The sequence below is a fragment of the Ruditapes philippinarum genome, unplaced genomic scaffold (assembly GCF_026571515.1).
Source record: "Ruditapes philippinarum isolate M1 unplaced genomic scaffold, ASM2657151v2 ctg789_1_1_1_1, whole genome shotgun sequence".
Taxonomy (NCBI): domain Eukaryota; kingdom Metazoa; phylum Mollusca; class Bivalvia; order Venerida; family Veneridae; genus Ruditapes; species Ruditapes philippinarum.
In genome coordinates, this window is record NW_026859418.1 from 75418 (window position 1) to 219596 (window position 144179).

The 144179-nt window shown below is 33.8% G+C and overlaps 7 protein-coding genes across 10 annotated transcripts in view; 2 read left to right on the plus strand and 5 right to left on the minus strand.

Annotated features, from left to right (window-relative positions):
• Positions 1-444: 444 nt before the first annotated feature.
• LOC132756429 (U3 small nucleolar ribonucleoprotein protein MPP10-like) lies at positions 445-24579 on the minus strand. The gene is made up of 11 exons (XM_060747501.1): positions 24428-24579; positions 18292-19222; positions 15166-15323; positions 14407-14551; positions 13072-13213; positions 12207-12274; positions 8143-8280; positions 5661-5771; positions 4387-4494; positions 1822-2055; positions 445-648 (listed from the first exon to the last, which is right to left on the minus strand). The coding sequence occupies exons 1-11, from the start codon at positions 24508-24510 to the stop codon at positions 496-498; spliced, it is 2271 nt and encodes a 756-aa protein (XP_060603484.1). The 5' UTR covers positions 24511-24579; the 3' UTR covers positions 445-495.
• On the plus strand, positions 24578-52642 carry LOC132756427 (nucleolar protein 6-like). Its single transcript, XM_060747499.1, has 23 exons — positions 24578-24731; positions 26702-27040; positions 27734-27850; positions 28754-28936; positions 29316-29484; positions 30758-30904; positions 32186-32340; positions 32702-32822; positions 33351-33514; positions 33868-33983; positions 34230-34407; positions 35266-35388; positions 36854-37005; positions 42379-42607; positions 43450-43567; positions 44226-44380; positions 44920-45083; positions 46034-46186; positions 47566-47663; positions 47996-48207; positions 48831-49013; positions 50951-51052; positions 52399-52642. The coding sequence occupies exons 1-23, from the start codon at positions 24699-24701 to the stop codon at positions 52561-52563; spliced, it is 3576 nt and encodes a 1191-aa protein (XP_060603482.1). The 5' UTR covers positions 24578-24698; the 3' UTR covers positions 52564-52642.
• Positions 52643-57230: 4588 nt separating this feature from the next.
• On the minus strand, positions 57231-77789 carry LOC132756428 (elongation factor 2-like). The gene is made up of 15 exons (XM_060747500.1): positions 77632-77789; positions 76463-76677; positions 75423-75613; positions 74879-75087; positions 74415-74660; positions 74013-74132; positions 69410-69548; positions 68614-68809; positions 67986-68124; positions 67741-67860; positions 65476-65727; positions 62718-62927; positions 62155-62337; positions 59024-59153; positions 57231-57655 (listed from the first exon to the last, which is right to left on the minus strand). Exons 1-15 carry the CDS (start codon positions 77632-77634, stop codon positions 57459-57461), a joined length of 2550 nt encoding a protein of 849 aa, XP_060603483.1. The 5' UTR covers positions 77635-77789; the 3' UTR covers positions 57231-57458.
• A 4012-nt stretch (positions 77790-81801) lies between these two features.
• Positions 81802-94505, minus strand: LOC132756430 (uncharacterized). 3 transcript variants are annotated; one of them, XR_009629326.1, is made up of 6 exons: positions 94374-94505; positions 90209-90413; positions 89739-89854; positions 86848-86929; positions 82808-86488; positions 81802-82226 (listed from the first exon to the last, which is right to left on the minus strand). XR_009629326.1 is itself a non-coding variant. In XM_060747502.1 (5 exons), exons 2-5 carry the CDS (start codon positions 90384-90386, stop codon positions 84909-84911), a joined length of 1956 nt encoding a protein of 651 aa, XP_060603485.1. In that variant the 5' UTR covers positions 90387-90413; positions 94374-94505; the 3' UTR covers positions 81802-84908. The 3 variants fall into 3 exon arrangements, 2 of the variants coding, with proteins under 2 accessions (XP_060603485.1, XP_060603486.1); XM_060747502.1 differs by having other exon boundaries at positions 81802-86488; XM_060747503.1 differs by having other exon boundaries at positions 81802-86488; positions 90209-90394; positions 94374-94457.
• Positions 94506-100311: 5806 nt separating this feature from the next.
• Positions 100312-117834, minus strand: LOC132756431 (uncharacterized). 2 transcript variants are annotated; one of them, XR_009629327.1, is made up of 9 exons: positions 117489-117834; positions 111677-111849; positions 110795-110910; positions 109421-109502; positions 108081-108939; positions 106899-107176; positions 106302-106405; positions 102280-103071; positions 100312-102243 (listed from the first exon to the last, which is right to left on the minus strand). XR_009629327.1 is itself a non-coding variant. In XM_060747504.1 (8 exons), the coding sequence occupies exons 2-8, from the start codon at positions 111834-111836 to the stop codon at positions 102556-102558; spliced, it is 2115 nt and encodes a 704-aa protein (XP_060603487.1). In that variant the 5' UTR covers positions 111837-111849; positions 117489-117834; the 3' UTR covers positions 100312-102555. The 2 variants fall into 2 exon arrangements, 1 of the variants encoding a protein (XP_060603487.1); XM_060747504.1 differs by having other exon boundaries at positions 100312-103071.
• A 5568-nt stretch (positions 117835-123402) lies between these two features.
• Positions 123403-130224, plus strand: LOC132756433 (uncharacterized). Its single transcript, XM_060747505.1, has 5 exons — positions 123403-124046; positions 124995-125237; positions 125988-126196; positions 126927-127086; positions 127578-130224. Exons 2-4 carry the CDS (start codon positions 125012-125014, stop codon positions 127065-127067), a joined length of 576 nt encoding a protein of 191 aa, XP_060603488.1. The 5' UTR covers positions 123403-124046; positions 124995-125011; the 3' UTR covers positions 127068-127086; positions 127578-130224.
• Positions 130225-136333: 6109 nt separating this feature from the next.
• Positions 136334-144179, minus strand: part of LOC132756434 (uncharacterized) — a 10508-nt gene continuing 2662 nt past the window's right edge. The window contains exons 2-3 of the mRNA XM_060747506.1: positions 138798-139173; positions 136334-137541 (exon numbers count right to left, since the gene is read on the minus strand). Of these exons, the coding sequence (XP_060603489.1) occupies positions 136442-137541; positions 138798-139173 (1476 nt within the window). The 3' untranslated portion in view covers positions 136334-136441. The remainder of the gene's footprint in view (positions 137542-138797; positions 139174-144179) is intronic.

Genomic DNA, 144179 nt, shown 5'->3' on the forward strand with positions numbered 1-144179 from the left:
TTCTTGAGAAATTGACCTATGGAGAGAATAGGGGCATAACTTTGCAAAAATGAATTGTAGCATTATCTGCCCTTCTGAAATGCTGTCATGTTTTGATAGTGAACATGCATATCAAGTTACTTAAAAAATGAACCACAACAAAAGGTTAACCAGTGCATAAAATCTAAGTTGAAAAAGGGGCATTACTTTGCAAAAAGTAATTTTTTTATATTATCTGCCATTTTAAAATGATATCCTTTCATGACAATAAATTGAGGTGAAAGCTTTTAAAGTTTCTGCGGAAATTGACCTAAACACAAAGGTTAACCAATGCAGACACTGACATCGATGCCTAACAGAATGTTTTCACCAACATCCTGAAATGATTTATTTTAATCATACTTATTTCTATCTTATGTTAACTGTCCGACAGAACCGCCATGTGCATAACAAATTACAACTGTGTTACTACAGTAACCTTTATTCTTTTATCGTCTTAACAACAATATCAAAAAATCAAAGTTTTAGTTTCTTTCCACCCTGTGTAGATTCTTTCTGATTCTTTGGTTGATCTTTTCGTTTCCGGCTAATATTCGAAGTAACCTCCTCTTGAAGTTGAGTGAAAAAAGCCTTTGACGATGTCAAACCAGTGCGTTCTTTTTTGTCACCCTGCAAAAAACAAACCATTTATGTTTGAGAACAAATTAGAATGGTATATGGGAAATGATATCCTTTCATGACAATAAACATATATACAACACTAAGGTCAAGAATTTGGAATTCAAACAAGATGGCCCTGTGGACCATGATTTGTCACCTGAGAAACAATGCATCAATGCCATTGCTAATATTATCATAAGGCAAGGTTGACATACTTTTACTTTAGCTCTGTCAGCCATCTTGTCCATGACTATCTATTTTTATAACCGATGTTGAGGTTTTAGGGGAAAAGATATAAATTACATTGATTTCTATTTTTAAGTTCTGGTGGTTACTGTGTTCTGCTTGCCATAATAATTATAATTGAGGATTATTTTGTTAAAACAACAACAAATGATCATTCATATAAAGTTATAGCAAACGTTGCTCAGTAATCCAGGTAACGATTTCCTTTAAAGTTTTTACGGCTAAAACTAAACAACCCTATACAAGAACTACAAAGAGAGTATACGAGAACTACAAAGAGAGTATACAAGAACTACAAAGAGAGTATTCAAGTACAACCAGGAGAGTATGCTGGCATTCATCACTTTTTATGTTAAAATTCAAATTTATATTCATGTCAATTTGTTAATCAAAATATTCAAAAACCAGACCAGGCCGGAGGTTAAAGCTCAAGCTCAGATGTCTATGTTTATACATTCATGCCAAGTTCAATATAATCTAAGAATTGACATTCTATCAAGAGATAATTTCTTTTTTAAGTTTTTTTCTCTTGAACTAAGGAACCCCTAATTCTATTGTAAAGAAATGAATCTTTTGTTTAATTACTGTTTTATGGCTACTAAACCTATCTTATTGCTCAGATCTGCTGATGGACAGAAGGAAGGCAGGAAGGAAGATGAATGTTATTTTAATTCTAATTTTCATTGATAGGGGATAGTCAGGGTATAATAAAATGTATTAATAAACAACAGCAATGAGTACTGGTAGGTTCCTAGACAACAATACAGACCATTCCAATAATTACATAATTACATGAATCTTTCACTGAAATTAAATGAATCAATCAACTCAACAATATGGGATATCCCCTCAATGATAAAATGTAATAATGGGGGACTGAAAATATCAAAAGGTTTCACAAATAAGTAAGGCCAGTTTTACTATAAGTATATGTACCTTTATCATAGTGATTCCATGTGCATCAGAACGGCTTTCCTTCTCTAATTTTTGCAATGCCTTTTCCTTACTATACTTGTTACCAAGACCTGGGTTTAATTGTTCTACCAGTTTCTCTCGTCTTTCCTTCTCTTTCTTCCTTGTTCTCTGTTTCTTTTTCTTTATCTTTCTATCCCGTAATCTGTCAGATGCTGTTTTCTCTGTCGAGCCTTTAACTTCTTGTCTTTCCTTGTCCTGTAAGCAAAAGAACAAAACAAGTTATCAGTTGAAAAACAAGCTTTATTTTTCTTAGTGCTCGGAAGTTAGGCAAGAGCTACCCATGCACAAACTGTTTGACCTTTCTTAGTACATGTACTTAATCTACCAGTCCAACAAACATTTTCTCAGTACTTGATAGTAAAACAAGAGCTATCAAGTCGTGAAACCTGTGTGGCTATTCTTAGTGCCTAAAGTAAAAACAAGGAATTTAACAGTGTTGGAGCACTCCATATAATAATATATGCTTGCAGAAATCATGATCACAAAGTAGAACAAGATTGCATTTCTGAAAAATGCTATGCCACCACATTAATACAACACTAAATAGTAATGTAGGAACAGAATTGTTTTGTTTCTATACAATTGAAGATTGCCATAATGCATAGATCCCTGACCTTTCTAATTCTTATTATCAGATTAGTGGTTAAATCTATTGTTATTCAAATAAAAGATCAGAGCAGAAATCTATCAATGCAGTTGAGTCTAGTAAATTTGGTGGTGAAGGTCATATTTCACATGGCCATAATTCCATTACTGTACATCAAAGGACAACACAGTAAGACACTTTGCTAAAATCTAGGCCAGCTGATATCAAAGTTCACTTTACATCTTAATCTGAACACATGGTTCAAATTTTATAGCTGCACATCTAAGGACAAGAAAGTAGGTCACACCATCAAAATCTAGGTCACCTGATATCAAAGTTCAATTTTACAAATAAAACTGTGCACATGGTCCAAAATTCATGGCTTACATCAAAGGACAAGAATGTAGGTCACTGTCCCCTTGGGCAAGGCAAAATTTTGACCCAAGTGTTTAATTCAAACAACTTTGATACAGGTCCACCAAACAACAGTTCTTGTCAAATTATCTAAGCTGTAGCTTTCTCCAATTCAGAAAACATTTGTTTTAGTTTCTGTTTTTACTATGTGTACATAATGAAAATCAATGCCCCTGGTCAGGGCCAATTTTGACACCCGGGGCAAAATTTGAACATCTTTGGTAGAGGACCTATGGATGATATTATAAAGCAAACATCAAACCTCTAAGCCTTGTTCCTTCAGACAAGAAGATTTTTTAATTTTTACTATATGTACATTGTGAAAATCAATGACCCCGGCCAGGGGCCAATTTTGACACCAGGGCTATAATTTTAACAATCTTGGTAGAGGTTCACTACACAAAGTCTCATGCCAAATATCTAACCTCTAGCCTTTGTCAATTCAGAGAAGCTTTTTTAAGTTTTTACTATATACATATAAGGAAAACTATCGCCTCTGGGGCAGGGCAATTATAACACTAGGAGCTTAGTTTAAACAACTTTGGTTGAAGACTCATAGATGATATTATATACAAAATATCAAAGATTTAAGCCTTGTACCTTAAGACAAGAAGATTTTTAACTTTTTACTATTTGTACATAGTGACTGAAATCAATGACCCCAGGGCAGGGTCAATTTTGATCCCAGGGCTATAATTTGAACAATCTTGCTAGAGGTTCACTACACAAAGTATCATGCCAAATATCTAACCTCTAGCCTTTGTCAAGTTTTTACTATATACATATAAGGAAAACTATCGCCTCTGGGGCAGGGCAATTATAACACTAGGGGCATAATTTAAACAACTTTGGTTGAAGACTCATAGATGATATCATATACAAAATATCAAAGATTTAAGCCTTGTACCTTAAAATAAGAAGATTTTTAACTTTTTACTATGTGTACATAGTGACTGAAAATCAATGACCCCAGGGCAGGGCCAATTTTGACCCCAGGGCTATAATTTATTTGAACAATCTTGCTAGAGGTTCACTACACAATGTTTCATGCAAAATATCTAACGTCTGGCCTTTGTCAATTTAGAAAAGATGTTGTTTTTTTCTCAAGTTTTTACTAAATACATAGAAGGAAAACCTATGACCAAGGGGCTAATTTTGACACTAGAGCAAAATTTGAACAACTTTGGTAGAGTACCTATATACCAAATACCAGAGCTCTAAGCCTTGTACCTTCAGCAAGAAGGTATTTCAAGTTTTTACTATATGTACATATAGTGAAAATCAATGACCCCCAGGGCGGGGTCAATTTTGACCCCAGGGCTATAATTTGAACAATCTTGGTAGAGGCCGACCCATTTCAACCCCTTAAACTTAAGATGATAGGCTTGTCCAAAATCCTATATGGGGCTGCCTATTGCTAGTTTATAAAGGGACATTCAGTACTGAAATACAGAATTTTTAGTCTGAAACTAGTCTGATATTTTTTGTCTGATTTTATAAAAACAAATGACAATAATGCAACAAACCTTGATTTCTTCTGGTGCCAGTAATTGGCCATCACTGATAGAGACAGGGGCCACCTCTTCCATTGTAATTGATGGCTGATTACTGATGATAGTTACCTCAGCTGTAGCCTGTAATATCATACAATAAATTCAAACAAGATGATGGTAATACATCCTACTCTAGTGAATCAGTTATTCATGTATATATGTATATGCGACCAGTGTAGATTTAGATCAGCCTGAACATCGTGCAGTTTGACCAGGAATTCCACTGTTTACTTTTATATCCAACAAAGAATTTGATTGAAAAGTGAACAGTGGTGATCCAGACTGCACGGATGTGTACGCTGATCTGTACTGGCACTGGTTGCATACACTTTAAAGCACTATCTATGGGGTAACAGGTTATAAGAAGTCAAATAAGGGCACCATGATAGCTCGGCATTGCTTATCAGAATAATTTTTTCAGATTTGCTCACAAAATCTTGCTGATGGTGTATAAGCCAAAGATATTTCTATTTTAGGCTTAATAATAATCATTCATATGTACACTTTTAATGGAAGACCATCTAAGAATGCTTCAACAGTTGGTTCTTTAAAAGATGTTAAAATATATTTGCTTTTTTTAACTACAGAGGCCTTGCTGTCTGAAGTTATTTTCCCTGCAAATTTTGATTGATTAGGATCTAAGACTACAGACTATATTTTATGATAATACATTACAGGTTTTTAACAAGGTTATTTTTGATTGTATTTTTCTAGATTTTAGCTCTCACACTAAAAGCTGACCATGAAACCATTTTTCTTGTGGGCTTAGAAGTACATCATCCTTTGCTAAGGCATAATTTGTCACCAAAATGCTTTTTGATAAATCACCTAGGCCCAGTTATAGAAAAAGCATTTAATTTTCCCTTTGCTATCTCAGATTATTTTATTTGTTTATTAAGAGTCATGCAGCTCTAACCCTTTTACGGTAGAATAATGTAAATTCAAGTGCTAATTCAAATTTTAGAATTTCTGTAAATCTGGCACCTGAATAATTTTGTATAATTATCTGTTTTTTTTTGTGCATTCTGCTTGAAGTTTGAAAATGGTGAAATAAAAGAAATACAAATATAGAAAACAAATCTATTTGGCAACAAAATTTAATTATTTCAATAAATTACAAGTATAATATAATGTTTTAGTAGAATTTGCCTTTTTTCGTGAAACTGGCAGTCTATACTGCAGTTGTCTTTATGTGACCATGACAGTGAAAGGTGTATAATAAATAACTATATTTCGTAATAACAAACCTGTTTTGGTGTATAGTGGAAGTTAGATAGAGCATCAAGTTTTAGAAATAGAGATTGCATCATTTTCTTGATTTCATCATGATCAGGATCTGTCTTCTCTACTTCTTCTGTCTGTAAATATAAAATAACACCTAATTTTCATCCATGATGCATATAATTGTCTCATTGGCCTCCCGTGCATCAAAATTGTATCATCACAAAATAAACTTGCATACATATTAAGTATCATTCAGTGAATTACTGATTCAAAATTTATAAGTCCCGTCTGACATACCTCAATCTAATAACCAGTTTTTTTCCTTTTTAAGCCTGGTCAGTTATTTCACACATCAATCAGACAGTAAAAAAAGTACAACAAATAGAGAAAATTGTCACAGCTAATTTTAATATCAATTTACCTGATAAAATGTTACTGCAAGTTTATGGAGCAAAGAAAAAAAAATGAATATCAATTATTGTTTTAAGACTACATGTAGTACTTAATAAAATTTTTACCTGCATAGACACTACAAAACTTTTCTCCCTAAAGATTTATGAACAATTCTAATTATATAGGACTATAGGAAGGGTTTCTGCAATATCAGAATTTTAAAAATATAGGAAATTATAAAACGCATGTAGGAATTGGTTGAAGCCTTCTCTAGGCAATATACCCAGGACTTTTCTCCTTCATTGCATCAAAGTAACAAAAGTTCTTTAACTCAAACAAGAAGGCCATGATGGCCCTAAATCGCTCACCTGTATATAGGCCCGAAGGCCAAGGCCAATTTAAAACCAGAAGCTTTTATTTGAACATACTTGGTAGACACACATTAGAAGATGTTTACGCCCTAGCTCTTTGGGATTTTTATAAGATTTTTTAAGTTTTTACTATATACATATAGGGAGAAAAAAAATGACCCCCCTCAAAGGGGCCAATTTTGACCCCAGGGCTTTTATCTGAACAAACTTGGTAGACACCCATTAGAAGATGTTTCATGATAAATACCTAAGCTCTAGCTCTTTGGGTTTTTTATATGAGATTTATTAAGTTTTTACTATATACATATAGGGAAAAAGAATCACCCCCCCCTCGCACGGGGCCAATTTTGACCCCAGGGCTTTTATTTGAACAAACTTGGTAGACACCCATTAGAAGATGTTTCATGATAAATATCTAAGCTCTAGCTCTTTGGGGTTTTTATAAGAAGATTTTTTAAGTTTTTACTATATACATATAGGGAAAAACAATGACCTCCGCCCCTTGGGGGCCAATTTTGACCCCAGGGCTTTTATTTGAACAAACTTGGTAGACACTCACTAGAAGATATTTCATGCTTAGTATCTAAACTCTAGCTCTTTTGGGTTTTTTTTATAAGAAGATTTTTCAAGTTTTTAATAGGGCTTTTATTTGAACAAACTTGGTAGACACCCACCAGAAGATGTTTCATGCTTAATATCTAAGCTCTAGCTATTTTGTTTTTTTTTAAAGAGGATTTTTTAAGTTTTTACCATAAACAAATAAGGAAAATCATTGAGCCCCTGGGGCGGGCCAATTTTTACCCCAGGTCTCTTATTTGAACAAACTTGGTAGACACCCACTAGAGGATGTTTCATGCTTAATATCTAAGCTCTAGCTATTTGGGTTTATTAAAAGAAGATATTTTAAGTTTTTACTATATACATGTACAAATAAGGAAAATCAATGACCCCCCTAGGGCGGGGCCAATTTTGACCCCATAGTTTTTATTTGAACACACTTGGTAGACACTCACTAGAAAATGTTTCATGCTTAATATCTAACCTCTAGCTCTTTGGGTTTTTTTCAAAGGAGATTTTTTAAGATTTTACTATAAAACATATAAGGAAAATCAATGACCCCAGGGGCAGCCGGACAGACACCGGGTGAAAGCGATCACAAAAAGGTGAACCAAATATATCAACCTAACAGGTCAACCAAGGCTAATGGTCCCAAATCTGGGACATGAAAATAGCTCTGCCTTTGTCTAGAAAAGTGAAGCTAAAAGTGAATGAAACGATACTGTAGAAAATTACAATCAAATCTCTAAAATTCTACTGTTTTTTAGTTAGGTACTTATATGATACATGGCTTTTAAGACTTTAATATAACCTGTCACCTCTTTTTAAGACAAAAAAGCCAAAAATGATCAATATTTCTCAGAAGTTGGGAATTTTTCTTTTACTGGGAAAAAGTAGCTATTTGGATTAGGAAAAGAGCCTTTTATTTGCGCTCGATGATATGAAAAGAGGCCATTTTGGATTGGGACAAGAGCCCCCTTTTTGCCCTTGGTGACAGGAAAAGAGATTATTTTGGATTGGGAAAAAGGCCTCTTATTTCCCTTGGTGTTAGGAAAAGACTTTTTTTTGGATTGGGTACTCTTATTTTCCATTGATGATAGGAAGAGAGGCTATTTGGATTGGGAAAAGAGCCTCTTATTTGCTCTTGGTGATACGGAGAAACTGCCTTGTCTGACTAAATTACCTTCTGTTGTTTCAAATATTCTTGCTCATAAATCTCGTTAAGACTCAGTTTACTTTTCTCTTGATCAAGTGTTATACGTTTCTTGTATTCAAAAGGGTTGTCTTTCGGCTTGACTTTTCGTTCTACGTCATCCCATGCCTGAAGAGAAAATATGATGTATATTTTGTACACGAAAAATAAAGAAAAAATTATATACCAAAAAAAAATGATACCATATGAACATAATAGAAAATTTTTTTATTCAACAAGTTCTCCTTAAAATATTTCAAAATCAATAAGTGTTAAGATATTTACTCCAATAATCATTGATTAATATACAAAACAGGCATTTAAAGCTACACATGTACAAATATGCATCACTGAAAAATACTTGAAAAAAGGTGGTAATGAGTATCCGTAAATTGGGAAAATTTTAAACTTTTCATAAAAAAATTGTTCAGGTAATGTGGGAACATTATTTATAATTTTATTCAAAAGTGTGCCAGAGTGAATTTTATTTTTCTTCTTCACAAATGAATATAACCTTTGTTACTTATTACTTGGCCAATTCTTGGTCAATCCTCTGGTGTTTTTATTGAAACGTTTCATTAACAACATGCTTTGCTTGTTACACTTTTCTAAAAGAATACGTCAATTATAGTTAGTCACATGAACAACGGGTTCTCATTTCCACAGTTTTTTGATAAATATTACAAACATGGCAATCCTGTCCGGAAAAAATAACTCAAAACAAATATTAAAAGCACCTTCTTCTCTCTTTTAAAAATGTGTTTTTATTCATTATGCTTTTTTACCACATTGAATTCCCTTCAAATATATTGTATGCTGCTTTTTGATTTTTTCGAAATTACAGATGTTAAGCTTTGAGTTTTAAGGTAGATCCCTCAATGTGCATTACCTCCACATTGAAGAGTACATGTATTTTAATAGGCTAGAATAAAATCAATTGCTGGGCAACGTAAGGCTAAAAGTTCAAATCCAATTGGCTGCCTATTTTTTTCTTTGAACATTATTGATGTATCTCTCTCATAACCTATTTAGTAAGGAAAAATTGTTTCATGTTAATAATATTCTTTGTTTAGGTGTCTAATGATTAAAAATTTAATAAGAAATATTATACCTGATATATTCAAGATCTAATAAAATCAAAACTAGAACTATCACTAAATGTGATTAATACCCCCACAAGACTGCTTCGGAAATGAGGATGTTACTAGTAACAGAATACCTTGTAAAAGAATTGAAAAATAGAGTTATGGTTGTGGGCAATTAAAGATAGTTGTGGTTCTTGTATGTTGCATTTCCTTTCAATGTGGTTGGCCATTGATGAAGTTTAATTGAATTACTCTGTAATAAGTCCAGAAAGACAAAGAAAAGGAACAAAGGGCAATAACTCTATAAATACTGAAGATATAGTTATAGTTCTTGTGCACTGCACTTCCTCTTATTGTGCTTGACCATTGAATGAAGTTGATTTGAATTCCAACCAGTACGTTTTAAGTGATGCTCCGGACAAGGAAAAGTATCAAAGGGCAGTAACTCTGTATTTTGTCAAAATGGAGTTATGGCTCTTGTGCACTGCACTTCCTTTTAATGTCCTTGACAACTGTATGAAGTTGTATTGAATTCCAAACAGTAGTTTTCAAGTTATGCCCCGGACAAGGAAAAGTAACAAAGGGCAATAACTCTGTAATTAGTCAAGATGGAGTTATGGTTCTTGTGCACTGCACTTCCTCTCAATGTGCTTGACCATTGTATGAAGTTATATTGAATTCCAACCATTAGTCTTCAAGTTATGCTCCAGACAAAAGAAAGCAATGGAATAGTAACAAAGGGCAATAACTCTGTAATTAGTCAAGATGGAGTTATGGTTCTTGTGCACTGCACTTCCCCTTATTGTGCTTGACCATTGTATGAAGTTGTTTTGAATTCCAACCAGTAGTTTTCAAGTCATGCTCTGGACAAGGAAAAGTAACAAAGGGCAGTAACTCTGTAATAAGTCAAGATGGAGTTATGGTTCTTGTGCACTGCACTTCCTCTCAATGTGCTTGACCATTGTATGAAGTTATAATGAATTCCAACAATTAGTCTTCAAGTTATGGTCCGGACAAAAGAAAGCAATGGAATAGTAACAAAGGGCAATAACTCTGTAATTAGTTAAGATGGAGTTATGGTTCTTGTGCACTGCACTTCCCCTTATTGTGCTTGACCATTGTATGAAGTTGTTTTGAATTCCAACCAGTAGTTTTCAAGTCATGCTCTGGACAAGGAAAAGTAACAAAGGGCAGTAACTCTGTAATAAGTCAAGATGGAGTTATGGTTCTTGTGCACTGCACTTCCTCTCAATGTGCTTGACCATTGTATGAAGTTATAATGAATTCCAACAATTAGTCTTCAAGTTATGGTCCGGACAAAAGAAAGCAATGGAAAAGTAACAAAGGGCAATAACTCTGTAATTACTTTAGATAGAGTTATGGTTCTTGTGCACTGCACTTCCCCTTATTGTGTTTGACAATTGTATGAAGTTGTTTTGAATTCCAACCAGTTGTTTTCAAGTTATGCCCCGGACAAGGAAAAGTAACAAAGGGCAATAACTCTGTAATTAGTCAAGATAGAGTTATGGTTCTTGTGCACTGCACTTCTTCTCAATGTGCTTGACCATTGTATGTAGTTATATTGAATTCCAACTATTAGTCTTCAAGTTATGGTCCGGACAAAAAAAAGCAATAGAAAAGCAACAAAGGGCAATAACTCTGTAATTACTTTAGATAGAGTTATGGTTCTTGTGCACTGCACTTCCCCTTATTGTGTTTGACAATTGTATGAAGTTGTTTTGAATTCCAACCCGTAGTTTTTAAGTTATGCCCCGGACAAGGAAAAGTAACAAAGGGCAATAACTCTGTAATTAGTCAAGATGGAGTTATGGTTCTTGTGCACTGTACTTCCTCTCAATGTGCTTGACCATTGTATGTAGTTATATTGAATTCCAACCATTAGTCATCAAGTTATGCTCCGGACAAGGAAAATGCAACGGACGTCTGGACCGACCGACCACCGGGTGACTCCTATATATCCCCCCCAAACTTGGTTTTTGGGGGTATAACTACAAAGTGATTTGCTTTATATACATGAAGATCAGTCAATATATTTCATAGAAAATTTGGATATTGAAATTAGTTTAACTATTTTTTAGATTTAAGTGGGACATTATGACAGACAAGAGTGCTCAGTTATCATGTGTCGTCTGATAATAGCTAATTAAGCCGTTGTACTGTGAGGTAATTGACCAATTTGTTTCCTATTAGTATATGTCACAGTTACTTTGTAGCATATTGCAGCTAATGTGTAGCAGGAGACACATTTTATCATGGGCAATAACTCGTCCAAAAATCATTCAACTGCAAATCATGTTAAATATGCCCAAGAACTTGAGGTATCAATCAATCCTGTAGTTTCACTCAAATTGCATTACTAGTATAAGAGAGGAAGTCTGGACAAAACTTTAACAAATAAAAATAATGAAAGGGTCATAACTCTGACAAAAATCGTTGAATTAGAAAATGCAAAAGATATGCACACCTAGACTTGGTGCTTATTATTCCTGTAAAGTTTCGAAAAAATTGCAGAAGTAGTTGTTGAGGAGTAGCCAAACAGCAGGGGAATCTGTGGCCAAGTGGTTAACGTCGTTGACTAAAAACCACTTGCCCCTTACAATTGTGGGTTTGATTCCAGACAGAGACGTTGGATTCTTTCATGTGAGGAAGCTATTCAGCTAGCTTACAGAACATCAATAGTTCCTCCTAGGTGCCAATCCATGCCTGAAATAATACACAGAGGAGCACCTGAGGTCTTCCTCCACCAGTAAAGCAGGAAAATCATCACATGACCTAAACTGTGTTGGTGCGACATAACTCCCCCCACAAAACTTTACCCTCATTGTTTAGTAGTTTGGTTTCATTAAAAGATTCCAGAGTATGTCTATAAGCTTATAGCTTCCTACGCAATCAAACTTAAATAAATTCTGTAATAACTAAACTAAATTCCCACAGAAATAAAATTCCAACCTTATCCTTTATCCTTTGTCTTATCAAATCTTCCAGGGTCTTAGTTGTCTCCTCTGTAATTTCTGGGGCTAAAAATTTCAAATTTGACAAAATATTAGTGACTTCATACATCATTTTTATCACATTTCCATGTACTTTTGCGACTCCGTAAATACGGTATTGCACAGCCATGCATATATTTTGATGTGACGTCACTTGCATTACACAAACATAGTGTAAGGATGCACTAAATGTTAGTGTTACACTATAAGCAAGTCAATAAATTTAGAAAGTTAAATTTCTGTAAGTTCATTTCTGACTCAATTGTACTTGTTGAATAAATTTAATAATTTGCGAGCCATATGCTCACATATAAATATAATTTTATTCAACTTGTTCAATAAATTCAGTATTCATACTCATTCAATATTCTCTATTTATTGCTTGCTGATATTCAGATTTTCATTGATTTCTCAACACTTCAGAAGCACATCTCTATTTTCAGCTTGTTTTGACTCAAGGATGGTCCACATGTATACTTTAGTAATGATTTTTCTGTTAAAATGTAATAAATTAATAACAAGACTTTTCTTTCTTTTTTATTTTTAAGTGTTGCATCTTAACTTTAAAGTATGCATGGTCATCAAAGTTAAAGTCAATAATTTAGAACAATAACATGTAGGTCAATCTGCCATGCTTATAGGTGGTGTTACATATGTAAATTAGCATGTGTTCTGAAAACCACAATATCATCAACGATGGAGTTACAGTGCGAACTTATACAAGTTTTATATACATTTAAGGTGCAGTAACTGATGACTTATTATAAAAGATATCTTGATACAGTACAGATATGTTGTTAATTATAACAATCAATAAATCTTACGAAGTCTTGTGGTGTGTTCAAATTGTAAATTTTCTTGTAGTAGACTGTTCTCTGGTCGTTTACCAGCAGAGATTTCACCAGCTAGTTGCCATGGTTTCTGGGACAACATATCATCTTCAATGGCAGAAATCTTCTTTTTCAACTGTTCATCAAAATATAAAGATTATGTTTTTATTTATGTATTATAAATTGATATTTGAATTAAACACAATGCTTATGGATACATGTAAATCAAATGTCAACTGCCAACATTAGACCATTCAATATTGTCTGTAGTATATTTGATTTGTTAGTTTAAACAATATTTTTATTAATAATCCATACATTTACATAATAAAGTGCATAAAATAAAATTTACAGATTGAGAAGGAAGCTTGTAAATATTTTTTGAAAACTCTCTCCGTAAATTTGATTTGTTATATTATGTCTTAGATTCTACCACTTAGCATTTATTTGTTTCACAACTCTACGGAACTAAATCTGTACCATTACCAATATAATAATGAAATTGAATGAAAGTTTAAAAAAAATTCAAACTCAAGAACCTGATAAAAAAAACAACAGTTCTAGCTACATTGATATCTACAAAACCATTAAAGTATATACATCCATACCAAGAATATCCTGTCTTAACTTTTCAGCATTTTAGTATTCAGTATTTTAGTATTCAGTATTTCAGTATTCAGTATTTTAGTATTCAGCATAAAAATACTTTTCAACCTGATAATGAAAACGTGAGTTCCATAGTAACAAGAGCCATGTTACACATGGTTAATCCCCTTGCTGGGGAAAGAGTTCAACTGAAGGCTGTACTTTGGTACATTTTACTTGGTCATTCTTACATGAAAAACCTGATAATGAAATTATTACAAATATATACAAAACGTGACTTCCATAGTAACAATAGCAATCCTACACATAGGAAAGTTTACCAGAAGGTTGTACTTGGTACATTTTAAATGGTGAGAGGAAATCCTTAAAAAGCCCTATAGTTATGGTAACGCTAAGTAAAGTTTTCAAGAAAGTCTGCAAAGAATATTGCAATAAAGAGAAAGTCAGCATAACTATCTAGTATGTACAGGTGATTTATCTATTTTGTTTTATTTATGTCAATGTATTAAGTCTGAAAAAAAAATCACTCAAGAAAATTTTGAGTTATGATCAGTGTTTTTTTTCTATGTAAATCTGATAAAGGGGGGGGGGGCATTTCTAATATCCCCTTAACATTTGGATAAATTAAAACTTTATTTTCAAAGAATGACTAGTAATATTGGAATAATATTGGAATTCCATTACAATGAAATATTTTCTGAAAAAGTAAACAAGCGAACTCACCCTTTCTTGTCTTATTTCATAGGATGATTTTTCTTCCTTTTTACCACCTAAAATGTCAGCCACATCTTCGCCCTCACTGTCAGAATCAGCAAACAGGTCCTGGCCACGCCTATCCTTAGCTTCCTCAGCCTCTTCATCCCCTGACCTACATCAGAACAACCAAAACAATCATATATTAACATAGGATATATGAAACCATAATGATTTTTCATAAACATTGATATAATGCCTCATTTAATTGTAACCAGAGCTATGCCAAGTGAATAGAGGTTACTGAAACCCCCTGTGCAAACCTTGCTATTAAGGGACAGTCACATGGTAAGGCTCTCTAAATGGTACTGAAAGTTGGACAGCTTGGTGTCATAACAATACCATCTATTAACCTGGCAGTGTAGATATAAGATAGAAACTTGACTTGTTCTCTATCCCACTCCATCCCTGACATAATTGGGGGGGGTTTCAGTTACAGTTTCATTTACAAAATTATCAGACCCTTCATAATTTAAGAAATAAGCACTACAATTGAATGAAGGACACCTCCCCAGGGATGACCTTGACCTATTTGCCCTTACATGGGTTTAGTGGGTAGAGTTTATCAAGGTGCATGTACCTGTGAACTTTTTATGCTCTAGTGGAAGGGTCAAAGTTAAAATTTTGTGACAGACAACGAAGGACAGGCAGACAAAGGATAGAAACACAAAAGACAATATTCCATCCAAAGGCATAAAAAGTTTTGTTCTCGTGATCCATTACAAGTACCTGTCTTCTTCGTTTTCTTCATTTTCATCAAAATCCTCATCATCATCATCTTCCCATTCTTCCTCATCAATTTCCTGCTTAGGGACATCTTTTTCTCTATCAACTGGACCTTCTACTTCACCTTCTGGAGGATCAAAGAAATCTTCATAGTGGGCCTCCTACAAAATAAAAGTTACATGTATGTACAATATACAATGTAATATCAAACTTTCAAAGGTTTAGAACATTAACAAGAACTCCGCGAGTCAGATGTGTCGCCTTGTGAACATTCAACAATATAGTTTAGGAGAAATGGCCAGGACAAAAATGAAATAAGAAAACTAACAAAGGGCAATAGCTCAAAAAATAATAAGTGCAGAGCAGCAGTTTCTATGCACTGCACTTCTTATCAATAAGATCTATCATTCTATGAAGTTTCAAGTCCATATCTTTTATAATTTATGAGAAATGGCCTGGACAAAAGTAAAATATGAAAATATATAAAGGGTAATAACTCAAAAATAAGAAATGCAGAGTACCGGTTCTTGTACACTGCACTTTTTCTTAATGAGATCTATCATCCTATGAAGTTTCATGTCTATAGCTTTCATACTTGAGGAGAAATGACCTGGACAAAAATAAAGTAAGAAAATTAACAAAGGGCAATAACTCAAAAAATAAGAAATGCAGAGTACCGGTTCTTGTGCACTGCACTTCTTCTTAATGAGATCTATCATCCTATGAAGTTTCAAGTCCATAGCTTTTATACTTTTCGAGAAATGGCCTGGACAAAAATAAAGTATGAAAATTAACAAAGGGCAATAACTCAAAAAATAAGAAATGCAGAGTACCTGTTCTTATGCACTGCACTTCTTCTTAATGAGATCTATCATCCTATGAAGTTTTAAGTACATAGCTGTTATACATTAGGAGAAATGGCCCAGACAAAAATTAACAAAGGGAAATAACTCAAAAATCAGGAAGTGCAGAGTACCGATTCTTGTGCACTGCACTTCTTTTTAATGAGATCTTAGTATCATCGTATGAAGTTTCAAGTCCATAGCTGTTATACATTAGGAGAAATGGCCCGGACAAAATTAAAGTATGAAAATTTACAAAGGGCAATAACTCAAAAATTAAGAAGTGCAGAGTACCGGTCCTTGTGCACTGCACTTCCTGTTATTGAAAGAAGCATGCATACCAAGTTTGAAGTCAATCTGACTTAAAGTGACTGAGTTATGCTCTGGACAAGCTTTAGGGGACGCCGACAACGACGCCGACACCGCCGACAAAAGTAATCCCTATATGTCGCCTTTACAAGGCAACACAAAAACTACTGTCAAATTTTAGAACAATCAAATTGAAATGAATTTTTTTTGTTTGTTTTGCTGTCAATTAACATTGACTAATATTCATATCAAATCACCCATTTATTGTTTGTTTCTTTTGTTACGTGTAAATATAAATAAAGTCAGACTTTGTTGTTTTGTAAGAACTTTAGCATTTTGCAACTTTAATGTCAACAGACGAAGACCTTGGAAAACTATAATGATCTATAAACATTCTTAACCCATTACTTCATATACACGCCTTTTAACGCCTTTTTCCCCCCCCCCCCCCTTTTTGTTGTCTCAAATGATGAAAAAATGCCTTATTTAGGCCCCAAACACTTGTTTTTGTTTGAGAAATGTTGTTAAAAAAAGTGACCTCTTTTTCGGCGCGGCCCCCCAACCAAAAGATACATCAGGGGGTTGCCAGAAGGGGGATGTACCCCCTTCTGTTTGGGGGGTTTGAAGGGGGGCGGAGTCCCCCTCATCGCCAAGAAAATTTTGGACTTGTGACAGGCTGTAAATGACCCCAGATTGATCATAAGGTAACGTGTAACCAACGCTGAAAAGCATTTGACTCTATCTCAATCCATTGAGAAGTTGCAGCACTTTGAAATCAATTTTGATGGAAAAAATCAACGCAAAATAGTGATTTTTGGCAATTTTGAGATGTCCCCTCGTTGCCATTGTAACAGAAAATTTAAGCCTGAGCATGTTGTTGCAAGGGCAATGGTCCAGTCAACATTTGTGCCAAGTTTGATTAGTGTTGAAGCAGTTTTTATAGTATTATAGCAATTTGAACTTGTAACAGGAGACTTTTCAATGAAAACTGCCATTTTTCACAAAATGCTCATGAAGTAATGGGTTAAACAAATTCAACACTATGAAGGTCACATTTAAAAGATTTTAAGTTATGTGCTCATTGTCATCGTTAAAAGCACCATAAAAATTCAATACACATAAAATGTTTTCATGACTAATTCTATTACTGATACCTCTTGCTTAAAGATGAATGTCAAAATGAAGTTTATGATCAGGTATTATAAAAATTCTGACAATCAAAAGTTTTGTACTTGCTTTAGTAGTGGGGATGATAGTCACAAACAAGTATACAAAGTTTCAAAACAATACCTCAAAGGGTATAAGAAATTGAAAGGGTGGTACAAAAAACAACCAAAATTCTAGGTAAAAAAAGGGGAATAATTTTGTAAAAATCCATGACAGAGTTATGTACTCTGGAAGTGGAAATGAAGTCATTAACAAGTATACAAAGTGTCAAAGCAATATCTCAAAGGCTACAAATGTATATGAAATAAATGGGGTGGGACGAAAAATTTAACCAAAATTTTAAATAAAACGGGCATTATTTGGTCAAAATCCATGATAGAATTATGTCCTTCTGCCTGAAAGTGATGATAATGGTAATAAATAAGTACATGTAAGCAATACCTCAAAGGGAATAGAAAATAGTGGGACGGTACAAAAAACTTAACTAAAATTCTAAGAAAAAAAGGGGCATAATTTTTAATGTTGTCAAAATCCATTATAAAGTTATGTCTTCATGCTTGGGTGTGGGGATGATGGTCACTTTCAAGACTTAGTATACAAAGTTTCAAAGCAATACCTCAATGGGTATTTAGGTATAGAAAATAAGAAAGGTACCTGGTACAAAAAAAAACTTAATAGTGGGACTAAACCACCTGTATAGGTAAAGGACAAAAAATAGTATGTGTAATTTCAACGTGAAAGTGGTTTAACTTGAAACCAAAATATATCTGAGACAACATAATTATTAATTCTTATTTCTGGAAACACTTACCTCCTCTGCAGAATCAATATCACCAAACATATCGATGTTGTCCTCTTCGTTATCTTCCTCATCACTGTCATCATCATCATCATCTTCAACTTTATCATGTTTTGTCTTTTTAAGTCTTCTTTCTTCACGTTTGTCTTCCTGATCCAAAAAAGTCTCAAGTTCAGCTAATTTGAAAAAAGCATCATCAACAATGCTGCCTCTCTTTGAAAACTTCTTACCTCCTTTTTTGTTTATTTCTTTTTTGTTTGTGACCTCATTTTCTTTTTGATCTTTGAAAGTCACAGATTTTTTTGTCTTGTTTTTAGGTTTTACATTTCTATCCTCATTATGGTCATCTTCAGAGTCATTTTTAAATAACTCATCATCAAGGTCACCCTTCTGTCCTAATGGACCAAAGTCAAAGTTCAAATCCTCATCAGAATCACCTGTGAAGTCAAAAAACTTATCATCTTCATCAATTCTATTCAGTTTATTTTCTATTTCTGCTATTTCTTTGTCATCATCATCCTCATCAATATCATCACTATTGTTTCCTAAATCATCAACAAAATCATCAACCTCACCATCTGTAGCCTTTAACTCTTTGATATCTTTTTTCTTCTTTGATATTTTCTCCTTTGTTTTGCTTTTTAACACATCACTAGTCACTACTTTCTTGATTTGCTTTGACTTAGAAAGTACTTCTGAACTTTTATCTTTGAAAGAACACTGATTTTTGCTTGACAAAATTTTTGCAGCCCCACTTAATAAATTGGAAACACATGCTTCATTTTCCAGCTCCAACTGCTGCCATATCTGTTCATCATCAAAGTCTGATACAATTAACTCTTGTAATGTGCTAGATGAAGAATTATCCTGTATGACTGTCTTAGATATGTCATATAAATTCTTCAAGGGATCAGTGTATTTGGAGCTGAAAGACTTCCCTGCACTGAAATAGTAATTTACATGTATAGTTTTATGGAATTGATAACAAAAGAATATATTTTGTTAAATTTAAATTTCATTTTTCATTAAATCAAACTTTAAAATCCAAACAGTGTTTTGGTATCTTTTACTATCTTTTGAAAAGCGATGTATCAATAATTTGAAAATAAAGATGAAGGTGTGCCTGGTCACAACTCTTCCCTGAAAAACATTTGCGGAAAAATTCTTTATCTGCTCAGCTGATATCTTTTATGTGCACTCTTATTTATACTCATCATTTAAAGATTTTTGTAATTTAGCAAGAAACATGATTTAAATAAGGAAACTTGAACTGGAACATTTTTTTTTAATTTAAGTAATAAACAGGGTTCCCACTCTTAGATATTTTGAAAATTTAAGGACTTTTCCAGGACTTATCAAGGACCTTTTTTGATTTTTTAAGGACTTTTTAGAAGATTAAATTTCAAGCTATTTGAGGTATATGAAACTGCCTGCAGGTTATTTGACATTCACAATTTCTCAACTTTCATGTTTAACCCTTTCCCCCATGAGCATATTGTGAAAAATGGCCTTTTTCACTGAAAAGCCTCCTCTTACAAGTTCAAACTGCTATGAAACTATGAAAAATGCTTCAATACTAATCAAACTTGGCACAAATGTTGACTGGACCATTGCCTTTGTAACGACATGCTCAGTCTTAAATTTCCTTTTACCATGGCAACGAGGGGACATCTCAAAATTGCCAAAAATCACATTTTTGCCTCGATTTTTTCCATCAAAATTTACTTCAAAGTGCTGCAACTTCTCAAGGGATTGAGATAGAGTCAAAGGCTTTTCAGCGTTGGTTACACGTTACCTTATGGTCAACCTGGGGTCATTTTAAGCCTCTCACAAGTCCAAAATTTTCTTGGCGATGAGGGGGACTCCGCCCCCCTTCAAACCCCCCAAACAGAAGGGGGCACATCCCCCTTCTGGCAACCCCCTGATGTATTATTTGGATGGGGGACGGCGCCGAAAAAATGGTCACTTTTTTTAACAACATTTCTCAAACGAAAAACAGTGTTTTGGGTCTAAATAGGACATTTTTTCACTGTTTGAGGCCTCAAAAAGGGGGGGGGGGCAAAAAAGCCGTCGAAACACGCTTATATAAGGGAAAAGGTTAAATGTTGTATTCTGCTTAAGCCAGTGCTACGGGAGGGGGGGGGTCAAAAATGTATATTTGGGTATGTTTGGTTACATCTAAGTGAAATTGTATATTGTATTCCTGATTAAAACAACACTTTTATAAGTACAACACATTTATTGTTTTATTTTTAGTATATTTTGGCTATTATATATTTAGGTATTTCGTGCTACCCGTGTGGCCAATTGGCTGTGCTCTACCTTTACAATAGTTCATGTATGTAATCAGGGCTTCTACTAAGTTCCAAAATTTGGAAGTCAGACACTGCAAAATCTCTGATATTGGAAGTCACATTATATAGGTAAAGAAGGAAAAGTAGAAGTCACAAACCAAAATCAGGGAGTAAATGACTCCCAAACTTCCATTAATGGAAGCCCTGTATGTAATACTATTATTAATTTTATATTGATATACCTTTGGCTTTTAGCATGGTTGTGAGCAATTAGGATAACAAAAATGCCCAAGGAAACAACCATACCTGTGAGCTTTCATCTTTTTCATGTGCTTTGAGCACAGGCCAATCAAGCAAACTTGAGGTCGATTTGTGACTGTCTTATAAGATTTTCCAAACAAAACCGCCATAGTAACCAGAAAATAAATGTTAAATCTCATAAATGTCGAACTTGGCCTCTTAAAACACTTGTAAATCGAAAAATCATCAACATTCAAGATGCGGAAATCAATATACTGTGCTAAGACCGCCATTTTGATTGTTTGATTTACCCCCCCCCCTTTTCCAGACTAATTCCCGTACCTTCCCGGACTTTTTTCTGTATCAACACTAATTTCCGGACTTTTTAAGGCCGGGAGCTAGTGTTTTCAAATTCACGGACATTTCCCGTTTTCCCGGACAGCGTGGGAACCCTGAATAAAACTTAAAATAATTTTCAGATTTCTCAAAATTGATTTGATTTTTATTTTCTTTGTGACTTTACAAAATTTTAAGAAGGATCCTGTTTATACGGGGAAGTCAAAGGCTGGTACCGCGAAGCGGGCCCGGGCTTTGGCTTACCTGGCTTTAGACTACATGTGTATATTTAAAACAAAATCAAATAAAAAACCATTAAAAAATATATAGAATTCTATACAGTGAACCAGAGCTCCAGATAATTCTTTTGGCAAAGGGGTTTTTACCCCTCAAAATCTAGAGTGAGGGGTAAAATGCAAATCCTGAAAAACTTAAGGGGTAAAATCTGTCAAAAAGCATTTTGCATTTTTTATAAACAAATTAAAATATTGTTTTTGTTTCTTTGTTAGTTTACTTTTTTAAAAACTTTTACAAATAAAAATACTGATTCAATGTGAAACAATACAAAACATGCTCTATAAAGTCAGACTTCCAGAGTATATTGGAACACACAGCAAAATTTTCAGGGCTTCTTCCATTTTCAAAATTTGGAAGTCGGACTTCAAAATCTCTGATATTGGAAGTCACATTATATAGGTAAGGAAGGAAAAGTATTAGATTATGGAAGTCACAAGCCAAAATGAAAGAGAAAATGATTTCCAAACTTCCACTAGTGGAAGCCCTGAAATTATTTTATATTCTTGGAGTCAATATTTTTCTTTCTTTATTTCTGTTGGAATGTACATGTACATGTACCTTATCATGTACTCCAGTTTGAACAATTATAGTTGAAATTAGAATTAAAGAAAAATAAACAAGATTTTTTTTATCTTTCCTTAAAAAAAAAAGTATTGGTCTGAGAGAAAATTGTCCGTAACTGTTGACTGGGTACGAAAATATTAAATAGAAAACTGCAGGTGAAAAACATGTTATTTTGATTTTGTTTCAACAACAAAAGTGATATATTTTTGTTTATATTGAGGCATAAGTATGTCAATAGATGCCTAAACAAACTTAATACTATGTTAATTCCTACGATGATTATCTGGCACAAATTTTATCAATAATTTCACAGGTAGATCTATGGGAGTAATACCTCCCTTCTGTTCTCTTCCTGCTACTTTTGTTTTTTACATGCTGACAACAGAATTTTTAGTTTTCAATGCAATAAAATGGAAATATATTGTATTTTTATGCTCAAAACATCCTCTTTCTAAATATCAAATGTTTACACTTCTATTCTTTCGCGCTTAAATTTTGACATACAAGCATAATTTCATTTTGTTGTGCGTAACTTTGACGCACAAATTTTGAAAGTGATACTCATTTTAGATTAATTATGTGTATTTCACGCTGATATGCACGCTATCTTGAGCTCTGTATTCCTATCAATGAAATTTTCAAGGTTAGTTCTAGTGGGGCCCCACCATTTTCTATGTTACTTAATGATAATAGGAGGGGTATTTCAATTGGTAGCAAGACACTTCACCCCCCAGACACTTCACCCCTCAAATTTTGAAGACACTTCACCCCTTAAGACACTTCACCCCCCAAAATCAGTAAGACACTTCACCCCTCATCCAATTTTTTTCTATAAAGTATATAAAACAAATTAGTCAACAACAAAATGCTGATATATGTTTATATTGGTTGTTTATTCAACAGTCATCTCATAACTGATTAGATAATTGAATTAAAATGGTATAATTGTATGAAAATTAAATTTATTTATAATATTGAATAAATAAATAGATAAATAAATAAATTAATAAAATGAATATAAATGAATCGGTTGCTTTATAAAATATAGTAAACATAAATTATTTGTCATCATTATCAGACACAATTATCCTGTATTTAATTCAAAAATAATTCATAATAGCATTTATTAAACAAATAAATAGCACCAGTTATGTAAATTAAGCACAAGGTTAAAGCAGAATTCGTCACCAAATGAACGTAACTTAATTATTATATGGTATTTAGGATCAAACTGAAAACAAACTTAAGTACCAAAACTTCAAGAATTAAATCAACTCAAAATTAAATACTAGACATTGATTTATACTTAAAATTACTTGAAAGTCTTTGTATGAGTTTGTATTGTTATTACTATTTTGTATAGGAAACTTCCAACAAAGGTTCACACACTTCACTAGAAAGATTATTCAATTAGTTATATCACTTTTACTTTAATTGAAAATAGTATAAAATATATAAAAATTTAAAAAAAAATTACATTATACTATTAACTTTGTAATATGAGCCTTTTTTGTATGGCAAAAACAACTATATCTATTGTCTTTTATCAGTTACATGATAAAATAATAATAAAATATGTTAAAACAATAAACATACTCAATCACTATTGAATGTTTTTAACATTTACTACATGAATAATTGTTAAACATAAAATAAAAAAATGAGGGGTGAAGTGTCTCAATCAAATTTCTTAAAATGAGGGGTGAACTGTCTGAGGGGTGAAGTGTCTGCAAAAAAAGGCCTAGGGTGAAGTGTCTGGGGGGTGAAGTGTCTGTAAACCTTTCAATAACGAACAATCGTAACTTTCTGGATTAATAATAATCCTCAAGTATTCAGAGTGAAAACGGAAGCGGTGCATGAAATATCGAATGACACCTATAAAATGGAAAAATCATGGAGATTAATTAGAATATTATCTGTGAAAAAATGAACCATTTTTTTAACCGACTTCCCCGTTCATAGGATCTGCCTAATTTCATATTAAATTGTGTAATTTGTAATGTATATGTATGCATGCAATGAATTAAATATTATTTAAACTAATGCAAATTTTCTTTCCCAAACTGGGAAAATTACAAATGTAGTCTATCCCCTAAAATGACCAGGAAAGGGCAAATATGTATCCACAGATGTAGGTAACATCTGTTATCTATGTCTCTGATGTATCATTGTATGTGATACATAAAAATATTATTTTTGGAAGTTTCACTATTATGTTTACTCTGGTAAATAATTATTATATACAAATTGTTCATTTTGCCCACTACAGTAGCCAAGTCCGGATCATTATTCATTTTAAGTCATATTAAGAACATCGCGAAAACAGAAGGCAAATGAATATAAATGAAGAAACTTTTGCATGAAAGATAAATAAATCATATAAAGTGCAAAGTGAATAAATATTGTTCGAATCAAACCTTATAAAATTTTCTAAATTATCCGTTAAACTAATAACTTTGGATGAATTAGCTTGGAATTTCTTTCGGATGGGCGCTGCCATTTTGTTGACTGGTGTAAATCTTTTAATCAGAAAGTACAGAATTCACTCGTATTACCTGAGAACCGATCTAAAGCACTAGACTGGCACTCGTATTCAAATGCACAAAGTACGTTTTTGTAAAGAAATTGTGATTTTTTTCAGTAGCAGATAAACACGTGGATTCTGTTTACAAACTGACAAATGCCAACATGAAAAGAAAGCTGTCAGACACTCATGACAAGGTATATTAGTATTATTATATTTTGTACATTTCCAGGTTTATGCAGCTACTTGAAATATCTATCAATGTCATCTTCCATGTTAACAACAATCAGATAATCACATTTTCATATTTGATCCCTTTCAAATGTGCTGTTTTTGGCTATGTACAATGTATGATACTGTATAAGAGTCTAATATCTTGGATTAGACAAAGTCTGAACCAAGAGTATAAATATATATACATATATTCGGGTCTAAACAAAGATATAGCCTGTTGGACATTGAGTGTGGCTCATCAAGGGGCAGGACATGAAGTGGTTGCACTCTCGGTCAAGCGTGTGAAACAGTTGCAAATTTGACTAAATGGCTACCAAGTCAAGTATATTTAACACTCCCAACCGATTTACAAACTGATACAGGTGACCATCGTTATATAATAAACTGCGCCCTGGCCACAATTTGTTGGGCTGTAAACTACGGTTACTCATAATATTTCAATTCAAACAAGACATACATGCCATAACTTTTGGGCTAATTTCTGGGACACTTTTCATTTTAAGGTGGTCTGTTTGTTTTTTGTAATTCACGTAGTGGCATACAACCATTATTACCCGTTTTTACAACTTGCAAATTTAATGGCAACATAAACAAGACAAAGTGTCAATAATTATTGACAGTTTTTCAATCATTGTTTAAAATATTAAGGCTTTGTAAATTCAATCAGTCACTGGATAGAATAAAGATATGTTAAGTAAGGACAATTAGCCATATATCTGAAACATTCGCTGAATCATGCAGATTTCATCACGTCATATTTAGTTTTAATTTTCAGTGTTTGAGTTCTAATAATTGCCTGCAGGCATATTAAAGTTATACTGGCCAGTTGTTAATTACAGTTTATGACACCTTCGCTGAGGAAGCTACAAGGGGTTAACATTTAATCTTTTAATTTATCAAAATTATTGCTGATAATTTGTTAGTTGGAAGGGGCACATAGGTTTACCAATCAAATGATTTAGTGTCACTAATCTATTTACTGTATATTGCTATGCTGTATGGGGATAATCGTTCGTTATTAGCATTCCTGAATAGTTAATAATAACTCGACAATACAATATAAGATTATATAAAAATGTAAAATTTCTGGCTGCAAAGTAGATTATTTTAGATTGTGATTTTTACGGGGACATAAATCATCTCCGGGATAGACACCTTATTTCCGGGACATTCCCGGACGTCCGTGATATTATGGCATGTATGAAACAAGAAGAATAATAATCTCTAAGAACTACTTTTATCATGTAACCACTTGTCATGTAAGTTTATAAATGATAGTCAAAATCTGTTACATTTATAAATTTTGTTTAGTGTGAAAATTGTAGTACCGTACATTTAGAGATTAGAGAGTATTTAGTGAATAAATGCCCTTTTCAATTTAAAGAAAAATAATCTTAGAAAACATTTAAAGAAAATTAGAAATCTGTTACTGGTATTGTTTCAAAATTAAAATCGGGAAAATATCTTTCATGTGGTGACTAAGCACATTGACTAGGTTAAAACAACATTGGCTGATGTGAGATAAAAGCAGATAATACTGTTTAGTGTTATATTCCTAGCTCTGAATACTGCCAACCTCGTTTGTTAGTGTTATAGGGGTACCTGAGGTCTTCCTCCACCACTAAAGCTGGAAAGTTGCCATATCACCTTAACTTAATACTATTTTGTTAATACATCTGAGTAATAAAAACAAAATGATGGCATCAAATTCAAAATGGACTGTCTCAAAAAAAATTAATAACAGCCCTACAAGTTAACTCTATCCTAAGTCATTCCAGCATTAAATCAACTCAAGACAGTTGTACTTTGAGTCAGCCTTTACTCAGACCCTCAAAATAGGATAATACTTTTAAAGGAAATGAATGGTAATATAATTGTTTGGTATACATATTTAATTCATTTGATCTAATATTTAGTTATATTATGATATAAGGTTTCAGATGAAGAAAATGATAGCAGTGTTGAATTGGAGGAAGCTGATGATGTTACTGATGATGGTTCTGGTTCTAGTGTGGGTGAATCAATAAATGAAGAAGATAATGATGACCTTGGTGATGATAAGGAGAGCATCAATGATGTACAGTCATTAGTTCAATCTTGTCCAAAATCAAAGAAAACCAGTTCAAGAAATGAGTCTTTAGAAATGGGGGAACCAGCCAGTAAAGCTGCAAAATTGTCGAAAAAAGATCTGTATAAGCCGCCCACTAACGAGGAGCTCAATCAGTTAAAGGAAACAGAAAATCTGTTTCATTCATCTTTGTTCAGACTACAGGTAATATATTGATAAAAATCATAAAAAATTTCTGCAAAAAAACCCCAACTTAAATGTCAATGTCAGTCAAGGTTATGCGTGTAAGAGCAATGTTTGTGTCTGGCATATGACAAATAATGCCGTGATCAGTTCTAATTTGTTGGACATGTTTTCCTTGTTATTGCTTATTTGAGACATCTTTATTATGAAATACTCTTAGTAATATGACATATAGATTGTATTAAAGATATAGTAATAACATTTTATTTATTAGTGCTTAATTTTCTACATTTCTTAAAAGACCACCACTGGAGACAATAGAATAGCCATTTATGTACATGTTTGTTGCAGCATCAATCTGTCCTTCTGTTTGTCAATCTTAAACTTTAATCCAGGCTATTTCTTAGCAACCACTGATTTAGATTTATGTAAACATGATAAGAAGCTTCAATGCCAATAGGAACTTTGCATAGAAGCAGCATGTTCTGGTTCAGTGGTTTTTCACAAAGAAATGCCCCTTGAATGCATTGTCAGTTGTCATTTTTGTCTGCAGTATTTCTTAACAATCACTGTCTGGAATTCATGGAAACTTGATAGGAAACTGATAGGAAATTTCACTACATGTTACTTTGCCGAATGGTCTCTAACTTGTACAGGGTAAAAACTTTATAAATGGTCCTCATATTTCTACTTAATATATATTTGTACAAACAGATTACAGAACTGTTAACAGAAGTGACATTGAAAGCAAAACGGAGGAAAGAGATTGACAACACAATATCTATATTGAAAAAAACTATCACTGGATTTAAGGAAGGTGAAAAACACGATGTAAGTGCAAAGGACATATATATACTTTGACCTAATTACAACAAACTAATTATCAAGATGTAGTTTTACCTGTTGGGATTGTATTGATTTCTTTCTTGAGAATACCAAAAATAACCATTGTAATAAAACATAAGGATTGTTGCAAATTTGCTGTATTGGGATTGTGAATTTTCACGTTCATTGTATACGGGACCAAAAAGATTCATTTAATTATTAGTTTCAGCCAATTCAAAATTGTATCAAAGGTAATTTAAATACATGACTGTCCAGGATTTTGGAATGATATACCGGTACATTGAAAATGTGACAGTAGGAAATTGAATTCAGATTCACAGTTAATAGACGTAATTAAGGTCTCAATTCAGTTAGTTATCAACTTTTTAATTCTCTGGAACTTAACAGCCTGAAAATGGTTATTTCAATAAGCTGTTTGATAGTGTACATGCATGTATAATTTTAATAAATATTTATAAAAGTAGAGCTTTCCTTTTGCATAACACTTTAAATTATAAATCATACACCTTTTCTGAGAATTTTTTAAGATATTGCTTGAAACTTGGAATTCTTAATTATTATCATTGCCCTTACCTTCAGGCAAGACAGTATAATTCTTCATGAATTTTGACAAAAGTATGCCACTTTTGTATGTTTTTCTATAAAATAGACATCTTAAGTTTGTTATAGATGTCTTAAGTTATCATTAGGGACCACAATGGAAATAAGAGATCAACCTTTTTTGTGTTATCCCTGGTGTTGGTGTGCATGGTTTTTGTGCTCATGTTTGTGTTATGTTAGGTCTCACTCAGTGTGTTATATTACCATGTATGTACATTAAACCAAAATAAATCTTATATTTTGATTTAACCAACATGATTTCTAATACTTTTTGATCATGCCTTACAGCTACAAGATATTTCATGGTTGAAAGACTCCGGTATATCTGTCCCATATGAAATGAAAGTATCGCAGACCAAGGGCAGTTTTCAGTTTATTCCACCGGTCAATGTTAGGATAACTGGAAGTTTTCTCTCCGAGACTTGTATAAAACCTGATATCGTTGTTGACCTAGCAGTTGTTATGCCAAAGGTATGATTGTGAAAATTTGATTGAAGAATATTTGCGAAGCTTAGGACCTTTTCGATTTTCACTGTTTGTTTTTACACCATGTTGAAAAAATGGCATGTAGTGGGTATTTCCTTTTTCATATGAACTTTTAAAAGATGAAGAAATTTTACTTTCAAATAGTTTCATAGTGCCATACTTCATATAACTCTTCCTGTATGTTATAAAGGATCTTACTTATAAAAATTTTGATTATCAGGTTATTATTTAGATTTTCCATTATTCAATATCTTTTTCTTTATTGAGTTAATTTTTGTCACTTTGTGTAATAAATTTCTCTTTACCATTTAATTTTCACACAAGATTGTAATTTTATACTTACAAACTCATAAACTTTTTTCAGGCCTGCTTTGAGTCAAAAGATTTCATGAATCAACGCTACTTTAGAAAGCGAGCTCTTTATCTTAGTAAAATAGCATTGGAACTAACTAAATGCTCATTTGTTGACGAGATGAAATTTACATATCTCCATGGCAACCATTTGAAGCCAGTATTGATTATTGCAGTTAAAGGTAATTATATGTATATTTGTATGTAATATATATAGTTATAAAATATTGTTATAGTTGGATATTTTGTTTTTGACATTTTAAATTGTTATTGATTGAATCTTGTAAGATGACATGTATAGTTATGAAATATAGCAATGCTTATGATAAATACTTTATCTAACAATTGAACATGAAGTAAAACGATGTCATAATATCAACATAATTATGAGCTGCGTCACGACAAAACCAACATAACGGGTTTGCGACCAGCATGGATCCAGACCAGCCTGCCCATCTGCGCAGTCTGATCAGGATCCATGCTGTTCGCTTACAAACTCTATAACAAGTAGAGAAACTGATAGCGAACAGCATGGATCCTGATAAGACTGTGCGGATGCGCAGGCTGATCTGGATCCATGCTGGTCGCAAACCCATTATGTTGGTTTTGTCATGACGCGGCTCAATTATGTACATAGATGGTAAAACTTTAATCTGTTGTACATTGTAATAAAATGAATGCCATTGTGAAACAAACAATGTCTTTAGTACATGGTACATCTTTAGCTGGATTTTTTTCTGTGACAATTTTTGCAGGTGGCATAAGTCTAGGGGAAAAAACATGTACATACTGGAACAGTGTTCGGCAACAATATTTCAATTTCTGTCTGCCCAGAATATGAGTATAAGGATTAAATACATTTTTAAGACGCTCATAAAACAAGAGTGGCTTTGTGATGAAGGTTGCTTTTGTGTCACAGGACTAAGGGTTTAATCCTTCCTGTAAAATTAAGATTTCATATTCTTTCAAAACATAAAGTATGTACATGTACTCAATTTTTTTAAAACTTAAATATGTGAAAAAAACACCTCATAAGTTAATAAAACAGTGTTTTAAAGTGTATATTATGCATAATTCTCATGTCTTCCTGGGTGAAATAAATTCCCCATGAATACCTGGTGTGTTATGTAAAATTCCAAATTTTGAATGAAAGCGCGATGCATTTTTCAGGCACCATTCCCAAAGCAGGGGAAAACATTCAGTTTGTAGTGAAAATTTTACCTAGTTTAAGTGTATTTACCTAAACTTGAATGTGAAACAAATAATTCAAACTTATATTTATTACTTTCAAGTCCTCTTCCAGACTGTACTATGGTCCTATAAGAATTAATGGTTGTGATCCAATCAGTGAATGAACCCAACACGATCCTTCTGCTGAGGGGCAGTCACCACTCCTCTTGCAATTTTCCTAAAATATATGATCTGATTTATAGAAATTTTATACTATTTCTACAGTTGAAGGACAAAGAAGCATTAAAATGCATGTTCATGCAGTTCCAGAATCAGGCACATTTAAGTTAAACAGATTTCATGTAGAGAAAAACAATGTGCGCTCACACTGGTTCCATGGAATGAAGGATACAGACAACCAGACAGAGACAGGTAAACAACCTTTTTTCTGACAATTTGGGTTTTTGTGTCACCTTGAAAAAGGCAACATATAGGGGTTACCTTTGTTGGCGGGCGTCAGCAGCGTTGTCGGCGTCCCCTAAAGCTTGTCTGGAGCATAACTCAGTCACTATAAGTCGGATTGACACCAAACTTTGTGTGCATGCTTCTTTTAATGCAGTGCACAAAAAACGGTACTCTGTACTTCTTAGTTTTTGAGTAATGGCTCTTTGTTAATTTTCATAAATTTTTTGTCCGGGCCATTTCTCTAAAAAAAGCTATAGACTTGAAACTTCATAGGATGATAGATTTCATTAAGAAGAAGTGCAGTGCACAAAAGCTTGTACTCTGTACTTCTTATTTTTTAGTAATTGCCCTTGTTTTTTAGCTCAACTATACGGTTCTTCTCATCTGCCCTCTCGGATCTGAACATCTGAGGTCTTCTTCAACCAATAAAGCTTCAAGGTTGAAAGTTATCATATTACCTTTACATTGTTGGTGTGACTTTAATTAAACCCAACCAAACAAACAAACAAGTGTGTTCTGCTTTCTCTTTTCAAGATATTATAGTGTTATTCATAATATGTTGTAAACATGATAATATTTTATATTCTGTATTATCATACCTCAATATATCCTTTAATGTAAAACCTATTTTGTGCTCTGATTCGAATATTGCCCTCCTAGGATATATTCCCCGGGGCATATCTCTTATATCACCTTTGGGCGCATAACTCTTGCAACTCCATATTCAGCAAATTCTTAAGTTACACTAGACTTTGTTACAATATGCTTTTGGTAGTAAGGGAGATAACTGCATACCTCCGTATTTAATATTGTACTACATGTAGTTAATTCCCTTCAACTTATTTTTATATTTTTAGTCAATATTAAGCGTTTGTTGATCGTGATTGTAGCAAAAGACAATTTGCCACCATATTGTTTAAAGGATGATGTGTATTCTATTTTTCCTTGACTGCATACTTTATAAATATTTTAGTTGTAAGTCTTTCGGTATATTAAAATAAATAACACAGAGCTCTTGGGGTAATAGAGGATATTTCCAACCCTTGAACTGGCATAATACCCCTTGGGGTTATATACTAATTCTCGGGTTGACAATATCCTCTATTACCCTGACATCCATGTGTTATTTATATAATATCTTATGGTATATATTATATAAGATACATTCCTTTTGATATAACCCTTAATTTCTAAAATATTTGAATGAATTTAGACCCTCTTAATGTTATGTTTTATTTTTACCCTTAGATGTGCCAACACCATTCTATAACAACAGTGTACTAGAAGATCTGCTAGAATCATCCATGTCAGATACTGTTGAGAAGTTACTAACTAGTTCTCCTTCAGTGAAGGAGGGAATAGTACTCCTAAAAGTTTGGTTGAGACAGAGGGAATTAGACAAGGTAACTAATTCTATATTGCAGTAATATAAGATACCTAGGCATTGTTGTAGTTTTTCAGTAAAGTATATTATATTAATATCTGTCATATGTTGTGGTTCAGATTGAAATATCTGTCCCGAGGCTTCACCAGGGAAGGATGTTCTGATCTGGATCGAAACAGTTGTCACAAATTTTTTCTTGCATATTTTACTTTATTCTACCATTATTTGAAATGGTTAATGTAAATTAATTATTTTTTTATGGAAATTTATGTCTTTATATCCGTAACTACATGTATTTTCTCACAGTACTACTGAATGAATTTGATTGTCATCTGTTATTATACTATTTGTTTCACTAGAATCATGTACATGTATTTCAGGGATTCGGCAGTTTTAATGGATTCATCATAACAATGTATGTATGTCTCCTGTTGTCTCAAAAAAAACTCAACACATTGATGAGCAGCTACCAGATCTTTAGAAACACTCTCTTAAAACTCTGTGAGTATTCTCTTTATATGTGTGTTTCAATTTTCTGTTTGTGATTGGCTACATTGTAATCTTCCTATTGGTCATCAGAATTATCCATCTAGTTTATGTAAGACCATTTGCTGTCTTTAGATGCCTTACCTTGCCTATAATTATATAGAAGGGGACATTTGAGATGGCTTTCCACTGGCAAATCTGAAATGTCACCAGATTGTTGCCTGCTACAGAGTAGCGATTACATATAGGGATCACTTCTCCATCACCTTTCTGTCAGTCACAAAACTTGTCTGTGTATTACTACTCAAAAACTACTGGTGCAATTTCACCCAGACTTTATGGGAATGATCAGTTTCATGTCTAGTTGTGCATATTGTCGGCATTCCCCAGTTCAATGATTTTTGTCAGAGTTGTGGCCCTTTTATGATTTTGATTTTTAAAGATTGTGCAGAGTAATTCTCTTATACCAGTAATGCAGTTTGAACAGTATTAAATTTTGCACATATATTATAATATTAATTTTAATGATAATTATGATTATAGCACAAACTGATTGGACAGAGGATGGAATTTCCATGTGCACAATAAAAGATGACCCAAATATGCCTACTATGCAGGAGTTTCACAAACATTTTGATGTGGTTTTTGTCGACCCATCTGGATATTTAAATATCTGTTATGCTGTGAATAGAACAGTTTTTAAACGGGTAAATATTTGCTTGATTTTGCATAATTGTTAGAAAACATTTCATTGATAATACTAAATTGTGTTTGAAATAAATAAAAAAAGATAATTTTTAAAGGGTGTAAAGCTATATCAAGTGAATTATTTTTATTTAAGTACACTTATGGTCATCTGTGGAAAGAGTTGTAAACTATAGGGTGAAGATATATAGTTTTATATACTTTAGGTAAAGGGAAACACTTGTTAGAATCCCGAGTAAAGTAGGTTGTTAAAAGTACTTAAAATCAACTTTCCTGATTTAATAACATATATTTTTATTTATCATCTTTTTTCTGTAGTGAAGTAACTCACTGGAGAAAATATATTTCTTTAAAGGTTTGTCATGAAGCAAAGTTTGCTATGAAAATTTTAGAGGAGCGTGGCATCGACAGTTTTGAGAAGCTGTTCATGAAGAGAGTTATGTTTTCTTCAGCATTTGATCATCTGTTTCAGTAAGTAATTTGTGTTTTAAGGCTGAATATCTGTATGCATGTATTCTATTCTTAATGAGGGTCCATCGGCATGTTCAGGCATTGAGAGTACGAACCCCAATCATGTCACCATTCATGTCCTTAGAACATCTGAATATCTGTTATTTGACACACATAAATATTGTATGTACTAAGAGACTATTTAATTTTGTTGGCATGCAATTTGTGCATTACTGATTTCAAATAAAAAATTGTTTTGTATTTCAGTATAAATTTGTCACAGGACAGAAAAGAACAGTTTGACAAGCTAGGACTTGCTGATCGAATTGTTGATTATGGACGTCCAAAAAGTGAAGCGTGTATTTCAGCTTTGTCTGTGATTTTGGAGAAAGCCTTGGGTCAGAGAGTACATTATCTTCAGTTTGCTCTACAAGATAGAACTTCGGTAAATTCTTACCTTTAATTGATGATTTTTGTCTGTTCCAGTATCTGAAAATAGTCCTGCTTCAATGTACACAACACTCGGAGTTTTCTAGCAGAGTTCGCTGAAGTTTTCGAACCTTTGACCTCGTAATTGTGATTTCAAATAAAGAAACACTGCAAACTCTAAGGGTGCTAAATCTGGACAGTCCATCCATAAACGAATCGTTTGTGCATTTTAAAGACAAGAGACCTTGAGACAGACTTGTACTTGTCAGTCGCTTGCAGTTAATGTGAAGTTTGAGTAGGAGTATACAGTATTTAATGGCATTTCTTTGCGCCACATTTTCATCTGACATGCCATTTTTGGAACAGCTTTCACAAATTATCCTACAGATTTTTTTTAAGTAACATTCAATAAACGTCTGTTTGTGATATGATGTCAAAATGAATGACGTCAGTCCACATGAAGGTATTTCCCCTAATTATTTTTATGCTAGAAGTTAGTCATGATTTCAAGAGGAAAGGTCTCCACACTGACTAATATTTCATCGTGCGCCGGGTAAATTGTACTGTTCAAGTTAAAACCATGATGAAAAGTGTTACTTAAAATATTGGACTTTGATTCTTAGTAGGTAAGTTCACAAATGACCAAGGAAGATATCTTGTAATCTTCATTATGTTATTACGTCGGGTTGAAGAGAAAAATATGTAGTCTATGACATTTTGGGACAACCCTCGTATTGTACGAAGACTTAAACAAAATGCTTTCATATTTTTTCAATGTAAGTATCATGTATTAACCAATATTTCTTTTTTTTTTAACAATTTTGTCCATAGTGAACTAAGAGCAAAAGTCTTGTATTCTTTTTTTCAATTTCAGTGGAATATAAAGGAGAAACATGCAGTAAAGGGGACAGATGACAAATTGTTGTGTGGACTTATATTGAACCCAGAATTTGCCTTCAATGTCTTGGACAGGGGACCTTCTGCTGACAGCTCTGAGGTTATTGTTGTTTTTGTTTTTAATGTTTTATTTCTTGTTGTTTTTGCTCGTATTATTGTTGTTTTTGTTGTACCATTGTTAGAATTGTAATATATATGTGTCCCTTTTGTTGTTGTGTTTACTATTGTGGTGCCGTTTCTTTGCTGTTGTCTTTGGACTCAGTATTTTATCTGCATAAAATGTTTCATGTATAGAAATTTTTTTGTTGCTAAGTAGCGCTTTATAAATGGAAATATGTTGGACATCCACTGATTGTTAAAGGATGGGTTTATTTCCAATTATTTGGCAAGTAATTGAAAACGTGAGCGTACATTTTACGGTAAATTGCTAATATTTATTAGCTGTCTGGTTACTTGTTTGTTATATAAAACTGTTTTAAGTTAAAGCAACTTGCACTTGAAGGAGAGACATCCTTTTAATCAGCCTTATTGTTTTGGAATTGGCTGGCAAAAGCCTGTCTTTTTTTATGTAATCAAAGACATGACAATTTTTAGAATAATTACACATGGAATGTGAACAGTGTGATCCACACCAACTTCTACATTCTTTGTTACTATACCATTTGTGGTTGGCGTTTAGGAGCTAGTGAATTATTCAAAATACATGTCATTAGAAAAAGGAATATAAACGACTACAAAAATATCCAATGAACAGTTAGTCTGCGATTGTGACATTATTTACACAAACGTGTGACCAGCACAAGCCAAGTTCAGCTAGCTTATGTCGGTCTGCACTGTTAGGTATTTAGTTAGTATATATTTTGAAATTTCCCTTAAAAAGATGAATCGTCTTGTCCTGTGTGTGTTGTGAATTATGTTCTACTGTTTATTGTAACAATCAAGCAGTATTTCTTTGTGCAGGATGGTCAGCAGACAGGATATTTAGTATTCTTGGTTAATCACAAGGTTCAGTCTATATAGACCATTTTAATCAATAGTTTTCCTCTAAACACAAGCTCTGTATATTTCTCAAACATTTTGGCTAATTGTTGCAAAGGTTTTATCTACAGTTTATAAGCAGTTCAAAAAATCATTTGGTTTGAAAACCATTTAAGCACAATTTGATCAAACTGTATTTTACATGCTCAGTTGAAGCATATTGAACTTGAAATATGTAACATTGTCTGTTGACATTCATAAGTTTTAAAGAAAAAAATCCATTTAATTCCATATTTTTCTTTGATTAAATAATAAGGTTTTCCCCTTTTTGCCACATATTTTTTTTTGCCCTGTTGTACCAGGATTTTTGTATTTTTATCCTGATTGAAACCTTCACTGTTGACTTGCAGATTTTTTCACTTCACAAATTTTCTGTTTTTAGCTGAAATATTGGAAGAATAGAATTCGCCCAGGTGGCAAGTTTTTGCATACATATAGGTATTTGATAATTTCCTAACCTGTACTAGTGTACTAGTTTATTGTTGCAGCAAAAGTTCTTATCCATGTACATGTACCTATTTTTGCAGGCTGAAGAATTCAGAAAGTTTTGGGGAAGCAAGTCTGAACTAAGAAGATTTCAAGATGGAGGTATATGTGAAGCAGTGTTGTGGTTAGAAAAATCATCCATTGCAAAGAAGCAGCTGGTCTGTGAACAGATTGTCAAATATGTTCTAGAAAGGTCAGTAGTCTTCTTTTTTTTAAAGTTTTAGTTTTAAGCTTTATAAATATATCTGCATGGTTGTATTTATAGGTCGCTTTCCTAGAATTATAACTTGTGTATGGATTTTCAATGAATTATACTTTGTGAATCTTTAAAAAGTTCTTGTTTAAGTGTTAACATTAAAAGACTCTCAAACTTTTTTGTTAAAATGATACATAATAATTTTATATGTCATTGACAATGCTTAAAACTTTAAAATAATTACTTACTGGATTATTCCCCTTTGTGTAATCTTTGATAAATTTTATGGGTTTTATTTGCACATATCAAAGTGTTTTTTTTTGTAATATTAAAAGTCAAGAGCATTGCCAATGTCACAACTCCTCTTTATTGTAATATTAAATATATTTTGATTCACTTTTCTAAAAAGCATGTATTTTTGGTATCCTGTTATAATTTCCTAAAACACGGGGGAGGAAGTGTTACACGAAGGATGGAGTTCTTATGATAACTTGTTTGGAGTTCTTATGATAACTGTCACGGAGTTCCTGGAAAACGTTACGGATTTCTGTGGAAAACTTTTCTATTTACTTAGAGAGATCACGTGAAAAATGGTCATTTTTACCTTTAAATGGGGAGTTTGAGGTGCTAAATTAAACTTTGATAATTAAGCTTGCCCTACATATTGTATTATGTTTCAGAAAAACCTTTTATTCCATTTTTCATCGCCTTTTTATTAAAAAAATTGGTAGTTTTGAGTAAAATTTCCAAATTACTTGCTCATTCGTACATATTGACCTTTTCATTTGTGATCTTCTTCGTTGCTATACATAATTACATAATTATAATGCAAAGTTGCAAACATAAAGCCAAGCTAATAAATTTATACCCGATTTTTCAAATGTCACGAAGTTCTTGTGATAACTCAAAATATGTCCTGGAGTTCTTATGATAACTTTTGTTACTGCCAGTGTGTTTCTTGTGCTAAATTACGGCCTGTTTAAGCGTATTTTATTAGTCAATAAGTGTATGAATCATTATGAAGCATAGTACGCGTATCATTTGCACAGACATTTGGTTATACATGTATAACGGTGGTTTAGAGTGTATTTCAGTTCAAGAGATATTTTTCTTACCTCCGTTTCTTGTGTTTGTTTGGGTTTTTGGGTTTGTTTGATTGTTGTTTTTTTTTTAATTTCATTGGAATGACTGAAAACATACTTGATGTAGAGCATTAACTTACTGTACAGGATAAAAATACGCTTTTAATTTAATATCTAAGCATGATTTCTTCAGTATACATTATTCCTGGCAGTTCTAGAGAACATAAAGTAATTATGCTATCGGTGTGATGAAATTAAAAAAAAAAACAACAATCAAACAAACCCAAAAATTCATACACTTATTGACTAATAAAATACGCTTAAACAGGCCGTAATTTAGCACAAGAAACACACTGGCAGTAACAAAAGTTATCATAAGAACTCCAGGACATATTTTGAGTTATCACAAGAACTTCGTGACATTTGAAAAATCGGGTATAAATTTATTAGCTTGGCTTTATGTTTGCAACTTTGCATTATAATTATGTAATTATGTATAGCAACGAAGAAGATCACAAATGAAAAGGTCAATATGTACGAATGAGCAAGTAATTTGGAAATTTTACTCAAAACTACCAAATTTTTTTATAAAAAGGCGATGAATAATGAAATAAAAGGTTTTTCTGAAACATTATACAATATGTAGGGCAAGCTTAATTATCAAAGTTTAATTTAGCACCTCAAATTCCCCATTTAAAGGTAAAAATGACCATTTTTCACGTGAGTTCTCCAAGTAAATAGAAAAGTTTTCCACAGAAATCCGTAACGTTTTCCAGGAACTCGGTGACAGTTATCATAAGAACTCCAAACAAGTTATCATAAGAACTCCATCCTTCGTGTAACACTTCCTCCCCCGTGTAAAAGTAAGTTATTAGCCAATTACCTGAACCATCTCACCAGTAATTCTAGTCAGAATACTACTTTGTTTACATTTTGCTCCCTTTATGATAAAAACTTTCACATTCAGCGTCATTTTTTTCTTTTTTCAGTACAAAGCATCAAAAATGCTCTTTAAACTACTATTTAAATTCATGTGTGCCCTTTCTAAAGACGAAAAATTTATTTTTTACTGAGGCATAATGTGCCTTTAAAAGAAAAGAATTGTACTGTTAGCACTACTTATATCTTTCCCAGCATGTCTCGTACTGGTACAGAGTTTCCTATAAACTGTAGTGGATGTATCATAATGGCAGTATAAGGGAACTAACAGTTGAGAATTGTCTAGTGTTTTTTCCAGAATTGCCTCCCTTTTGTATCATTTGCAGCTTTTTACAGACTTTCCAAACTTATGTTCAATGTTAGCAAGCTTGATAATTATTATCCCCCGCCAAAAAATTTCGGCGGAGGATATAGAAATAGTCTCCGTCCTTCCGTCCGACATTTTTGTCCGGAGCATATCTCTAAAAGTATTTGAGGTATCAACTTGAAACTTCATAGGTGGATAGACCTCATTGAGGAGGAGTGCAGTGCACAAGAATGATAACTCTACCTTGCATGATTTTTGAGTTATTGCCCTTTGTTATTTTTCAAAATTGATTTTTGTCCAGAGCATAACTCCAAAAGCTTATGAGATATTAACATGAAACTTCATAGGTGCATAGGTCTCACTCAGGAGGTGTGCAGTGCACAAGAATGATAACTCTACCTTTCATAATTTTTGAGTTATTGCCCTTTGTTATTTTTCATACCTAATTTTTCACCTGAGTGGAGCATAACCCAAAAAGTGTTTGAGATATCAACATGAAATGTCATAGGTGGATAGATCTTATTGAGGAGGAATGTTGTGTGCAAGAATGATAACTCTTCCCTATACAATTTTTGAGTTATTGCCCTTTGTTTTTTTTATGTTATTTTGTCCAGAGCTTATCTCAAAAAGTATTTGAGGTATCAACTTGAAACTTCAAAGGTGGATGGATCTCATTGAGGAGGAGTGCAGTGCTTAAGAATGATAACTCTACCCTGCATTATTTTTGAGTTATTGCCCTTTGTTATTTTTCAAAATTAATTATTGTCCAGAGCATAACTCAAAAAGCCTTTGAGTTATCATAGTGCATAGATCTCACTCAGGAGGTGTGCACTGCACAAGAATGATAACTCTACCTTTTATAATTTTTGAGTTATTGCCCTTTGTTCTTTTTCATACTTAATTTTTCAATTCAATTTTTTTCTCAAAAAGTATTTGAGGTATCAACTTGAAACTTCATAGGTGGATAGATTTTACTGAGGAGGGATGCAGCACACAAGAATGATAACCTACCCTGCATTATTTTTCAGTAATTGCCCTTTGTTATTTTCAGCCATCAGTATTCACATAGGTTTCAAATCCGTAATCATTATAGCCATCAGTTTTCATTACCAAAAGACCTCTTAAAATGGAATTATTCCGCTCTACTACATATACATTCTTCCAATGAGCAAACACATTTCGGCGGGGGATGGCCATGTTGACATGGCTCTTGTTAGAATATGAATAAAAGAACAAAATCTTTGAAATACTGGCCTTATGCACCAGTTAGTAACTCTGGCCATAACTTTCTGAGGGAGTGCAGAGGTCAGCCATATTTTATCTTTCATTAGTCCCTGTATTTCGAGGTCAGTGCTATGGTTTTATTTTAGTACTAATTTAAGGGGACATATTTTGTCTGTTCTATACTTCCTGAATCTATGTATGAATTATTAACATTTCATAAGAACCACCTAATGATTAAGGTTCAAGGTGAGAGTTAAGATTGTTGACTTGCTTTCACTGCTGTAGGTTTTTTGAGCCGTGCCAGCATCTTTGGATTTTTTAATGTGGGAAGGCTATCCAGCTAGTTTACGAATTGTGGTTGGTTCAACTCTGGTGCCTTTGTGTGTCTGAAATAATAAACAAATGGGCACCTTAGGTCTTCCTCTACCAGTAAAGCTGGTAAGTCGCCATATGACCTATACTTTGTTGGTGCGACTTAAAAGGTTAAAGTGAATTTTTTTATGCCCCCACAGAGTGGGAGCATATAGCGTTGCACTTGTCCGTCCGAGTGTCAGTCCGTCCGTCAGTCCGTCCGTACGTCCCGAAATCTTGTGAACGCAACTCCTCTTAAACCGGATGGCAGATTTTGCTTAAACTTACAGGGATGAACAACCTTAATGTGTAGATGGTAGTAAAGGAAGGAATTTTCGCTGCGACCAAATTTAACAGAATTATGGCCCTTTGTTGATTTTTTCACTAGATACTATGAAGAAATTTTGTGAACGCAACTCCTCTTAAACCGCATGGCAGATTTTGCTCAAACTTACAGGGATGAACAACCTTAATGTGTAGATGGTAGTAAAGGAAGGAATTTTTGCTGCGACCAAATTTAATAGAATTATGGCCCTTTGTTGATTTTTTCACTATATACTATGTAGAAATTTTGTGAACGCAACTCCTCTTAAACCGCATGGCAGATTTTGCTTAAACTTACAGGGATGAACAACATTAAGGTGAAGATGGTAGTAAAGGAAGGAATTTTCGCTGCGACCAAACTTTTCAGAATTATGGTCCTTTGTTGATTTTTTCACTATATACTATATAGAAATTTTGTGAATGCAACTCCTCTTAAACCGGATGGCAGATTTTGCTTAAACTTCCAAGGATGAACAACCTTTATGTGTAGATGGCAGTAAAGGAAGGAATTTTCGCTGCAACCAAATTTAACAGAATTATGGCCCTTTTTTGTTTTTTTCATTATATTCTATGTAGAAATTTTGTGAACGCAACTCCTCTTAAACCGGATGGCAGATTTTGCTTAAACTAACAGGGATTAACAACCTTAATGTGTAGATGGTAGTAAAGGTAGGAATTTTTGCTGCGACCAAATTTAACAGAATTATGGCCCTTTGTTGATTTTTAGTTTTCAACTTGTGGCACATGTAGTCCAAAAAATATTTGACCTAGAGTCATAAGATTGACAGAACAGTGGTGTGTGGGGGCATCCGTGTCCTATGGACACATTTCTAGTTTTTTAATGAATCATAATATTGAAATTTACAAGTAATGAAAACATAAGTAATAATATTGGCATAATTTCAACAAAACAAATAATTCACAATGTGGAAGATTTTGTTTTAATGCAAAAAAAAATGTCAGCAAACACAGATAATCATTTTCTAAATCTGTCTTATTTGTAGAAAAGCATTGGTTGTTGATTTTAATTTTTAAACAGGCAGCGAAATCTTTCCTGTGAGGAAATTATCCATAATCAAAGAGAAAAAGTTTCGCAAAAAGATTAAAATTATTTCAGTCCGAATATACAGTATTTCATTTCAGACATGCATGCATAAAAGCAGATGATGTTCATTATAAAGCTGGTGACTTACATAGTGTACTGCGTGTACCAGTAGCGAAGGATGACCAATCAGTTGGTACCGGAGAAGAAGAACACACCGCTGTCATTCATGCGTATGATGATCTGTGTAAAATGTTACGACGTTTGTCTGATCTTCCCTTAACCATCAATTCTATTCAAGGAACTTCACCGTGTTTTAGATACACTGAGGTAGGAAATATATAGGTTTATGTAGATTCTTTTATATTTTTTACAAGCACAGCTTTTGATGAACACACATGTCTGAATATTGCTCGAAAAACCTGTCAAACTCAAAGCAGTAATGTTTGTAAGGACTATGAATTTAAAGTGACATTCTGCCCATTCAAGGGTATAGTGAGTGAACAGGTGAAAGTCAAAATAAGTTTCCATTTTGCCATAATTCTTTTCAATTTTATAATTTAATTCGCATGAACCATAAATAACTTACATGGCTCAAGGAAGTTTCTGTAAATATCCATCAGAATTTACCTGTAACATTAAATTTATACAAAGAGTGTGGCAGTCTTTTTCAATTTAAAGCAGATTTATAGTTTATCCTAAGTATTTTCAAGCATCAGTTGTTGGTCAGTCCTTAACTTGCCAATGAAAGAATGAGCATAATGTCACTTTAGTAGATGACCAAAAAATCTCTTGTCAGACTAAGTTACTTGTTAGAAGTGTTTAAATGACAAACCATTATAAATGTCAGAATATGCTTTTAACTTATCTTGTCAGATTATTTTTAAATCACATTCGTGACTGAAAATTTTTTAATATGAGAAAACTATCCAGGTACATGTAGCTTTATGAAAGTTTTTTTTGTGCCTGAAATAATGAACAAATGGCCACTGAGGTCTTTCTCACCTGTTGGAAATTTGCCAAATGACATTTTAAGTATTGGTTTAACTTAAAACCCAACAAAATGAATTTTATGCTGCTTCTTAAAGGTTAGGATAACTTTACAATTCAAATTCAGTTTATAATGACATTATTTTTTAAAGCACCTTACAACAAAGTTGTCATTAACACAGGTATTTCCACCATTGCCGTGTACGTTTCGTCATCGAGAGGCATCACATTTATCACATGGTGTGAAGAGATTTGTCCCTTCTGATAAACACTGTCCTGTCTATGTACATGCTTTACAAGGTAGATGATGATTTTGTTTTTATCATACATGCATTGTTCTGTAAGGATACATGCATGAGATCTCGAGAAAGAACACTACAGTGACATTTTAGAATAATTATGCTAGATACTAGCATCAGTGTCTTTAAGACTACTTTGACTGTAATGTGTCAACAGGTCATAGAGAACTTCGTATAAATTGTCAAAGCTTCTTTACATTTTCACATAATTGTCACATCATTAATCATTTAATCATGATTTCATAACTAGATAGACTGTCACATGACCTAGACAAACTTAACTGTGCATTTACAATGCATTGTGATGCAAAGTTTTTGAAGGAACTGATGAAATTGAAATTTTAACCCTAACACTATTTTAATTACATAATGGCCTTGTCCTGCTTTGAATTTGGAACAGTTCATTAATAGATGTAGGGATTTCATTATATGTATATTAAATTTGAGCAGTCTGGTCATGTGCAGGTTGATTTGACTTCATGTATATTAATTGCCTTGGTTTGTAACTATCACAGCTGGCATCAAAAGTGTCAGTTATGTTAGCAATTTTCACTCTAACTTTGTGTAATGACTGATAGGAGTATTAAGCAGTAATTCTGATTCAAGTGTTTTAAATGGCTTTACTAAAGTGGATGTGTTTTTGTATTTTGTGTGAATAGTGATATGTACGCTAGAGGGTAGCGGGAAATGGCCAGAAGAATATGAAGCAATGAAAAGACTTAAAGTGGCTTTCCATATACAACTTGCTGATGCAATAAAATCCGAGTTCAATGTGCCAGTTAAAGTAGGACTGGGATATGTTGATGTATTGAAGGTATGTAATGTATTTCTTTATTTGAATAATGATCATGTTACCTTATTAGGGTAATACATGTATATTCTATGTATTAGGTATCCACTATTAAGGTGACTTATTCTCAGTGTTGTAGTAGATTATTGTTTGTCTTACTAATGGTAGTTTCTTCTCTAATGATGGCTTCTGTTGTCAGTTATGTTCATTATCATTTGAGTTGATAACTTAATTTCATATCTATGGTAGGCATACCAGGCTCTTGTGCCACAGTAATATCTTCCTTTGTATAAAGGAGAAGGGTAAAAGGGGTTCAGTGGACAAGTGGCTATGGTTATGAACTTCTAATCACTTGTCATACTATCACTATGGACTGGAATGCTGCCAGGTACCTTCGATTCCTTCTTGAGACAGTGCTATCCAGGTTGATTTTGGGAAGTATGGAAATAATTAACACCTGAAATAATGCATTTGTGGCATCTTATATCTTCTGTTCTGTCACCTGTGTGAGGCTGGAAAATTGCCATAGTTCATAATCCATAATGGAAGTGTTCACATTACAGGATAACTATGTCTTTCGATTGATATTGGCTTACAACCGGGAGATAGCCATGCTAAAGTCTGTACGATCATCTGATGGTAAACTTTTAATGAGGGACACTGATGAGGCTCTATCTCTGGAGAAGCAGACAGTAGAACTGCCACGTCTTACCAGTACTTTACATGGGTTTGTTTTCATTTATATCTGATTGATTTAGTAACATTCCACTGACTTAGCTTGATCCAAGCGTCGTTAGTTCAATCATCTGGCGAGGTGAAAATTCTTCATGACTATTGAACTCGGATATCGAGTCTTATGATCATTTGTCACTCGTTGACAATTCAGAAATTATGTTGGATTAGTAGTCGGTCACTTGCAGAGAAATTGATAATTGCTGGTTAATTATACAGGAAAACCATTTAGGTGGCCGACCACTGATACATGACTAAACTTAAAATCAGCATTAAGATCAGACAAATATTGAATGTAAATTAGATGAAATTTACATGAAATAGAATGAAATTATTTTTGAGTCTGTCGATATACATATATAACTCTTTTCAGTTATTGAACATGAGAACAAGTCATTACAATATTTGCTAAATCTGTTGTATAAAGTGTTATTGGATTTATGTTACAATCAAACAATGTTGGCATAAATTCTGTAACAGTTTTTATCCGTGTTTCATGCATTATGTATTGATAATAAATTGGAGGTTTTAATCATTAAATTAAGAGTTTCATTTATATATAAAGCTTGATTCAGAAAGAAGATCTTTTAACTTTTACTTATCACTTTCAAGTCTGCTCAAGTACTGGTGTAATATGTGAATCATGAGCGAAACCCATGGTTCCTGGAAAGAGAGGCAGTCAACTTAACATCTTGGTCTCTGCTCTGCTTTGTTTTAGTAATATAACTTACAACCACTTACGGTACTTAGATAAGTTGCTTCTTAGATAAGTTGTCCATCTTTCAAGCCAGGGATCATTTACAGCTAGTAATGTTTATTACAGGAAAATGACTGCAAATTATACCATCAAATTTAAATTGAATTTGTTGAAATTGATTCTTTTTAATTGCTGTCTCAAATTTGATTTTTCTTACTTAACTATCAAGTATAAATTATTATTTGTAGGTTAAATCAGCAACATTCATCATTCAGTGTTACATGCAGGCTCGCGAAGCGTTGGGTTTCGGCTCATATGTTGGCTGATTACATTGATGAAGTAGCTATAGAACTGATGGTTGCATCTCTCTATCTATCTCCAGCACCTTACAATACTCCAAGGTAACAAGATTTATATTCTTTGTAAGTCAGAGATAATTAGTTTAGAAATCAGGCCATCAGGAACTGTGACAGTTGAGCAAGTTGGAGACCTTTACTTTAAGCATGGCTCAATAATGCATTCATGACATTTACTTGACATGTCCTTTCTTTTATTGTGATATCATTCAGTTTTGGTTAAGTACATTTTGTAAATACATGTAACTTTATAATACTGCACTTTTGTAACGTCGCTATTCATTGGATAATCGTGACGTTTATATAGGGTTAACGCACGTTTTTCCGTGTTATAACGTCTGCAGAGTCCCGAGGAACGGTTGGTGCCCGAGCCCGGTAGGGCGAGGGCTCCAACAGTTCCGAGGGACTCTGCAGACAAGTCTTGTGCTTGGACGGTATTTATCCAATTCTATGTTTTACGTATGCGTTTCATTTTTCCGGGGCCAACAACTTGGAAAATTCTTGGAACCGAACAAAATTTTGAATCTTTGGCCTTTGGAGATTCATTATCTCAAGAAAAAAAAACGTTACATTAATCTACCCTCTACCCAAGACAAAACATGACCCTCAGAAATTCTTAGAATGATTTCAGATTGACGGTAGAAAAAAGATCAGTGACATCAGAATCGGTTTTTTTTTTCAAGCAAACAAGTTTATAAAAATATCAGGCACTAAGCATTATTCTCTCAAAGAAATATAAAGAGCATTTATCAACATTAACATAAATGAAAAACATTTTCTCATATTAATTTTGTGTTATCTAGTTTTGTAAGTTAATCGGAGTGTTAAACTGAATGACAGGTAGATTCTACTGTATTTGTTTACATTGACAACTGTCAGTTTCTTAGAAAGGGCGACAACCACGATTAGCACCGATGTTTATACTCCGTTTTTCCGGCAAAGTTACTTGAATATGCGACTGAGGCCCTCGAATCAATGAATTTCAATATAACAAGAGCGCATGACTCAAATGGCAAACAGGCCAAATCGTCATTTTTTGTTTGTTTGTTTACTAGGCCCTGTATGTATTGCGCATAGGTGAAACCGGGCAATAACAAGAGCGCGTGACTATGTTAACACATGGTTTTGGTCCCGTTATAACATGGGCAAAAGAGGGAAAAATAGCCGATTTTATGCTATAATAAAGTTTTATATACATGGCTACTGTCGACTCATGAAGAAATCTAAAAAAATTATGTGTGCGGTATTATAAATTCGTTATAAAGATTGTTACAAACAGCCGTTTATGTAGGGCCATATAACCTGTCAACAATCTTTATAACTAGTAATATACACGGGTATCTGTCTCTATACTGGTAATATAGGTTTGTCATCACAGCTGTAAGAAAGGCAAGGGTTTATGATTGCAATGTTTTATTTTACAGCTCTGGACTTTGTGGTTTTCAAAGATTTTTAGAGCTCCTGTCTACATTTGATTGGAAATCAACACCATTATTGATCAACTTAAACAATGAATTTACAGGTAATTGATTAATTTGGCTACATTTTTAGTAATACTGGTATATATTAGGATTTTTGGAAAAGTAAATCCCAGTCAACTTATTAAATATATATTTCAATTTTTAAGTTTTATGTTGTTTTGACAGGTTCTTCTTATTGTGTGAAATTAATTTCTGATTCAACATTTTGAATATGAAATGTTTTATGAAATTGATTATTTAAGGTGTTATTATTTTGTGCTTGAAATTTCAAAAGTAAAAGTAAGTCATTGTTCAGGTTGCATATCTTGATTTGAAATATTTCAATATTTCAGAATTGATATATTTCAAGTATTTCATATATTTTTCTTTGCAGTTGGAGATTTGGCCGAGGTTCCTGCCAAATTCTCTAAAGATCGATCAACTTTACCACTAATGTTTATTTCGTCACCATTGGACAAGTTTAGTAGTCACTGGACAAAACATGGGCCGTCAGCAAACATTCTGACCCGGCTTGTTCTTCTCGCTACAAAATCTCTGGAAATTATTCGTCAACAGATTTCTTTTAATGACAACCCAGATTTAAAAGTAGGTATTGATTTTACATTGATTCAACACTTTACTGTGAATCACATTATATTTGCGTCATCTTTATTCTGCGAAAACCCCCATTCCCGAATTATTTCTCTTAACTGGTTGAAAAAAGTTCTCTTGTAGTTAACTGCCTGGGTGTATGTTAAAACGTGATAGAAATGATAACTTGTGGCATTCATGGTGGATGTATGTTTAGTTCTACCTCAGTCCATTTGTGACATGGTGTAGAATCGGTACACTGTGTCTATGTTGTGTCATTTTTAATGAAGCAGCAAAATAAAACTGGACATACTGCAATAATGTCAATTCTTAGATATATAGATATAGATATGTATTGCAGCCAGATACTACAGTATAGTGTGGTATTTTGGTGACAGTTTGAAAGTCATTAGTGTTTCGCTTGTAGAAGGCATTCAGAATGCCTGTTTTGTCATGACAGGAACCTATCCAGCTAGATTACAATCATTCATTAATCTGTTTGTCCTAATGTCTTACTTCACTACTAAACCTGGAAGGACACACTATGACCTTATAGAAATCAGTTTGCTATTAAGACTGTAACCAAAATATTACTCGAAGAAAAAATCAGTATTTTATACATATTGTTTTATTTTTAGCAAGTGTTCAGACCATCATTGAGTATTTTCGATGCTGTAATCCATCTACACATGCAACAGTTACCACGGAAATCTGAGGGCCTTGATATTGACAAAACTGTTAAATTTGGCAAAAATGTAGAAGTTGAGAGATTCCCAGTGGTTGAGTTTGATCCTCCTAGACTGCTGTTGAACGAATTGAAAGTGAGGAACTGTGATTGATATTGTAAATTAAATAGCCGTTTGTGACCGTGTAAATTTTTTCTTAGATTTTTATCAGATCTTTGTTAAAAGATATATTCGGTCCATTTCAGGATTTGTGCTCAAATTTTTTATATAAAAAAGAATGGTATTGAAAAGTTATAGATTAACATTTGTGATATACTGTATGCAAGATACGCTTTTATATAACAATAATCAGAGATTTGAAAATCGGTGATCAATGTTGTTTTTTTACCTGCATGTAAATTTTTGTATAGAATGATGAGCATTTTTACAAGATACAGGAATATTGTGTCGACATCACATGACATTTTTATCTATTATATAAATTTATTAGTCCCCTACCGGTTTACCGGAGGGGACTTAAGGTTTACCCTCTGTCCGTCTGTCTGTCCGTCCGTCTGTCTGTCAGTCCGTCAGTCCACAAAACTGGATCCCGCGATAACTTGAAAAATACTGAAAATATTTTTATGAAACTAGGTTTATGGATAGATGGCAGTATGGAGATTATGCACGTCTTTTTCTTTTCTTCCTATGTTGAAAATTCTAAAAATATGGCAAATTTTACACATAAACTGAATCCAGTGATAACTCAAAAAGTACTGGAAATATTTTTATGAAACTTGACATATGGGTAGATAGCAGTGTTGAGATTATGCATGTCTTATCTGTTCTTCCTATTTTGAAAAAATATCAGTTGCCTTGGCAACAAATAGGCTTAAAACATGGCAAATATAACAATATTTGTGATTAGTCAAAAAGAGCTGAAAATTTTTATGAAATTGCATCTTTAATTAAAGAGTTATTTCCTCTTTAAGAATTCTGCTTTTAAAATGTTATATTTTGGTAACAGGGATGTTTCAAATATTAACTTTGGAGTGTCCTTCAGTCCGTCTGTCTGTCTGTTCATAAAAACTGTTTCCTGTGATCACTTTTAAAGAACTTTTCCAACAAGTTTACTTAAAATAGAGAAAAATTAAAACATAAGTGAATGGCCAATGGCCCTTCAGAATGTTGATGGGGTTCTAACCGGTAGGGGACTTATGGATTGCTTGCAATACTATGATAATTGCTTGTTAGTCCCCTACCGGTTTACCGGAGGGGACTTTAGGTTTACCCTCCGTCCGTCTGTCTGTCCACAAAACTGGATCCCGCGATACAGCAAAAAGTACTGAAAATTTTTTAATGAAACTTGACATATGGGTAGATGGCAGTATGGAAATTATGCACATCCTTTTCTTATCTTCCTATGTTGAAAATTCTGGTTGCTATGGCAACAAATAGACTGAATTTCAAGTTTTCTGATTCTAGTTTTTAAGTTTTTTCACTATAAGTTCTTTATTTCTTAAGGTATTTTCTTCAAACTTTAAATAGAAGTTGCTTGTCATCAACCACATCATATGTGACAAGGTTTACAACTCTAGCACAAAATTTATCAGAATTACCTCCCTTGAACTTAAAATTTTCATGAAAAAAACATTGTTTTTTTTAATAACTTCTTTTTCTGAATGTATCTACTTCAAACTTCATATAAATGTTTCTTATTATCACTCAACATTTGTGAGTGTTCAATACTCTAGCAAGACTATTTCCAGAATTATGCCCCTTTTGAACTTTTTTTGAGAAATTGGTAATTTTTACTCCAACTTCTTCAATCATGATAGGATTTTAAAAATGTTATATTTTGATAACAATGATGTTTAAAAAATAACTTTAGAGTGTCCTTCAGTCCGTCTGTCTGTACATAAAAACTGTTTCCTGTGATCACTTTTAAAGAACTTTTTCAACAAATTTACTTAAAATAGGAACATAAGTGAATGGCCAATGGCCCTTCAGAATGTTGCTTGGGCTCTTACCGGTAGGGGACTTATGGATTGCTTGCAATACTATGATAACTGCTTGTTTTTATTATTTTGTAGGCAACATTTGGAGAATTGTGTTTATTTTTCCATGACAAACATGGAGGAACAGTTATAGGGGTGTTGTGGAAGCCATCACAACTTCAAGCAAGAGAATTTAAGGTAATTTTAAAGTGGCTAGGTCTACAATGTTCTCCATTACCATAATTATTTCATATATTGATGAAGCAATAGAATTATAGCATTTTGTCATTCTTTTAAAATATCTATTGAAAAAAAATATTGGTATGTTTCTAAATGGTTGTGTATGGATATTTATATGATGAAGAATACGTCTTTTGTTTAGAACAATTTATTATCTGCTATATATAGATATCTGATCATGTATCTCACATCAACAACACCAATATATGATTATTTTGTGGTTAATTATCACATATGATACTGAATACTATCAACATAATTATTTGTGGAATGACAGTCTCGTTGAATGGACAAGTTCACTTTAATATTGATTAACCTTACTTGAACGTAAGTGATAGGCCTTTGCCACCAGTGTAGAGCCAGGTATGCCTGTACAACCATATAGTCTGGCCAAACTAATGACGTTAATTGACTTGCATTCATATTCAGCATCAGCATTACTGAATTCAAAATTTATAGATCACCGGGGTCTGTACTCTCAGTGCCTGAAACTGATGGAACCTTATTAAGCATAGAACATACACACCCTAACCAGGCTAAAAAATTTCATCTTGATTTGCCTAAAATGATACTAGAGTTATATGAAAAAGAATGGACTAGCCCATTAAGAAATTCAGCATGTTAACCATATTTACCGACTAGGATCAACAAATTACAATTGTGAAAGTTTTTATGTCCTGATTTAACAGTTGGAGCTGTCCATTTGTTTAACCCATACAATGCTGTTTGTGTAATGGATTTGCCCAGTACACTTAATGTTTAATGGTTGACAATTTACTGATTCATTAACAGTGTAGAGCCTGGTCAGACTACATAAAAAAATGCCCAAGATTTGAGAAAACTTCTTGATAATGTTAGACCAGTGGCAAAGGCTTATCAAAGGCTTTTGGGACAAGCAGGTTATGGGATATGATAAGAGGTGATACATGGGTTATTGAGGAGCTTCAGCAATACTAGGGGGTTCTAACATATATAATTACAAGATTATTAAATAAGTTTTATTTGCAAAAATATTGCTTTTTTAGATTCTGAAAATTTACAATGTAGTTAGAAATAAATCAATTGTTCATATTGCCCAGGTTGTCTCACTGGCTGTATTACCAAGTGAAAATTTTCTATAATTTACTACATAAATATCACATGGACAAGTTAAGAAATGCTTCATATAAAACGAACAAGCAAGTCAAAATCAGATTTTGCAAGCCCTGCTTCAAGCATGGACAGATCCAAGGTTTCACGAGAGAAATATACCTTAGAATATATTAATATTTCAACACTGAAAGATATTTATTGGTATATTTTAGGTCTCACATATTAACTACAGTAAACTGAACACAGACAAAACAGAGAGTTCAGGAAATCTCATGCTGATACCAAATCTTGATGCTGTTGTAGAAGATTTTAGGATAATTGGCAAAGGAATTATTAGCAAAATCGAAGTAAAAGAGCAAGAAACATTCAAATGTTGACAATTTTGTAGTCCTTGTTAATCATGATTACTGGTTATATTTGTTCTGCAATTTTGAAAAATAAAATAGATAAAATAGCTGACTGGTTTAGTTTTATGTTGGTTAAACAACTCTGAAGAAGAGTATTATTTAAATTGTCATACCCATAGCATTTACAGTGTCAATAATAACCTTAAAAGTACTCCACTGAGTACCAAAGGCCCCAAACATAAAATTTGAAAACCTTACATAGGTCTACTGGGCCATTTAAAAAGAAAGAAACAAAAAAAAGAGGTGTATGAAATGTATACAAGAAAAGCATTGATGCAAAGCATCAAAGGGCGTCCAAGCAAGAAATGCAGCAAGTGAAGATGAACTAGTACACATATGATGACAAGATATTCTTATAAACTACCAGAAATGTATACCACTTATGAATGAGCGGACGAAAGACATTGTTCATTATGAACTTTGATTAGCATGCTAGAGATTAGAATATTATACAAATATGGACTTTTTAGCTGTTGAATATGATGTGATATGTACTGAAAAAATTAATATTGACCGAGGCGATTGTTATTTCTTTATGATCGTGGTTATTAATAGCAACGGATATACATGTATGCAATCATTTATAATCCATATGTGTAACGCATGATCAACACGTACCACACATTTGTCCCTTATTATGTACATGTTATCGCTATTAGCGAAGACCCCCTTAAGGTATCTGTTCACACTTTAAGTTAGTAAAAATATGACACTGGTTATATTACCATGTTGATCATGTTGAGCATAATTGTTTATTATACAATAATTGTAATATCTATTAATTTTAATTAAAAAAAAATACAAATTTTATGAATATTGTTTTCTTTTATTCTTTTTTGTGTTTTATGTGCTATTTTAATACTGAGTTTTTACTACTCTTTTTTATTAAAATTGTAAAATAAATTTTAAGAATTCAATTGTCATATTGACCGACGATTATAAGTCAAAGCTTAACTGGAAAAAGTCAGTAAATTATGGTTTATCTTTCAATATATAATATTGTTTATTCTTAAACCATGTACATGTACATTGTATTTTTCTTTATCATTTTTTAAATTATCGATCAATTGAATAATTCATAAAATCTAATTTGTAACTTTGAATAATTCCTCGGCATCTTTACTAAACACGGATAACAAATTGAATAATTAAATAAAATGTTTCAAAGTTGATAATGTCATTTTAATACCATAAAAAATGTACCTTTTTCTCAATTATTGTACATATCACGAATTTATATTACATATAAATCCGTGTACATATTTATTGTTTTTATCTCATATAGATAAAATGAAACATGCTATTGTTGTTTTTTTCTAATTGTAACGATATCAAACATCTACTCCAAAACCGGGAGAGACCGGACAATAAACGTGTGGTACTATTCGCCGGTCACTAGTAAATCCTGGTCAAAATAGACCGGGAGAGACCGGCATTTACCGATAGGAGTGATAAAAAGATATATCTATAAATAGGTTTTTGGAATATTTAGGTCATCAACTGATCATTCTAGGATACATGTACAACAATAACATACCATGACATGATAATCGACTGTTGTACTACAAAATGATAAATAAAAAACCCCGAAGAGCGCGATTTATTGACGGAAAAGGTTATTTCATTTGTAAATGTTTGCATTGCGAAAATTCATTGTAACATATCGCGACATTTCATTCTTATTTAATAATCAAGCACCCTCATACCGATCGGAATTTTCGGCTTTTATTATGACCGACTAAAAGGCTCGAGAAGTTGCTGTCGCCCTTTCACAAAATCTGATCTCATTCCATAAGAGCGCCGCGCTTCGGCGCGGACGCCAAATAGAGAAATGTTGAAATCTAAATTGAAAATATTTTGTGCAGTTCTGAGCCCAATTTGAGTAAAAAGCATTTAAACACTTGCATTTTTTTTGTTTTTTTACACAATAAATGAGATCCACTTCAATGAAATAATTCATATGACTTGGGAATAAAAGTGTGACCTTGACCTTAGAGGTAAGGACCCAATTTTTGTGCTCTGCACGTTATCATTATGTCCAACATATTTATGCATAATTCTTAAATCCATCCATCAATGACAAAACTGTTGATGAGACAGAAACATCAGTGTACTTTAATAAAAATTCATATGGCTTCTGACCTACAAGTGTTATCTTGACCTTTGAGGTAGAGACCCCCAATTCTTGCACTCTGCACAACATTATGTCCAACATAGTAATGCATAATAATTCTTAAAGCCATCCATCAATTACAGAATTGTTAATCGGACAAGAACGTCAGTGTACATTAATGAAAATTCGTATCAGGACTTTTGACCTATAAGTGTGACCAGACCTTGACCTTTGAGGTAGGGACCCCATTCTTGTGCTCTGCATAATTATTCTTAAACCAATCAATCAATGACAGAAATGTTGATTGCACAAACATCAGTGCATTTTTATTAAAAATTTCTTTGAAGTCGGTGTGACCTTGACATTCAGACTTAATTGTTACACATGACAATACCCAGATGTGCTACTCATTTATACAAAATTATTTTAAAATCCATCCATATATAGCAGTTTATAGACCGGACACATTTTGGACAAGATATACATACAAAAATTTTGACTTAAAAATTTTTTTTATATTGATTTTATTCAGTTTAACCAATTTTTAACTAAACATAAGACAGTATCATTTAAAACTTTGTATCAAGGAAGGTTTGTCCATTGTTGCAGGTGTTATGCATGAAAGTGACCTTTCTTTTGGTGATCCGTTAAGTTTGTTTCATTTTACGCCTTTTCCAAACAGTATTTTGGTCATATAGGCGGGTAGTTTCCTAACCATCGTTCTTGGAGAGTTACACCACTAGACTACCTTCCTCCCTGCTCAACTACCGGGGATCAAACCCACGCCAGAGGTAAATGGATTACAAGTCATCAATTCTGCCCCCTCAACCACGGAGGCGGTCTGATCTGTTAAGATTTTAAGAAACGTTCCCAACCTTCATGATACTAACCTTGCACAGTTTCAGATGACCAGTCCTTTAAAATTCTAGAGCTCAACAGTAACATTTTAAAGCAGCTGACCTCCAAAGATAATAGAAAAAATATTTCAAAATCCCTCTTCAGAAACATAATATTGTTGAAAGAAATCGAAATGACACTTCATAATGTTTATATTTCAACATCATTGCTCTGAAAAACAATTCGCTTATCTGCCAATGGGAAATACCTTCTTTTATTATACTACGGAATTCTTGCATTCGGGTTTTTTTTTCCTAGTACCACGTGATTGTACACGACAATTTCACCTATGGTCAGTAACACATGGAATCAGGGATTGTATCATATAAAAGGGAAACAAATAACTACTTTTGTTTTGATATTTGTAGTAATTTGTGGCTCTAAAAATTCTTATTAATTATATCATATGTTATATCATATATAAACTTTAGCTTGAAATACGATAGGGGCCTACGCAATCCCAGATTATTGTTGCGACACACGACCATGCTTAAATGAATTATCTTTTTATATTGGCTACTGCATTGGTAACGAAGTTGAAAGGAAAAACACTATAGATTCTTTTTTGAAGTAAGACGTCAGTAATTACGAATTTACCTTTTTTAACCCAACTAGATCAGTATTTACCTTTTACTTGAAATTTTATTTCATTTGACAATCTGGAGGACAGTGGATCCTATATATAGGCAGTTTCAAATTTCAAGCATGCAACAACTGAACATATTTCTAATCACTATGCAAAGGTTATTGTCCATTTATTAATATTAGAACCACTATCCAAGTACATTGTACATGGAAGTTTAGGTGTTTTCAACTGGGTATCGTCAATATATTACGTCTTACTCTCAGAACTTGAGAAGTAGCAGTTTATTATTAATTTTTTTATACTAATTTAATTTTAATCATTTTATAATGTGTATGATCTAAATTTGACCTCATAAGCAGCAGCAGCATTTACATCACAAGTTTTCATATCTAGTTAGGTTTGCAGTATAATGATTATGTACTGGATCCTACTCTAGCATAAAATTCAAAATTGTAGTCACATTGGTCAAATGAAATTCATATATTCAACCTTCTTATTGTGTGACATGTCAACAAATTTTAATTTTTCTATCAACTTAAGTCAGAATGTAGAAATGGCATGTTAAAAATATTCATGTTTTTGTTTCAAGGAAAATCAAGGCATTCTAAAGTTCACTTTGGATTCATGGAATGCAATGACATCTTTTCCATTGAAGGGAAATAAATTTAATGAAGATAATCTGTAATGTCTTCATTACTTGTTAACCTCTGGTTGTAAAATCTCTTCAATGTTCATGCATATTATTCATTTCATGATAACAAAATTCAGGAGCTCAAATAATGGAACTGATATTGATGATCACCAAATTTTCTGTTCAAGACCCAACAAGAATATCCAACACAAATTATACAATTTGATTGAAGCTGATCTATATGTAAAAGCATCCGTTTCTTTAATAATAATCTTCTTCAAAATACTTGTGGGATATTCAATGATGCTTCCAGTTTGATGCAACAAGGTACAATTGTAACAGAAAACAGATTGGATAATTTTTTTTCCAATACTTTTTTTTTTTTTTTGGAAAAAATCAACAACACAAAATATTTATCAGACTTTTTTCTTCGTTTCATTGCCAACATTGGCAAGCAGCACAAATTTTACAAAGCATATTTCAGTTTTAAAGGTGTTTCTATACAATTTCAGCACATTTAAACAGTAGACGAGTGTCATTAAGATACTTCAACATTTTTTTCTTTGTCAATTTCGGTCCATGATTCTGGCTTACGGAAAGTCGGGAAAACAATAAATAGCACTATACGTCATAACATGTTACAATTTATCCAAGAAGTTATCTAGGGCTTGCACTTGTTCTTTAAGTCCCTTGCGTTTTCTGATTTCTGCTACGATACCTCCAGCCTTTGTGCCAGGGTCAAGGGCATTTCCACACTGCATATTATCCCAGTGATCAAACACACATTGTGGGAAAGCTTGACCTCCTGTAGCGGCTCTCAATTCTGTGGTGAAACCTGAAATACAGTTCATACTGTTTAAGACACCTTTCTCTAGTTGATCATAGTGGCTATATACACTCCATGCAATATCTTTAAACGGAGCCTCTTTTATTCATAAACTCCCAACATATACATAATGATTGCTGCAAAGTCTTGTAGTCTCAACTCCAAATCAAATAGTTATATAGAAATAACATTATCACAGTCAGAACAATCAGTAGACATGGGATTACATATCAACAAGAGCTGTCACAGGAGACAGCAAAGCTAGAAGAAATACATACTGGATGCAGTTAAGACACAACTATGAAAGAAAAATCAATTATGAAATAAATATATTTCTTCTTATGACAAGAAGTTATAGTTGTCAACATAAATTCCAAATAACAGGGAATATTTCTGGAAGTCACACTAGAGTAATGGACCTTGTCACACAACAAGAAATATATATTTGAAGTTAGGAGATACCTAGAAAAGTAGTTATAATATTTCTTAAAGAAAATTCAAAGTTCAAAGGTAGATAAATCTGAAAATATTACTTCAAGAGTTATGAACCTTGTCACACAAGATCTGGTTGATGATAAGGAATATGTATTTGAAGTTTGAGGTAGATACCTTTAAAACTAAAGTTAAAGTAAAAAATAACATTTTTCTAGTAAAAAAAATACAAAAGTTAATGGGGAGATAATTCTTAGACTTCCCGAAATACGTCAGTCCGATAAATTTTGATTAGGTCCGACGATTTTTTATTCTGGATCGGTCCGACTGTCCGGCTTTTATCCAAGCCACATGTCTACAAAATGGCGTCACTTAAAGAGCCAAACGTGGGAAAAAACGAAAATCTACGACAGAGGAGCGCGCAGAACAGCAGTAAAAGGATGAAAAGAATAGATTCGAGACAAAATTTAATGAAAAACGGAAACAGGACCTTAAATTGTTGGTATATGACAGGGAGGAGATGAAAATGCGCTGTACGGACTGTGACGATTTTTAAGGCAAAAAAATTAAAACCGAAAAGTGTCTTAGAAATACAAACACAAGTTTTCCTTTGATTTTGATTAATTTTATTCGGTCCGACAGATTTTCATGGTTTGTCAGACTGAATGTCCGACACTTTTTTTTTTAACTTTCTGGAAGTCTGAATTCTTGCTGCAATATTGGTGCTAGAGTTATGAACCTTGTCACATAAGATGTAGTTGATGGTAAGGAACATATATTTGAAGTCAATACTTTAAGAAATGAAAAAGTTATAGAGTAAAATATTTTACTTAACTAAAACTTTAATTTGAAATTTGGACGCGGCCGCCGTGGCGAGTAGGACAGCTCTCCATATACTTCGTAAAGTAGAGTTAAAAAATTCTGTCAAAAAGCATCCACACTTACCAAAAGATTCATTTACAGGCAAGAAAGCCTTAAGTATAGACTGTCCAACAATAAATTCAAAATTTTCCTGCATTTCACCACGTCTCTTGTTCAGGACTGAGAAACAACCTCCTTGGGCTTGAGTTGGTACCTTAAGTAAAAATAAGACATAAATGTTAGTAGCAAGAAAAAAACCCTCAGTTTTTCCTTTTAAGGTAGACCATGGGTAATGGGAACCATAAGGAACTGTACAATTGACAACATAGGACAGTTATATGTTTTCAAGATCACCTGTATGCAAAATTTAAATAAACTTTACCGTGTGGTTTATGAGTTATGGATATATTTCTGAACTAAGACTTTGCCATTAGCAGGGCTTATTTTCAGAAATGAGGAAACTCTAAATAATCTGTAATATCATCATTATAAAAAATGTTTTTCTATTGCCCATTATTAAGAAACAAATAATAACATTCAGGTAACAAATTACACAAGTAAAATGTTTGTTTCTAAACAAATGTTCTTAATATGTATAAAAATGTTACCCTACCCCACCCACTTTAAACACTGATTTCACCATTTCCCTATCTAAAATGCCTTATTCAAAATATTCCTAAAATTTACCATAATGAGGGGCTGTTTTCAAAGTTTGCCTAAATTTTCTTAATTGGTTGATCATGCGAAATATGAAATACTTTTACCGTGTAGTTTTTATTTTATTTAACTTTGAAAATATCTGGTATCATATTTGCTATAAATTTTGGCATTATTTAGCAAATAAATATCTTTAATAATAAAATAATTTAAATCAAACCCATTTTTTCTTCCATAAGGGATCAGAGATACATAAATGTTAAAAAGAAAAAAAAAGAAAGAAAAAAAGTTACCCCTTCTGGGGTTTGAACCCACGCCCCTCAATTTCAATGTTGTTTGCAAGCGATGTTAGCCTATTTGAATACTCTTCAATGTGCATTACCCATGGTCTACCTTAATACAAAACTAGAACTGCCACTGTCATGGCGTGAATACCCCCGCATACCACTTTGTTAGAATCAACAGTAGTCATTAAAAGCTAAAGTACAACCTTCCTGCCAAATCTGAGGGTAGTAAGCCAGTGCATTGCTTAATTATGTATTCTACATGTTTTTTTGTGGCAAAGATCAAAGTGACCTTACCTTTGACCTCAAAACTGAAACTGCCACTGCATGACTTGAATACCCCCATTCATGCAGGTTTGCCTAGGGGTGTTTTATGATAAATATACGAGAACATAATTATATGCTTCAAATGTGAAAATGTCAAAATCAATAACACTTTAGACAGGCATTCTGAAGCATTTCAATGGACAAACTTATTGTAGTAAAAGCCCCCGTGACTTTGACCTTTGACACATTCACCAAAAATCAATAGGAGTCATCTACTAGTCATACCAAATATGAAGACTGCTGACCAAAGCACTGTTACGTTATTGAGCAGACAAGCTTTTTGAGCTTAAGGCTGCTGTGACCTTGACTTTTGACCCAAAGACCTCAAAATCAATAAGGGTCATCTACTGATCATGACTAACCTCGATGCCGAATATGAAGACTGTGGGTCAAAGGAATCTTAAGTTATTGGGCTGACAGGCTTTTTTAGTAAAGGCCCCTGTGACCTTGACCTTTGACCTCAAAATCAATAGGGGTCATCTACTCATCACGACTAGGGTTTCTTAATCGGACAAAAATCATAATCGATCATCGAAAATAATCGAACAACCCTTTTCGATCAATCATCGATTATATAATCGAAACATTAACAATAACAAAGTAAATATGTACAATGTTCATATCATGCTTTAATATTTATAAGAATTCCATTTCCATGCATGTAACCACCACTTTATCAACTGAAATAAATAAGTTTAAAGATATACTATGCTCATCCTTGAGTAAAATATTTTTATCCAAAAAATTCATTAAAATCTATGAAATTATTATGTGTCACTTTTCAAAAAAGCAATGAATAAACTATGTATGGGAACAAGTTAAGTTGGTCCTTTCTTTACAAAACTGCCATTTTTTAATGACACTAAATATTGAAATTGCAACCACCTTAAGTGTGTAGAATTATTTTATAACATATCTTCTTTGTGTGAAGTCAAAACATATTTATTTTATATTTATAAAAAGACTGTGTAGCAATTTCAGATATTTTCTAATGTCAAATTTGAGCATAGTATACCTTTAAACTAACATGCCTCACTGTCAACTATTAACTCCATGGTCACCAGTATACTTTCATATTCAATTGAATGAAAATTATTGTTTCAACCAAAACTGGCTTTAATTAAGTGTTTTTATAATACAGTGAATCACTTTAAGTAACAGCAAGAAAATAAATTACCGATAATCGATTATTAAACTTTGTAATCGATCATCGCTGATCGGTTCTATAAATGATCAATTTTCGATTATACTCGATCATCGTTTAATCCCTAATCACGACTAACACAAAATGCCAAATATTAAGACTGTGGGTCAAAGGAATCTTAAGTTATTGGGTGGACAAGCTTTTTTCAGTAAAGGCTCTGGCCCTGACCTAGTGACCTAAAAAATCAATAGGGGTCATCTACTCATGACAAACCTCTATGCCAAATACGAAGACTGGGTCAAAGGAATCTTAGGTTATTGGGCGGACAAGCTTTTTTTTAGTCAAGGCCCCTGTGACTTTGACCTCAAAATCAATAGGGGTCATCGTCTAATCATGACTAACCTCCATGCCAAATATGAAGCCTGTGGGTTGAAGGAATCTTTAGATATTGGGCGGATATGGAAAAACCAGATGCACAAGCTGATTCCAGTATACCCCCCTTACAACTTTGTTGTGCAGGGATATAACTATTCAGTGTTCCTAGTGTTATCATCACTTTCTTAACTGTTCAAGTAACAATGCAATCAGCTAGAGCAGTACAATGTACAGAAAAAGAAAGCGCTATGTCCAAATGAACACTTGGGCCCCAGGGAACCTTGACCCTGTGACTGGCAGGCAGAGATCATCCAGGTGCATGGACCCTTAAAGGTTGGAGGGCTTAATGTGGAAGGATTTTATGGTCAGTCAGAAATATAAAATATGCCCAAGCAAACTATCAATCCAAGGGATTAGGAAAAACTTACTCTGATTTCTACTAGGTAGACTGGCTCCATGAGAGCTGGTGCAGCTGTCAACATACAGGCATACAATACTCTTCTTGCTGTTGGGATGATCTGTCCACCACCTCTGTGGATAGCATCGGCATGTAGAGTTACATCATGAATATTAAATCTTACTCCACGTACATTTTCATCACACAAGACACCCTGAAATAATACAATATGTCATTCTCTTATTCAATTCAGTGTAAGAAATTAGGATTTGAATCGACTAGGCTTGTCAGACTACCAGATTGGAATATTCACTAGCCCAAAAGACATTTCACTAGCATTTGTTCAAAATAGTTGTTTATATTGCCTCTGAAAATACAGTAGACTACTGCTAATTTCGAACATTGCAAATTATCTATTTCTCTAAAACGTGCAAGTATAAATAATACAATATTTGCACAAGAACATCTTGAAGTAACTTTCATCTATTAAGTTATAACAATTACTTGGCTTGTACCTGAAATACTAAATTTCCTTACAAAGTCGATTTTAAGCAGTTTCTTTTCTTCTTTATAGAAATTCTATAAGACACAAACCTCTTTAGTAGCCCACTGGAAGCCAGCAACAACACTGTCTTTGATTTCATTGAGGTACTGCACTCCCTTTGTAACATCAATCAACAAGTTGGGGCCAGTACCTTCTGGACCAAAACACCAGATCTTTCTTGCTTCTGACACATCAAAGTCATACTTGTCGGCCAAGTATCTAGCTCTCTCTTTCATTTCTTGCCTTGGTGTTACGTCACCCTTCAAGTATACATTTAATAATTTAACTAATTTGACAAGTTTAAAGTACTTGTTGATATTTTTTCTCTTCTTCTTGGTTAGCATTAAGACTTAAGGACAATCTGGTCTCATCCTAATTTTCAAACTTTTCTGGTTATCAACTTATTTTATTTGGAATTTTTTAAGCAAATGGTGACAACTTATAGTTGGCAATTACAGCTGCTACAAACTACCTTACAAAGTGAATGCTTTACAAGGGCAATAAAGGAATAATGTTAGTCTATCAAATTCAGTTTCACATCTAGAACCAAAAGTATAAAACAAGATTGCATTTGTGAACAAGAACTGTCGGAGGACAGTAACGCTCAACTATTTGAAAAGTTGTCAAAAGGGTGTTTCATGGAGTATGATAATGCTTACCTATAATAAATTACTATATATTGTCTCTTATAAGACGGCCACCTGCTCAACGCCGCATAGATCCCTGACCTATCTAATTCTTATTATCAGATTAGTGGTTAAATCTATTGTTATTCAAATACAAGATCAGAGTAGGAATATATCAATGCAGTAAATTTGGTGGTGAAGGTCATATTTCACGCAGCCAAAATTTCATGACTGTACATCAAAGGACAACACAGTAAGACACAATCTAGGTCAGCTGATATTAAAGTGCACCTTACATCTTAATCTGTGCACATGGTTCAAATTTCATAGCTGTACATCAAAGGACAAAAAAGCAGGTCACTGTCTCAGCAGGTCCACCAAACGTTTCTTGTCAATTATCTAAGCTGTTGCTGTCTCCAATTCAGAAAACATTTGTTTTAGTTTCTGTTTTTGAAAATCAATGCCCCCTGGCACCAGGCGAAAAATTTGAAAAACTTGGGTAGAGGACCTATAGATGACATTATATAGCAAACATCAAAGCTCTTTGCCTTATACCATCAGACAAGAAGATTTTTTAATTTTTTACTATATGTACATAGTGAAAATCAATAACCCCGGGGCAGGGCCAATTTTGACCCCAGGGCTATAATTTGAACAATCTTGCTAGAGGTTCACTACACAATGTTTCATGCAAAATATCTAACCTCTAGCATTTGTCAGTTTCTAGAAGATAATTTTTTTTACTATATACATATAAGGAAAACCTATGACCCCCGGGGCGGGGCTAATTTTGACACTAGAGGAAAAATTTGAAAAACTTTGGTAGAGTACCTATAGATGATATCATATACCAAATATCAAACCTCTAAGCCTTGTACCTCTAGACAAGAAGGTATTTTAAGTTTTTACTATATGTACATCAATGAACCCCGGGGTGGGGCCAATTTTGACCCCAGGGCTATAATTTGATCAATCTTGGTAGAGGTCTACCAGACAATGCCTTATGCAAAATATCTAAGCTCTAGGCCTTTTGGGTCCTTTACAAGAATTTTTTTTTAATTTATTCTAATACAGTAGAACTTCTAGGAGTCGAACTTCGATTAGTCGATTTTCTTGATGTGTCGAAGAAAAATGAAAGTCCTGACTTTTTCCCCTATATATTCCTTATAAAAACCTGTTTATGAGTCGAGATTTTATGTGTCGAATTTTTCGATGTGTCGAGGTTTTTTCGTGGTCCGTATAAAGTAAATTTAGTGCAATTTACCACAAATAAGTTGAAGTCGTTCGATTATTTCGACACCTTCCATCTCGAGACATTTTCACACCTTATCTGGCTGCGAAGACGATTTCCAATCACATTGTGTGACAGGTGTTAATTACACAGCCGTGTGTTCAAACCGCCTTTGTTTGCGATAAAATGTGTGATAAAATGCTTTAATCGTTACTATTTTAATTGCCGTAGTGGTATTTGAAAGTAAACAGTAAGAACTACTTTCATTTGAAAACATCCTTGACCCGGTGCCGCGTGAGAATAACACGCGAAATATTTACTATAAGCTGGTTTAGTTATCGCCCTTTCGTATTGTTACGCCTTTTATAACTCTATTGTATACGTCAACGGGTAGTCCAAATAATTAGCATAATAATAATTATTTATCATGCTATATTTATCATTGTAAAATGTAAATAGCAGATTAATGATGGAAAAACATGAAATAGGTTTCGTTATAGATCTTATAATTAGGACTAGTCACAGGTCGAAATTTTGTCATGGAATTGAGAGCGATTCATGAGTCGAAGTCCCGATGTGTCGAAGTTTTTACGCAAGTCCCTTCAACTTCGACTTACCGAAGTTCTACTGTAATTCCTTTTTGGTTGCCATGGCAACCAGCTTTCTGCATGGAATGAAATTTTTGAACAACTTTGGAAGCCCTTCACCCAAGGATCAATCCTGCCAAGTTTGGTTGAAATAGGACAAGTGGTTTTTCACAAGAAGATTTTTTATCTATACAACACACAAACAAATACACAGGTGAATCGCTGTATGCCACCGCATCGCAGATGCTGCGGTGGCATAATGTTGTTCACTGAAAGTGTTACGTTACATTAATAGTTGCAAATCATACGCTTTGCTCCAGTTTCAACAAATATTTACACAAGAATGATAGAAGAAAATACTAACATCATCAATATCTTGTTGTAACTGTGCAACAATAGGTTCAGCCTTCATGAAAAGACGGTTATGTTTGTTTGGTGACTTTGACAGACACATGATTGAAGACGCTTCAGTGACAGTTTCACGGTATGATACAACAGGGTCAGATTTCTTCAATGGAATGCCAGCGTGGTCTTCTTCAAGATCTTTCAAGCAGATTTCTAAATGTAATTCACCTGCACCAGCTATGATGTGTTCTCCAGACTCTTCAATAGTACACTGCAAGAAACATATGCTTCAAAATGAAAACACGTTATCAATAGTCACAAGATTATATGCTGTTAAATAACAATTATGGTAAAAAAGATTCTCATATCTAAGTATAAAAGCAAAGTTGTATTATATACTCTCTTTCTGAGAAGCTTTAACCTTTAGCAATTGTTTAAAGCTGTTGAAAAAAGAATTCCTATGAACCTGGTTTGAAGAACATTCCTCAAGTTTCATTAAACAAGAGGGCCCGCCATGATGGCCCTGAAGTCGCTCACCTGTATATAGGCCCCCCAGAGCTAGGCAAGTTTAAACCCCAGGGCTTTTATTTGAATAAACTTGGTAGACACCCATTAGAAGATGTTTCATGCTAAACATCTAAGGTCTAGCTTGTTGGGTTTTTAAAAAAAAGATTTTCTAAGTTTTTTCTTTACACATATACTAGTATTTAAAAACAATGACACTCCTGGGGCAGGGCAAGTTTTGACCCCAGGGCTTTTATTTGAACAATCTTTGTAGACACTTACTAGAAGATGTTTCATGCTTAATATCTAAACTCTAGCTATTCGGGTTATTTCCAAGAAGATTTTTAAGTTTTGCTATACACATATAAGGAAAATCAATGTCCCCCGGGGCGGGGCCAATTTGACCCCAGGGCTCTTAGTTGAACAAACTTGGTAGACATCCATTAGAACATGTTTCATGCTAAATATCTTAGCTCTAGCTCTTTGGGTTCTTTAAAAGAAATTTTTAAAGTTTTTACTATATACATATAGGGAAAATCAATGACCCCCTGGGGCGGGGCCAATTTTGACCCAAGGGCTTTTATTTGAACAAACTTGGTAGACACTCACTAGAAGATGTTTCATGCAAAATATCTAAGCTCTAGCTCTTTTGGGTTTTTAGAAAATGATATTTAAAGTTTTTTCTTTTGGTTGCCATGGCAACCAGAGTTCTGCATGGAATTAAATTCTTTGAACAATTTTTAAAGGTGACCACCAAAGGATCATTTCTGTAAAGTTTGGTTGCAATTGGCCATGTGGTTTAGGAGGAGATGTTGTTTGAAAAGTTTGACGCCATTTTTTGAAGGACGCACGACGGACGCAGAGTGATGACAAAAGCTCACCCTTGAGCACAAAGTGCTCAGGTGAGCTAAAAAGAGGGCCATGATGGCCCTGAAATCGCTCACCATCGCTTTTATTTGAACAAACTTGGTAGACACCCACTAGAAGATGTATCATGCTTAATATCTAAGCTCTAGCTATTTGGAGTTTTAAAAAGATTTTTTAAGTTTTTACTATATACAAATAAGGAAAATCAATGACCCCCTGGGGTAGGGTCAATTTTGATCCCAGGGCATTTATTTGAACAAACTTGCTGAACACCGACTAGATGATGTTTCATGCCATATATTAAAGTTCTAGCTTTTACGGTTTTCTAAAAGATATTTTAAGTTTTTTCTTTCGGTTGCCATGGCAACCAGAGTTCTGCTTGTAATTAAATTCTTTGAACAATTTTAAAAGTTGACTACAAAAGAAACATTCCTGTGAAGTTTGGATGAAATTGGCTTAATGGTTTATGAGGAGATGTTGTTTAAAGTAAAAGTTTATGGCCGAAAAGCGATCACAAAAGCTCACCATGTCACTTTGTGACAGGCGAGCTAAAAATTTAAAATTAAACATTCCCATGTATGAAGGTTTTAGACAAATGGTTCATTACGAAAATAAGCAGACACTGTTGCCAAGTTGATCATCACTATAACCTTTACCTTAGGATAGACATGAGCAAACTTAAGGTTTTCATGTTGAAGTTCTCAGACAGACAAATGAGTCATATATAAAATATGAAGACAGCAGATCTAGAAGTTATTGACAGGACATTGACCTGGCCAATAGATGACAACTGCAATGTGCTATTGTTTTACTCAAGTTATCTCTGTGTATAAACTTATTATCAGACTTAATTTTTCATACATAATTTAAAGTCAGTATAATTATCAAATTGGTCTATTACAAATTCCCCTACCTGCACCATAGGATCTGATTTGGAGAGACGTTTAAGACCTTCAACAAGCTTTGGCAATTCAGCTGGGTTCTTGCATTCTACAGCAACTCTCACAACTGGACTCACAGAGAATTTCATCACCTGCAAAGCAATGAAATAACATCAGACCTTAATTTCATCAGGCTTTATCTTCCTTGGCATTTCATATTTACTCTTTCAGTTATTATTGAAGTCAATGCTGAAAAAAAAAATACAAGTTTCCTTACCTTCATGTTGTGGGCATCTTTGTATGTGGAGATAGTTCCTCCCTTCACCAAAAACTGATCAACTCCGACCAAACCAGCAATGTTTCCACATGGTACATCTGGAATTGGCTCAATGTAGCGACCCATCATCAATATAGTCCTGATGAAGATAAAAAAGATTGAAGTTTTTTCCTCACTAATTTCAAACAATTCTCCCCACACATACAATTCAAGAAGTTTGATCTAAGAAACAAACCAGTCATCAAATTGAAACAATGTAGCTTCCTATTAGATACTTGTCTGCATCTTCCCTAAATATATTAGAGGCATTCTATTAGGGAGAGAAAATATTGATACTAACTTCTTGTTTTCCCATTGCCTTTTCTATACAAATATTTCAGCAACATTGGAGGCAAACCGACTGTGTAACCCTATCATATACAAATATTTCAGCAACATTGGTGGCAAACCAATTGTGTAACCCCATCATTATATGTCGAAACTCTCATAACCGAAAAAGCCTCTTCGCAGAATTCATGAACACAATTTCAATGGTGTAGGTTTTTTCAAAAATGAATGACAAGTTTGTGTCTTTCAAATAGTTGTAGAAGTCACTAAATAATTAGTTTTTAACTTGCTATATGTATACCTCTGAATACTTTTCTCATACAAGTCTTCTTTCTTGCCTGGTTTGTAGTTGGGGCCCATAATGCGCACCTTCTGGCCAGTGCCAACAGTACCAGAGAACACACGTCCAAAAGCATAGAAACGTCCCTTGTCAGAGGTGGGAACCATTTTAGAGATATACATCATCAACTCTCCTTTTGGATCGCAGTTCTTCACAGCTTAAATGGATTCAAGTCCTTCATTCATTAAACTGATATTTAGATTAAGGATGGTCAAAAAAACACCAAAATTGCCTGCATCAGCTAAACTTCACAGGAAAACTGTCCTATGGGTATTGTTGTTGGGCAACTTAAAATTAGCATACACATCAACTTTATAATCTGTTTTTATTGAGACAATTTGTTTTTATCAAAGCTTCTGAACTCTCCAGTTGATGCTTTAGCCATATCCCATGAGAAAGTTTATGAAAATCAGTTACTGACACATAAGATTACAAGTTTATTTCTTTTAAGTAATCCATTGATCTGCGTATTTTTATGGAACTCGCCAACTTGCAAACCTGTACAAGGTCATTGCAATTTAGAAGGAAATGTTTCTTGACAAGCTATATAAAATCGAGCATCACCTCGTTAGAAGAATGTGTGTCAAAATGGTTAGGAAATGGTTATCACTGAAGGTGATAAATACACCCATACAAAATATAGAGCATGAACTTCCAAAAATTAAAGTTTTCCAAATTTCTAGTAAAATAGTCCTTTATCATAGACATTTTGATATTTGGTAAAGTAATACAATCAGCTTCTCTGACTATAACCTACCAACAGCACAGGGATCATCCATTGGGCCTTCATACAACAATTCAGTTCTGTATTTCTGGGCTGTTACAGGAGAAGGCAAGTGGATAACTATCATCTGCAGCAAAGCATCTCCAGCTGGAAGCCATTTCCTCATCATTGTCTACATAAGAAAAAAAGATTTAATAATTAATTATTCTCTGCCAGTCCTATTCAACAAATTTAATCATTTTCACTTCCATGGGTGCAAGTTTAAAGTGTCAGAAAACCTCCTGAATTTAGTATTATTTCAATTGGTTTAATATAGAACAAGAGCCACGTTCGGGCATGGGCAACACTCAACTTTTTAACTTTTTCTAAAAGCAAACAAAGAATGTTCGAACAAATCTTAAAGTTTCCTTTTTATAATTTTAATACGTTTGTCTATTCACATTAATTTTGTCAAAGTATGAATCCTTTCCATATATATCTGCATGTGTATACTAGAGGTGTAACGATTCATCGATGCATCGATGCATCGCGATCTGTCTTGTCCTCGATGTATGCATCGTAATGAAATTACAAATTCCAATATATTGCGATGCAATACATATTTCACCTCCCGATGTATCGATACAGCGGGAATGTATCGCAATACACTAACAATATCTTCCAGGAATATAAGAACAAACGTATTTTTGAATGACTGAAGAAAGAAAAATAGCTCGGAATGAAAACAATAAACAAGCGTGACTATTATCATACCATCGTTGTCATCTCGTTTCCCGTGTCCGCAATCACGGATTTATATTACAATTGTAATATAAATCCGTGCCGCAATCAATCATTTAACGGTACTAACCAAGTTTTATCATTTCCATGTAAATGGGCTGGTGTTCTTTGAACTTGTTTATAATAAAACATATTTAGAGATCTGTGCGATTTCAAGAAAAAACAACTTACAAAAATGGATTTGTAATTTTATTTTGTAGCACTAATCACAGGTGCTAGTGGCATTGATTTGACCTAAAATGTGTTTGACCTTGTTATTTATACAATAAAATATCAATATATTAAAAAAAAAAAAATTTAAAAAAAATTATTTTTTTCCTGTTATATTATTATAGACAAGGTATGCAACATTCAGGTACGAAAATTATGGGTACGCCGGTTATCTGTGTTAAAATTTTTCACCGGGCGGAAATATCGTCGGATTTTTGCATGGAATCAATGCACAATATATTTTTCTATTACAATTTACTATTTACAGATCCCCAATTAACCACTAGTTAATGTTTTAAAGCCCGAAAGTAAGAAATCACCCAGGTCCGAAAGATGAGACCGTCATGACATGTACATTGTAACCTGGTATTTACGCTTGAAATACATCAACAATGAGATCAAACGGGTCGAACACACATGCAAACAACTGGATTTTACATACTTACAAAAATCCGACGATATTACAGCCCGGTGAAAAATCTTAACACAGATAACCGGCGTACCCATAATTTTCGTACCTGAATGTTGCATACCTTGTCTATAATAATATAACAGTAAAAAAAAATTTTTTTTTATTTTTTTTTTTTTTTTTAATATATTGATATTTTATTGTATAAATAACAAGGTCAAACACATCATAGGTCAAATCAATGCCACTAGCACCTGTGGCACTAATTGTCGGATTAAAATAGTGATGATGACAACATCCCCATGTGATATTCGTCACGTATTTATACTTTCATTTCCGTTGACATCATTTTCCCGTAAAAAAACCAACAAAACAAACAAACAGAAAACATGAAGACTGCAAAATATGTAGAAGGGGAAATTACAGTCAATCCTCCCCGGTCATATAATTCACGGGTTTTGGGAACATTGTAGTTTTTGGGGAACCATCAGACAGTGTTGTATAATGTGGAAGACCGGACGTGGAGTGTTTGCAAAATTTGCAAACTCAAAATAAAATACTCTGGGGTTGAGCACAAATCTTTCGACTGAAACTCATAAACTGTCATTTTCACAGTTGTTGTTCTAATTGTAGATCACTTGTTACTATTTTTTTGACAAGAAAAATCTTTAGTCTGAAATTGTTAAACTGCCATATTTACAGTAGTGGGTTTTAGTGTTAGAATAGCTAGTAGATATCAATTTGCTGTTATGGTATAATTAAAAATACCTTTAATCCTCAAGTAATCAGAAAAGTAAATTGTTGAAAGATCAAAATCGGAAACCAAGTTATAACAACAAGTTAAAGAGTTTATTTTTTTGTTATTGTAATAGTTTTATATTATATTCGTAATTATGCTGTAAACAAATGGCCAAATTTTTATATACTAAGTCTGAAAGTCAGTATCGTGATACGTATCGCATCGCAACATAAGAATCGCAATATGCATCGCATTTCTTCAAAGTATGCAATACATATCGTGAATCGCATCGTTTTGAAAAACAAATATCGTGATATGTATCGTGACAGAAAAAAATGGCAATGCACAGCCCTAGTCTATACAGAAGATAACAAAAGAAAATATATAAATATATATGATATATATATAATAAATTAATTATTCTCTGCCAGTCCTTAATTCAACACTCAATAAATTTAATCATTTGTCTTGTCACATTAGTTTTGTCAAAGTATGAATCCTTTCCATATATATCTGCATGTGTATACAGAAGATAACAAAAGAAAATATATAAATATATATGATATATATATAATAAATTAATTATTCTCTGCCAGTCCTTAATTCAACACTCAATAAATTTAATCATTCTCACTCCCATGGGTGCAAGTTAAAAGTGAAAGTGTCAGAAAACTAGTTTTTGACACCAGGTGACCCATATTCAAACTTGACCTAGAAATCATCAAAACAAACTTTCAGACCAATTTCAAGGATATTTGGGAGAAAACTTAAACAGTAGCCACTTTGAGTTCTATTTCAAGCTACTGTGACCTAGTGTTTCATCCGAGATGACGGAGGCAAAAATGTGACCACTAGAATGTTAAAGAACAAATGTAGACGGACGACAAGACAACGTACGACAGACATTCCACGATTCTAAAAGCTCACCCTGAGCTAATAACCTGGTGAGCGTTTCTCTAACTTTCAGTAAGTTATGTGTATCTTTTAACGTAAATGGACTTTCGCAAAACGTAAATTTACGTTAGTTGTGTTTCACTCAACACAAAGTGCAATTGAACTTACGCCAGCAATAAGAAACTTTATGTTTAAACTTACGCAAATGCGTAGCTTAGAAAGTTTAGTGAAACACAAATAAATACTTAGTTCTGCTTACGCAAAATATTATGGTCAAACTAGAGTTACGATAACTAAGTACGTTAGTGAAACATACCCCTAGACTTCAGGCAGATGACTGAAAACTTGTACCCATGCACTTATATAATGAATTATTCAGAGAACTAACTTGCCTTAATTACCTTCATTTGATACTTCTTTGTACACATACCTGATATGACTTGAATAGCAAACTAGAACTCCGCGAGTCGGATGTGTCGCCTTGTGAACAATGTAGTTTAGGGGAAATGGCCAGGACAAAAATGAAATATGAAAAATAACAAAGGGCAATATCTCAAAAAATAATAAGTGCAGAGCAGCAGTTTCTGTACACTGCACTTCTTATCAATAAGATCTATCATTCTATGATGTTTCAAGTCCATAGCTTTCATACTGGAGGAGAAATGACCAGGACAAAAATAAAGTAAGAAAATCAACAAAGGGCAATAACTCAAAAATAAGAAATGCAGAGTATCAGTTCTTATGCACTGCACTTCTTTTTAATGAGATCTATCATCCTATGAAGTTTCAAGTCCATAACTTTTATGCTTTCGGAGAAATGGCCTGGACAAAAATTAAGTATGAAAATTAACAAAGGGCCATAACTCAAAAATTAAGAAATGCAGAGTACCGATTCTTGTGCACTGCACTTCTTAATAATGAGATCTATCATCCTATGAAGTTTCAAGTCCATAGCTTTTATACTTAAGGAGAAATGGCCCGGACAAAATTAAAGTATGAAAATAAACAAAGGGCAATAACTCAAAAAATAAGAAATGCAGAGTACCAGTTCTTGTGCACTGCACTTCTTCTTAATGAGACCTATCATCCTATGAAGTTTCAAGTCCATGGCTTTTATACATTAGGAGAAATGGCCCGGACAAAAATAAAGTATGAAAATTAACAAAGGGCAATAACTCAAAAATTAGGAAGTGCAGAGTACCGGTTCTTGTGCACTGCACTTCTTAATAATGAGATCTATCATCCTATGAAGTTTTAAGTCCATAGCTTTTTTAGTTGAAGAGAAATGGCCCGGACAAAATTAAAGTATGAAAATTAACAAAGGGCAATAACTCAAAAACTAAGAACTGCAGAGTACCGGTTCTTGTGTACTGCACTTCGAGTTATTGAAAGAAGCATGCATACCAAGTTTGAAGTCAATCAGACTTATAGTGACTGAGTTATGCTCCGGACAAGCTTTAGGGGACACTGACAACGATGCCGACACAGACGCCGCCGCCGACACCGCCGACAAAAGTAACCCCTATATGTCACCTTTTCAAGGCGACACAAAAAATAGCATTTATTTCATTGCTCTCACAAATGCAAAAAGAAAATTCACTAACTTTGAGCAAAAATTTGCCACGAAGATCCTTCTCTTCAGTTGTCAACTTGACACCAAGTTTGCCAGCAAAAGCAATTGCCTTAGAGTTGTCATCCTCAGAGTTCTTGCAGATATCGAACACCTGAAAACATTCATCATTCATTAATAACATGTACTGACACCTCTAGTTTAAAAGACCGGCTCTGCATTAGGTGTATAAGGACAATAAAATGTCTTGTTGTAACCCTCACTAGTTGCAACTTAAAAAGTAAACAACCAATAACAAATCACCAAGACACTAATACTAACTTAATTTTATTAACATACATTTCTGTTAGTGCAAAATACTTAAAACTTCTAGGACAGTGCAAAGATTTTCCTTCTGCATGAGCTTTGGTTTTCAGTTTATAAACATTTTCCTTACCTGGTAAATTGGAACCAAGATGTACTTGTTAAAACCACGGCATTTCAGGGGTGTCATGTCATCAGTGCAAGATTTAGTCCACTTCTTTTCTTTCTCATTGAAGAAATTATCTCCCCATAGTCTTTTCATCATTTTAGGCTCTTCAATCTTGAACTTTGCACAGTACATCTTAGCAAAATCCTTCAAGGTGAAAGCCCATCCATGAAGACCAGATCCAAAACCTACAGTTCCATTTTGAGGATCAACCTAAAACATAATAGTACATCAATGATGGGAGTATTTCATATGATAATGTCTTTTTATATCTAAATGATAGCAAGTTAAGATGCTTTTTTTTTAATTAAACTGGCGGTAAGCTTAACCTGTAATCATTTCTTACTTCATAATGAATTCTATTATTCCAATAGAAGCATTCCTCAGTGTAAGTTTAAGAGCATTTTTTTTTCCAAGACTTATTTACTTACAGCAATGACACCCATAGGGCTGTCACCACTTTCATATGTGGCAATGATGACATTGGTATTCTCAATAGCCCGCTGGAAGATTTGGTACAACTCTTCTTGATCGACCTGAAGAGTAAGAAGAGCAAGGTCCATCTTGTTCATGAACAGGACTGGCTTAATTCTCTCAGCAATGGCCTGTCTCAACACAGTTTCTGTCTGCACAGATACACCTAAAACATAAATACATTGATGTGAAAACTATTCTCGACATCCCACTATTATTAATCTGAATGTACGTTTATGTGCAAAATACGATATGAAAATTTCTCTTAGATAAAGCATAAGTTCCATTACTCCTATTGCATTGCCTAAGGACTGAAACTATAACGACCAACAGGTAAATTTGTGAAATTGATATATTTTGTTTGAATGTTATCAACTTTATCATTGGGACAGTAAAAACACTTTAAGCTACAAACAACCTTAGACAAATATTAAATTCTTGACCTTCCAAAGTGAACTTCAATTTGTAAGTTAAACATATTCTCACTATCATTACACTTACCCGAGACACAGTCAACAACAACGAGAGCTCCATCAGTTACACGGAGGGCAGCTGTCACCTCAGATGAGAAATCAACGTGCCCAGGGGAGTCGATCAAGTTGATCAAGAAATGGTTCTCGTTATCAGGGCTAAGAGGTTGTTTGATAAATTGGAGATCTTCCTTAGCCAGTTCGTAATACAGGGAGATAGCTCTGAAAAGTAGAAGGTATTTTAATTTTCTGGAAATATATTCCTTATACAACTCATAAATATCAGGGCCAAAACACCATTTTTGGGGAAGGGGCCTCGGCCTTTTTCTTGGGGGAAAATATGCGTTATTTTGGCATACTTTTGGAAAAGGGGTTTCAAATTTAACACAAACTTTTAACAAGTTCTTCAAAATAGAAAAGCAAAAGGGACTGGGAAATACTATTAAGGCAGTAAAAGACCTTAATTCAACACCATTTAATTTTGTTTTAAATTCTATGGGCAATTTCAAATGACTGGGGAATTTTGAGGACTAAATTGGGGGGGGGGGGGGGGGGGGGGGGGGGGGGGGGGGGGGGCAAAGAAGGGTTTTTTGGTCCTGAATATATATAGTAAAATCATTATCAATTACGATTATGAAACTTCTTGTACAAATTCCTTTTCTATTTTCACAGAATACATCATAGAATTAAAGAAATAATTTTATATAGAAACTTAAAACTTTTACACAATCACATGATTAAACCAATGTCTGTTCTAGGATTCGAAAAAGGGGGATTTTTATCGAAAATTGAGAATTTATTACATTTGTTGATTGTTTTCCTTTTTCTCAATGTAAACCCCCCCCCCCCTTGCCTCTGAAAAAATTGGGGGGAATTCTCAAAAATATGAGTGTATACCCTCCCATCCCCACTCCTAGCATAGACACTGTTGAACTGATTTTCAAACGACAAAAATCTAGTTTGTATTTTTATATATTTTTTTAAAGACCAATTTTTGAAATTTATTTTTCTTCTCCACTGGCAGAAAATGGTCTTGATGTCTTTGACAATGACTACTAAACAAGGTCTTACGTTGACTTGATGGTAATGCATCTCTCCTGCTCATCTTTCCTTGTGTCAGTAAATCGGGTTTCACCAGCTTTTGCACCAGCAATGATACCAGCCTTACTGACCAAGGAGTCCGTCAGTGTTGACTTTCCATGATCAACGTGGGCAATTACGGACATGTTCCTGATATTGTACTTATTGTCCATAATATTACGAATCTCGTCTACCGTAAAGTTCACCTGAAAATCAAGAGATGTGCTCTATCACAAATGAAAATTAATTTCTTGAATGTTAAGAGTAGATATGTAGAAATTTAAGACAAGACCAGGGCCGACATATATCAGGTCTAGGATTATTTATGGAAAGTCTGTAATTTCATGTAGGGATAGTCTAGAGATTTGATTACTTTTCAATTCATAAATTTACAGATATTCAATGAGAAATTTGCTGTTTATAGTTAAAGTTTTAGATGAATTAAGTTGTTTTACTGATTGCTGTTTATATTAACAAAGGTAATGTCAGACATGGGCTTCATTTTTGAATGTTGACATTGTAATTTTTATAAAAAGTGAAAATAGAAAGTCATCAAATTGATCTGAATCTTACAATACTCATACATTAAATCATATAATCAGTAACCTTATTCCTTTTAAAATCTATAAAAAATGATGATCCATCAATTTAGACTGCATGAATTATGAAATCCAATTCCAAGACAGTTTATGTAATTGATAAATTGATATAAATCATGATTTTGCCATGGCGATTAGGAATACGCTGTATTGATATAGGCCTAAATGCTTAACAGAATTAACGTGCTCAACAGACTAGCTCTAGTATTATCAAAACAATCTTATCAAATGGCCGGCTCACTGAATGTTTTATATGCAAAATATGTTCTTTTTCACAATCTGTCAAATGACAGGAACAAGAGATACCTTCAACAAACATATATTTCAAAACCAAAAGGAAGACAAAGAGACATTATAAAAAAGTCAACTGTCATTACATACTACGCAGGAAAATTCTTTAAGACATTCTAAATTATCTCATATGTTCATTCATTCCACTGCTATTTGAAACCAATTTTTAACAAATAAACGTTTATAAAATAAATAATCCATTATAAAATGTATACAAAGAGATATTTTAATACTAAATATGGAAAAATGATTTAATAAAAACAAGCTTACCATCTTGGATTGTGTCTGATTTTCCTAGACAACTATAAAATAAGTTGTCCTTCTTCTAGGACCCGACGGAAAAGGACCGATATCACGTGATTTGCTTGTGAAATACTGCGACTGGTAAGCGATTTTTCTCGCTGTAAAAGACACATAGCTTCAATAAAACTGAGAACCATATTTGCCACGTAAATTATGATTCAAGTTTCTTTTACAATTCTTTTTAATGTAATTCAATTAAACTACAAACATGGTGTTAAATATGGCCTTTATTTAGTTTTCAAATATATGGTAATAAAATAAAAATGACAAGGACTAAAACTCTTATATATTTCTGCTAATATATCGCTGTCATCCTCATCTGAGAATTTGTTTTGCATTGTTAAATTAGTGTTGACTGGAGGAATTTCAAACTTATTTCTAGTGAAAATATATTCATAATACATTGTTATGTTTATTTGTGACAATTTCCCAAATATTTTAAGGGTAGTGTATGGTGGCTGATTTGTGTCATTCGTGTGTTTTCGCCCCGCGACCCCGCTAAACGAAAAGTCGAAATTTCGCGGGGGGGGCTCAGCAAAAACACGCAAATAAGCGTGGGGCGCGTGGCGAAGTTTAATTAATAAATAAAACGAGATTTAAGAAATTAAAACGGCGGGGTCGCGGGAGGAAAACACGTTAATTAGCTGGGTCGCGGGCGAAGGTAAATAAATAAAACTTTGCCGCGCGCTCCCGCTAATTAGCGTGTTTTCGTCCCGCGACATCGCCAAGCGAAAAGTCGATAATAACATGTTAGAATGGCTGGGGCGCGCAGCGAAAACACGGAGCGAGATTTAAGAAATAAAACGGCGGGGTCGCGGGACGAAAACACGATAATAAGCGGGGTGCGGGCGAAGTTAAATAAATTAAACTTCGCCGCGCGCCCTCGCTAATTAGCGTGTTTTCGTCCCGCGACCCCGCCAAGCGGAAAAACGATTATCATGCAACAAGTAAAAATGGCGGAGAACGCAGCAAAAACACGCTAATTAGCGGGCACTAATTAGTGTGTTTTTGGTCCGCGCCCCCCGCCGTTTTATTTCTTAAATCTCGGGCGCGGGGCGAAGTTTTATTTATTAAATTTCGCCCCGCGCCCGCGCTAATTAGCGTGTTTTCTCTGCGAGCACCCGCCATTTTAACTTGTTAATTATCGACCTTTCGCTTGGCGGGGTCGCGGGGTGAAAACACGAATGGCACAAATCAGCAACCATAGTAGTGAAATATATTTTTAGAAACCAGAGTCTTTCTAATATTTGAAAGACCCGGGAGAAAACAGTCCTGCTAGAAATGAATGATTGATCGGATTTGTTTCAGGCCTTTAATTGTCAATCTATTTATGTATTGGCAGACTGTTAAAAAGTTCGAGTTACTGTTTTGATTTGTGTAATTATCCCATAAATAACAGTATCGTGGATTATCTAGTAATTGATTAGTTTAGTTTTTTTAGTTTAAACATATTTATTCCCGAAAGTATATATAATGTACATACAAATATATAACAAACAAAACATTTTTACACAATGGAAAAGGATGAGAATGAAAGACAAGTCTTATAGTAATTGACTTCAGACCAACTGTTCACCGAACTCCATGATCATCACGCATATTGAATAATTTAAAAACTAAAGAAAAGGAATACATGGTTTGACACAATTCGCAGTTTAAAAAAAAAATCGGTAAAAATACGAATGAGTCTAGCACGGCCGATTCCTGTTGGAATAGGAAGGCACAAAATAGACTCATCATCCACCTGCGTCATCACTTTATTTGTCATCAACAGATGGCCTGGTCAGTTTTGTTGTAAACTCACATTTTATTATTATCAAAACAATATAGTTTTGTATTATATCTCTAGAGAAAAGAAAAATTGCTCGATCTTGATCGAACAAGGTATGCCCTAGCCTCTTTATTCACTGGGGAGAAAGTGTTACACGAGGGATGGAGTTCTTATAATAACTTGTCCAGGAGTTCTTGTGATAACTGTCACGGAATCCGTCGGAAAACTATATTGTATATACTGCTAAAACACTCGTCAAAAATGGTAATTTTCATCTGTAAAAAGTGAGTTGTATGTGCTAAATTAAACTTTAATGATTAAATCTGCCTTACATATTGTATTATGTGTCAAAAACTAATTCCTAGTCCATTTTTCATCGCCTTTTGCTTAAAAATCTGGAAGTTTTGAGTAGAATTTCCAAATTATTTGCCAATTCGCAAGTATTGACCTGTTTATTTCAAGTCTTTATCCTTGCCATACATAATTACCTAATTATAATGCAAAATTGCTAACATAAGGCCCTGGCTAACAAATTTATATCCGATTTTTCAAATGTCCCGGAGTTCTTGTAATAACTCAAAATATGTCCTGGAGTTCTTATGATAACTTTTGTAACTGCCAATGTGTTTCTTGTGCTAAATCACGGCACGTTTTAGCATTTTTTATTATTCAATTCTTCTTTTTACAATTTTAAGGAAAATAAGGCTGAAACTTCACAATTTCAAGAAAATTTGCGCTTTGCCCTTCACAAATCAAAAAGGCCCAGACTCCACAATTTAGGGGAAAAGTCGAATAAAAAGACTGTAAAGCTTTAGTTTTGGTGTGAAAATTATATTTGTCTTTCCACTTTATTTACATATATCAATATAATTATGGTGGTTGTTAAGGGACTGGAAATAGATTCCCGAGTTGATGGCGGTCTAGACCTTTAACTTGTGTTCACACACACTCACTCCGTATTTGTAGAATATATATTATAATTGTTAAAAATGACCTAAAATTGAAAAGCGTGGTGCACAAACCGGGCTAAGAATAGCACAAAAACAACAATTAAAAAAAAGATGTTCAATATATTTCTGAGTATATTAATCTTTCTGCATATCTTTCTTTTTTAAGTGCCCCAAATGTAAGGAATTATATAATTGTTTGTTTTCAGACTTAAGAACCTCGATCCTTTACAGCGAACTCAATGTTTGAAGAAAAAAATAATCTGCCACACGACTCAAATATCAGTTGCTGTACTGATGTAGTCAGAGAACGACCTGTTGCTCAGTTTCTTACAAAGAAATCCAGATACCTCTGGAATTTTCACCCTATCCCAGTGCTGGTTGCTACATCGCTCCGTTATGGCGATTCCTGTCATAATAAGTTATTTGTTTATCAATATAAATATTCTTTATACGTTGTTTTTAAAGTCTATATTTAACATTTCACTCCGGACAAGACCATTCTTCGTTTTTAGGGTAAATTTCAATATATCACAGACTAGATGATGCACGCAACTGCACGGGCAGCGAAGGTGCGATTGAAGGTAGGTATAAGATGGGTCTCTCCTCCTTTTGGCGGGTGTATTGGAGCCTCCCCAGGAAATTTTTGAAAATTGAGCAAAATGGAACACTCAAAAGGTTTTCGTAATAATCTGAAAACACTGATCGCATGGGAAAGAATGTTAAAATGTCACATGGATCACTTAAAATTACAAGTGCTTACCATAACACTTAAAATCTATTATTTCCGATGAGATACAGATCCCTACTTAATTCATTTTGATATGATTGTTGACAGTCACTGGCGTATATATCTAGGTAAGATAAAAGTCATATACATCACTGAAACTGAGTTACAAACTTTTGGTTCCCATTTAATACATTAAAAGATTACGCAAAACCGAAAAAGATTTTCATGACGTAATATATACATTGTAATTTCATACAAAGACTTGACAGTCAAATGGAATATTGCAAGTGCGATATTTTGGGGAGTGCTCAAGTTCATCCTCTGCTCAAGTATGCAAACTTCACGAGAACATCTTTTCAGACTTGGTATTCTTGAACCAGACCACATTTAACTCAACCTTAATCAGTAATGAATATGTGCACTACTTATTCCATAGATCTAGGTAGCATATTGGTCAACAGATTGAGGCTCTATGAAAAATACAGATATATTCTTATTCAATTTTGTTTTTGCAGCTGAACTGACCCTTCCGGCAGTCAATGAGAGTCAATGGAAATATCCTTGCCAAGTCTTAATAACATTGGCACAGTAAGAGGTGTCGAGGAAAATTTGGAAAGACACTTCATGATCAGTTGACTACAGCATTCTGGTACTTGTCATGATTAGCTACAAACATAACACATACAGAGTGAAGTTTATATTTTAATGATTTACATGTACAGTTGTATTTACAATTCAATTCAAATTCATCTTGAGAAATTTTTACAATTCTAAACAATGTTAACAACTTTCATAATTTGATTTATGGATAAATATTGTCAACATACAAGTATAGTTTTTAAATTATCATACAATAATTCCCTACATCGCTCATCTGAGATTCTTCACAAGAACAGGTTATAATTCTTAAATGAAGATCTAGGTCATAGGGACATCAGTGGGGCCAAGCCATACTTGTTTCCAATATTGTGATTCATATAATTTTTGTAGAGGTTCATTAGACAATGCTACACACCAAACATCTGAGATTTTTAGGCCATGTACTTTCACACATGTTTTTCTATATAAGTCAATATAAAGTAAGTGAAGCCAGGTTGTGGCCAATTTTTATACCCTATAGGGTATGATTTATTAACTTTTATAAAAGGTCTGAAGGGTAAACTACATGCCAAATATCTATTATCTGGTCATTGTTGTTTTTGAGGAATAGGAAAACTTTGTTTTAGTCAATGTAACAATGTTACTCATGAACGGGAACATTTTTTACCCTAAGGCCATGAATCACTAATCTTTGCACATAGGTTAAGAGATTTCACCAATTTTAACCATGGGGAAAGGATTTTTACAATTTTTATGATGCATGGTGATGTTACATGCAATTTACCAAAAAGTCTGTTTCCTATATAAGTCAACCTTTCAAAAGTGACTTGTGAAACTATTGTATTGGTTCACTGCTCTGGGCATTGTTCTTTCAGAGAAGATTTCTTATAAGATTTCATTGTTAATGTCCAATTTCAACTTTTCCAAGGTCCATGAGGCAATGTTAAATGCCATTACTGTAAAGTTTTGTCAAAATCGACCATATGGTTAAGGAAAAAAATTGTGGATAATGATGAACACAAAACTACAGACAACTTGCCATCACAACAGCTTTGTGCTCAGGTTAACTAATAACAGTAAATGAGTTGCAATAACACTGAACATTTATGAACACATTTTCGGCAATTGTCATACATACTGGTATACACAATTTGTAATCACTATCATTATCACTATTTTTATTATTCACATTATAACAAAAGTTGTGAGTCATGAGATTCTTAAAATATAACACTCTATTCTTCTCTTCTGAGTTTATCAAAAAGCAATATTTTATCAAAAGTGTACCAATAAGCATAGTATTGAAGTTAAAATTAATGCTGTTATTTTCTCTCTTCATTTAGTCATTCTGTTATTCTAGCATAAAATTTTCTTCTAGAAAACTTTACCAGTTTAATTTAACAAAAGGAAAACTCCATGTATCAGATTTTTGCTACAGCAAAATTCAAAATGAAAACTTCAAACTTTTAATAAGACTTAAAATGAAGTTTTACGGCCTAGATTATTCAATTATCAGGATAATAAGTTAGATTTCTTAATTGTCTTAAGTTAACTTTACTTCACTTACAATAAAAAGTACCAATTTAACATATCTTCATTTAACTTCCATGTCGAGACAAAAATCTCCTGTAAGAAACAATCAAACCAGATTTTTTTCCAGTGTTACATATATTGCATGTGACACCTTCCCCTCCTTCCCTTCAAAGTACCATAATTCCTCCAAAAATGATATAATCACAAAATGCTGCTAATATGCACTATTGTAAATTATTATGTGAACGTTTGAAATCCCTTGAGAAAGGCATAAAAGATTAAAAGATAAATATTGATGTATACAGTGTATTTAAAGTGGCTGAAAAAAGGACTTTTGTATCAGATCACACATTCTACAAATTGTGATTATTTTTTTTTAAATGGAATTAAGGTTCAATTTTACTATTTCTTATATAAAAACATACTGTAAAATCATTATTATTCGTGGGGCACGAATTTTCGTGGTTTTCGTGGGTAGGTCAATCCACGAATTTAAGATCCGACGAACTTTTATCCCAACAAATACTTCTTACCCAGTCTCTGTTCTATATATTACAAACATGCGTCGGCTCTTTTCCGGCCGATATTTCGTGAAATGGATGTAAATACAGACAGATAATCAGGTTAGTGACATATTAAATCCAAAGGCAAAATATTTAAGAAACTTGAAAGAAAACTCGATTATATGTCCTCCATTGACTGTCACAAATGTCGCATATACTTACTTGATCGTTGTAGTCTACTAGGACTTGATTGTGTTAACAAGAATACTTGCATGGTATAATCGAGTAAATATGGGAACCCATGCAGTGCAATAATTATCGCTAATATAAATTGTCAGTTTGCTCTTATCAATTTAAAAAAAGTCTTTGATATTAATGTCGTAAGTACACAAAACTATAAAAAAAATACGATCGCTAAAACAGATTTACTGTACATTCTTTTTGTCGTTTTTAAATGATCCATTTATATGAATTTTAATCTGTATTTGTGCGAATGCGAATGCTATTCCGTAAACATCAAAGACGCCATTGACTTTAACAATATCCACATATACTCGTGTTATTTACCGAGATTAATTTATATGCATGTAAAGTTACACAGTCGCTGTGACGTTGCGTGTAGTTACTGTCAAATATGTTAAGACCAATTCAGGGTGTAAACTTTAAACTCGCCAGGTGTCGTATAGATTATGCGATGTTTACATCGGCGAATTACAGGGGCAGTGTGTCCATTAGAGGTGCATATCATGTCACATAAATGTGTTAATTGCAGTCAATTATCGGCAGTAACTGTGCTATATTAGAGTTATGCCCAGAGGCAAGGATTAAATTTATTGACAAGCGCTGTGTGACAAGTAAAGATATGTACATGTTGTAAGTAAAAATGTTCGGCAGTTAGGTTTAAGATTACTTTGCAATAGGTTACTGACTTTTTTTTTTTAACAAGAAAACGAAAATCCACGAATTTAAGAACCCACGAAAATGCCCGTTTTGATAAAACCACGAACTTTCATGCCCACGAAAATAAGTGAATTCGCAGTATTTCATTTACACATTAACACTATTACAAAAATTCACATTGCATTTTTTTAAGTTATTTGAGAGTAAATACTCAATTTTATTTAAAAACTATAATATCCACATTTCCTTATCTTGGCTTATTACCAAGTCTGTTTTCGAACGACTGGTTTCACGACAGGTGCTGTCGGATGGCACACATACACAGCAGGTCTATTCATTAATCTTTCATCAATACCAAACTGTCTTGGCCTCACTGGCACAGGTTTTGTTACCACTGTTACATTTCCACGGGCATCTCTGGTGGATTCTGTCACATATTTTACTTTCATAAATTTGCCCTGAGCATACCTTGATCTAACCCCCTCAGGAACAGAACCTGCTGGAGGAAAATAAGCTGTTTCCTCATAACCATCATCATCATCTTCAGTATTTCGTAACTCTTGTCTAATAGCAATTGTCTTGCTACCACCATCTTTTTTAACTTGATTTAAACTATCATTTTTATCTCCTATAGTCACCAAACTGGATGGCTCAATTTTAAAACTTTTTCCTTTAGTAGGTTTAATCTTTTTCCTGGAACCCTCATATGGAATATAATCACTATCATCATCAAAATCACTGCTATGTTCTATACTCTCTTTCAAGTAATCAACCTTTTTCCTGGCTCTAAGCTTTCTTTTACCAGATTTTTCAGGCCCATTTCCTTCTATGTTTAGAGAAGATTTATCTACAGTTTTTGTCAACCCTAAACTTAACATTTGTTCCTTTTTCTGAGCTTCCTGTTCATCCTCTGCAGTACTAGTTGTTTGACAGTTATCAGGTTCTTCATTTTCAGTTTTTACTATAGTTGAAACTCTTTGCATCCAATTCTCAAGAGCAGTCTGTGTTGCAGGTTTCAACTTGTCCCTGTATTTTTTTGTAGAAGATACAGCATGACTGGTATCATCTGTGTCTGTGTCGACAGAAAATTCATCATTTGATACACTATTAGGATTAGCATATTTGTAATACACTGTCCCACTTTTTGTCCGATATTCCACCAAGTTATTTTTCTCACAATCATTTGAAACATTGTTGATTGATAATTCCTCTGTGGCAGCTGAAATGTTTTGTTTTTCTGGTACAACACTGATAGACTGGTTTTCAGGCAGACTTTTTCTAGAGCTGGAATCTGAATCACCTTCACAGCTTTGCTCAGACAGATTTCTTATTTTGTCAACAATTTTCTTTTCAAGACAAGCAACTTTTGGTTGTCTACCTTTACGTTTGCTAGTGGTTGGTGTGTTGTCATTTGATTTTTTGGGATACACATACTCAACTATAGCTTTCTTTTGTAATGGTCTTTGAATTTTTTGAGCAGGTAATGCTGGAAGAGGCTTAACGTTATTTACCTTGTTGTATGATGTGCTTGTTTTGAAATTTCCAAAATTCACTTGGCTGTCTAGATTATAATGAATCACTTGCTCACCAGCACCTACCCTTAGACCAGGAATGGTCCCCGCTCCAAGGCTTTGTGTGGAAACAGGAACCAATAATGTGCTCCTGTAGTCAGTTTTCTTTACAGGCTGAGTAAAGCTTTCATTCACAGCCCCCACTCCATCATCCACAGGTTCAGTTTTAATAACAACATTTGGTTCAAGCTCAGTCTGGTCCTCTATAGGAAATGGTTCAGGTAATACGGCCTCTGATGTTGCAACTGAATTTAAAACATTTTGGATTCCTGAAATGAGAACAAGATCAAATTAGTTCAATCCTCAAACACTGAGTAAGACTGACTTCAGAATTTCACTTTGATGGTACTTACAGCGACTAAAATTTCATTTAAAGCTGGACAAAAATTGTCTTTTCAATATCTAATATCTGTACATTGTATTCAGATAGTCCTTAATTGTATTAAAAATTGAAAGTATTTTAACATTCTATTGATGAAAATATTTTATATTTGTAAACTGTTTCTAGGGTTAAACAAATTTATTCTCTTGTGAGTGTTAAATGTAGGAAACATATATTGATCCTGTTACAATATATATAACAATATATATATGTCATGTCCAGGTTTATGTGCTAGTAATTACTCACCGCTTTCCCGTAAATATGTCATACAACCAGTTTGAGCCTCAACAAATCCTAGGTCTACTGCAGCCTTGTATACTTTTTCTACCTGTTAATGTAAAAAAAACATTTTTGTGGGGTTATTTTAAAGGGATACTCAGGCAAATTAATGACAAAAATATCAAAATAATCCTTTGTACTCAAATCACGCTAAAATGACATTTGTGAAAAGCCCAAGCACGAATTTCTGTATAAATTCTATATATTTTGGGATTGAAGCTTAAATATATCTATATATGTTGAACGAAAGTTAGATGCCGACAGAAACACCGAGTTCTTTTAAAATAAGTCATGTGACTTGAACAAACCCTGGAAGTTACAATTACAGATACATGTATTGTGGATATTGTATGATTGAAACAAATGTAAGTCATTCATTTGACATGCACTTAAACGTTTCCAGAGTTCAATGTGACCACTACTTAGAAATCTTAACGCTCTAACCTGACCCACGTGAGTCAAGTTAGGAAACCACCATTTTATTCCTTATAAGTAGAAAAGTTTTGTTACTGTGACTGCCTAGTGCATACATTTTGAAGACATTTACAGATTAATGAATGAAAAATTCAAAATGAAAATTTTGCCTGTGTCTAGAAAATATTCTGGGAATGTTACACTATATTACTTTTCTGAATGGGCCCAAAGTTTTTTGTTCTTCTTTTAATATTTCATAATTTTTTTGCAAAGATTAAAAAAAACAGTTGTAATAAACAGTTGTGAAGAGTTTTCCCAGTGAACAGCAAATAAACAAAAAACAAATTTATGAACTTTTATGATAATGAAATTTCTGAAGCTACAAAAATAATGGCTATGATACTGAACTACACACAGTAATGATTTTAGCATCTAATCATGCCCCAGTCAATTGTTACTTTGACCCCCTCACCCCTTACCCAAGTTTTTTTAGCTATAATCTATCTCCCAGAGCATTAACTTGCTATTCATTATTTTACATAATTACACTATTGTTAATAATATACAGTTATTGTTTTGATGTCAGATGAGGTGAATATCCAAGTTTATGGATCTGGCAAATGTAATATTCACCAATTATAAAGTAAGGCCATAAATGACTGGAGGGTAAAATTTACGCCACTTTTTATGACCTTATTTTGTTTGTTTTGAACAATCCCTGTTTATTGACCGTTTGTTTTGTTTGGTTTAAGGCATATGGCACAGAAACAAGAAAAACTAGAACTGCCACTATCATGGCGTGAATACCCCCGCATACCACTTTGTCAGAATCAACAGTGGCCATTTAGAGCTCAAGGACAACCTCCCTGCCAAATCTGTGGTTACTAAGCCAGTGCATTGCTAAGTTATGTATTCTACATACTTCAAATGTGAAAATGTCAAAATCAATACATTGTGGACTGGACATTCTTCAGCAATTGAGAAGAAAAGCTTTCTTTTGTCAAGGTCCCTGTGACCTTGACCTTTGACCCAGTGACCTCAAAATCAATAGGGGTCACCTTATAGTCATGATCAACATTCATACCAAATATGAAGACTGTGAGTCAAAGGAATCTTAAGTTAATGGGTGGACAAACTTTTTAAAGTCAAAGTCCCTATGACCTTGACCTTTGATCCAGTGACCTCAAAATCAAAAGGGGTCATCCACTAATCATGACTAACCTCAATGCCAAATATGACAACTGTAGGTCAAAGGAATCTTAAGTTATTGGGCGGACAAGCTTTTTGAAGTCAAGGCCCCTGTGACCTTGACCTTTGACCTGGTGACCTCAAAATCAATAGGGGTCATCTACTAATCATGACTAACCTCCATGCCAAATATGAAGACTAAGGGTCAAAGGAATCTTAAGTTATTGGGCGGACAAGCTTTTTGAAGTCAAGGCCCCTGTGACCTTGACCTTTGACCTGGTGACCTCAAAATCAATAGGGGTCATCTACTAATCATGACTAACCTCCATGCCAAATATGAAGACTAAGGGTCAAAGGAATCTTAAGTTATTGGGCGGACAAGCTTTTTGAAGTCAAGGCCCCTGTGACCTTGACCTTTGACCTGGTGACCTCAAAATCAATAGGGGTCATCTACTAATCATGACTAACCTCCATGCCAAATATGAAGACTGTAGGTCAAAGGAATCTTAAGTTATTGGGCGGACAAGCTTTTTGAAGTCAAGGCCCCTGTGACCTTGACCTTTGACCTAGTGACCTCAAAATCAATAGGGGTCATCTACTAATCATGACTAACCTCCATGCCAAATATGAAGACTAAGGGTCAAAGGAATCTTAAGTTATTGGGCGGACAAGCTTTTTGAAGTCAAGGCCCCTGTGACCTTGACCTTTGACCTAGTGACCTCAAAATCAATAGGGGTCATCTACTAATCATGACTAACCTCCATGCCAAATATGAAGACTAAGGGTCAAAGGAATCTTAAGTTATTGGGCGGACAAGAAAAAACCGACGGACGGACGGCCGGACAAGCTGATTCCAGTATACCCCCCTTACAACTTTGTTGTGCGGGGGTATAAAAATATTGGCTAACCTCGGGTGTAACAAACTTTAGCAGTATCAGGTTTCAAATCCACTTCATCTGCTGAAGCTAACAGATGCATAGACTCCAATATTTGAGACCCATTTAGTCGCCCCTTATGATATTTACTGTTCTTTTCAATTTGTAATATAGCACAAGGCATAATTCTGACAAAAGTTAAAAGTAAGTTATGACACATTCTATTTTTTCACTGGTTTTGTTGCTTATAACATATACGTGTACATTGAATACAGAAACTATATCTTATCAGGAACATTTCTAGAGCTAATTAAAACTACACAATATAATTTATATACTTTTGTGGTTTGGTATAGAACCTGACACTTTAATGGGAGTTACCTGGTCCAAAGAACAGCGTAGATTTCCAGTGTAAACTAAACCAATTAGTGCCTCCACAACATGCTCAGTATAACGAGACAAATCCAGGTAAAATCTGTCATCTTCTAACTCTGCTCCTGCCTGAAATAAACAAATATTGGATTATGAGACTTTATGAAGTGTAAGCAAACAGCTTAAGTGCTTGCAAAAGCATAATATTGCATAATATTCTTATTATACTTATATAAAACATTAGCAAATGGCTCAAACACCTACCTTAATAAAGAGTAAGCCAATGGCTAAAACACTTGCCTCAATAAAGTGTAAGCAAATGGCTTTAAAACACTTGTCTTTAAAAAGAGTAAGCTAATGGCTAAAACAATAACCTTTTAAAGTAAACCATATGACTATTAAAATGGTTATCTTTTTGAAGTATTAGCAAATGGCTAAAACACTCGCCTTTAAAAAGTGTTAGCAAATGGCCGAAAAACTTGCCTTTATAAAGAAGGTGTCAATAAGACACTTGTGAACATACAGTCGTTTCCTATTCAGTCTGATCTCTAGGTCACAGTTTCGACCCTCCTTAAATTGTGTGTGAAGCTCTTTGACCAGAGTCTCTCCATGCTGCAATGCCTTGTAGATCTTGGACACTTTGTAAATGTCTGACATCTAGATGCCTTCAAATATATCTGAAAACTACATAAACACTGTTTTCCTAGCTATATGAAAAAATAATGCTGGCATCATTTTTCAGAAGAAATTTTAATTGACTGTGTAAAAACAATTAAGGGAAATAGTAGTCAAATATGGAGATTTTATAAAATAGTTTTCTTACCATAATTATATTCATTATTCACAAAATAAATTAACAAGAGCACCGCTTGGCGGAGCATTATATGCCCGAAAGTGCTTTTTTTTAGTAAGGATGAAGCATTTGTAAGACATTACATAAATTAAATAAAGTATTACCTCCTTCAAATAGCAATCCTCCAATAAAGTTTGAATATTGTGGGCCAAATGGAACTTATGTTAAACTGTTTTTTTTAAGTTACTGTTTTCAGTTTTGAGGTAATAGTGACCTTGAACTTTGAACTTGTGACCCTAAAATCAATAGGGGTCTTCTACCCAATATGGACAATCATCCTATAAAGTTTGAACACTATGGGCCAAATAGAAATTAAGTTGTGTTCTGGAAACTGTTTTCAGTTTTAAAGTAATAGTGCCCTTGACCTTTGACCTTGTGACCCCAAAAACCAATAGGGGTCTTCTACCTATTATGGACAATCATTCTATGAAGTTTGAATATTGTGGGCCAAATGAAACTTAAGTTATGCTCCAGAAACCGTTTCAGTTTTAAGATAATAGTGACCTTGACCTTTGACCTTGTAACCCAAAAATCAATAGGGGTCTTCTACCCAATATGGACAATCATCCTATGAAGTTTTAATATTGTGGGCCATATGGAACTTAAGTTATGCTCCGGACATTGTTTTCAGTTTTAAAGTAATAATGACCTTGACATTTGACCTTGTGACCCCAAAATCAATAGGGGTCTTCTAACCAATATGGACAATCACCCTATGAAGTTTGAACACTGTGGGCCAATTGGAACTTAAGTTATGCTCCGGAAACTGTTTTCAGTTTTAAGGTGATAGTGACCTTGACCTTTGACCTTGTGACCCCAAAATCAATAGGGGTCTTCTACCCAATATGGACAATCATCCTATGAAGTTTGAATATTGTGGGCCAAATGGAACTTAAGTTATGCTCCGGAAACCAAATTGCTAACGGACGGACGGACGTTCTAACAGGAGAGTAATAATGTGGCTACTCTATTGTTCTCTCTATTGTTCTTTTTAGCCACACAAAAGAAAATAGCCACATAAAAGCATTACGGAATGAATGACATCAAAGAGAAAGAACAGTTACCTATTGTCCCTCTAGCCACATAATTACTGTCCTGTGTGAGTGCGGACGGACAGACGGACGGACAGACAGACTGACGGATGCCAGGGGGTATAACATAATATGCCCGGATTTTGTTTCGGGCATATAAAAATGACTGGGAGATGTAATGCGATTTAGTGTGACAGTTTCAAACTAGAAATGTGTCCATAGGACACGGGTGCCCCCACCGCGCCACTGTTCTGTCAATCTTTTTACTAAGTCAAGGGAAATAACTCTACAAATATTTGATAAATCCACAAACGAAACCCCAGGTGCAAATCTAAAATATGCTGAGCAACCTGCCCATAAGGTTTAATGACTATGTCAAATCCAAGTTGAAAATTGCAAAAATTTTCTAAGTGAAGGGCAATAACTCTAAAAATACTAAATAAATCCACACGAAAATACCTGGTGCACAACTGCACATGCTGATCAATATTCCTGTAAAGTTTCATGACTCTAGGTCAAATACTTTTTGAGTTACATGCGACACATGTTGAAAATTGCCAAATTTTACTAAGTCAAGGGCAATAACTCTGAAAATACTAAATATATCCACACGAAAATACCCAGGTGCACAACTACACATGCTGATCAACATTCCTGTAAAGTTTCATGACTCTAGGTCAAATTCTTTTTGAGTTACGTGCGACACAAGTTGAAAATTGCAAAATTTTACTAAGTCAAGGGCAATAACTCTGAAAATACTAAAAATATCCACACGAAAATACCCAGGTGCACAACTACACATGCTGATCAATATTCCTGTAAAGTTTCATGACTGTAGGTCAAAAACTTTTTGAGTTACATGCGACACAAGTTGAAAATTGCAAAATTTTACTAAGTCAAGAGCAATAACTCTGAAATACTAAAAATATCCAGACGAAAATACCCAGGTGCACAACTACACATGCTGATCAACATTCCTGTAAAGTTTCATGACTCTAGGTCAAATACTTTTTGAGTTACATGCGACACAAGTTGAAAATTGCAAAATTTTACTAAGTCAAGGGCAATAACTCTGAAAATACTAATAATATCCAGACGAAAATACCCAGGTGCACAACTACACACGCTGATCAACATTCCTGTAAAGTTTCATGACTCTAGGTCAAATTCTTTTTGAGTTACGTGCGACACAAGATGAAAATTGCAAAATTTTACCAAGTCAAGGGCAATAACTCTGAAAATACTAAAAATATCCACACGAAAATACCCAGGTGCACAACTACACATGCTGATCAACATTCCTGTAAAGTTTCATGACTCTAGGTCAAATACTTTTTGAGTTACATGCGACACAAGTTGAAAATTGCCAAATTTTACTAAGTCAAGGGCAATAACTCTGAAAATACTAAAAATATCCACACGAAAATATCCAGGTGCACAACTACACATGCTGATCAACATTCCTGTAAAGTTTCATGACTCTAGGTCAAATACTTTTTGAGTTACATGCGACACAAGTTGAAAATTGCAAAATTTTACTAAGTCAAGGGCAATAACTCTGAAAATACTAAAAATATCCAGACGAAAATACCCAGGTGCACAACTACACATGCTGATCAACATTCCTGTAAAGTTTCATGACTCTAGATCAAATACTTTTTGAGTTACGTGCGACACAAAAGTGAACGGACGGACGGAAGGACGGACGGACGGACAGACAGACGGAAGGATGGACGGACAAGGGTAAATCTAAATGCCCGCCACTAACGTGGGGGCACAAAAAAGTAGTTGTGTTGCTTTTACTAGCAGTCACAGAAAATGTAAATAGATCAACTGACATATCATAGATATTAATAGAACCCATAGAATCTAGTATACTCGGTTCCTATGATATCACGGGTTCTATGATATCACAGTATTTACATTTTCTGTGGCTGCTAGTAAAAGCAACACACGATGATGCTAATTTTTTTTTAAAACTGGCACACTAGTCATTTTCATCTGCCAATAAATTTTATTTTATGAATAATAAACGTATTCGTGGGAAGAAAACTATTTCATAAAGTCTTCATGTTTAACTACTATTTCCCTTAATTGTTTTACACAGTTTATAATTGATATAATCACATATACAGACATATTGTCTGTTCATATAGTTTGAATATTATAGCAAGTTAACTGTTGGAAGTTTTTCACAACTTAACCCATCTAAACAGTTGTGGAAAAAGTTCCATTATTAAATAGAAGACAAATTTCATTCATGTATGATATTTATATTTGAATATTTTTGTTAAGTACCGTGATATCATAGAACCCCGGGCTACAGACTACATTTTGTAAAATATCTCCAGTATTTAAATGTCTCAGAAGAACTTTTGAACCAACCCTCTTGTTATTCAATATTAGTAAACTAATATAGAAATCAAAATATACTCAGAAAACCTTATATAGACTTATAGTAAAATAATAACAATGCTTTCTCGTCATGATTGTAGACCTATTAACTATTGTTCGATCTGCAACTGAATGCAGAATGGTCTGTAACTGAAGATGGTTTATAAAACTAATGTTAACATGATTATCTCCCTTGATGAATTATTTAACGCCATCTTGGATAAAATTTACCTTTTTCGTAATAAATAATTAAAAGATTCCCGCGAAATATAATTCCAACACTATTCCGCCGCATAACTTAACGATGAAATTTCATATGACAAACTTATAGAAAATTGCTAAAAGGATAAAAACAGTGATAAATACCAATATCGAGACAACTCTTTGTTTCCTCTTGTTTTTTTCCCCCGCAAGAACTGTAACTCTGCACGGGAGATAATTATTAAATTGCTTCCCTTGTTAATTATCAGGGACGGCTCAAGTCGGATTTTATCCTGGCAGTATCATCTTGATACTGGAAAATCGGAGAAAAATGTAATCGGTACAATTAATACTGTAAACATTTTCATAGTAAAAATTGTAAATGAACTATGTTACAAAATTTATTCAAGTTATTGTGAGCGTAATGCTTAATTAATAGTAACTATATATAGCCTATATAATGTTCATGTAGACTAGTGGGTATATTAACGGAAATAAAACGGAGACATTACCACGCTCATTCGCACATGATTAAAAAAACACACACAAAAACAAAAAACACACAACTTTATTCTAGGCTCTTGCTGAGACAAAGATACTGTAAATTTACTTAAGTTACTATATATGTGCAGGGCAAAAGGTCCTCTCAATGGTTAACTCCTAGATATTAAAAGCTAACATAAAATCAAAATACATGACACTATTTATTTTTCACCCCCACATGACAAGGGATACAAGGGTTACACAAGGTAACAGTGGGATACAGTGAATTTCCATCATGTTACAGATATTTTTAAAATTAGATTTTGACTTTTTTGTTATTTATTTCACCTAGAGATATTATTGGAATTAAAAAAAGGAGATCTAATTTTACTTATAATCGATAATCCATTAACATTACCACATCAAAGGGGCTTGTTAGCTGAGTAATTAGTTAGCAATGGCCTTAGTGGATACTAATTATTTATTGAGAAAGATAACAAAAACTTGATATTTTGTGACTAATGTTATAAAATTATTTTTAGACTATGCAGTCAGCATCAATTTAATTTTAATCTGGTGAAACATTGCACTGATTTTTTTCCTATGCGAAAACATACTTCAATAAGGCACAATCATGTAAGCTGTATTACAAAAGATAAAAAACTTTTTCCTCCAATATATCAATGTTTATATTTGAATAATTAAAGTTCAACTTCATATGAACATATTTATTATAATTAGAAAAAAGATCATATTTTATTTGGAAATATATAATGCAGGATTCCCAGATTTTACTAATAATCAAATCACAGATCATTATCATTATATCACCACTTCAAAGGGCCTCGTTAACTTGAGAATTATAGCCTAAGTAACCAATGTAACCCGGCCTTGTATCCATGTATCCCATTCTTAACAGGGGTGAAAAAGGGGTGAAAAAGAATTGTGTTTTTAGGACATATCTACCAAAAGGGAATCATTATATATTCGAATATTTTTGTATTATTTTCACTGGGAAACAGCATATCCATGCATTCAAAGCACGAAATAATAAACTTTTGATTTTTACTAATTAACGAACTACTTAACTACAATCTTGATATATTTCATGGCATCTTACATCAATACGATTTTCCATAGCAACGAATGTTGCATTTCGCGCAAGCGCATTCTGCGTAGGGCAATTTTAAAGCAATTAATAACGATGTCTACAGTTTATTTCATGCTTTCCAGTGTTTTATTGTAATATATCAGATGATTATATTCTGATAAACCACTAGTGAAATTTATAAAATATAATTTTCACTGTAGCCGGACTATATCCGAATGCGGATGAAAAGAAAATCATAACTAAATGGAATAACAGGCAGAAATAAATGCCGTCATTCGTAAATTATGATTCTTTAGGAAAAGAAAGTCGATGTTACCATACATCATGTTAAAAATGTAACAAAATTAGAGAAATTTAACAGAACTATATTTCAAAATTGATGATATGACGTCATGATGTGATGACGTCACAAAGGAGAATGCGCGACGTTACGCGGCAAAATCAGTGGAAAATACTTAAAATCACTCAAAAAGCATGAAATAAAAAGAAAATTTATTTGTTTTACATAGAAGATTGAAATATATTTCATTCGTGAACACCAGCTATTATATTTTCACTCGTGGCTACGCCACTCGTGAAAATATTGCATCTGGTGTACACTCAGTGAAATTATATTTCAATCTTACATGCAAAACAAACAAATATCCTCTATTTATCATTCTTTAAGGCTTTAATAGATGCGATTTCATGTTATGTCACCCAAAAAATATTAATTTTAGGATGACTTAAGGCGGTAAGTACTGAAAACGTGAAATTTTTTTTAACAGATCTACGAAAATGTGCGGGAGTAATAATTCAATGGTCAAAACGGGCACACACATGTCCTTGTTTAAGATATCATTAGAACAGAACAGAACAGAACAGAAAGTTTATTTTGACGTATACAAAGTACATAGTCAATTACATTAATACATTCATTCATACATACATATATACAATCACAAAATCAATGGATAGTCTGCAAATTTCTTGAAGGTGAACAGTTTAATCTATTTTGTTTCCTTCAGTATAGGATTTGACATAATCAGTTTAACATATATTACATAGTTTAATATTGTGTTACGAACATGCGTAAAATTTCCAGTATAATGAAAAACAGTTCCTAAATAGTTAAAATCGTTCACTACCTCTAGTTGTTTCCCATTATATGTCCAATGTTCATTTAACAATAAACCCCCTCTTTTTCTAAATACCATAATTTTAGTTTTTTCAGTATTAACTTCTAATCCCCATTTACTACAATAATCATACAATAGGTTTAAATTTTTCTGCAATTCCTCCTTTGACTTTCCTAAAATTACCATATCATCTGCAAATAATAACAAAATTAATACAATATCATCAATGACTAAACCAGAATCTACATCATCTTGCAAAAAAAGCTCTAAATCTTCTACGAAAAGTGAGAACAAAATCGGTGACATTATCTCCCCTTGTTTCAATCCTACAGCATACTCAAAATATTCCGAATAGTTATTACAATTTCTAACACATGACTTAACCTTTTGATACATGTCCCTCACTATTCTTATCATTAGAAGACTTTTCCATCAGTAATTTAAATTGAAACAGCAGGGTGTTAAAGATAAAATTTAATTACCCCTGTATTACATAATATTACACAATTTGTATTGTACACTTCCTTTGAATAACTGGATTGGTCAGGCGGCAAGTGTCAAACAGATTGGCACGCGAACGTTTGTTCATTCAACCGTAACGTGTAAATACAATACAATACAATACAATACAATAATAGTTTATTCAACATTAAACATTTTACAATGTTTTTAGCATACAGAGTATAATGTACAAAGAGAACATGGTTTACAGAAGAGTACATGATAACATAGATAGATTATCTATGTCTCTGATGATAATCAATTATGATTAATACTTAATTGATAATATTTTACTTTTGATACAAGAAAAAGGACTGATCATTTAAATATAAACTACAAGAAAAAAGACTGGTCATTTAAATATAAATTGATATGAATCAGCTACACAAGGTTTCTGTTTATACCTCCCGCGCGTAAAATGAGATTCTCGTGCGCGTGTAAATACTTAAAATACTTCTATCTAGTAGTAAACCAACTAAATACGGGAAAAAATCGTATTATTTCTAACTTTTAAATATAAGAGAAAAATTGTGAGACGTGCATTATTAAAAAATAACATGTATTACGAAGAAGCGGATAAAATGTGTGTTATATCTTTTCCAAACAACCCATCTTAACTTCTCAAGATTTTGAAAAAAAAAAATTGATTATTTAAAATCTATCTATGTGACTTAAATTTTTCTGTTTGCATCACAGGCAAATCGGATAAAGGATATAATCAGGTATATTGAACACTAAAAATGCATTATCACCTGTTCTGATATTTTTTTCTGAATGATAATTAATCTCGATTTCATGTTATATAATTTCTTTTGTTTTAAATGAACTATTTCAACAGCAAATAAGTTGACTTTTCATTTGCTAATAGATATATTTCTACATCTTCTTTAAAAAAAAATGATCTCAGTGTCAGGTCCGTGATCGTAAATTCTTCACAAGTATCTTTTTATGGCATTCTTCGCCACAAAGCTATAAAGTCATATTTTCTATATTTGTTGAAAGATATTTTATATAATTTTCTACCGTTTCTACCGTTTACCTTGAACTAATTCGGAATTGTCTATGAACTTCTACTATATTTCTATGTAGGGCGAAGCATTTTCTGTCCTACGCAGATTGCGCATGCGAGAAAATTCTAATTCCGGTCGATTTTTCATAGCAACGGACCACGTCGTAAAAAGGTCTATACATGCATGCAATTACTATCTGCTGTCAAACATAACGGATAATAAAGTTTGCTGGGTTTCTTGTCTACAACATTGTTTTAAGCACTTAGGCATTTCTGATGCTGGTTTAACCAATAAGAACTTAGTAAATGTTGTTAAACTCAAGTTAGTGAAAATGTACCAAACCAACTGGTGTTTGAATATCTCAGGTACTGAAGGGAAACTTAGAACAGCAAAGGTTTTGTAGAGAAGTGTACTTTAGACATATTAAGGACAAAGATATAAGAACTTTCTTCACCAAGTTTAGAGTAAGTGCACACAGACTGAATATAGAAACAGGCAGATATAAAAAGATCCCAGTAAATCAAAGGTATTGTAACTGTTGCTCTTCCAATCTTGTAGAAGATGCATGAAATTCATTTTTCCATGTGTTGTACAAAATTTGATAGTAATAGAGAACTTCTATTTAGACAAATTGAAATATCAAATAAGAACTTTTGTATGTTGAATAATAAGCAGAAATTTGTTTGGTTAATGCCTACTCGAAATTTATAATAAAAGAAATCTTATGTTAGGTAGTACTAGTAATAAAAATTTGTCAGACCTTTGAATGTATATTATTGTACTTGAATATCGAATGAGTAATGAGTAATTAGTGTTTTTTTTTTTTTTTTATACTGTTTTATTTATTTACTTCTTATTTTGACATTACTATGCCTGTGTTATTTGTTTTTCCAATAATACGAATTAAGCTTTAGTTACTTTATTGTCTTCATTTCTACCATACAATACACAATTTGTTGGTTGATATATTTTGTTACATGCCATATGTTTTATGCTTGTGATTATATATGTCATATAGTATGACCCTTGATTGGTGAAATAAAATTATTCCATTCTATTTTGCATGTACATTGACATTGATCGACAAGTATGTAATATATTTCTGACTAGCTTGGTACGTATATTGTACAGTCGTGCACTCATCAGTGTCATTTCTGTTAAATGGCATCAGATTCTGGCCACCAGGTTTAACAAAGGAGAATTTCAATTTTATTAATGTATTAATAGTTAAGAGAGTGATCAAGCCCCATATATATAATTCAGCCATTTTTATGACAAAATCTAAATTATTTAAACACTCTTGGTAAATGGACATCTAAAAATTACGGGTCATCCGTAAAGTTCGTGGACAACCTTACATTGATGCGAGGGGCTTAAAAAATTGTCATAACAATAACGAACTGAGTCAATTTTTAGTGTTACACATAGTCAACGGAATATTTTGAAAGAATACCAATTTGTAGTAGTGGTATACGCGAAAGTATACAGAATTTGAACGTTGCAACAAATGTATTCATGATTTCACAGTCAATAAAGAAAAAGGATTATTGAAGACGAGCAGCAGAACATACGGAACAGTGCGCTAACATCAACATTAAAGTTCGTTTCAAGTGTTGACAGTTTTCTAAGGTTATTAATATTTATATACAGTTTTTGGTGACGGCAAATATTCTACTGGTGATGACAGCATCCAACAGAAAAATAGTAAAAGAGAAATCAATGAGCCATTTTTGACATTTTTCAACATTGGCCAAGTGGCATAAAAGAAATTGATTAAAGCAGGATCTTTTAAGTAAAAAATTCTATTTAGAATACCCTTTTCAAATGAAAATTTGGTACGAGTTTAAAATAAGGATGAGTGAAAACAGACATGTACATAATTAAGTTCATATTTTTTATTTATTTCTATACACCAAAACAATAACTTTACAACAAAAACAATGGTGACACAAATTCTTTCAGGAACTGATTTATGTTTAATAATGTCAAAATATACATGTAACTCATAAATTAACATATAAAAACAATACTACATTAGTAATAAAACTGCTGACTAGAATAAATGAGATGTATTTTTACAACATATTGTCACTGACAACAAAAAAAACATGAGATTTTAAAAATACAAAACTAGTATTAGTGCATTTTTTGTTTGTAAACCAAGTTTAGTTCCAATATAAACAGAATTTTAGTATCATTTCCTAACACAGTTTCATAATAATCACTATTCAATAAAGAAGTACATACTTTGCCAAATTATTCAAGTTTCAAAACAATACCTTTAAAGGGCACAGGAAAAAAGTGAGGTGGCTCAATGATAGGATACATTAGCAAAGCAGACACATTTATGCTCAATACTTCAATTTCCCTTGTCATTAAACAACAGGAAATGCAGACAGAAGCAATTAATTGTTTATAAAATGTCCACAGTAGGCCCAGAAATATGCATCCATCTAATAGCAAGAGATTTTTTTGAAAAAACCTGGTTAAAAAATTAAATACAAAAATATTGCAATTCTAATGAGATAGACTTTGTTATAACATGAATATAAAATTTCCCATAAAAATATGAATTATACAATATTGAACCTTAAAGTTTACCTGATAAATTGTACTCAACACAACATTCAAATCATAATTTCTTTACAAATATTTACTAACCATAGATTCAATCAACAGAAATATTAATTTGACTATATCATAATACATGTAAATGAAAATTCTTTCTTCACTGATTGTTTTTTTTATTGTTTTTAATCTGTGATAACAGTTAAAAGAATTGTAGTCATAAACACTTCCAATACTGTGATGTTTTTACACAAAGTCGAGTACATAGTGTTCATGTAGTGTTCTACCAACTGCAATAGAACCAGTATAACATATATATTCAACAATGCCCCCTTTATTTTACACCATCAATTCTAAGGGGAAAAAAACACATACATTAAATTAAAGAAAACACACAAGTATTTTTGTAAAATCAAACAAAAGCTGTCTGTAAGACATCATGATCAACTTTTTTCAGTGCTTGATAGTAAAACAAGAGCCTTGCTTGATGGTACAAGAGCCTATAAAATATAGAATTTTCTATGTTCAAAAAGGGCAATAACTCAAACACCATGTTACAGTTATGGGCCTCGAAAAGTGAACTCATTTTATGCTCTCAAATAAGAGTTTGAAGTTTCTACCTATTCCCTTCAGTAGTTTTGGAGATAGCAACTTGCACCAAAAACTCAACTAAAGTGTGATGCCAACGCCTGGGTGAGTGCAATAGCTCTCCCTATTCTTCGAGTACTCGAGCTAAAAATACTACTGACAACACTACTACACTGCTAAATTGATAATGTTGTGTACAGAAAGCATAATACTGTTTAAAACAAAGGTGTAAGCTTCTATCACATAAAGTTACAAAGGGTGCCTCTGTTGCTAAGTGGTTCAGGTCACCGACTTTAAATCATTTGCCCCAAATTGCTGTGGGTTCAAATTCAATTAGGGACTTTGGATACTTTCATGTGAGGAAGCTATCCAGCTAGCTTACCCAGTCAGTGGTTATACTCTGATGGCCCCTTGTGCAAGAAGGGTGTACCAGAGGACTTTCTCCACTAGTAAAGCTGGAAACTTGCCTCATTACCTTAACAGTGTCGAAATGACTAAAACAAACAAACAAAACAGACATAAAGCAGATTGAAAACTACAATATAGAATTTATATAAACTCTGCATGATTTAAAATTTGCATGACCTAGGAATATTATAATAATAACATTTCCTGCCCTTAAATTTGTTTCTTTGTTATTTCAGATCATTTTATATCTCTGAAATCACTTTAAGTTTTAAATTCTATTATACAGTTTTCATCCCGCCTATAGTTTGATATGTAACTCTTAACATGTTTGTAAGCTGAAAACACCTGCTTTGGAAAAATGTAACTTTCATTTACTTTACAATTTTTAATTTAATTTTTGTTACAGAGTGTTATCAGTGTAACGACAGTGCTACAACAACATTTTTGTTGATTATGTTGGTGCAAGATAACTGACATTATACAAATATGAAAGCATCTTTACACAAGATGTTGCATCGTGCAAGTGACGTAGTCGTAATACTTTATTATTCTTAACCGGGTCAACTGTTTTCAATACCAGCTTCACGCCAACGAATGACAGTTGTTTTTCTTCCTGAATGATTTGTGCGTTTTTCTAGACCAGCTTTTTCGGATATATTTTTCATGAACACTCCTAAAGAATGCACGCCTAAGGCACAGTCCCTATACCAAGTGTTTGGTTTCATTTGTTTTTGTGGTAACATACTTAAATAGAATGGCGAATCTGGCTGAAGCATTGATATTGGACGTTTACGAGTATACGCAATTAGGATGTTGACTGGACATCTTTCTGGGGTTTCTGGAGTTGCATAAAGTCTTGTAGTGAATAGCCTTTCTTCTAACTTTGTATTGGTATCTCTTTTAGTATATTCAAGATACTGTTGTCCATCAGCATCTGTCTCTATTGAAATATCTCCCCAACTCATGTCTCTGTGCTCCTGTCTACCTTTGATGCCAAAGAAGTTGTTGCGCCACCAGACTGCGTTCAGTAGACTGACAGGATTATGTGCACCAAGCTGACCACAGCTCCACAAAAGCTGCAATAAATGAAGCAGAATGCTTTCAAATTACTAATATGTTGCATTGTGTGATCACAACATTATACTTACAAGTTACATGCAATCAAGAATCTGTATAACTATTAACACTAGACAAGAATATGCTCAAAATTATACAAGTGGACCAATGACCATAAATTACTGACCTAAGGACAAAATAGTATAGGTGTAAAATGCTGTAGGCTATTATAAAGAACACCTAGGTCCTGTAAATTTTCAAAGTAAACAGGACTTTCTGTCCAGTGATTAAAATTCACAATGTTTACTTATGCAAATAAAACATGTGAAGCTAGATTTTTTTTTACAGTTTTCCCTACATAAGTATATTTAACATAAACTGCCAAAGTGACCCTGTGTTTAAAATCTACAAGGGTCATGTGTAAGTAATGACCAACCTCCACACCAAAACTTGGGACTGTAGGCCAAAGTGTGCAAACAAGCTTTCACCATAACCTCTGACTGACCGAGCTAATAATAAATAGTGGTGATCTATTATTCATTATCAACATCCTTAACAAATCTTAGGACTGTAAACCCCAGGTATTTAAGAGGAGACATTTTAAGATTTTACGATATACCCAGTATATATAGGGTAAACAGACAGGACAAGACCAATTTCGACAAAAAGGCCGTAATTTTGACAACTTTGGTAGACATCCACTTGACTATTTACCATACCAAATATCTTAACTCTACCCTATGTAGTTTCAGAGATAATTTAAGATTCTTTAACCATGTACCTGTATGGAAAACCCATGACCTCTTAGGTGGTCTACTTTCTACAACAAGGGTGCCATAGTCACAAAATACACCCGTTTACGAAAGCTTTAGATGGAGATGGGGGCATTATGGATAAGTGTTATCTAGCAAGCAAGTTTTTATTCTTGGCACTGTGTTGTTAAATGAACCTTAAAACAAATCAGTAGGGAAGATATGCACAGGATGTGTGACCTTGACCTTGGTCGCAGGGACCTGAATTTAATGCACAGCACTCAGCCTCACAATGATGAACATTTGTGCCAAATTATATTGAAATCCCTCTATGCATGTAGAAGTTTTGCTCCAGACAAGCGTTTTTCTATGAGCTCTAACTGTGACCTTCACCTTTGACCTAGAGACTGGTGGTGAACAATTCTATAAAGTAACATTAAAATTCCTCCATGCATGTAGAAAATATGCTCCGGACAACATCTGGATATTTAATCATCTCCAGTGACCTTGACCTTGCAAATATTAACCTAAATTAAATGTGTCACACCTGTAGTCATGATAGTTACCATTTGTGCTACAATCCATCAATAAATGATGACTAAATGGTCCCTATACACATCTTCAAATTTTTATCTGAACTTTGACCTCTATGTGTAACCTTGACTTTGGTCGCAGGGATCTGAATTTTGCGTGCGACACTCAGCCTCACAATGGTGAACATTTGTGCCAAGTTATATTGAAATCCCCCTATGAATGTAAGAGTTTTGCTCCGGACAAGCGTTTTTCAATGAGCTCTAAGTGTGACCTTGACCTTTGACCTGGATCATGCATGGAGCAATACATATCATGGTGTGTGAACATTTCCATAAAGTATTATAAAAATTCTTCCATACATGTAGGAGATATGCTCCAGACAAAATCTGGATATTTCACCATCTTTAGTGACCTTGACCTTGCATATATTGACCTAAAGTACATGTGTCACAGCCGTAGTCATGATAATGACCATTTGTGTTTCAATCCCTCAATAAATGATGATTAAATCGTCCCTATACACATCTTCATATTTTTATCTAAACTTTGACCTCTATGTGTGACCTTGACCTTGGCTGCAGAGACCTGAATTTTGTGCGCGACACTCCGCCTCACAATGGTGAACATTTGTGCCAAGTTATATTGAAATCCCTCCATGCATGTGGAAGTTTTGCTCCGGACAAGCGTTTTTCAATGAGCTCTAAGTGTGACCTTAACCTTTGACCTAGAGACCTAGTTCATGTGCGTGACATGGCTTCTCATAATGGTGAACATTTCTATGAAATTTCATTAAAATCCCTCCATGCGTGTAGGAGATATGCTCCAGACAAAATCTGGATATTTCATCATCTTTAGTGACCTTGACCTTGTATATATTGACCTAAATTATATGTATCACAGCCATAGTCTTGATAATGACCATTTGTGTTACAATCCCTCAATAAATGATGACTAAATGGCCCATATACACATCTTCATATTTTTATCTGAACTTTGACCTCTATGTGTGACCTTGACCTTGGCCGCAAGGACCTGAATCTTGGGTGCAACACTCCGCCTCACAATGGTGAACATTTGTGCCAAGTAATATTGAAATCCCTCTATACATGTGGAAGTTTTGCTCCGGACAAGCATTTTTCAATGAGCTCTAAGTGTGACCTTGACCTTTGACCTAGAGACCCGGTTCATGTTCGCGACAATGCTCCTCATAGTGGTGAACATTTCTATGAAGTTTCATTAAAATCCCTCCATACATGTAGGAGATATGCTCCGGACAAAATTGGACGCCGCCCGCCCGCCAGGGGCGTTCCCATAATACGTCCCGTTTTTCAAACGGGCGTATAAAAAGGCCATAATTTGAAAAACCTTGAAAGAGGTGCAGAACACATAATAATCACATTGTTTCATACCAAACATCTAAGCTCTAGCTTTTGCGATTTCAAAGAAGAATTTTTCCAGAAGTTTTCCAACATATAGGGAAAACACATGACACCAAAGGCAGGGGCTGGGCCATACTTTTGTGTAATTAAATATTTGAGCTCAAACCCTTTGGGGTTTCTGAGAAGATTTTTTTAAAGATTTTACTATACATCGTATGAGTAAAACCCATGACCCCAAGGGTGGGGCCAATACTGACCCAAGAGGCATAATATGCACAGCTTAGATTGAGGATGTTACATACAAATCATCTAAGCTCTGGGCCATGTAGATTTAGACAAGGAGATGTTTGATAATTGGTTTTTTGAAACCCCCTTTTCAATCTACTTAATATGCAACCAACTAGAACCATTTTATCACCTTTGGTAGGGAAAGTTTGGTTAAAGTATAGTCATTGGATTCAGAGAAGACATTGTTTAAAGAAACTGTTGGTGACATATATCTCAGATGTCAAACAGAAGGTGATCACAAAAGCTCACCATGAGCATGTTGTGCTCAGGTGAGCTAAATTTCAGCAAGAAATCCACCTCTTCTTCCTCATCCAAAATAGGCTTTGCACAATTCTTCTTCCGTCCTAGACCTTCCTTCTGTCTTAATTGTTTCCTCTTGGCTTTCAAAACTTCCCTCGAACCTGAAAAAATTTGCATTTTACATGAATCAAAACATACTTTTGTAAATCAATTACATTTCCATTCTAAATATTTTAAATTTTTAACTGAAACAAAATTGAGAAGAACAGTATGCAAGTACTTGCCTAGTCAGCATTTTGCAAATTAAAATTTTCTTGGTGAACATGTGTTACATCACTGACAGTGTTATAATTAAATGCAATCCAACTAATGGTCAAAGAAAACCACAGAAAGTTTAAAACATTAACTTTTGTTTAAGATTGTTAGACAGACAGACAGACAAAACAAAAGCATACATTTTAGCCTTTACCGACTGTATGTTACTATGTGCAGGGCTGAGGGTTTATCAGTGGGGTCATAATCCAGTTATTCTAATGATTTTCTACACTGCAGGCCATATTTAAGCCCCTCTTTAAAATTTCTGATGGATTACCATCTATGAGATCTAATTCCTTTTTTTTCCATTTAAAAATTATAATAAGTTGAGGAGCTTACCTTTAAATTCAATGCCTTTCAAAATACTTGTACAGTAGTTCTTCTCTATAAGGTATCGGTCAAGAGAGTTTTGGATGGCCTTTATACTATCTGGCTCGTAGGAAGTGTTGTCATTTTTTCGGACTGTGATGAAAAATGTTGTAAGAATTTGGTTCAGTTGGTCGGGTTCAATTTCTTCTATGTTTCGTGTTTCTGATGGAAGATTTTCGTTACGCCACCGATTAAATATTCTTAAGTCACTGTCTGTTTTTCTAAGAGTGTTTTTTGAAGTATTTTGGCTGAAAAAAAAATAATGAGGTGATAATTTATTGTTGAATACAATACTAATTTGATGAGTTTACATCAGAAAAAAACCTGCAATGCACAATGACCTCTTTATTTCACACAACATATTAAATACTGTTTTTGACTGCTAAAATTGCCTATTTCATCATCATTTAAAGCTGCACGCCTCCAGATGAGCCAAAATATTTCAACAAAATCAAAATTATGAAAAAGTACTGAAATTTTAAGAAAAGTAAAAAGATTCATGTTAAAAGTAATAATTTCCATGTTATGTGCGATTTATTGCCGATTTTGAAGTATTTTTAACCATATTTTTACTGTGTCACAAACACAGTAAGGACTTGCTGCATATTTTGACATCTTTTTGGTAATTTACATGGGTTGAAAGTGCTGTTGGAGGCATGATGCTTTAAACATTTTTTCAGATTTTAAACTTTTTTTTCAGAACTCTGTTTTAAAACATTAAAAAACATTTGTTGCAATCAATATTCTAATTCTGTTGCTTGATGATATAGAAATTTAACTTGCTGAATTTCTTAAATGGACTGGTCAAGCTTCAACTTTTAGGATCTGTTCATTAACAAATTTGGAGAAATCAAGATGAAGATTTACAGTTAGTCAGCCAACAGTTATAGAGCATAGTCAGACTGCAAGGATTAGCTATACATTTTTTTGGACTTGTAAAATAAAAACAACGCTATATTGAAAAGATAAGATCCAATAATGCCTTATATTGAAAGATCCCATGGCACACATACAAAGCAGGCCAATCAATAATCTCTCATTAATGCCAAACTGTCTTGACCTAACCAGTACTGATTTTGTCATCTCCATAATATCTACATAAGCATCTTTGTTGGGTTTTGTTTTATTTTCATAAATTTACCCTAAGCATACCTTGATCTTATCCCGTCAGGAATAGAACCTGCTGCAGGGAAATAAGCTGTTTCCCCACAACCATCATCATTGCCATCATCATCATCATCAGTATTTCGTAACTCTTGTCTTGCAATTTTTATACTGCCACCGTCTTGACTTAACCTATTATTTTTATTTCCTATAGTTACCAAACTTGATGACAGAATTTTTAAACTGTTTCCTTTAGGTTTAATCCTTTTCTTGGGAATCTCATGAGGACTATAATCACTATCATCATCAAAATCACTACTATGTTCTATATAATCCTTATCAACCTTTTTCCAAGTTCTAAGCTTTCTTTTACCAGGTTTTTCAGACCCATTTCCTTCTACATTCTGAAAAGTTTTATCAACTGTTTTTGTCAGTCCTAAACTCAGCATTCGTGCTTTCCTCTGAGCTTCTTGTTCATCCTCTGCAGTACTAGTTGCATGACTGTTATCAGGTGCTTCACGATCAGTTTTTATTACATTTGAAACTCTTTTTATGCAATTCTCAAGAACAGCATGTTTTACAGGTTTTGATTTTTTGCTGTCTTTTCTTATGAGAGTTACACCTACACTGGTTTCTTCTGAGTCTGTGTCGGCAGAAAATTCGTCATTTGATACAGTGTTAGGATCAACATATTTGTAATACACTGTGCCACTTTTTGTCCGATATTCATTAAGGTTATGTTTCTCATTATCCTCTGAAACTAATGATTCCTCTGTAGCAGATGAGATGTTTTGTTCATCATCAACAGGTTCAGTTTTAATAACAACATTAGGTTCAGGCTCTAGCTGATGCTCTATAGGAAATGGTTCAGGTAATATGGCCTCTGTTGTTGCTACATTTTGGATTCCTGAAATGAGAGAGAGAGAAAAAAATTAGTTCAATACTCAAAAGAAGTTCTCTAGTCTATAAAGCTAACAGTTAATGTTCAGATTGTTTTTTGTTTTTTTTGTCTGTTATGCTTATTTCAACACATTTTTGGTCATACATCACCAGATTTTCTGGATAACTTGCCGTACTATTTAAAAGGGTCTGATTAACTTTTACTTTATAAGCTTAATCAAAATTTACTAGTATGTTGACAGCAAATTATTCAAACAGCTTCTTTCTGCTGATTATTTATACCATAAATGCCCCTAGTTCATACAAAATTTCAGGTTTCAGCAGGCTTCTAAATACAAGCAGTAAGCTGAATTGTCTTAACTTACCGCTGAATATGTTAAGTTAAACAAATGTAAGTTAGTGAAATGGGCAGTAGAACATATGAGTAGTAGTGAGAAAGAAATTTATCGACACTACCAGATCTTTATAAACACAGCTAAATTACTCACCGCTTTCTCTTAAATATGTCATACAACCAGTCTGAGCCTCCACAAATCCTAGGTCTACTGCAGCCTTGTATACATTTTCTACCTGGTTAGGAAATAAAAAAATGTAAAAAAATCCAAGTTTTTTGTTGTTGTTGGTTTTTTTCCAGGAAAATATTTCAAGAATGTTACAATAGGAAAATATTTCAGGAATGTTACAATATATCATTTTTAAATAAGCTTTGTAAGGATGTTTTTGGGAGTTTTCATATAGACAATTATAGGCAAAATTAAAACTGTTCAATAGAATTTCTTTAAACTTGGCATGTTGTTAGAATATGATAACAGAAACATTTTAAGCGAAAAAAATTTGGGGTCACCGTTTTCGTTTTTGTGTTATCTGCCCCTGAATCAGAATTTTCTACTTATTTGAGGTCAATTCAAGGGCAGATAACTTATACATACTTAAATGAATTCTTGTTTTTACTTCTGAATTATATTTTTCTTTTTACTGTTGAGTATGATACATAATAACATACAATTCCTTATATCATTTCTGTTAATTTTTTTCAATGAAAATAGAGATACTTTAAAAAAGGCCATTTTTAAGAAAAATATGGACAGGTTTAAAGAAGAAGTGGAAGAAAAATTATCCACTTTAAATTCCTTCTTCAAATTTTGCATATCGACTAAAATGAAGGTAAGCTTCATGAAAATAAGAAAAAAAATGTATTGTTTTTTTTTCATTGCAAATTATCTGCCCTTGAATTTAACGAAAAAGTCCAATTCAAGGGCAGATAACTCGAATATAAGAACTGTGACCCCAATTTTTTTTCGCTTATGTTTCTGTTATCATATTCTAACAACATGCCAATTTTTAAGAAATTCTATTGAACAGTTTTAATTGTGCCTATATGTCTATATGAAAACTCCCGAAAACGTCCTTAAGTCTTTTAAAATATTATTTATCTCTTTATGCTCATAACGTAATAAAAGTGATGCTACATGCTAAATATCTAAACTCTAGGCATGGTAGTTTCAGAGAAGATATTTTCAAGATTTAATTTTAAAGTCTATTCTTAGCTCCTGCTAATGCATGTACTTATGCATCAGACTGGAACCATCTATATAACTTTTGTAGATAACCACCTAAGGATCATTCTTGATCAGATGTATCATATGTCCAAATATATTTATATCAATGGAGTTAAAAAAATTTGACCTACTGACCCCAAGGCGTGGCCAATTTGACATTGGAGGTCATGCTTTGACAACCTTGGTTAAGATCCACCAAGAAAAGCTTTATGCAAAATACCTAAGTTTCAGTCCATGTGGTTCCATAAAAATTTATTTTTAGTTTTTACTATTATACCACTGAAGGTGTAGGTAACTTGTTACCTGGTCCAAAGAACAGCATAGATCTCCAGTGTAAACCAAATCAAGAAGTGTCTCTGCAACATCTGTAGAATAACATGACAAATCCAGGTAAAATCTGTCTTCATCTAACTCTGCTCCTGCCTGAAATAAACAAATAGTCATGTTTTCACGTTAAAGTGTTTATTCAAACAACTATATTCATAAAGTGTGCAAATCATCATAATTATCTACAATTTTACTGAAAATCATGACAGCTACTATCAAGTATTAAAAGTTTTAAAGTAAGGTTTAATGGTATAGTAAAACAGAGTGGGAGATTCAACTTAGTCTTAAAAACAGAATTATCATATGTCCTCTGGTCTGGAATGGTAACATATATATATTCAAAGTTTCATAGCAATACTTTAAAGGGTACAGGAAATAAGTGGGTGTAACCTAATGACCTTAGACAATGTCCCTACCAAGTTATATAAACCATGGCTTATTTTTTCTAAAAAGTTATTGATCTGGCAGAATAACAGGATTTACATTAAGACAGAATTGGAAGGACCACTCAGTTACAGTATGCTCCTAACTCTTTATCTGGACTGTGGGGGCATAAAAAATATTGTCTGTAATATGCAGAAAAGGTATATAGGGCAAATAGCTAAAACATATGCCTAAATAAAGTGTCAGCAAATGGCTAAAACATTTACCATAGGCAAATAGCTAAAGACATATGCCTTTTTAAATGTAAATGAATGGTTAAAATACTTGCCTTTTTAAATTGTAAGCAAAAGCTCAAGCACTGGCCTTTTTTAAAAATGTAAGCAAATGGCTAAAATACTCACCTTTTAAAGTCACATAGTGTAAGCAAATGGCTAAAACATTTATCTTCTTAAAGTGAAATAAATGACTAAACACTTGCCTTTACAAAGAAGGCGTCAATGAGACACTTGTGTACATACAGCTGCTTCCTACTCAGTCTGATTTCTAGGTCGCAGTTACGACCCTGCTTAAATTGAGTGTGAAGTAATTTGACAATTGTCTCTCCATGTTGCAATGCTCTGTAGATCTTAGACATCTAGATCATATACCTGAAAATAAAATAAACACATTTTTTCCTAAACTTGATCTTAATTTAAAACAAAAATTTGTTGACTTTATTTTTTTATCCCAAATTGCCTAAAATTTTACTTTAATTCTTAATTTTCTTGACCATATGATTGTTCTGCTTTGCATCAGTGCTTTTCTAATGCACTTTGCAGCTTTTAGGACCAGTGTGAGATTTTTGTTTTAAATAACAGACTGCATAACTAGTCTTAAACTCAGGCAATGTAAAAATACCTAGGTCATGAAGGGGACTAATACTCAGAAAATCATTAAATCTAATTACAGACCAGAATTACAGCATGTTTGAATTCCAAGTGAATACCATCAACAAGTGAAGTCAGTGTTTTTTTTCCACCAAAATATTCGACGAAATTTGGCCCCATTCCCCGCTCAAAATAGTATGTTTTCCCCCCCTCAAAGCCGAAATTTCCCCCTATAATATAGCAGCCCAAATTTGCCTGAAATGAATGTAATTTTTTTGCAACTAACTGCCGAAAAATGCTTTATTTTATGCCTGTAACACTTGCTGTTAAGCAAGGTTGTTTACAAATCGTTTTCATGTAGGTGAGGGGAGCTACTCCCAGTGTCCCAACAAGTTTAACATGTGAAGGATCAATATTTTAGATCCGTATAAAAATCCCCCTCCTATTGCATTTTTCCCCTTCCAAAGGGCACCGACCCCCTTCCCCCAAAAGTGAAAAAAAACACTGGAAGTACATGTAACCTGCATGGCAGTTAACATAATGCAAGGATATAATTCTAAAAGCATTGTCAAAATTTAAATTTTAGAACCAATGTGTGGATTTCTGAAGGGGAATATTTAGAGAGATAAATCAGATATAGGGGAAAATCTGTACACTGAGAATGCAAGGTTGTCACGCATTTAACCCTTTACCTCATATATACGCGAAACAACGCACTTTCGACCCCGCCCCCTTTTTAGGCCTGAAATAGTGAAAAAATGTCCTATTTGGGCCCCAAACACATGTTTTCGTTTGAGAAATGTTGCTAAAAAAAGTGAGCACTTTTTCGGCGCCGCCCCCCATCCAAAAGATACATCAGGGGGTTGCCAGAAGGGGGATGTGCCCCCTTCTGTTTTGGGGGTTTAAAGGGGGCGGAGTCCCCCTCATTGCCAAGAAAATTTTGGACTTGTGAGAGGCTTAAAATGACGCCAGGTCGATCATAAGGTAACGTGTAACCAACGCTTAAAAGCCTTTGACTCTATCTCAATCCCTTGAGAAGTTGCAGCACTTTGAAATAAATTTTGATGGAAAAAATCAAGGCAAAATAGTGATTTTTGGCAATTTTGAGATGTCCCCTTGTTTTAGACTGAGCATGTCGTTACAAAGGCAATGGTCCAGTCAACATGTGTGCCAAGTTTGATTAGTATTGAAGCATTTTTCATAGCAGTTTGAACTTGTAAGAGGAGGCTTTAAAGGGAAAGGGTTAAAGAAATTTTCAGCTGAATTGTCAGTCAACATGCAATATTGCTAAATAGAGGCATATCTATAGTGACTGAGCTTTCTTTCAGTCCATAAAATCTTTAATTATTTTTTTTCAGTTTTTAGAAGGTGTCACTTCCTGTTTTCTTTTTCTTAGTGTTCTGTTACTTTCATCATCACACCAATTAAATATAGAGACTGGAAGAGCCATGTTGGAAGAGCTGAAAGGAAATGTAACTTTTGTGTAACAAATGATAATATAGAAGATGAATACCATTTTGTTATGATATGTCCTCACTCCTGTATATAATTAAGAATACAGTATATTCCTAAATATTATTATACACGCCCATGTATAGCAAAATCTATAGAACTTTTAAAATGTGGTAGCTCTGTAAAATTAAATAGACTTGCAATTTTCTGCAATTTTTTTCCCTTTTAAGCAAAGGCAGGATAACCTTAATTATTTATATTAGTAAACGTTCATTTTATGTGCAAATATCTATATTATATAAGAATACGTTTAAGTGAATGATTATACAGCTAAATATGTATGCTGATATTCCCTGTTTTTGGTACTGCATTTGTATACATATATATATGATATTTAAAGTAAATAATTGATAATATTATATTCACTCTCGCTATATTACATACATGTACTTGTATATGTGAATTACAATGAACTGATGTGTTCAAGTCAATTTTGATGAATAAACTTCTGTTCTGTTCTGATAAGTAGATTCAATATAATCAATAAATTAGCAGTTTTATCAGGGATCTTCAACATGTGTTGATTCTATTAAAGCTACATTAAATAAAATATGTTAACTTATATTTCCGTCAGCTAGTTGTAAATACCGGTCATATAGGTTGTATGCCACTATGTAAATTAAAAAAAAATATGTTTGCTGATCAATGCCCAACCTCCAAATGAAAAGTGTCCCAGAAATGAGTCTAAAAATTATGTCATGTATGTATAATAATCTTGTGTATGCGCTATGTCACAATGGTAAATCAATTGTAACCATGTGGATCACAGCAAATAGGAGATATTCTTGTGCAAATAAACTTTTACCGCTTAAGTTTCACGGTGCATTAGCCCTATCATCTACAAAAAAAGTAATAATCTCATATTAAGATTGAATTTGTGTGCTAACACAAGTGATATAATGCGGAAATATACCATTAAATTCGGACTGCTACTTAAAAATGTGTGTTGATTTTCTATTGATGTAATCATGTACAGATGACCCAAAGGCGGAGTTTCTCATGCAAATAAAATTGTACTTCCTATTTCGCAACAATGAGCTTGTAGAATTATGGCTTATAAAACTCATTTTGGTTGTCTGGACACCTAAATTAGAACAGCAGTCGATATGAAACATATTTAATTAATGAAATCTAGCTATTTCTTTTTTTTATGAAATTTATTTAATGTAGCTTTAAACATGTTATCCTGTGCAGTTAATAATATACTTGAATTTAAATACATATGTAAACAAGAGCTGTCCGTAAGACAGCGCGCTCGACTTTTTTATTGCTTGCCAATAAAAAAAGTTTTTGCAGTAAAAGGCAATACAAGAATCTCTGTATTTTTAAAGTGAACAATGGCCATGAGCATTAAGATATTTAGTGAAGAATTATTTTATTATGACATAATTTATGGTAAAGTGAACAAGTGGATAGGAATGAATTTTTTTAGATTTTTTAAGTTTTTTAGTGCTTGCCTATAATACAAAACATTGACAGTTAAGGGCCATAATTCAAATAAAATCTTTGACAGAATTACCTTCTCCTGGACATGTTTGGGAATCATGATTGTAAACAAGTATTCCAACTTTCAAATTAATATCTCAAACAGTTCAGTCAAAAAGTGGACTGGTACTAAAAACTTAACCAAGATTCTAAGTCGATAAAAGGCCTTAATTTTTAAAACAAATCCTTGACAGAGTTACCTTCTCTTGCGTACAGATGGGGGTAATGATGTGAAATAGCATTAAAAGTTTCAAAGCAATATCTCAAAGGGTTAAGGCAATAAGTGGATTTTACCCATATTCAATGTATTTTCTAAGTCAAAAAGGGGCATAATTCTGTCAAAAACCTTGACAGAGTTATGTCCTCTTGTCTGTTGATGAAGGTCGTGATGGTAAACAAGTATGGTCAGTTTCAAAGCAATACCTCCAATGGTTTTGAAATAAAGTGAGGTGGTACAAAAAACTTAACCAAGCTCAATACACTTTCTAAGTCAAAAAAGGGCCATAATTCTGTCAAAAACCTTGACAGAGTTATGTACTCTTGTCTGTAGATGGAGGTTATGATGGTGAACAAGTATGGTAAGTTTCAAAGCCATACTTGTAATACTTCTGAAATAAAGTGGGGTGGTACGAAAAACTTAACCAAGGTGTGACGCCAACGCCGACGCCGGGGCGAGTAGGATAGCTCCCCTTTTCATAGAAAAGTCGAGCTAAAAAACAACATTTTCTTTAACAAAACAAGAGCCAAAGGCAGGGCAATATAATACGCCCAAATGTAGATTTTGGTAATCAAAAGTAATCTTTCAATTAGGGAAGACACACAAGAAACTTGTCAGCAATATTTTCTATTGTATCTAATCTATTGTCTTCATGATACTAGATGAATTAATATCTCAATGGCAATTGAAAGATACATGTATATCTATTGTGCTATATGCAGTTTAAATATAGATACGAAAATATGTTTTGTTTTAAAAAGCATGCCAGAGCCGAATGCTGTCTGATGAATTATCATTATGTCAAACCCATTGCAGGAAAGTCCAGCTTATGACTTGTCAAAGAGACATCAAGATAATTTTGGACAGGCAATGGTAATGGTTTCACAGTATGAAAAAAATAGTCTGTAACTAAGATGTGTCAAACCGTTCATACTAATAACTAAGGAAGTGGCTAGCCGTACGGGCCCGTACGGCTAGCCAAAAGTTCTAGCCGTACGTGAGTCACGTACGACTAGCTAGGACACACTGTATTGGCTAGCCGTACGGCACTTTTCAAAAATTATATGGAAGTCGAAAATGCATATGTTATTTTGTGTCTTTAAACGACGATTTTAATCAAATCTCCGCATTTGTCCTAGTGTGTTCACTTTAATAAAGATGCTCCGCAATTTTGCAAAAAAAAAAAAAAAATGAATATGAGTAAGCGTTGTATAATCTATCCTAATAAAATTAAGTGTCAAAGTTGCATGTTATATAACGTCCTTAATTTTCATGCTTATGATTTGTATGAAAGATAAATTGTTAAACCTGTAAATTAAACACATGGATCGAATAAATAATGATCGGAGGGGAATAAATGAATAAATAAAAAGAATATTTAAAAAAAACGGTGAAAAGGAAAAATGATTTAATAATGCAAACTTTCCTTAATGATTGACGATGAACAAACTTCTATACCGTCGGTATTTGACCCAATTATCAGAGCCCGACAACAATTATTTTCGGTGGGTTTTTTGTTTTTTTTTTGTTTGTTTTTTGTTTTGTTTTGTTTGTTTTTTTCAATTTAAAAATTAAACTTAATGAAACAAAAAATGATTATTATCAAAATTTTGTAAACTATTTCAATTGATGTTATTTAACTGCAACCAAACGCTATTTTTTCTCGACGTCTTGTGATGACAAAGTACGTACATTCTTTACTGTAGCCAACACGTCGATTAATCTCTAAAAAGTAAACATTCTTGACTAAAATCCTCGCTTAAAGTCATAATTAACATATGCACTTTCGCCTTCCATATATTTTTGAAAAGTGCCGTACGGCTAGCCAATACAGTGTGTCCTGGCTAGTCGTACGTGACTCACGTACGGCTAGAACTTTTGGCTAGCCGTACGGGCCCGTACGGCTAGCCACTTCCAAAGATTATATCACCAATTCAGTTGAGTTAGCTGATATTACATTCTTTTTGATACGTAACAAATGAATAACAAATATATTTAATATTAAAATAAATGGGCACCTCGTTAACTAATGGGCACCTCGTTAACAAAGTTCGAGTTGGGGCGAATTGTTTGTGGGGCGAATCGTATCAGGTTACACATAGCCATATAGAATGTAAAAAATTCTGTGTTTTTAAATTAAAATTTTATCTAACAGATATCTGTTACATCGCTAAAATACATCAAAAACAATGAAAAGTAACGATACCAGTTTTAAGGCAACTCTTTGTTTCTTTCTGCAAGAACTGTAACTCGTCACGTACATTCGGAACTCGACAATTATTCCTCAAGAATGACGAGAAGGGCCGAGACAGGACCGAAAAGTTGCGTAATGACCTGGGACGGCTCAAGTCGAATTTTTTTAGCCTTTAGGGTTGTAATTATTAAAATGTCCGTTTTACTGACCAAACATACAGTGAAATCGGTAAATAACAAAATGGGTCTTATCTGCGGATGTTTATAAATTCAAAATTTCACAATTTTTGTGTTTAAATGTTGAATTCTGCTTAAGCCGGTGCTAGGGGGCGTGGACGGTAGTTTGCACTTGATAGTACCACAGATCTTATATTTAGCTCCATGACAGTACCGTCCATGAACAGGCTCAATCAAACAGAGCCTGCAACATTTTCAATTTTGCCGTGTTGGGCTTTCTTTAAGTTTAGGGATTCTGTTCTTCTCTATTTAACTCGGGGACCCTATAACAATTGTAAATTTCTTGTTTTTGATATTTTTAATCAAAAATATAAATTACAAAATGTTTTTATAGTTGGTTTATTTTATTGAAGCATTGTCTTTCTTATAGAATTTTTTTATTCGAAAGACCCTTATTGAAGAATAGAAAGCAAGAAATTTCTTATTTTAAAATACATTTATTTATTTATTTATTATTGGATGTTAAAGTCACACCGACACAGTTATGTTGGAGGAAGACCCCTGAGTTACATATATGTGTACGTAGCAATGTATATTGCTAATTCAACCACGGATCTTAATTACAATTTGTAATGTAAATCCGTGATTCAACACAACTTGACAGTGAAGAAATGAGCACAATATCAACTATTTATAAGTGAAAAGGATTCTAGATTCAAGTAATAATTTACATGTTATATGTGCGATTAATGACTGATTTTGCAGTACTTAGACATCATCATATTTCTACAGCGTGACTAACACATTAACCTGGCTATTTTTGCATATTTTGGTCTGTTTTGGGTAATGAAATGCATTGTAAGTGCCGGTTGCTACCTTCACAATATTTTACTTTAACATACATTTTCAAAAATTTTTCATGAAAATGAGCATAAATTTTGAAGACAATGATTTTACGTGATCAACTATGTCATGGTACTAAAACGTCCCGGTTGAATGATATTGTAAACTAGATGAAAAAAAAAACAAAAACAAAAAACACCAAAACAAAACAAAAAACAAAACAAAAAAAAACAACAACAACAAAAAAACAACCAAACACCCCCCGCCCCCCCAAAAAACAAAAAACAACAAAAAACAACAAAACAGTCACATGCCAATCTGACTCTTTACCTCCTTGGCGTAAATACATATTGTGCAATATAATGTATTACAGCGGTAATAAAAAATTATTTTAACACCCTGCAATTTCAATTTAAATAACTGATGAAAAAGTCGTCTTATGATACCCTAAACAGAGGACTTTAATTTGTATGCGCTTTTTATAGTCCTGCATATTTTCCTATATCCATGATATCTGTTATACATAAATATCAATACACGTTTTAAGTACTTTCTACTTGTCATCCCAAAATATTTGTTTTATGGGTAACGTAACTTGAAGTCACGTGTATTCATTGTAGTATTTCGTTAAATTGCATTTTTGCCCTACGTAGAATTGCAATGCAACGTCCGTTACTATGAATACTGTACGTAGTTGTGTTTCAAGTCACATGGTCATATGGTTACATTCCAGCTTAATTTGTGAGGTAAGACCATAGGAAATCCCTTAGTGCAATTTTATTCCCGGTCTTTCACTACCTACATAATATATAAAAGAAGCTTAATTATTTCTCTGATGGGATTCGGACGCATTACGGTGAAGGACAACTGATTTAAAGCAACAAAACCCTGTTTAAATTTCGCGATACTGAACTTCTGCATATCCATAAAACTAAACCGTTGCAGGACTGTTTGCAATGTACCCGGTCGTTGATCACAAATTTTTGTTCAGTGAATGCAGATTATTTGATTGACAAGAACACGGGAGAGGAACTGTTACACGAAGGATGGACTTCTTATGATAACTTTTCAAGGAGTTCTTGTGATAACTGTCACGGAGTTTTTTCTGAAAACCTTGTACATATTACAAAAACACTCATCAAAAATGGTAAATTTCATCTTTAAAAAGTGAATTTTAGGTGCTAAATTAAACTTTAACTGGAACGATCACTAAATGTGATTAACACCCGGGCAGTACTGCTCTGGAAATGATTAAGTTACAAGAAACAGAATACCTTGCAAAATAATTGAAATAGAGTTATGGTTGTGGGCAATTAAAGATATTTGTGGTTCTTGTATGTTGCATTTCCTTTCAATGTGGTTGACCATTGATGAAGTTTTATTGAATTATTACTCTGCAATAAGTCCAGAAAGAGTGTTATGCTTCTTGGGCACTGCACTTCCTCTCATTGCGCTTGACCATTGTTGGCGTCCGCGCCGAAGCGCGGCGCTCTTATGGAATGAGATCAGATTTTGTGAAAGGGCGACAGCAACTTCTCGAGCCTTTTAGTCGGTCATAATAAAAGCCGAAAATTCCGATCGGTATGAGGGTGCTTGATTATTAAATAAGAATGAAATGTCGCGATATGTTACAATGAATTTTCGCAATGCAATCATTTACAAATGAAATAACCTTTTCCGTCAATAAATCGCGCTCTTCGGGGTTTTTTATTTATCATTTTGTAGTATACAGTCGGTTATCATGTCATGGTATGTTATTGTTGTACATGTATCCTAGAATGATCAGTTGATGACCTAAATATTCCCAAAACCTATTTATAGATATATCCTTTTATCACTCCTATCGGTAAATGCCGGTCACTCCCGGTCTATTTTGACCAGGATTTACTAGTGACCGGCGAATAGTACCACACGTTTATTGTCCGGTCTCTCCCGATTTTGGAGTAGATGTTTGATATCGTTACAATTAGAAAAAAAACAACAATAGCATGTTTCATTTTATCTATATGAGATAAAACAATAAATATGTACACGGATTTATATGTAATATAAATCCGTGATATGTACAATAATTGAGAAAAAGGTACATTTTTTATGGTATTAAAATGACATTATCAACTTTGAAACATTTTATTTAATTATTCAATTTGTTATCCGTGTTTAGTAAAGATGCCGAGGAATTATTCAAAGTTACAAATTAGATTTTATGAATTATTCAATTGATCGATAATTTAAAAATGATAAAGAAAAATACAATGTACATGTACATGGTTTAAGAATAAACAATATTATATATTGAAAGATAAACCATAATTTACTGACTTTTTCCAGTTAAGCTTTTACTTATAATCGTCGGTCAATATGACAATTGAATTCTTAAAATTTATTTTACAATTTTAATAAAAAAGAGTAGTAAAAGCTCAGTATTAAAATAGCACATAAAACACAAAAAAGAATAAAAGAAAACAATATTCATAAAATTTGTATTTTTTTAAATTAAAATTAATAGATATTACAATTATTGTATAATAAACAATTATGCTCAACATGATCAACATGGTAATATAACCAGTGTCATATTTTTACTAACTTAAAGTGTGAACAGATACCTTAAGGGGGTCTTCGCTAATAGCGATAACATGTACATAATAAGGGACAAATGTGTGGTACGTGTTGATCATGCGTTACACATATGGATTATAAATGATTGCATACATGTATATCCGTTGCTATTAATAACCACGATCATAAAGAAATAACAAGTAATATTCTAATCTCTAGCATGCCAATCAAAGTTCATAATGAACAATGTCTTTCGTCCGCTCATTCATAAGTGGTATACATTTCTGGTAGTTTATAAGAATATCTTGTCATCATATGTGTACTAGTTCATCTTCACTTGCTGCATTTCTTGCTTGGACGCCCTTTGATGCTTTGCATCAATGCTTTTCTTGTATGAAGTTGTATTGAATTCAACTACTAGTTTTCAAGTTATGCACTGGACAAAAAAGTAACAAAGGGCAATAACTGTAATTAGTCAAAATAGAGTTATGGTTCTTGAGCACTGCACTTCATCTCACTGCCCTTGACCAATTGAATTCCAACCATTAATTTTCAAGTTATGCACAGTGGAGAATAAAAAGTAACAAAGGGCAAAAACTCTTAAATGAGTCAAGAAAGTGTTATGGTTTCTGTGCACTGCGCTTCCTCTCAATATACTTGACCATTGTATGAAATTGTATTGAATTCCAACAATAAGTTTTCAAGTTATGCTCTGGACAAGAAAAAAGCAATGGAAAAGTAACAAAGGACAATAACTCAATAATTACTCTGGATAGAGTTATGGTTCCTGTGCACAGCACTTCCTCTCAATGTGCTTTACCATTGTATGAAGTTGTTTTAAATTCCAACCAGTACTTTCCAAGTTATGCTCCAGACAAGGAAGAGTATCAAAGGGCAACAACTCTGTTATTTGTCAAAATGGAGTTATATGGTTCTTGTGCATGCACTTCCTCTTAATCACGGTGCATATCCATATTGGTACTCTCTTTGCGAAATCTGCTCAAACGGTACCCTCTCTGAACATGCACAGGTCATTCTCTGCTAAAAACAAACCAGCGATGGATACCAATCCAGTAAAATTTCATTGTAATAAGGAAAGGAGGGATGTCACGTAGAAAAGATGTATACCACGGAACACTAGGATGTTTTATTTATGTGCTGATTTGTCATGTGCCTGATTTTCATGTACTGCAACTTCACAATAAGCTACAAAAAATCGACATGTCTTGCTTCGCCCATCACCTCGACATATTTTTCGGGCTGAAATGAACCTGTGGCTTGATTATATATGCATCATACATATTTAATATGTTCATATACATATCATCTTCGGACAAATGGCAGTATATTGTCAAAAATAAATGTAAAATTCATAAAAACACCCTACTTTCGGTTTTGCAGCGGCACGGGCTACCTCTCATCATTTGAATTTTTATATTCAAAAGAGGGTACCGATATGGATATTCACCGTGTTAATGTGCTTGAAAATTGTATGAAGTTGTATTAAATTCCAACTAATAGTTTTAAGTTATGCTCCGGACAAGGAAAAGTAACAAAGGGCAATAACTCTTTAATTAGTCAAGATGGAGTTATGGTTCTTATGCACTGCACTTCCTCTCAATGTGCTTGATCATTATATGAAGTTGTATGGAATTCCAACCATTAGTCTTTCAGTTATGCTCCGGACAAAAAAAGCAATGGAAAAGTAACAAAGGGCAATAACTCTGTAATTACTTTAGATAGAGTCATGGTTCTTGTGCACTGCACTTCCTCTTATTGTGCTTGACCATGGTAAGAAGTTGTTTTGAAATCAAACCAGGACTTTTCAAGATATGCTCCGGAAAAGGAAAAGTAACTAAGGACAATAACTCTATAATGAGTCAAGATGGAGTTATGGTTCTTGTGCACTGCTCTTCCTTTCAATGTGCTTGACCATTGTATGAAGTTATATTGAATTCCAACCATTAGTCTTCAAGTTATGGTCCGAACAAAAGAAAGCAATGGAAAAGTAACAAAGGGTAATAACTCAGTAATCACTTTAGATAGAGTTATGATTCTTGTGCACTGCACTTCCCTTTATTGTGCTTGACCATTGTATGAAGTTGCTTTGAATTCCAACCGGTAGATTTCAAGTTATGCTCCGGACAAGGAAAGGTAACAAAGGGCAATAACTCTGTCATAAGTGAAGATAGAGTTATGGTTCTTTAGCACTGCACTTACTCTCAATGTGCTTGACCATTGTATGAAGTTGTATTGAATTCCAACTATTAGTCTTCAAGTTATGCTCCGGACAAGGAAAATGCAACAGACAGCTGGACCGACCGACCGACCAACCGACCGACCGACCCAGCAAACATGCATATATGGGACCCATATGGGCTATATCTAGGCAAGCCCATATGGGTATGCCCATATTGGACCTATATGGGACCAATATGGGCAAGTCCATTTGGGTACGCCCATATTGGACCCATATGGGTCCCATATTACAGCACTATAAGGAAAAACGATTTTTCGTTTATTTATTTCTTTAGAACTTGTTTACTTTGAGCTATAGTGTGACCACCTTGGCATAAATTGCTATTATCTTTTATAAAAATCGTAGCATTAACATTTATACAAGCCATGAGGGACCCATATGGGTCCTATTTGGGCAACCCAATAAATATTAGCATGCCTGAGCAGGTGCGAGAAATTAATTTGTTTAGTTTTTATATTGGTTTTAATTTTTATAATCTAAATATTAAAATGTGTTTTTAGACTATTTTAATTCAGAAATAATTTATAAAAATCAGCATTTGATGAAAAATTTATTTCGAGCATGCGCAGACGTGATTTCCGCTGCCGCTTAAAATCAAATTGTGTATTGAAACGTTAAATTGTAAAATTGTACACGAAAACAATATTTCATTTCAATTCGGAACATTTAACGACAATTTCGTATAACGACCTTTCATATTATATCCTTACAGATTTATTGTGTGTGTAGGTAAGTGTAAACGTCATTTATTTTTTGTTTTTGCCTTTGCCATGTAATTTCGCGATAGTTTTTGTCAGTTTAATTTGCGAAATTTTCTAGAATTTACGCCCACTATTAGGCACTTTAGCTGACCTTATGGATGTGTATAGTTGTTATTGTTGAATAACTTAACTGTGACGGAGTCGACACTAACATTTTAATAATATTGTTTCTATCTAGACTAAATTTTAAGAGATCCTTTTTTAAAGGGACACCATCATTTGAAATCCAGTGACCCCTCCTAGCCTTAGAAGTCCCTTCCATTTTGTACCAATATTTCATTCATAAGCATTTTAAAATATTAAATGCAAATACTTATTATTACAAATTCAAGTATTTTTTCCAAGTACCAACCAAGCCCTATGTTGCACATGCACGAGTACCGGACCTGGGAAGAAAAAATATGACTCGATAGATAATTAAACCTGTGTTCATCTTTAAAAAGTCAAAAACCGAAAAAAATTGTAAATTATACCCCCCTTTAAAAACATACTTTAAGTTAAGAGAAGGCCAGAAACTCCAGATTCGAGACTGCAAGCAAGGGATTCACTTCCCGGGCCGTTGTGAAAACAATTGTCCAGACAATTAAAAAAAGTGAAAACAATTGTCCAGACAATTAAAAAAATCTTTTATCACTTTCACGTTTGTATTAAGCTTCCAAATGGGACCGACCCCAAGTCTTTAGCCCTTCCCGTTCATGAAATATCTATCGGGGAAACAAACGCATTCGTGCTAAAAATCCTTGGTAGACAAAATTGCGGCACAACAATTCGGTACGTAAAAATAGACTAGTACATGTTTGCCAGCCGATTACGAGTCATAATCTTATTGTCACTTGGCGCAATAACTCACTTAATGTCTATGTATTTTATAATTACTAATTTACTTATTAATGTATTTTCATTTTATTGTAAATAGGCCATCAAAAAGGCTGTATGAATCGTATAGTGGCACTGATGAGAATGAGACAGACACAGAGAGTAGGCAGGCCACCACAAGTTATTGACCAAGCAACAACGCCCAAAGAGTCACAAAGCCTACTTTCATCTCCGCCTCGCTTATCTGCACAGGCATTGCGAGAGGCCAGCAGTGATGTGCAAAGTGCTTCTCCAATACAAGGTGCTTCTGATATACCCTTCCGTGGGCAGATTATTGGGCCCAGTAAGTATAAACTTCGGAGCTATAAATATATTTATTATTACAGTACATACTTATTAAATGTTATATTCTCAAAACAAGTCAATAAATGTTATAACTAGCTGGATTGAGTGACACAGCCAAAAATGGAAAGTTTCACCTTGTGACGCCCCTAGTTAAAAAAATATTCAAAAGAAATTGATGATTACTTGTGTTAGTCTTTATCATGATGTGAATTTGTGCGCATATTCTTGCCTGACCCCACTACTGTTATCCAAAGTTACGGTCCCTGGAAGAGTCAAGAATGTTTATTTTCACCAAATGACATGCCTAGGCTCAAAAATATGTTAAGTTTAATTCATGATTTCTTATCATTTTCACATTTTGTGACCTTGCACACTCAACAATCCTTTTGAGATTTTAGCCTTAATTACTGTTAAAGCCAAGGAAAAATTTAAAATACTGGATTTTTTTCATTTGAGCCGGGTCATGACAAAACCAACATAATGGGTTTGCGACCAGCATGGATCCAGACCAGCCTGCGCATCTGCGCAGTCTGATCAGGATCCATGCTGTTCGCTATCAGTTTCTCTACTTGTTATAGGGTTTGTAAGCGAACAGCATGGATCCTGATCAGACTGCATGGATGCGCAGGCTGGTCTGGATCCATGCTGATCGCAAACGCATTATGTTGGTTTTGTCGTGACATGGCTCATTTGTCATTCACATAGCTCTAAAAGTATATGGCCTAGAATTATGAATCTTTTTTTTCAGCTGCTGTTACACAGATTCTCCGAGTCTTGGAGACAATGCGAGAGAAGAATCGTGAAATTAAGAGGATGGTGCAGCGAATGCTGTTAAGGTCAGCAGCAGATGACCAACCGCTGCAACTTCCGAAAGATATCTCATTCCCTATTCGTTATCCTGAGCAGATGGAAGCATTCAATGAGCTTCTGGGAGATCAGACTATGCTCTCATCTGTGGTAAGCATAGTGTTAGTCATGTATGTTGCTCCATTAGTAACTGAAAAAAGTATACCCCATATCCACTGGCCTAAAAGCGAAATAACATAATGGTCTGTGGTGAGCACTTGATGATAATGTATAATCATTCTGCTATATTTATGTTGGAAAATATTGCACAGTGGACAAACACTTTGCTGCATTAATTTCAGAATTAAAAACTGGCATGTTTTAATTTTTTGATTCATATTGACACAGTTATGTTATCTATATATGCTATAATAGCCATGAGCACAAGACATGGGCAGTTGGCCTCGTTTTCAACATTAATTATTAATTAGGACAAGACAGTTAATTCATTAATCAAAATGCTGGCAGCTTTCAAAATACCAGGAAAATCACTAGTACCCACAAAATCCAGGAATTGAGCTGTTATTATATTATCAAAAATTATTCTGTTGATATTGAATAAACTCTTGTATAAAAAAAACAATGATAAAAAAACAATGATAATGTGCCCCATAACACTCGGTGAAGGGGACAAACATAAAGGCACAAGTCACTAAGGTGTTGTCCTAGGCTGTAAATATATGAGGAAAGATCTTTTAATTTGTCAATCCAAACAGTTTTCTTGGCAGATCATGTTTTTGAGGTCCAGTTGACAATTATTTGTCATTTGGTGACTTGCAGCCCATCACTTAGTAGTGTTAAAATTAACATTAAAAAAAGTTTATGTTCTGCTTTATTTAAGGTGCGGTTCCTCTCAATGTTTGGTATGGCAGATGTACGGGAAACTGTTGACCGCTTGATGAAAGAAACCATGTCAAATGAACTGGCAAGAATGTACAATATGAAGTGGCTGAAGGGGAAGAAAAAGTTTGTGGGCCTCTAGATACTGATAGTATTGTATAGTAAGTGATTTTTTACAAATTTGCAAAGTGGTGTCTTCAAAATAGATATATTATCCAAGATCTTGTTATTGTGTCTTCGGGTATTGCTTTAATGAAGGAAAATGCTTGGCTAGCTTTTATGGAAATTAATAAGAGAGAATATTTTACATGCTGTGTGGTTTTGATCCCATGCATTGTGTTGTGATGCATAATATAAACAGAAATCACCTTCCTGTAAAGCAAGTTATTTGCTTACCTTAACATTCTTTACTGATACACCGATAAGATGATCTCAGCTTACAACTGACTGCAGCGATATCACAGAAATATTGTTAAAAGCTATGTAAAACCAGGAAACAAACATCTATATTTGGTAAAACATACCAGAATTAGTTTATATTCCAATTTATACTGCTCAAAATGCTACAAGGTGGCTTATGACCTTTGAATGGTTTCAATACCTTCATTTCACTTCATTTCATTCTTTAAGGATAAGAATGCTTGTTTTGTAGAATGTGTCCAAAGGAACTTGCCGACAAAGGCTGCAACGAGGAAGGATGTTGAAATAGAGGTTTCAAAGTGGCTGGCTAGGGCCCGGGACCGCGATGGGGGAAGGAAAGCAAGAAACAAGGTGTCAGAGACCTTACCTGAAGAAAATGAAGGAAGTGACTAGACATGTTTTTAATTTAAAAATGCAAATTTATAGAGGATATTTGTTTGTTTGTGTGTAAGATGAAATTTTGTATCATCAAGAGAGCTTTAAAAACAGTATTCTCATGAGTGGCTATGCGCTCGTGAGAACACTGTTTTTTAAAGTTCCTTCAATGATATAAAATTACATCTTACACAACAAACAATAAAGTGTCTTTTTATTTTATGCTAATGAAATTTCCTCAATATTAACGTTAATATTAATTCTGTTTTCACCACTGTCAACATCAATTTTAGTTGAATTTAAGTCCAATTTCTCATAAATACAGGAAGTCTTGGGCTGAAAAATAAGTTTGACAATCAACGTTGAATAGCCATGATATTATTTATTGAATTCAAAAAATTTGAATGATGATAAAATCTTTAAAAAGTAAGTCTCGTCATAGAAAAGTTTGAAATTTTAATCATTTCACTGTGAAATTATCAAAAATATTTTTCACGGATACATCAGTAATACACTCAAAAGCATAAAATAAATGACTTTTATTTTAAATTTTCAAACCTTTACTTCATCTGCATATAAGTTATTCCACTGATTGAAAGTCAATATGTATCAAGGTATTTTTAAAATGTGATAAGGGTCAGAACTACAGTAAGCGGCTCATTTGTTTATCTTGTTATACTTTTTGTTGCTAATTTTAATGTTTGAGGTCATCAGCATAGCATGTCTTTCTTGTAAATGCAAAATTCTTGTCTAGTCAAATTTTGCCTTCTAGTCAGTATATTCTGCTGCTATGTTATGTTTGTTGTTGACATTATATGCTGTTTTTCTGTTGTCTATATGCTGTTTCTGTTTTTTTTAATTAAACATTGTTACTGCACGGAGGAAGGTAGTCTAGTACTGGTGTAACTCTCCAGAAACGATGGTTAGGAAACTACCCGCCTATATGACGTAAAAGGCGTAAAATGAAACAAACAAACAAAAAACATTGTTACTATTTAAATCAAGACATTAAATGCTTGGGAATGTTTTTGATACTGATCAATACAATTATAACATCTTGTCAAAACTTGACACTAACAGGGAACACATGTATTGATATGGTATTAACCTTTAAAATAAAGTTGAAATACTTTACAATGATGATTCTTGTAATCTTTATTGTTGTTATTGTTGAAACTTTGAAAATATCGGAGAAATTACTGAAACCAACTATTTTTACTGACAATTTTTTTAATGAATTTCTTCACAACAAATTTGATCTTTGTGTAATATCACATTTTAATTATTATTGATTTTTACAAACTTGTACAAACTATTTTTTACTTTTCATCAGCTGCATATTTTGTTTACATGTCTATAAACAGTATTTCAATGTGCCAAGATTTTGTGTATTATATTTGTTACTTTTCATTAGCTGCATATTTTGTTTACATGTCTATTAACAGAATTACAACCGTGCCAACCTTTTGTGTATCATATTTGTTACTTTAGCTGCATATTTTGTTAACACGTCTATATAAACAGTATTACAACCGTGCCAACCTTTTTTATATTACTTTTTGTTACTTTTCATTAGCTGCATATTTTGTTGACAATTACAACAGTGCCAACCTTTTGTGTATTATATTTGTTACTTTTCATTAGCTGCATATTTTGTCCACACGTCTATAAACAGTATTACAACCGTGCCAAGGTTTTGTTAATTATATTAATTTTTTTTCATCAGCTGCATAATATTTTGTTTACACATCTATGAACAGTATTACAACTGTGCCAAGGTTTTGTTTTATTATATTTGTTACTTTTCACGAGCTGCATAACATTTTTTTCTTCAGCACTACCATACCAAAGTGTAATACATGGTTGTAATGAACAACTTTTTATATTAATTGATGTAGATCTATATCATTTGAAAATGAAAGTAATTGGTAGATAGAAATTATTAATGAATTACAGTAAATGTATAATACTTTTTCTATGAATTATGTAGAAAGTTAAAAAGACATTTGGGGTCATACTGTTGATTCACTGAAATTTAAACATTATACACATATATTTCTTGGAGTTCCAAAGACCTTCTGTAAAGTTTTACCAGTGTCTAGCATAAGTTTCATTTTTCCTTATAGTGATCTGTAAGGTATCTAATGTTATAAAACTGCATTTTTAATTATTTTGTTCGTACATTATAAACAGTTTTCCATTACATGTTGCTTATTTTATAGTGTACCAAAGTAATATTTACTACATAGGACTTTTTGAATAATAATTAATATTTCTGTATTTTTGAATTAAAAACTATGTAGTCAAAATGAAATTCTGTGGATTTACAAATATGTACAGTTTACTCGGATTTTTATATTGTACACTTTTCTAAGTTTATTTACATAAGTAAAGGTTTCTTTGTTGACATCAGGCGTCCACAGAATGTATTGAGAATCTGTATATATATGATATACACTTACCATAAGTGAGATTACTAAATAAAGTTACATTGTTAAAGCATATACATTGTGTATTGTTTTCTTGCATGATCATATAGGCTTTGTGCCATAATCTGTCTGTTCCAGGAAACAGAATGAGTTAAAACATCACTTGAGTATTTAATGCAAGTACAAGAATCATGCTCTGTAGCAAGCGGTTGCTATCTTAACGTCCAGCAAACTTATAATTGAAGTAATTGAAAATAGATCTACCCCGGAATTCAAAATCTACCCATAATGGAAGTATCTGGGCTGCCCATTTGAAACCCATATTTAGTACAAGGGCTGCCCATATGGGGCCCATGTGGGGCCCATATTGTGTACATGGGCTGCCCAGATGGGGCCCATGTGAATCCCATATTGAGTATAAGGGCTGCCCAGATGGGACCCATTTGGAACCCGGTTGCACTTCCTATATGGGGCCCATATGGGCAGCCCAAATGGGACCCATATAGGTGCCCATATGGGTCCCATATAGAATGCTATCTGGGGACCACCGGGTGACTCCTATAATATACCCCCCAAACTTCGTTTCGGGGGTATAATGATTAAGCTTGAATTATATCTAATATGTCAAAAACTGTTTCAAAGAGTTTTTATGATAACTTTTGTTACTGCCATTTATGTGTTTCTTGCGCTAAATATCACGGCACGTTTTAGCGTTTTTATTATTCAATAAGGTTGACGGAAATTATTTTTTCCTTTAAGCCAATATAAAATTTATCGTTTTACGCCGAAAAAAATGTTTGAAAAATGGAAAGAAAATTGTCAATTTTGTGTAAAATTGGACGTTCAGTTTAGCCGCATTTTTCGGCTTTAAAGCGGTTTATCAAAAAATTCCGGAAATAAATTTTCTTTCCACTTTTCAAATCGGCATAAAACGATAAATTTTATATCAGCTTAAAGGAAAAAATAATTTCCGTCAAATGTTGTAGAATTTAAGATATTTGACCGTCTATGGCGTTGTGATACCCGTAACAGTTGCCAAGGATACACAACGACGTCATGTTCAAACACAACTTTGACGTCGTGTGTACAAAAATGGCTGAAACTATTGGAATCTAAACGGAAATATGGTCAACATTTTGCATGCCAATTTTCAAGACGCTTCTCAAAAGTTCGCAAAGTGTCGCGTTCTCGTTTAATCATTAAAGTTTAATTCATGTTTAAAAGTTTAAAAGATGCGCGAAAACATGACTATTAAGAAATTATTGGTGTAGAAATATTCGCGCTGAACATGAATTCGCGGATCGAATGTCACCGCGAAGATCGCGAAAATTTGAAGCCCGCGAATATTTCTACACATACAGTAATAAAGATGTTTAAACTGAGGCTAGACTGGAGAGTTAGAGGAAGGCTATTCCAAAGGGCATTTACTCCTAGGAAAGAAGTTTGATGGTTTTGTGCGTAGTTCACATAAACTCAACGTATTTATTACAATCTAGCACTTTTAAGGCATGAACAATTATCACTTTGTATGGTTAGAATGATTTACAAAAATTATCTCAGATATATTTAAAAATGTATTTAATGTACATGTAGCATTGTCGAGCTTGAAATCTAGTCATTTTTTTACGTCATATGACAACTTTCTTATAGATAAAGGGCAGATGCTCCAAAGTGAATAATCTTAGTCACGTAAGTACGGTTACCCTTAAAATATATGTTGACTATTACAATTTATTGAAGGGCATTAAATGCAATGATTACATTAGTGTTCATCAAATATAACACTTGATAGAGAAGTAAGTATTCATAAACATTTTAAAATGCACAAAGAAATCAACTCAACACTCAACCGGTTAATATTTGAAAGCTGTAACCATAAAGGATAGGATATTGTAAAACTTTATTCACTAGCAAGAAATCAATAGCAACACATTTATTATGTTCGGGAGTTACATTTTTAAAACTAGAAGTATCACTGAATGTGATTAATACCCCGCAAGACTGCTTCAGAAATGAGGAAGTTACAATTAAGTAACAGAATACCTTGTTAAAGAATTGAAATAGAGTTACGGTTGTGGGCAATTAAAGATAGTTGTGGCTTTTGTATGTTGCATTTCCTTACAATATGGTTGACCATTGATTAAGTTTTATTGAATTACTCTGTAATACATCCAGAAAGAGTTACGCTTCTTGAGCACTGCACTTCCTCTCATTGCGCTTGACCATTGTATGAAGTTGTATTGAATTCCAACTACTAGTTTTCAAGTTATGCAAAAAAGTAACAAAGGGCAATAAAAAAAGGTGGGGGGGGGGAGAAGATGTGTAAGCGGCCGGATAGCTCAGTCGATAGAGCCGCGGTACGGTATTCCGAGGGTCCCGTGTTCGAGTCCCGGTCAGGCTGCACATTTTTCTCACCCTGTGACATTTTGGCGCCCAACGGGGGACCGTGACTGAATACAGCTCAGAGTTTAATTCACATTACTCTGTAACTCTGTGAAATTCGAGGACGAATTTCAATATAGCAGGGGAGTATGTCACGGTTCAAAACTGTTCACTATGTGTAAGCGGCCGGATAGCTCAGTCGGTAGAGCCGCGGTACGGTACTCCGAGGGTCCCGGGTTCGAGTCCCGGTAAGGCTGCACATTTTTCTCACCCTGTGACACTGTAATGAGTCAAAATAGAGTTATGCTTCTTCTGCACTGCACTTCATCTCACTGCCCTTGACCATTGTATGAAGTTTCATTGAATTCCAAACATTAATTTTCAAGTTATGCACTGGACATTTAAAAGTAACAAAGGGCAAAAACTCTTAAATGAGTCAAGAAAGATTTATGGTTTCTGTGCACTGCGCTTCCTCTCAATATACTTGACCATTGTATGAAATTGTATTGAATTCCAAATAGTACGTTTCAAGTTATGCTCTGGACAAGAAAAAACAATGGAAAAGTAACAAAGGGCAGTAACTTAATAATTGCTCTAGACAGAGTTATGGTTCTTGTGCACTGCACTTCCTCTTCATGTGCTCGATGATTGTATGAAGTTGTATTGAATTCCAACTAGTAGTTTTTAAGTTATGCTCCGGACAAGGAAAAGTAACAAAGGGCAATAACTCTGCAATTAGTCAAGATGGAGTTATGGTTCTTGTGCACTGCACTTCCTCTCAATGGCTTGATCATTGTCTTAAGTTGTACTGAATTCAAACCATTAGTCTTCCAGTTATGCTCCGGACAAAAATAAGCAATGACAAAGTAACAAAGGGCAATAACTCTGTACTTACTTTAGACATAGTTATGGTTCTTGTGTTCTGCACTGCCACTTCTTGTGCTTGACCATTGTATGAAGTTGTTTTGAATTCCAACCAGTAGTTTTCAAGTTATGCCCCGGACAAGGAAAAGTAACAAAGGGCAATAACTCTATAATAAGTCATGATGGAGTTATGGTTCTTATGTACTGCACTTCCTCTCAATGTGTTTGACCATTGTATGAAGTTATATTGAATTCCAACCATTAGTCTTCAAGTTATGGTCCGGACAAAAGAAAGCAATGGAAAAGTAACAAAGGGCAAGAACTCTAAAATTTCTTTAGATAGAGTTATGATTCTTGTGCACTGCACTTCCTCTTATTGTGCTTGACAATTGTATGAAGTTGTTTTGAATTCTAACCAGTATTTTTCAAGTTATGCTCCGGACAAGGAAAAGTAACAAAGGCCAATAACTCTGTAATTAGTGAAGATAGAGTTATGGTTCTTGTGCACTGCACTTCCTCTCAATGTACTTGACCATTGTATGAAGTTGTATTGAATTCCAACCATTAGTCTTCAAGTTATGCTCCGGACAAGGAAAATGCAACGGACGTCTGGACCGACCGACCGACCAACCGACCGACCACCGGGTGACTCCTATATACCCCCCAACTTCATTTTTGGGGGTATAACAATAAAAGAAAATTCGCTGTTAAAAGAAAACATTCATTCTATGAACGAAGCTATGTGGACGCAGGTTTATACAAGTCATAGAGTTAATACACTGGTGTTTGTATATGCTGTATAAAACACACTCGTTTCCAAATAAGGTAACAGTAACACGATGTGCTCGTGCATAATAAATAAATCAAAGTGACAAATGTAGACGTTTTAATATCAACTTCATAATTTAGTACATCATGCAACATGAGCATTTTACACCAGTTATTCGCATCATACATAAGAAACATAAGAGATATACATATAAAAGCAAAAAACATGAAATATCAACCATATATATTATTTTATTTGTTCATACATTAATAATAAAACGCCACAATTCCAAGCTGGATGACTAACAGAACAAGAAATATCAAAGTGGACATTCCTCAGATTTACATGTATATAGGTTTTATCTCCTGATACATACATACATGTTTCAATGTATATTCATTTGTTTGACAGCTTCTTTAATATGGAGTAAATACCGACATGACCGTTTCATTTAATTCTACATACATACAGTTTGACGTAAAAATCTGTGAAAAATGATATCCTTTGTTCTGATGAACGTTGAAGCGTTTAATATGGTGATGTCGTATTTTCGCTCCGCGAGGCACAAGGCGAAGACACGGTCACCAACTTCCTATATATGTTATCGTGTTTTCGACTTGCACTCCGCGGAACGAAAGTAGTCATTGAGGTGACACTGTCGTAATAATTATCGTGTTTTTGCCTTTGCGGACGAAAGTACGACTGAATTTTGGCTGTTGTATTTTCGCCTCGTGGGGCGACAGTACGACAAAATGTTAACTTTGTTGTCATATTTTCATCCGGCGCCCATGGAGCGCCAATACGACATGACACGAAATAGTCACCATAGTTTTATTTGTTTTTTTTTTACTTTCAACTATTTATGTTTGTTTTAGATATGCACGGCATAAAACGTTATAAAATAAACTTTGAAGCTCGGATATTTCATTCATCTACACATTAATGTATTCTGATACACATGTACATGTACGAATCATTCGATAACGTACCATAACGTTATCATATTTGTAGAAAGCGGAATTATAATTAAAACCTAATAAGTTAACAATATCATACAACCTCTTTAGAACAGACCCCTCTACAGCAATGACCTCTATATCAACAATATATATTCTCCCCCAATGAATTTAACCGCTACGGAACAACACCTCTTAACAACGCCCAAAGTCTTTGTCTACCAAAGGATGTGATCTGCAGAGGTTGTACTGTACGTATTGCTAACTAATTCTTAAATTGCAGTCTGTTTCACAGACAAGTCTTTTGGTTGTATAACAACTTTATTCAAACTCATGTTTTCTACTACAGCATTTGTGGTTATTAATCTGTAGAAAGTTCATTGCGCAATAATTTCGAAGATTCATAACATAAATACGAAACGGCGGAGTAGTGCTGATTATTTTAAACTTAGACTATGTAAATCATTTAAAAATAGCGGAAACATCAAGACGGAAACATCAAGACGTTGAGATCAATACACTTTGAATAAAATAAAAAATTAATTTTAAATATGGAGATTAATACTGCCCTCACACATACCTCGCGACCTTACTGCGTCGTTACTGCGACCTTGCTACGACCCAGGACGCAGCACAGTCGCCATGGACGCAGCAGGGACGCAGCGAGGTCGAAGCGAGGAACCCAAGGACGCACAAGGTCGCAGACCGTCGGCGACTATTTTGAACATGCACAAAACAGTCGCAGAAACTCTGCGTTCTTGCTGAGTCCTGGTAAGGTCGCAAGAACGTAGTAGGGTCGTCGTACAGTCGCAGGACAGTCGCCGGACAAACGCAATAGTCGTCGTAGAGTCGCCGTAAGGACGCAGAGAACATAGCACAGTCGCACATGGGTCGCCGATGATCGCCGTGGGGTCGCCTTGGGGACGCAATACAGTCGCAGTGGAAACGCCATGGACGTAGAAGGGTCGTATTGAGGACATAGAGAAAACGTACTGAACACAAGACGGCAGAGCCCCGGACCGTCTGCGAGAGAAATTTGGAAAATTGAAAGAAAACCAACGATTTTCGAAAGAAAAATGCTATTTTACTAGTTTTCAGGTCGCAGTAAGGTCGTGGTTTATGTGTGAGGGCAGCATAAAGTCGCCATTAAAAAGTGATTCCCATAGGCGCATCTAAAGTATACCTTTTAAAAAGAACATGTCAAAAGAGATAATTATAATTCTAAATATATAACTCTTTATGACTGGTTTCAATATGAAATTATGCAAATATGTACATATTTAAACATTTAAGAAATAACAAAATAAAAGAGACTGGCTTTCTACTGGCAAGTACACAAATCTTGTGGGCAGTTATTCTGTGCACAATTCGAGACACACCATTGGTCCATTGATGATCCTTTATTCCTATCGACAGCCATGCAATTACCGCCTGCCCCCGAGGACGAGCCAGACCACGATCCACCATTCGGACACGAACAAGAACACATATCTGCTGGACATTGACCTAAATTACAAACATTATTGCAGAATGAATCAAAATCGGAACCCGGTGGTGAATTTTTAGCCACGCATTCGTATTCGCCATCAGGGCACGTTGGAGGCATTGCTCCTCCGCCATAACTTTGGGGAGAGGAATGCTTTTGTGTTTCATGCAAATGCAGAGAAATTTCATTGAGTGCGTTGTTATTATTTCCAGCACCATTTCCGAAAGAGTTTTTAAGTTGTCGCATAGCATCGTTATATCCCTGCAAATAACTTGATTGTCCAGAGTTGCTAGAGCCCGAGTTTGATCCAGAAGGGCCTTCCCCTGGTTCCGGATATTCTCCTGGTTCATATCCTGGATAGTTTGAAGCAGGGGCCTCAGTTACATGCTGATTGGAACCAGAATTTCCCCAATCATTAGTCTGCCACGCGTACGGCTGTGGAGTAGACGGAGTTTGCCATTGCTGTGTTGTTGGGGACTGCCATTGTTGTTGCGTAGTTGGTAAAGGTGACGGTCTCCTCCATGGTTTTTCTGTGACTGGAGCTTGTGGGGCCGTGGGAGGTTGTTTCCATGTCGGTTTAACAGTTTGAACTGGTTGTTGATGTGATAAAAGAGTTTGAGCAAGTTGCTTCACTATTTCTTTAACCAATGCCATGTTAGGACCATTGTTATTTGTCCCACCTCCGTTATTGGCTCCAGAATTGTAGGTATTATATGGAGGTCCGGATGCAGCTGGAGCTGCGGCTGGAGCCCTGTCACTGGCAGCCTGGGCTGGTTCTGGCACAGGTTGCTGCTGGGGTGCACTATCTCCTGGCAATGCAGGAAGAGGAGATACGACTTTGTTACCAATAGCTATATCTGCACAGTTGATAAAATTCTCTTGATTTCCACAACCAAGACATTCCCCTCCATAACCGTCCGGTCCCATACTTTGACCTAAAACATAATCATGAAAAGTTCATGATTTTATCTCTCATATATCTTTAACTATTTTTCAAAATATGTGAACAATTAACTGTTGGTTTACGGCGCAACAACACACTATAGTTCATATGGCGCCGAAACAGGAAAAATGCTTTGACTAACCTAGGGTGTTACAAACTTTAAGCAGCATCAGGGGTCGAAACCACCTCACCTGCTGGACCTATGAGATGCATAGACCCCAGTTGTTCGAACCCATTTAGTCGCCTTTTACGACTAAGCAGGATAAATGGTAGCTGTAATTCTTATGCCTCAACCCCTTAAGGCAACCCCTCAGCCACAAGGTGTGAACAATCTACTGGTATTTGAAAACAAAATGTTTAAGTTTCAGTTTTCAAAACTCATTATTTTTAAATGGATGGATTTTGTGTGCGAGTGTGCAAAAAAGCTGTTTTCTTCATTAAACACATAAGAGAAGTTGTTCTTTGAACAAAAATTGTAATATCAGCATATTTAATTAAGACACAATTCGTTAGTACGTTTAAGATTTGTATACTCGATAGTAAGAACATGAACCTGTTCCAATCACTGGTCGAATTCTGACATTAACCATTAACCAGCTAGCGGTATCTGATTCTACCCATAGGACAAGTGCAGACTGTGATCAGGCGGTTCATCCGTGCCAACTTAACTGATGTTGATCTGCACTGATTATTCAGTCAGTATTTACAATGTATTGTATTTTCCCAAGAAATTACGTGTTTTTTTTTTTGTTTTTTTTTAGAAATGGACAAAGCCATTTAAGAAATTTAGCTACTTCCGGAGCAAAGAATGATTTAATGCATAAGGACAACTTATTACCTTGTTGAGGGAAATGCAAATCAAAGATTGTTACCAATTTATTTAAGATATCTGTACTTGTCACTTTAGACAGATTATTTTCATATTTTATTTCATCTTCTATTTCCTCTTTCAACTATTCCGTTCATTACTTAATTGATCAAATTAATGGCCCGTTTATGCATATTACATTACTATTTGGAACAAGATACTTTGACATTCAGACGTATTCAAAGAACAACGACATGTTGCAATTACTTGTATTAAAAGCTTTTAAATATCACGACTCCAAAAAGCGATGTAGATTTATGCACCATTCCTTTGGAAGAGTAAGATCAGCAAAGCCCTGATAGAGGAAGTCAATACCATTACCCACAAAAGAATATCCAAGGCTATGGAGTTACTTTATCAAAACATATAGAAAATATCACCTGCGACCCATTTCCACTGCAGAACGCACTGTGAGCACTCTAATTTTGGCGGCAACATGACGGCCATCTCTATGTAAACAGAAGCTCCTTGTCGCGTGATAAAATACCTCGTCCCGTGACCCACAATATTCAGCAAGTGTCTATTTAGACAGGCTTGTGTTGCTCTTTTACGTGGATTGTTCACTGGACATAGGCGGAACTCGAAGTAACCTTGATGATTACTTGTAAGCTCTACAGTGACGTTGATGAAAGCGCCTTTATGATACTGACGTGCGACAACTCCACGTGCGTATTTTCCGCCAGCCTCGTTTTCGCGTGGCCCTTCCCATGGATCACCACACGCACCACATTTACCGCCATGACGTTCAAACTGATTCTGTAAAAGAAATTAAGTGTTATTCATATGTCAAGATTTCATAGAGATATGTACTGATAAAAGTGAAAGGGCGCTTACATCTGAAAGGTATGATGGCTGATTTGTGCCATTCGTGTTTTCGTCCCGCAACACCGTCAAGCGGAAAGTCGAGAAGTAATAAGTTAAAATGCTATATACTTTATAATATTATAAGAGTTGCCAATCATTATCACCATATAAAAGGCGTTCTCTTTTCTGTATTATATTTCATAACATTACACAATCATTTAACAATTTCTGTACAAACGTTGATTTGAAAATAGTAAAACCTCCATTAAAAACAAATGTTATATTACTGAACAATCTGCCATTAAAGAACTTCATGTAGTTTTTAATTGTAGGCTAACCCTCTTCAACTCTTTATCTTGACATCTCCAAAATTGATAATGATCATTTTCAAACAATTGCAACTGGACATGTTCATTCAAGAAATACAGTAGGTTAAGGTAAACGTGACAAGTTAAACAAATCTCAACACGAGGTATCAGAACTCATGCGACCAGTGTAGACTCACTCGGCACAATCAGGCCAACTGATCTCGGTCTGCACTGCACTGGTCGCTATACAGTCAATACATATTTTGATTTTCCCTCTAACATTGATGAATTGTTTTGTACAGATTGAAAGATGGACAAGTTCATTTAATATATTTAACGTGGCAACGGTTAAAATTGAGTCACAATTCAGTTTAGTCATTTAACTTATTTTAACAACTTTAAAAGGTTTTGCATCAAAATAAATATGCTTCGATGACATTTACGACACTACCGTGACATCATTTACATAATTAAATTAGCAATATTTTTCAAAACAATAGTAACATGTTGAAATATTTATCAAAAAGCTCGGTAATAAATGTCGGCAGTTACAAACATGTGGATATACATGGAGAACATTTTGTTTAATCCGAGCGAATTAAGTTTTTGTCTCAACAGCTTCAATGGTTTTGTTGTCGTGAGTGGTGACTTAGATGATATTTATGAATAAGAACAAAAATAAATGATGATGCTGATGATGATTATTATTATTTTTATCACTGTTATTATTATTATTATTTTGCATTTTTCTGAATGCAGTCGAATCATTTTAATTACATGTACACATAATATTATGTAAGTTTGCATATTATATACTCGTATATATCCAGCTAAATTTAAGAGTTGAATGAAGCGGCAAATTTGATATTTTGAAATATTCAATAAGCTTTTAAACTCACAGCATGTGCGTGTATTGTGTTTTTCTTCTTCAGAATTTTCCATTAGTTACACAAAGGCTATTCACTTAAATGTAATATTCCAATCATTTTTTCTATATCGTAAGCTTGCAACAAGAAACCAAGGCTATTCACTTAAATGTAATATTTCAATCATTTTTTATATCTTTAGCTTGCAACAAGAAGCCAAGGCTATTCAATTAAATGTAATATTTCAATCATTTTTAGCTCACCTGTCACAGAGTGACATGGTTAGCTTTTGTGATCGCTTTCGTCCGGCGTCCGTCCGGCGTCCGTCCGTGAACTTTTACTTTAATTAAACGACATCTCCTCATAAACCGCTATGCCAATTTCATCCAAACTTTACAGGAATGTTTCTTTGGTAGTCAACTTTAAATATTGTTCAAAGAATTAAATTCCAAGCAGAACTCTGGTTGCCATGGCAACCGAAAGAAAAAACTTAAAATATCTTCTTTTAGAAACCGAAAGAACTAGGGCTTAAATATTTGGCATGAAACATTATCTAGTCAGTGTCTATCAAGTTTGTTCAAATATATGCCCTTGGTCAAAATTGGCCCACCCCGGGGGTCATTGATTTTTCTTATTTGTATATAGTGAAAACTTTAAAAAAAATCTTCTTTAAAAAAAAAATAGCTAGAGCTTAGATATTAAGCATGAAATTTTCTAGTGGGTATCTACCAAGTTTGTTCAAATATAAAAGCCCTGAGGTAAAAATTGGCACCGCCCCAGGGGGTCATTGATTTTTCCTTATTTGTATATAGTATTAAAACTTAATAAATCTTCTTTAGAAAAACAAAATAGCTAGAGCTTAGATATAAAGCATGAAACATCTTCTAGTGGGTATCTACCAACTTTGTTCAAAGAAAAGCCCTGAGGGAAAAATTGGCCCCGCCCCAGGGATCAGAGTTTTCCCATTATGTATATAGTAAAAACTTTAAAAATCTTCTTTTAAAAACCCCAAAGAGCTAGAGCTAACATATTTATCATGAAACATCTTCTAATGGGTGTCTACCAAGTTTGTTCAAATAAGGGCCCTTGGGTTAAAATTGGTTCCGCCCCAGGGGTCATTCATTTTCCTTATATAGTAAAAACTTAAAAAAATCTTCTTATAAAACACCCAAAGAGCTAGAGTTTAGATACTAAGATTGAAACATCTTCTAGTGAGTGTCTACCAAGTTTGTTAAAAAAAAGCCCTGGGGGCAAAATTGGCCCCTCCCAGGGGAGAGGGGGTGGTATTGTTTTTCCCTAATGTTTATAGTAAAAACTTAAAAAATCTTCTTTTAAAAACCCCAAAGAGCTAGAGCTAATATATTTATCATGAAACATCTTCTAATGGGTGTCTACCAAGTTTGTTCAAATAAGGGCCCTTGGGTTAAAATTGGTTCCGCCCCAGGGGTCATTCGTTTTCCTTATATAGTAAAAACTTTAAAAAAATCTTCTTATAAAACACCCAAAGAGCTAGAGTTTAGATACTAAGCTTGAAACATCTTCTAGTGAGTGTCTACCAAGTTTGTTCAAAAAAGAACCCTGGGGTCAAAATTGGCCCCTCCCAGGGGGGAGGGGGTGGTATTGTTTTTCCCTAATGTTTATAGTAAAAACTTAAAAAATCTTCTTATAAAAACCCCAAAGTGCTAGAGCTTAGATATTTATCATGAAACATCTTCTAATGGGTGTCTACCAAGTTTGTTCAAATAAAAGCCCCTGGTTAAAAATTGGTCTTGGCCCAGGGGCCTATATACAGGTGAGCGATTTCAGGGCCATTATGGCCCTCTTGTTTTATATCTTTAGCTTGTAACTGGAACAAAATGGGCATATTTGTATCCTTGTGGACCAGGGGATGATATAAAAAATCTTTGTCAATTCGATGCTTTATATATACTTATATATCAATATTAACCACGAAAAGAAAAGTTAGGTCCAGCAAACACAAGTTTTCGGCTTACTCTGCCAATGTTCGGATAATTACTATGACAATCGCAACTTTTTGACCCATTTAGGACCTCGAGCACAGTAATATGAATACAAAGTACGGTCCATCAATTATCCTTATCCGAAGTTTGACGGAAAGGACCGAAATAAATAAATTCTTAAAAAGTATTGCTGTTTGCATTAAAATATATCAATCATAACGAAGCTTCTAAACTTGTCAGTAAGATATATGCATATTATTTCTTGTATGTATTTTGTATGTTTTCGTTTATACACAATTAACAAAAACATATAACGACATGTCACAAATTGTCAGAAGGAAGCATCATTAATCTGTGATGTAAATAGTAACAATCTTTTCCGTGCATTTTACACATTATTTTTCTAGGTGAATTCTTTTTGTATGTATTTAAATTTAAAAATATATAATTCAGATAACATTTTGCAACTGTGTGACTTCTTTCTTAATTCTCTCTATATATACATGTATATATTGCATATTTATATATAATTTTGAAAGTTTCCTGGTCCGAAATGCAATTAAAAAATGTATATGTTAAACAACGATTATTGATAATCCTTATCGGGAGATTTACGAAAGAGCCTAAACGTTGCGATTGCGCAAAAACCTCGAACACAACAGTAAGAATACACAGAACCGGTCTAATTAAACTAGAAACTAAACATGTAAACAAATAATTATAGTAATTAAATGCTATTGTTGACTAAGTTTATTCCAATATATCGAGTAAAAGTCTTCGTACCTAAATAAAGTAAATCTATAGATATAAATTACTTTTTTATATATGTAGAAAATATACATAATGTCTACCCGTTGACAATAATTCGGATTCATCAGCGAGAATTCTAAAATTGATTATGATTGTCAGACATATTTTCAATTAATATGATTTAAATACCGAAATAGACTTTATTTTCACTTGTATGTCAAATAGATTAGTTGTAAATTATACAAAGATAACACAAATTGTATTTGGTTTTTTTTTGTTGCTTCTAAAAACCACGTGGTGGAACAATTTATTTTGAGGTGTTCAGATTTGATTGCGCTACCAGCAACCCGTACTTCCCCATACCCCGCTACCAGTAACCCGTACTTTTCCATACCCCGCTACCAGTAACCCGTACTTCCCCATACCCCGCTACCAGTAACCCGTACTTCCCCATACCCCGCTACCAGCAACCCGTATTTCCCCATACCCCGCTACCAGCAACCCGTACTAGTGAATTTGAATCAGCTTCCGGTAAAATCACGTGAAAAATAACCTTTTCGATGGAAGCATGTCCTTAAATTTTAAAGAATGACTTTGCTATTGGCACTGGCATTTATATGATTATATAAAAAGGTCATAAAACCTTTCTTTTTCAGAAAAAAAAACAACAACTTTTAGGAAAAAAACCGTTAAAGGTATACTTATAGTGTTTTAATAAGCAGCGCTACCGGATGTAGCTGAACGAAAAGGAAATATAAAGATGCTTTTAACATGCAATATATGAATACGTTTCCCCCTAATGAAAAGGGAAATATCCTTCTAAATTCACTTTAACGTCATTTACATACTCTCTTAAAACAGACATTAGATCATTTTATCCTACTGTTATTCGGATGTAAAATGTAATTGTCAACCAACGTAATTAAAAGCCTTTGAAACTTAAAGACCAAGCTGCAATTTAAACAACGCTCATTTAGGATACATGAACTATTTAAAAGAAATCTTTCTATCAGCACGATTATATATTGACGTGTTTTTATTATTATTTCGACACGTAAGTCGTGGTATTGTTT

Excerpts from the sequence above, each read along its gene's own strand:
- LOC132756429 (XM_060747501.1), bottom strand. The coding sequence starts at position 24,510 with ATGGCAGCGCCCATCCGAAAGAAATTCCAAGCTAATTCATCCAAAGTT. Across the intron at positions 14,552-15,165 it reads GAAGAAAACGAAGAAGACAG|GTCAGGGGATGAAGAGGCTG; the intron begins GTACTTGTAATG and ends GTTCTGATGTAG. Across the intron at positions 13,214-14,406 it reads ATGAAATAAGACAAGAAAGG|TTGAAAAAGAAGATTTCTGC; the intron begins GTGAGTTCGCTT and ends TTTGATGAACAG.
- LOC132756427 (XM_060747499.1), top strand. The coding sequence starts at position 24,699 with ATGAAAAGAAAGCTGTCAGACACTCATGACAAG. Across the intron at positions 42,608-43,449 it reads CGTGTTTTAGATACACTGAG|GTATTTCCACCATTGCCGTG; the intron begins GTAGGAAATATA and ends TCATTAACACAG. Across the intron at positions 46,187-47,565 it reads GCACCTTACAATACTCCAAG|CTCTGGACTTTGTGGTTTTC; the intron begins GTAACAAGATTT and ends TTTATTTTACAG.
- LOC132756428 (XM_060747500.1), bottom strand. Across the intron at positions 68,810-69,409 it reads GGATGATCCCTGTGCTGTTG|CTGTGAAGAACTGCGATCCA; the intron begins GTAGGTTATAGT and ends AATCCATTTAAG. Across the intron at positions 68,125-68,613 it reads TATGAGAAAAGTATTCAGAG|GACTATATTGATGATGGGTC; the intron begins GTATACATATAG and ends TATCTTCATCAG.
- LOC132756430 (XM_060747502.1), bottom strand. The coding sequence starts at position 90,386 with ATGTCAGACATTTACAAAGTGTCCAAGATCTACAAGGCATTGCAGCAT. Across the intron at positions 89,855-90,208 it reads CACCTTCTTTATAAAGGCAA|GAGCAGAGTTAGAAGATGAC; the intron begins GTTTTTCGGCCA and ends TATTTCAGGCAG. Across the intron at positions 86,489-86,847 it reads GACATATTTACGGGAAAGCG|GAATCCAAAATGTTTTAAAT; the intron begins GTGAGTAATTAC and ends TTCTCATTTCAG.
- LOC132756431 (XM_060747504.1), bottom strand. The coding sequence starts at position 111,836 with ATGTCTAAGATCTACAGAGCATTGCAACATGGAGAGACAATTGTCAAA. Across the intron at positions 108,940-109,420 it reads GACATATTTAAGAGAAAGCG|GAATCCAAAATGTAGCAACA; the intron begins GTGAGTAATTTA and ends CTCTCATTTCAG. Across the intron at positions 107,177-108,080 it reads CCTGACGGGATAAGATCAAG|CCAAAATACTTCAAAAAACA; the intron begins GTATGCTTAGGG and ends TTTTTTTTTCAG.
- LOC132756433 (XM_060747505.1), top strand. The coding sequence starts at position 125,012 with ATGAATCGTATAGTGGCACTGATGAGAATGAGACAGACACAGAGAGTA. Across the intron at positions 125,238-125,987 it reads TGGGCAGATTATTGGGCCCA|CTGCTGTTACACAGATTCTC; the intron begins GTAAGTATAAAC and ends CTTTTTTTTCAG. Across the intron at positions 126,197-126,926 it reads AGACTATGCTCTCATCTGTG|GTGCGGTTCCTCTCAATGTT; the intron begins GTAAGCATAGTG and ends GCTTTATTTAAG.